The sequence below is a fragment of the Talpa europaea genome, assembly GCF_964194135.1.
Source record: "Talpa europaea genome assembly, chromosome: 1".
Taxonomy (NCBI): Eukaryota; Metazoa; Chordata; class Mammalia; order Eulipotyphla; family Talpidae; genus Talpa; species Talpa europaea.
The window spans coordinates 158375257-158506648 of NC_140073.1; the positions used below are offsets into that span (position 1 = coordinate 158375257).

At 72.8% G+C, this 131392-nt stretch overlaps 7 protein-coding genes across 7 annotated transcripts; 4 read left to right on the plus strand and 3 right to left on the minus strand.

Moving 5' to 3' along the window:
• Positions 1-16646: 16646 nt before the first annotated feature.
• AGXT (alanine--glyoxylate aminotransferase) lies at positions 16647-22121 on the plus strand. Its single transcript, XM_084255713.1, has 11 exons — positions 16647-16847; positions 16918-17110; positions 17263-17327; positions 17735-17835; positions 18326-18396; positions 18685-18769; positions 19611-19706; positions 20095-20164; positions 21013-21108; positions 21310-21438; positions 21836-22121. Exons 1-11 carry the CDS (start codon positions 16683-16685, stop codon positions 21941-21943), a joined length of 1179 nt encoding a protein of 392 aa, XP_084111839.1. The 5' UTR covers positions 16647-16682; the 3' UTR covers positions 21944-22121.
• Positions 22122-25025: 2904 nt separating this feature from the next.
• MAB21L4 (mab-21 like 4) lies at positions 25026-30528 on the minus strand (the record flags this gene model as incomplete). The annotated part of the gene is made up of 5 exons (XM_084246951.1): positions 30042-30528; positions 27699-27924; positions 26642-26795; positions 25696-26052; positions 25026-25118 (listed from the first exon to the last, which is right to left on the minus strand). The coding sequence occupies exons 1-5, from the start codon at positions 30517-30519 to the stop codon at positions 25026-25028; spliced, it is 1308 nt and encodes a 435-aa protein (XP_084103077.1). The 5' UTR covers positions 30520-30528.
• A 3612-nt stretch (positions 30529-34140) lies between these two features.
• CROCC2 (ciliary rootlet coiled-coil, rootletin family member 2) lies at positions 34141-60769 on the plus strand (the record flags this gene model as incomplete). The annotated part of the gene is made up of 29 exons (XM_084228335.1): positions 34141-34218; positions 38345-38495; positions 38766-38917; positions 39552-39658; positions 40438-40588; positions 41825-41934; positions 42197-42325; positions 42705-42801; positions 43124-43303; positions 43522-43721; positions 44422-44604; positions 44840-44984; positions 45221-45367; positions 45619-45849; positions 47215-47408; positions 49233-49360; positions 49633-49802; positions 49930-50073; positions 50930-51073; positions 53492-53709; positions 53926-54085; positions 54839-54934; positions 55350-55695; positions 55844-56025; positions 56202-56322; positions 56502-56635; positions 59540-59604; positions 59712-60352; positions 60474-60769. The coding sequence occupies 29 exons, from the start codon at positions 34141-34143 to the stop codon at positions 60767-60769; spliced, it is 5100 nt and encodes a 1699-aa protein (XP_084084461.1).
• A 3920-nt stretch (positions 60770-64689) lies between these two features.
• SNED1 (sushi, nidogen and EGF like domains 1) lies at positions 64690-90040 on the plus strand (the record flags this gene model as incomplete). Its single annotated transcript, XM_084228343.1, has 25 exons — positions 64690-64902; positions 70641-70928; positions 72220-72360; positions 72684-72846; positions 73779-73904; positions 74045-74158; positions 74852-74977; positions 75123-75227; positions 75395-75508; positions 76066-76182; positions 77083-77199; positions 77284-77555; positions 80848-81063; positions 82224-82335; positions 82582-82698; positions 83288-83401; positions 83564-83857; positions 84597-84780; positions 84965-85077; positions 86133-86414; positions 87947-88079; positions 88163-88245; positions 88870-88986; positions 89341-89576; positions 89879-90040. The coding sequence occupies 25 exons, from the start codon at positions 64690-64692 to the stop codon at positions 90038-90040; spliced, it is 4059 nt and encodes a 1352-aa protein (XP_084084469.1).
• A 5463-nt stretch (positions 90041-95503) lies between these two features.
• On the minus strand, positions 95504-97421 carry MTERF4 (mitochondrial transcription termination factor 4). Its single transcript, XM_084254761.1, has 3 exons — positions 97376-97421; positions 96768-96952; positions 95504-95990 (listed from the first exon to the last, which is right to left on the minus strand). Exons 2-3 carry the CDS (start codon positions 96906-96908, stop codon positions 95649-95651), a joined length of 483 nt encoding a protein of 160 aa, XP_084110887.1. The 5' UTR covers positions 96909-96952; positions 97376-97421; the 3' UTR covers positions 95504-95648.
• A 2368-nt stretch (positions 97422-99789) lies between these two features.
• PASK (PAS domain containing serine/threonine kinase) lies at positions 99790-113336 on the minus strand (the record flags this gene model as incomplete). Its single annotated transcript, XM_084228356.1, has 19 exons — positions 99790-99852; positions 100063-100209; positions 101053-101186; positions 101550-101749; positions 102906-103040; positions 103119-103244; positions 104795-104965; positions 105148-105308; positions 105763-106604; positions 107787-107912; positions 108061-108157; positions 108251-108419; positions 109185-109442; positions 109682-109816; positions 109928-110068; positions 110206-110376; positions 111023-111255; positions 112224-112433; positions 113315-113336. The coding sequence occupies 19 exons, from the start codon at positions 113334-113336 to the stop codon at positions 99821-99823; spliced, it is 3510 nt and encodes a 1169-aa protein (XP_084084482.1). The 3' UTR covers positions 99790-99820.
• A 1608-nt stretch (positions 113337-114944) lies between these two features.
• PPP1R7 (protein phosphatase 1 regulatory subunit 7) lies at positions 114945-122674 on the plus strand. Its single transcript, XM_084254697.1, has 10 exons — positions 114945-115027; positions 116203-116337; positions 117534-117589; positions 117956-118021; positions 118243-118373; positions 118493-118655; positions 119104-119220; positions 119334-119438; positions 121281-121367; positions 122323-122674. Exons 1-10 carry the CDS (start codon positions 114976-114978, stop codon positions 122497-122499), a joined length of 1089 nt encoding a protein of 362 aa, XP_084110823.1. The 5' UTR covers positions 114945-114975; the 3' UTR covers positions 122500-122674.
• Positions 122675-131392: the final 8718 nt, after the last annotated feature.

The window sequence follows — 131392 nt, forward strand, 5'->3', positions numbered from 1 at the left end:
ACTCGCCTCTGGAGTCAGGCTTCCCGGCCGCGCTGGCCAAGCGGCGCACGGGGCCCCCAGGACCGGAGGGCTGGCCGTGGCCGAGGGGTCAGCGGGTCAAGTCAGGCAGCCGCTAGGCCTAGGCAGAGCGGGGGCCGAGGGGACAGGGGGAGCGTCTGCCTCTGGGCCCGCCCACTGCTTTGCTCCTCCGCCCGCCGCCGCTGCCTGCTGGGGCAGGAGAAATGCAGGTCTCTGACTCCGAGAGCCTGACCCCGGCTGCCCCAGACGCCCATGGCCTCCCCCCCTCAGGTGACTGGTCAGCAGAGACGGCCGTCACTGGCCACACGGGCAGCTAGAAGACTCTGAGGGGCTGGGACACGGCGCGAAACCGCTGGTTTTCCACATATGTTCTCTAGATTTGAGTCTCCTCACTGCTCGCGTTCACCCTAAAGCAGCTTCTGCAGTGATCACAGAAGGCTCTGGGAAGGCAGACCAGACCTCTTGGGGCTGGCGGCCACCAGTACGGGTGACCCCCCGGGTGGCCGTTCCCTGGGACTATGCCCGGCAGGCCGGCCCGGGGAAGCACAGCAGGCCTGGACACCCTCGGCCTGGACATCCTCCGGCTGGAAACCGCCTGGGATCTGAATGAATCCAAACGGCCACCAGCTCAGGAGCTGAGGCCCTTCTGGCCCCCGAAATGCGGAGAACTGGGGTTCTGCTGAGTCAACAGTAGAAGGCATGGCCTCAGTTGCATAAATCGGGGGGACAGCATGACCATGCCCTTGGGTCTCCCAAAGCTCTGCCCGTGAAATGGGCCTGAAGTGCTGCACGGGAGGGGCTAGGCCATATGGGCGCAGTCCTCGGAGCCGCCTGCGGACCTGGGCTGATTTGCAGGACCCGCTCGGCCAGGCCGGCACGGCGCAAGCTGGTTCTCCGGCAAACACAGCCCCCTTGGAGCCAACGCTCCCGCCAGGCCGGACTCCCAGAGGGACCAGCCCAGGAAGTGACGCGACGGCGCCAGGAGGCAGCGAGGGGCAGTGAGGGGCCGGAGGGCTCTGGGAGGGACACGGGCGGCGCGGTGGGCTGCACCACGGCTGGGAGTGCACAGACGGGCGGTCACGGGCGCGGTGACCACGTCCAGAGCGGTTTGGCTCTCAGAGCTTGGAAGGCGCGCTGGCAGCAGACTGAGGGGACTGAGCCCAGAATCCACGGCCTGCAGACCACGTCCGGCGATGCCCCGGACCCTGGACACAGGCGAGGGGCAGCCGGGCAAGCGGCCGGGGACCTCCGGGCATGCCTGGGCCTCGCGGACCACGCAGGAGGGCCCGGGGTCCCCACGGGGGAGGGGGGTGGGGGATGCAGACAGGCCGGGGTGTGGGGGGCCCAGATGGGGGCAGGGGTGCAGACGGAGCTCTCCACACATGGGGACACCCACGGCCACTGCCCATATGTGCAGGGTGGCCGCTGCTGGATTTCAAAGCCGCTGTGTCCAGGGCCCCGTGCTGGGCAGTCTATGAGATCCAAGTATGAGAAAGAGCTTCAACACCGTGCTCAAAATAACCCCAAATAGGGCCTCCCCGGTGGCGCAGCGGGTGCGAAGCTGCCCGCAGCCTCTGCAGCGCCGGTTCAATCCCCGGCCGCCGGCGGGGGTCCCACTTGGCGCGCAGACCTCTCCTGCCGCCCGCTGCTCCCCTCAGCAGTGTCCTTCGGTCCTTCTGCCTGCTCTGCTCCCCGCTCTGGCTCTGGTGGATCCTCTCACCCTCCCGCGCTTCTGACTGTGCCCAGTGCTTGTATAAATAAATAAATAAATCTTTTTACAAAAAAGAAAATAACCCCAAATAACCACAACGGAGACACCCACACTCTCACGAATGGAGGAGCTGCCACGGCACACGCCCCTCGCAGGACACGCCAACTCCGCGGGAGGGGCCTCGGGCCTACTGGTGGACTGGGGTGGGCGCTGGCCCCCTGCAGAGTGGCCACGGCCCTGGGCAGGCAGGATCAGGCCCAGCGGGGAGCCTGCGCCCCACGAGGCACCTGCAGGTCTTGGGCTGGGTCAGAGTCTGGGGGTTGAGGGGTCGAGGGTCAGAATCAGGAAGGAGCCAGCCGCACGGTAAGCAGAGCCCCCAAAACAGGCCTAGGCACAGGGGGTGGAGCCCTGCCCACCCCGAAATGAGGCCCCCAGAGCACAGGGCCTGCAGCTGGCCAGGCCACTCAGGGGAGACCCCAAGGGCCGAAGGTCAGCGGCGGCTGGTCGCCCCAGGTGGCCAGACAACCACAGGAAACTCAGCGTCAGATCCCGCAGGGTCAGCTTGCCCTCCTGGGCCCTAGCTGCCCTCCAGACACAGCACAGCTGAGCAGGAGGCGCCCGGGAGGCAGGAGGAGAAACCCCAGTCCCAGGGGAGAAGTGCAGAAAGCGTCAGAACCTGGGCCCACAGCCTGCGCAGCCTGGACCCCGCCTGCCGGGACAGCAGTCGCCAGGCCACTGGCAGGGCCCAACCACTCCACCACAGCCGAGGACGGCGAAGGCCCTGCACCCACTGAGGCTAATTCAAGTCCGGTCTCAGACCCCACGAGGGGCGTCTGAGAAACAGAGTCACCAGCATCCCTGGCCCACAAGGAACTGGCCATGGGGGATACCCCATCACCAAGGTGTGGCACTGGGACAGGTGTGGTGCCCAGGTTAGGGACCGCTCTGACGGAGGGGACCGGGCAGCCCTGGCCCCTTCCGCCGGCACCCACGGGGCGGCTTTAGCAGCCACTGAGGGGACCGCGGCTAGCGAGGCCGGGCAAACCCGTGGACATGGGTCCCAGCCCACGGGAGCAGACGGTGTCGGCTCAGAGGCCCTGCTGGTGGGAGTGGGAAGAACGTGGCCACGGGCGGGGGCGGTGGGGGGGCCTGGAGCTGGAGGGATGCAACCACAGCGGGCGGGAGCGGGTGCTGGAGTGGGAGGGTGCAGTCCAGTGGCCTCCCCAGAGTGGCCCTGGCATTGTCACCGGCCAGAAGTGGCGGCTTCTACTCACCTGGGCAAAGTGTTTGTGGGAAATCAAAACAGAATTTTCTTGGCATGAGCGTGAGTGTGGGCGCCAAGACCTCCTTGGCACCCAGAGGATGAGGGGCCCCTCGGGAGGACGAGGGCCATAGTGACCGCTCTCGAGACTGCGTGAGATCAGACCGCGTGAAGCCACCCACAAGCTCAGGCCTCCAGCGAGCCTCAGGGCCCCGGGCAAGCACAGCAGCAACAGCCCCGGGGCCTCTGTGCACCCAGGGGGACAGGAGCGGTGAGCCGGGCTGGAGATGGAGGCTAGGGTGCAGCTCCGGCTGTGGAACCCCCATGAGCAGGCGCCCCAAGTGGAGCACATAGCTAGGGCTTGCTCCCCTGAGACGGAAGAAAGCATCCAGTGGGAGCAAGTCTTCAGGGTGGGTGCCAGTGCCCCCCATTCTGGTGTTGGGGGCATCTTGGCTACCAGCTCACACCCTTCCCTAAAGCTGGTCGCCTGATGGACACCCCAGTGGAATCCCACTTGCGGGCGATTCAGCAGTCGAAAGCTCTGCTACCCGATGGGCCTCCCTGGCTGTGAGGGCTGGAGAGGTTGTCCGGTCACGGCATGGGGGGCCAACAGAGCAGAAGCTACACAGGCAAACCAATAAACAGCCCCCCAGTGACTCAGCATCTCTGGGAGAGGGTGCGTCCCAGGCTAGAGCAGGATGGTCTGCAGTGGGCGATGGGCGGGGCAGGTGGGCCGGGCAGGTGGGGCCGGGGCAGGTGGGTTGGGCAGGTGGGCCGGGCAGGTGGGCCGGGCAGGTGGGTTGGGCAGGTGGGCCGGGCAGGTGGGCCGGGCAGGTGGGCCGGGCAGGTGGGTTGGGCAGGTGGGTTGGGCAGGTGGGCCGGGCAGGTGGGGCCGGGCAGGTGGGCCGGGCAGGTGGGCCGGGCAGGTGGGCTGGGCAGGTGGGCTGGGCAGGTGGGCCGGGCAGGTGGGTTGGGCAGGTGGGCCGGGCAGGTGGGCCGGGCAGGTGGGCCGGGCAGGTGGGTTGGGCAGGTGGGTTGGGCAGGTGGGCCGGGCAGGTGGGTTGGGCAGGTGGGCCGGGCAGGTGGGCCGGGCAGGTGGGGCCGGGCAGGTGGGTTGGGCAAGTGGGGCCAGGGAAGCTGGGGACAGGGCAGGTGGGTTGGGCAGGTGAGGCCGGGGCAGGTGGGGCCAGGAAGGTGGGCCGGGCAGGTGGGCTAGGCAGGTGGGCTGGGCAGGTGGGCCGGGCAGGTGGGCCAGGCAGGTGGGCCGGGCAGGTGGGTTGGGCAGGTGGGCTGGGCAGGTGGGCCGGGCAGGTGGGCCGGGCAGGTGGGTTGGGCAGGTGGGCCGGGCAGGTGGGCCGGGCAGGTGGGGCCGGGCAGGTGGGGCCGGGCAGGTGGGTTGGGCAAGTGGGGCCAGGGAAGCTGGGGACAGGGCAGGTGGGTTGGGCAGGTGAGGCCGGGGCAGGTGGGGCCAGGAAGGTGGGCCGGGCAGGTGGGCTAGGCAGGTGGGCTGGGCAGGTGGGCCGGGCAGGTGGGCCGGGCAGGTGGGCCGGGGCAGGAGGGGCGTGGGACCGAGAATGCAGGTGCTGAGAGCTCACACCCAAGAAAGGACTGGAATGAGGCCACACACGGTCCAGAAACCAGAACACAAACAAGGAGCCGCTCACAGGAGAAGAGAGGAGAGCACAGACGCCCCGGATGGGGGCAGAGCGCGGGGTGGCGGGGGCCGAGCCCCACCGAGCCCACCAGGCCCAGCCGCGGGAAGGCGAGGGCCGGGAGAAAGGGCCGGCCCTCCAGGGAGGAGGCCACCGGGGACCGCCCGGAGCACCCGCATCCCGGACAGGGGCCGACGGGAGTCACCCCAGGATGGAGACCGGAAACATGGAGGATGCGAGGCCAGGCCGGCAGGGGCGGGGCCCGGGGAGGGGGGCGGCGCGGGCTGGAAGAGTGAGACCAAGAACGGCGTCCAGGAGCCGCACTGGACCCGGAAGGAGGGACAGACAAAGGATCGAGGGAAAATCAAATACCCTTAAGGTGCCCTGGAGGATGGGAGGGTGCTGTGCTCCACCCGGCCCCCGCCTGCCCCACCTCCCCCACCACTCCTCGCCCCGCCTCTCCCCTGTCCTCCTCACCCCACCACCCCGTCTGCCCTCTCCACCTCCCCCTCCCTGGCGCTCCCCACCCGCCTCTGGCCCACCATTCACGTCACCACCTTTCCCGCAGCTGCAGCCCCGTGGCCGTGCCCGGCCCGGAGACAAGGGCAGAGCAAGGACCACATGACACTGAGCAGTGACAACACCCGCCCGGCCGTGCCCTCCCCACAGACGCAGGCCCAGGACCAGGGGCCTGGGGTGTGACCCTGCCCACTCCCGCCTGCCGAGGCCCTGGCTAAGGGCAGGTGGGAGGAGCCTGAGGCCAGCGCGGCTGGCGGGGGCCGTCTGGGCGCAAGGTGCGGGGTGGGACTCGACACCCTCTGCTCTGCGGTGGCTTGGGCCTCCCCAGAGGCAGCCAGGGCGGGGCTCGGGAAGGAGTCAGCAGCGGGGGCCGCCTCCAACCGGAGCTGCGTGTCACGGGCAGGACTGGGGCCAGGGCCCAGGCCTGGATGGGCGGCGGGGGACAGACAACCCATTGAGGGGTAGCTCCGGCGGGGGGGGGGCGGGGGCGGGCGGGCAGGGTGGCAGGCGGAGGCTGGACAGAGGTGCCCAGGGCGTCTGCAGAGATGCAGGAGGCTGGACGCTGGGACAAGACCCCAGGACCTAGAGTCCATCTGCAGCCAGGGAGCCCCCCCACCAGGGAGGGGTGGATGTGATGGGTACAAACGTCCCCTGTCTCCCCAGCCCGACTGCAGTGGGGGTGACACCCAGGAGCTGACACCGGCCTGGAGGTGGCTCAGGCATGTGAGGGGCTGGGAGCCTCCAGGAGGCTGGGCAGGGAGGCTGCAGGGGAGCAGCGTGAGGGGCAGAGCCAGCGAGGGCGCGAGTGCTGGTGAGCGTGAGGGTGCGTGCACCCCGAGCATGCACTGTGCAAGGGGGAGCTGTGCGTGTGGCAGGGAGGCTGCTGGGCTGGGCCAGGGAATCCCAGCAGGGAGGACGGGTCAGGGGGCGACGGCCCCACTCAGAGGCAGGGTCAGTCACAACGGGGGCGGCCAGGGGCAGGGGCTCTGGCGCCCCAGAGCAGACGGGACCAGAGCCGGGCGAGGGGCACATCCTCCGCTGACTGCGGCCCTGACGCCCGCCCCCTCCAGGGCTCCAGGACCCCTTGAGCGCTCCAGGCCCGAGCTCGGGCGCAGGGCGCAGGGCCAGCCTGCGCCTTGGGCTGCAGCCAAGACGGGGGCTGGGGGTCAGAGCACCCCACCGCCCCTCTCTGCAAACCAGACACAGAACAGAGGCAGGTGGCCCCGGCCTGGCCCTGGGGTCCAACCCCGCAGGGTTCTCAGAGGCGCCCCTGACATGGCAGCTGGGGAGGGCCCCAGGTGGCCCCAGATGAGGTCGCAGGCCTGTCCCTGCTCTGAAGCACCTAAGGGTGCTGTGCCCTGGGAGCTGGTGGGGTCAGGTGGGAGATGGCAGCTCATCCAGTCACTGGCTGCTCCGCGGGCCTGGCCAGCACTGCCCCGGGCTCTGAGGCCCCTGCCCAGGCTGAAGGGCACCAGCCCAGCCACGTGCCCAGTCAGAACACCCAGAGGGCTGGCCCCGCCACAGGCCCGTGAGCAGGGGTCCACCCCCCACGACCAGCCGCCCCCCCCCTCCCATCTGTCCGCCTCCACCAGCTGCACGGCCCAGGGCAGGAGGGCAGCCCTGCTGGGCTCCCAGAGGGCAGGGCCGCCTGCTCAGTTGTGCTGGCAGCAGGGACATCGCTGGACATGGCTAGCAGCCGCCCCCTGCCCCCACCCCCGGCTTCGGCTCCCCACTGTGGCGCTGCCCCTCAGGTGGGGGCCGTGACACCCACCAGAGGGCTCTTCCCTGGCACGCCAGGCCCTCCCCTGGGCCTGTCTGCACACCGGGTCCAGCCTCTCCAGCCCTGCAGACCACACCCCACAGGGCCCGACCTTGTGCATCTGACCGCCCCCCTGCACCCAGCAACCTGCCAGACTCAGGTCCACCAGACTGAGCATCCCCCACCCTGCGCGTCCCAGGGGCTCCGGGAACTTGACCCCGACCGCGTAGACCTGGCCCCGCCCCACCGCACCTGCAGCCCACTGCAGCCCGGCTCCCGCAGGCCCCACCTGCTCCCCACCTGCCTGCAGCACCCCTCAGCCCTGGCCGGGGCCTGGGGTAACCACACCTGCAAAATGGCCGCCACAGGTGCAGCCCCAACCCCCACCCGGACCCCGCAGCTGCCCATCAGACCGCGATGGGGGCGCCCGGAAGGCGGCAGGGGGTGGGGGGGCAGGGAGGCGCCGCGGTGGGAGGGGCCGACCCTGCGCGGGTCCCGGCCGCAGGCCCCTTCGCTGCCCCCGGGCACGTGGGCACCCGCCTCGCGAGGGGTCCCAGGATTCCGGGGACCGCGGGCGCGCCCCGGGTCCGCGCGGGGCGGCGTCGTGCCCGCGCCCGCAGGCCCATGACTTGGCATTCCCGCCCCTCCCCCGCCCCGGCGCCGGCCCCCGGCCCCCCCCGGCCCCCCCGGCCCCCCCCCGGACCCCCGGGCCCCAGCCCCAGGCCCACGGCCCATCCGGCCCCCCCACCCCGGCCCCCGGCCCCCCCGCCGCGCGCCGGCGCCCGGCCCCGGGCAGGGGGAGGGGCTGGGCAGGGTCTCGGGAGCGCCCCGCGCGCCCCCCCCCCCCCCCGCGCCGCCGGCCGCACCTGTTCCCGCGCGGCGCCCCCGCCGGCCGGGCCGCGGGGCCGGGGGCGCGCCGGGGAGGGCGCGGGGCCGGAGGGCGCGACGCGGGCCGCCAGCCCCGCGCAGCCCCGCCCGCCCGTCCGCGCCCCGCGCCCGCACCCGCCCCTCCCGGGCGCCCCCGGCCCGCGCCCTCCCGCCCCCGGCCCGCGCCCTCCCTCCCGGGCGCGGCGGCGGGGTCGGGGCGCGGGCGCCCGAGATGCCGGGGCCGCCGCGGGGCGCGGGGAGGCGCCTCCCGAGGGGGCCCCGCGCGGCGGGCGGGGGGGGGGCGGGCGCCCTGAATCTGCCCATTGTTCTCGGCGGGGCGGGAGGCGCGGGGAGGAGGGGCCGCGGCGCCCCGGCCGCGACAAGGACACGGGCGCCCGCGGGTGCTGGGCGCCCCGGGGGGCGGGGGGCGCGGGCGGCGGGGGGCGCGGGGCGGGGGGCGCGGGCGCGGGCGCGGGGCGCAGGCGGGGGCGCGGGCGCGGCGGCCTCACCTCTCGCGTCCCGGGCTGGGCCGGCGGCACCGGCGTGGGCGCGTCCCGGCCGCGGCGCGGGCTGCGGGGCAGTGACTGCGCCCCGCGTGACGGCTGCGCCCCCGGCCGGCGCCCCGCCCCGCCCCCGGCCCGCTGGTTGGCTGCGCGCGGCGCCCGAGCCCCAGCCGCCAGCTGGTTCGTCGCGGGCAGAGGCGTCGGGCCGCCGGGGCGGGGGGGGGGCTGTGACGTCACCCGGCGCCCCACCTCGAGCCCCTCGCCCGCGCCCGCCGCGCTCCCCCGCCCGCCCTGGCCGGGCAGAGGCCGCCGAGCGCGCCCCGGAGGCCCCCCCGCCCGAGCGGGCGGCGCGGACGGCCGCGGACCCCTGGAGCGCAGCCCTGAGACCCCCGCCGCCGCCCGGCGGGGGGGGGGGCCCGGGGACGGCCCCCGCACCCCCCGCGGTCTGCCGCGCGCGGACCCCGCTGTAGCAGGTGCCCGGCCGGTGCCGCCCGCGCCCGCCTCCCCGGGAGGATGCAGCCGCCCCCCCGCCCCCCCCGCCGCCCCCGCGCCCCGGGGCCGCACCGCGCCCCTCCCTCGGCCACCGCCCCTGCCTGCTTTCGGGGCTCCGGGGGCGCGCGCGGCCACCAGCCGCGTGTCCCTCCCCCAACCCCCACAAAGCCCCGGGCCGGCTCCCCGCGAGCCGCAGTGCGGTGGGTGCGGTGACGTCAGCGCAGCCGGGACACCCCGGTCCGTCCTGCCCGCCGGCCGCCCGCACCCCGCGCCCCCCCCCCCCCCCCCGCAGGGCCGGGGCTCCGAGGAGGTGTCGCCGCCGCCCCCCGGGGCCGGTGCTTTTCGGGCGGGTGGGGAGGGGCCGGCCGGGCCGCCTCGCCCTTCCAGGCTCCGTCTGCAGCAGCAACGGGAGGGGTGGGGGGACACATGGGGGTGCACGGGCGTCAGGGGCGCGTCGGGGGCGCGCCGGGGCTGGGGTGCGTGGGGGTCTCTGTCATGTCCCCCGCCGTGTTTGTGGATCCGGCCAGTTCTCTCTCTCCTGAGCCCAATTGAGCATTTTCTGTTTTCAGGACCGAGCCCCGGGCTGAGGTGTCTGCTACTAAACTGTTGGCTCTGATCTCGGCTCCTTTCTCCTTTCTGTTTCCTATTTTGGTGGAGGTTTTGCCATTTTCTCTTTTAATATGTGCAGATATTTCCAAGGACGGACCCTTCTCTCCTGCCCTTCCCTCCCGTCCTTCGGGCCGGCGGCTCCGTCCTGCTCTCACCGCCTGGCCGTCGCTCTGCTGTCTGCCTTCCGGGGGTCCCCCGATAGCCACAGTCTCCTTCTGCAGCCCCAGCGGGCTCTCGCAAAACTGGCCATCCCAAGTCTCACTGTCGTTCAGACCAAGGTGTTTCTTCCCGTCCCTGGGATTCTTTCAAACCCGAGGGTCAGAGCCTGCGGGTCACTCAATCCACGCCATCCACTTGGGGAGCGTGGCCCCCGCAGCCAGCTTTGTGACCGGTTTCTCATCGAATTGCCTCATCATCTGCCAGCAGCCTACCCAGCAGGGCGCCGCCCCAGGCGGGAGGCACCAGGGGCATCAGGGAGGGTATGATGAGGGGTTATTTACAGAGGTGACGGGGTGGGGGACTTGGGGCCGAGGGGCAGCGCGGCCCCGGGGTGGGGTGAGGAGCAGGACTTCGGCGCCCACCCATGACCTCCGCCCTCCCCCCCCACCTCCCCAGACCTGGTGGTGCTTTCATCACCTCAGCTGAGGGACCGCTGGGGTGGGGCACCCATGGCCACCTGGGGCTGACCCTGTTATCGGACAGGGAGAGGGTCAGCCCAAACCCCGCAAACCTGCCTATTCTAAATGGGTTCTGCCATCCGCCGCATCAACACAAAACACATGAGACTTTAATGAAAAGGAACTTTAATAAAACTAGGAAACAATACAGGTAAGGCGAAGAATCTAGTTTCTAAATGAAGCACCCAAAGTGACCCATCCCCTCGTGGGCAAAAGTCCATCCATATGGGATCGGCCCAGAGCAAGGCCCCAAGGCCTGCCCCAAGTCTAAAGCATCTTCCAGTGGGACCCACAGAAAAGGGTCAGAAACAACCAGACAAGCCCGGAAGGAAAAGAGCAAAATCAACATCAAGATAAAAGCCGCCATGGTCACCTCCCCACGGGTCTCACCCACATCTGTGTCACCCCGTCCACGACCACAAGACAAGCGCAGTTTCTTCACGTGTCTCTAGGCTCCGTGCGCCTCCTCCAGGTCTCCTGGCTCCATCCTGCCTCCTTCCTCAGTCTCTTCTGCAGCTTCTCCTCTTCCTGCTCAGCTCCACCCTCCCTTGGGAGGGGCAGGGAACCTCCCCCTTTCCTGGGGACCACCCTGTTGCAACCCCAGGGCGGGGATCCCCGGAGCTGAGCCTCGGGGCAGACTCTGGGTCGGGCTTTCGTCCCACGCATGCTAGTGGTGTGGGCTGCCCACCGCGTGGTGGGGAGTTGAGGGAACCCAAGTGAGTTTGCCTGGACCGTTAAATCATTGGCTCTCGGTCAGGACCCCGAGCACTGGTCAGAGCTTGCGGAGCGTGGCCTGCGGAGCTTGGTGGACAGTGGCCGCAGAAGCTCGGGTCCTGCCCGCGGGTGCCCTGGCCCGGCCTGCCCGCCAATTGACGTCACGCAGGAGGAGGCTGCGGGCGTGGCTGGCGCTCATCTGTGTGGGCGCCGCGCAGCTTTTTAGTTCTTATTCTCCAGCCCTTTCCCAAAGGCGCCTCGCTGGGCCAGCCCTGCGGGTTTCTCAGCCCGCTCTCCTGGACGCCCGCCGCCCGCCCTGCCCTCCCCTCGCGCTGACAGGGCCACGTTCCCAGCGAGTCCCGCGAACACGCCTCTGTTTTCAGTTCTCACTCTCATGTTCGGAATCAACCCAGCTCCGGGGACACGTTTCCCGCATTTGTCCCGCGCAGACGCCTGGCGCCCCGTGGAGGCCGGAGCGGCGCCTGCAGGGCCTGCTGGGCAGCGGCTGGTGGGAGAGGCCGGTGGGAGAAGCTGCGGCGTTCAGGCCCTTCCGGGCGGGGCTTCCAGCCCTGTGAGCTCCCCGGCCTCCATGTCCACTGGCTTCTTGTTCCGTGTGCCTCCCGGCAGGTGCAGCCCGGCCCTGTCCTCCTGCCTGAGCCCCTCCCTGAGGCTTCCTGGGTGCTGACCGCTCGTGGGCCTCCCCTCTGAGCCCAAACACCACAGACCTTCTGCCCCCGCCCTGGCAGCATATAGGTCCCGCCAGAACCACGGCTCTAGCTCCTGCACCCCCAGACATGGGGCCGGACCTTCCTGCAGCTGGGCGGGGGGAGAAGCCGGGGGAGGGGGCCTGTGGGGGTGGGGGTGTGGCGAGGCGCCCACCCGCGGGCTACCTGGAATTCCCCAAAGTGCAGGAGGACCAGACCCGAACCAGTATTGGAAGAATACTGGGGCGCCCCTGCACCCCACCCCACCGGGACCTGCCGGCCCAGGCCCAGGACCTGCCCACGCTGACCCCAGGGACCAGTCCTGTGGGCTGAGGCAGGACGGACCACGGGCCGATGCGCGGCCCCACCCCTAAGACCCCGCCCCTGCGAGGAAGCCCCGCCCCTGCGAGGAAGCCCCGCCCCTGCGAGGAAGCCCCGCCCCGAGGGGGCCGTCCCCAGGCCCCAGCCCGGGTGCTGCTGCCGCGTTGCCTCGGCAACCATCGGGGGGGGGGGGGGGGGGGCCGGCCGTGGGTGCGGGGCGCTGCCGGGCAACGCCGCTGCCATGGCAATGGCGGGGCGTGTCCACCCAGCTCCGGCGGGCGGGCAGCGCATCCCAGCCGCCCTGGGGGCAGGTCCCCCCGGAGGGGAGCGCGGCCCGCGGGTCAGCGCCGAGTCCAGGGCCCGGGAGCGGGGCCGGCCCCGGCGGGGGCTCTCTGGGCTCCAGCTGCGCGGCCATGCGGTGCCGGACCCAGGCCTGGGCGGCCCGCGCTGTGTCCCGGCGGCGAGGACCTGAGGCAGGGCGGGAAGACAAAGGGCCGGCCCCGCTGGGCGGCCCTCACCGCCCCTCCCGTCCCTGCCCCGCCGCCCCGGCGGGGCCCAGCCCGGCACCTGTGGCGGCGTCCCCTGGCCTGAGCCTGGCCCCTGTCCACGGACCTCCCCAGGCTGGCGGAGGGCCCAGGCCCACCTGCCCCTGCAGCCCCTGCCCAGCTCACCAGGCGCGAATGCCCGGTTCCCAAAGCCGGTGGGGAGCCTCTCCCGCCACGCAGCTCCCGCGGCCACCACTGGATGGAGCACCTGCCCGGGACACCCAGCCTGCGGTATTCACAGCGGCCCGGGAGAGGCCCTGCGCCCAGGGGTGCTGCAGGGCCGTGCGGGAGCCAGGCCCCCGCAGATGCCCCCCCCAGCTTCTCCCCAGGCCGAGCTGCAGGGCGCAGCCTCAGGAGAGGGGGAAGCCGGTGGCCGGTGAGCTGTCCGCAGGCCCCCTGCCCCCGAAGACAGGCGAGGCAGCTGGGGAGGCCGGTGCCTGCAACCTGCGGGACAGCTCTCCCAGCTGCCCGCTCACCGCAGCACCGTGTGCACCGTCGCCTGACCGCATGGCCTGTGTGCAGCCTGCAGGAGAGGGGGCCAGAGCGAGCCAGAACCCCCCCAGCTGAGGGGCCCTGGGCGCCCCACCCCCACCCTGGCTGGCCTCGCAGGCTGGGCCTGGGACCTGCTGGGAGGCTGGCAGTGCTGACTCGGTGTTTGATCAAGCCAAAGCGGGCAGCGGGTGGCGGCTGATGTGGGGCGCATTGCTCGGCAGCCGTGGGTGGCATGTCCTCCGTGGGCCTCCCTGGCCCAGCTACCGCCGTATCTCTTGCCAGGGGAGAGCATGGAAGCTGCCCTCGGGGGGCAGAGAGCGTGAGGCACCCCATGGCCCTGGTGTGCCGGGCCCCTCTGGGCACTCCCCGGAGGGACTCCCACCGCAGCCCACTGTCAGGGGTCCCCACCGTCAAAGCTCCCCACCATCAGGGGCCACTGCCCCTGCACTCTTAGGGGCGCAGAGCAGGGGGCACAGCTGGCTGCGGGCGCGGATGAAACAATTCAGACATGGGACTGCCACGTGACCCACCAGCCCCACGCTGGGCGAACACCCCAAAGAAGTGGACGCCACACCCCTGTCCACCCCCTCCATCCACAGCAGCCCAAAGAGGGGAGCACCCCCCGCAGGCAGGCGGGCAGAGCCCGAGCACCCAGGAGCGCCCGGCCGGGCTCAGAGCCACCCTTTGCTTCATGGACACTCGTGCTGGTCGCGACCAATCAGCACGCGGCAGGGGTGCCAGGTGGACAGGCCCTGAGTGGGGAGGTGGCGCTGGCCAGCTGGGCCTCCCTCGGACTCTCCCAGGTCCTGCTCGGTGTCCCTGCGGCGGGACTGCAGCATGCAGGAGCCCTAAGCCCAGAGCCCGCGTGTGAACAGGGGGTCTCGGCAGCCTCTCACCCTGGGGCTCCCGAGCCCTGCTTCAGCCCCAGCGTGGCGCGCGGGCCCCCCAGGAGACCCCAGCCGGGAGGCCGGTGAGCAGGCTTGTCGCAGACCTGCCGCAGCCCCAGCGTGTCCGCACCGGCCCGGAGACTGCACAGAAGAGGCGGAGAAGCCCTGGGGCGGCCCCGGGCTGTGGGGCAGGGCAGGCGGCCTGGGCCTGGCCAGTCCCCAGCAAACTGGGTGGCAGAGGCCACCTGGGAGGACTGGACCCAGAGGGCCCCGTCCACTCTGTCTCTGCTGCAGCAAAGTGTCAAAAAGCTTGTGGTGTGAAAATGGAAATAAGGAGCGTTGAGAGACACTGCAGCAGCCCAGGGTGCCAGCCTCATGCCGGCTGGCCGTCCCCAGGGCCGCTGGCTGCATCCCAGGTGGGCAGCGCAGGGGCCAGTGTGGGGAGAGTGGGGGAGGGGAGGACAGGGCAGGGGCTGGGTCGGGAGGGGAGGGCGGGGCTGGGCGCCTCACGGGGCTCTGAGGTCGTCCCCACCGGGTGCCTGGCCGCTGCAGGGGGGCCCGGCCCTCCCGCCAGTCTCACCCCGGGGCTGCACCTGGACAGCAGGACGCTCATGGCCCCGCGGCCCCACCCCACTCTCTGTCCCACCTTCATCCCGCCCCCTGCAGCTGCTCCTCAGACCCGCAAGTGGGGGTGCCCCACCCCATCGGTGTCCGAGGCACCCCAGGGCGCTGGCAGCACCGCCTCACCGCTAAGTGAGCACCTGGTGCCCGCTCAGGGGACACTGGGCGCCCCAGCAGGGCGTGGCCCGGGATGGTGACCTGCGCAGCTGAGCTGGGCGGTGCCTGTCCTGCCCGGAGGAGGCCAGGCTTGCCTGGCGGCCCGCTGGCCCCTGCTCTGGCGCTGGGCAAGGGACTACCCCCCCATCCTCCGCGCGCTGATTGGAGCCGGGTGGGTACAGGAGGGGACGGCACGGTCCTCGGAGGCTCCCCTGGAGTACCACACCCGCCGTGGGTGCCAGGGCGGGGGTGAGGGGCGTGGCCAGCAGAGGGTCTCATCCAGGTCCTGCCACCTGTAGGGTCCCTGCCCTGCAGAGGGGCTGGCAGGGGCGGGGCTGCTCGGGGGCTGGGCAGGCACGGCCACTGGCTGGGCACTGAGGCCCCACTTCTGGTCCAGCTGGCCAGGTGGCCCTTATCTGCGGGGCTCCTGGGGGAACAAAGGTCACTTAGTTGCCCTGCTGTTCGCCCACGCCCGGCCCCAGCTCCCAATGGTGGCCGAGCCTGGGGAGCCGCCCCCCAGATTGCAACAGCGCCTCCCGCTGCGCTCACACCCCTGCTGGAGCAAGCAGGCTGCCCGCTGCGGGCGGTGGGTCCACCCGGCCTCAGCCCTGCACGTGAGGCACCTGCACGTGGCTCCAAGGAAGCAAGGCCGTCGCCCTGCGGCCCACGCATGACAGAGGGCATCCCAGGTGGCCGCCAGTGGAGGGCAGCGCTGGACACAGCCTGAGGGCCAAGCAGAGTGGACACGCGCAGGCTGGCAGAGGCCGTCAGCTCCCTGGGCGACCCTCACCTGGCGCAGGCAGCGCTGAGCTGGGCCTGCTCCCTGGGGGTTGCACGGTGGGCCTGGCCAGCCCTGGAAGACCCACAGACCGCCCACCCCTCCCAGGGGCCCCTGCCAGGCTCCAGGCTCAGCTCTGACACCCCACTCCGCCTCAGCCTTTTCCTGGAGCCTCCGGGCCACCCGGCTCCCTCTTGGCCCCCAGGAGGCAGGGGAGGGGGTGCCAGGCTTTGTGGGGGGCTTTGGGAAGGATGGAGCGAAGGGCCACATCCCGACCCATCCGCTCACTCATGGGCTCCCTGATGTCCCGGCCCGCTGCCCCACATGCCCTTGACCCCGACAGGAAGGAGGCCCCCGGTCCATGAGGTGGACTAGGCTCCTAGTGGGCCCAGCCTGGCCGGACCCTCCTGGAGGAGTCCAAGCCCAAGGGGAGGCTTTTGGGGACAGTAGAAAGACATGTCCCCCGGCACATGTGCAGGGAGGAGGGTGGGGGTCTCCCGCTGGCTCCCGGCCTGGAGGCGCAGAGGGTGAGGGCGCAGGCCTGGGCCCGCAGGGATGCACCTGCCCCTGCTAGGCGCCCTGGTCCAGCCCACGAGGCTGGTTCCTCCTGCCCCAGGTGACGGACAGGGGCCCTGCCCTCAGGCCTGCGAGGGTGTCCGGGCGCACAGGCTGAAACGCCTGCTTAGCTAAGGGCCCTGGGCCCGCGGCGAGTGCCAAGGGGCGTGGGGTCAGGGGCAGGTGCTGAGGGCGGGACGGGGTCCCCTCGCCACAGGACCCATCGGGCCTGGGAGAAGTGTGGGAGCAGCCTGCGTGATTCCCCCTCCCCTCCGGCGGGCTGGGGCGAGGAGGCTCCTGCACGGCCCGCAAGGGGACAGCGGGCTGCGACCCCGGGCCCTGGGGGGAGGCAGAGGAGCAGCTCCTTCCAGAAGGATGGGGACGGGGCGCGGCCTGGGGGTGTTGGCACACTTGGCATAGACACACACACGTGTGACTCACGACCCCCGCAGAGCGGCACACGTGCAGACACAGGCGCACGTGGACACACGCAGGGCACGGGTCAGCTACCCGGGTCTGGGCCGCCTGCCCGCCAGCAAGGGCCCTCTGGGCCGTGCCGCCCCATCACGCGGCGGCCCCCGGGCCTGGACACCGCCCTGGCCGCGGGGGGCAGGCACGGGCAGTGGGCTGTTGGCCGTGTCTGCGGCTCCCGGGCTCCTCCCCCGCCCGGCCCCGACACACGGGTGAGTGTGCGGAGGGTCAGGTCGCAGCACAAACAAGGAGGAGCCCGAGCCATCGACCGCCATCGACCGGCGCTCCCCGCGGCCGCAGGGCGATGCTGTGCGTGCTGCGTGTGGCCGGCGCGGCCCTGGGGCCCCAGGCGGCGGCCCGGGCGCGGACCATGGCCACCCACCAGCTGCGGGTGCCCCCGCCCCCGGCGCTGCTCCGGCCCCTGACCCTCCCCAGCCGGCTGCTGCTGGGGCCCGGCCCCGCCAACCTGGCGCCCCGTGTGCTGGCGGCCGGCGGCCAGCAGATGATCGGCCACGTGCACAAGGAGATGTTCCAGGTGGGTGTGGGCCGCCCGGCCGCCCCTCGCTCAGCACAAGGACGAGGGCCTGACCCGCGTGTCCCCCCAGATAATGGACGAGATCAAGCAAGGCGTCCAGTACGTGTTCCAGACGCAGAACCGCCTGACGCTGGCCTTGAGCGGCTCCGGCCACTGCGCCCTCGAGGCTGCCCTGGTCAACATCCTGGAGCCGGGGGACTCCTTCCTGGTCGGGGTCAACGGCATGTGGGGGCAGCGGGCCGTGGACATCGCCGAGCGCATCAGTGAGCTGGACACCCTCGCCCGTGCCCCCCTCCCCGGGGCCCCTCCCGGGCGTCCCCCCACCCCCAGTCACTGCCCCTCCAGGCCCTCTGCTCCCCAACACCAGGGCCTGCGGTGTGCACACGGGGTCACACCCTCTCTGCCCTGCCCCCAGAAGCCCGTGTGCACCCGATGGTCAAGGGCCCTGGAAGCTACTTCACGCTGCAAGATGTGGAAAAGGTACCGGGGGCCGGGGGCAGCGGCAGGTTCCAGGGCCGGCTCAGGGCGGGGGTGGGGCCCTGGGGGCCTCGGCTCTCCCAGCTGAGGTACATGCCTGGGGGGCCGGCGGGTGGGAATCCTGTCAGGGGTCTGCAGAGCCAAAAGCCCTGACCCCTGGAGGCCAGAGGAGGGCCCCGGGGTCAGTCCCAACCAGCCAGACCCGGGGACGCGGCTGGCCTCTCGCTGGCGGCAGGCGCCACAGGGGGTCTGGGTCGCGCCTGTCTCCGGGCCAAGCCCTCCTCTGGGAGCCGCCCCAGTGCCAGCAGAGGGGTGGCAGGCGCCGCCCACCAGGTCACTCTCCCGGGGGCCCCTGCCCAGGAGCAGACCTTGGGGCCCCGCTGGGCCTCAGCCGGCTCCTCTGTCCCCAGGGCCTGGCCCAGCACAAGCCGGTGCTGCTCTTCCTGACCCACGGGGAGTCCTCGAGCGGCATCCTGCAGCCCCTGGACGGCTACGGGGAGCTCTGCCACAGGTGGGCCCCCCGCCTGCCCCCCGGCCACCCGGCCTGCCTGCAGTGTGGCCGGGGCCCCCCCGGGTCCTCAGAGGGGCGGGCTCCGAGCTGACCCTGCCCCGGGTCCAGGCCTAGGGGCCAACCTCCCCAGAGCCCTCCCCACCCCCGCCCCCACACATGGGGCACAGGGCCGAGGCTGGATGGGCCCCCCACCTCAGGCCTGCTCTGGTCTGGTGGGGGCTTGAGCCCGCCGTGGCCACCCGGCACCCGGCAGGGGCCGGAGACGGGCGTGGCTGCTGGGCGACGCGAGGCTGTCGTCACCGCTGCTCCAGGATGGGGCGCGGCCCCAAGCTGACCAGGCTGTGCTGGCCGAGCGCGGCAGCAGCCCCCTGGGCTCGACCCCCGAGGCCCACTCTGCCTGTCCAGGGATCCAGGCGGAAGCCTGGAGGTGCGGGGGGCCGCCTGGACCCGGGCGGAGCATGAGCCCTCCCTGCTCTCTGCGCCCACCCAGGTACGGGTGTCTGCTCCTGGTGGACTCGGTGGCATCTCTGGGCGGGGCCCCCATCTACATGGACCAGCAAGGTGGGGCGCGCAGCACCGCGGGCCGGGCGGGCGGGAGCCAGAGCCTCTGGGTGGGCAGAGCCGCCGCAGCTGTCGGGGCCGCCTCCTCCTCCAGGCCAGCCCATCCCCGGGGGGGCACTTCTGCAGACCCCTGCTTGCCCCTGCGGGGGCTCGACCACCAGGGGCCTGGCTGTCCCCCACCCCAGGGAGCAGCCCCCCCACCCGTTCGGAGCCTTGGTGGGTGTGTCCTGGGCAGCAGGGCCCCCCCCCCGGAGGGGCCCGACCTCAAGTGTGGCTCTCACCCCACAGGCATCGATATCCTGTATTCGGGGTCCCAGAAGGCCCTGAATGCCCCCCCAGGCACCTCGATTATCTCCTTCAGTGAGAAGGCCAAGTGAGTGTGGGTGCTGGGCCCCCAGGGCTGGGGGGAGAAGGGGCACGCTCAGAGGGCCTCCAGCCCTGCCCTGGCAGGTGTCCCCGTAAGGTTCCCCCTGCAGATACCCCCGGCAGGTGCCCCCCCCGCAGGTACCCCCAGCAGAAACCCCCAGAGGTGCCCCCCGACAGGTACCCTCGGCAGGAACTCCTCTGTAGGTGCCCCCAGCAAGCACCCCTGGGCAGGTGCCCCAGACAGGTGCCCCCAGCAGGCGCCCGAGCTCGGGCCGGGGAGCGGTGGCCGAGGCCGAGGCGGTGAGGGCCTGGGCACAGGTGGCCACGCTGGCTGCAGGGAGATGCTCTTCACAGGGGCTTGGGCTTGTGTGGGACGCGGCCTGGCCCTGGCGTCGGGACGAGGCGAGCCGGCCTCCCTCCGCCCCCCGCCAGGTGCCGGGAGCTGAGCCGGAGGACATGGACGCCTGGGCCCACTGCAGCCCCAGCGGGAGTCCCCACATCCCGGGGTCCAGACCCGCGCCAGGCTGGGTGGGGGCGGGAGGAGACGGGTCAGGCCCAGAAGGCTCCTGCCGCGGCCGCACCCAGGACCTCACAGACACCCCCGGTGGGACCGGGGCTTGTGTGCTGGTGAGGTGGGGGGCCGGGCCTGAGGTCGGGCCGGCCTTGCCGCCTGGAGCTGTGCGAGCAGGTGCGTTTCGGGCTTGGAGAGGGGGTCACCAGACTTGGGGAAGGGGCTGGACACCGGGGGTGCCGTGCTGGCCCCTGGGCGCAAACACGCCTGCAGCACCAGGTGCCGGCTGGGCCTCGGACTCTGCAGCCGCCAGGCGCTCAGGCCACTTCTCCCCCAGGAGCAAGATCGACGCCCGCAAGACGAAGCCTTTCTCCTTCTACCTGGACATCAAGCTGCTGGGCAACTTCTGGGGCTGCGACGACCAGCCGCGGACGTGAGGGCGGCGGGCAGGGCTCTATCCACCCCCCTCGCCTGCTTACGGGGCTCCAGTCCCTGTCAGGCCCTCACCCCGGCCGAGGCAGGGCCCCGCCAGGCCCCACCGCCCTCCCATGGCCGCCCCTTCCCACGGTCTTGCAAGCACCTGGGCCCAGCCTGCCCCCGCTCCCCTGCCCTGTGACTCAGTTAACCCACCTGGGGGCAGGAGCGCGGGAGCCAGGGCTCTGTGAGGCAGCTTGGCCACGTCGCCCACAGCAGGGGCCGAGATCCGGGGCGTGGGCAGTATGGGAGGGAGCCCTGCCCATGGGCCTGGTGGGACCCGTGGGAGCCTCCCCGACCCCGCCAGGCTGCCAGGCCCCAGCCCTGACAAGCAGCCGCCCCCGCAGGTACCACCACACCACCCCCGTGGTCAGCCTGTACAGCCTGCGCGAGAGCCTGGCCCTCCTGGCCGAGCAGGTGCGCTTCCGGGGCTGCTCCGGGCAGCCGGCCAGGGACGCCACGGGGCGGCGACGGGCCTGCTGGCCGAGGGGCGGGAGGGACAAGGCCGTGCAGTGAGCCCAGGTTGCTTCAGGAGGCAGAGTGGGCCCCGCCGAGGGGGACAGCCAAGGTGCATGGGCGGTATCAAGAGTGGACAGTCCTGCAGCAGCGTCCGTCCTGGGGCAGGCACGGCAGCGTGACAAGGGCCTGGCTCTGCTGGGGGCAGTGTCCACACTCTGTGGCCCAGGCTGCAGGAGATAGGACCCAGTACCCTGCTGCCCACGCTGGCCGCCTCAGCCGCTGTCCACCCCAACAGGGGACGGAGGGGTCTGGGGCGCCAGGGTCACAAGGAGGACAGAGAGCCGGGTCTGGGCGTCAGCGTGGAGGGGAGGCCGGGCCCCGTGGAGCACAGTGGGGGCTTGGGGCAGCAGGGCCGCGAGGGGGCAGGTGGGCCGGGGCCCGGGTGTGGGGACGACCCTCTTTCCCCCCTTCCCCTGCCCCTCCCCAAGGGCGTGCCCCCCGAGGGAGGAGGGTGCCCGAGCCCTAGTTCTGGTCGCTCTTGCCTGCGTGTCCCCTCCCCTGGGCAGCTCCCTGCTCCAGCCAGGTGCCCTCGCCTCCCCCAGGGCCTCAATAACTGGCTGGCCAGTGTCCTCCGGCTGGCCCGGTGTCCTCCGCCCACGCCCACCTACCTCCACGGGCGCCCAGGGACAGGACAGGCCTCCCCTCCCCCCAGGACAGGCCCCACACCACAGCCGGCGTTGCGGGAGGAGGGCGGCACGGGCAGGAGGGCCCCGCTCCGGCCGCCCACACCGCCCGCCTGCCCGCAGGGCCTGGAGAACAGCTGGCGGAAGCACCGGGAGGCCACCGAGTACCTGTACGGGCGTCTGCAGGGGCTGGGCCTGAAGCTCTTCGTGAAGGACCCTGTAAGGGGCCCGGGGCGGTGGGCGGGGGCTCCGGCCAGGGCCCTCTCGGTGGCTGGGGGGGCCTCTGAGCGGGAGCCTCTCAGCTCCCCAGCCCGGGGTGGTGTCTGGACACCCCGTGGGGGCAGGGGTGGTTAGAGGTGGGGCACCCTACTCCTCCCCACCCCCACCTGACCCCCGCTGGGCTGACCGGGCATCCCACAGGCCCTGCGGCTGCCCACCGTGACCACCGTGGCCGTGCCCGCCGGCTACCAGTGGAAGGACATCCTGCAATACCTCATGGACCACTTCGGCATCGAGATCATGGGTGGCCTGGGGCCCTCGGTGGGCATGGTGAGTGCCCGGCCCCGGCCGCAGGGGAGGCTTCCCACACCGGCGCAGCTGGCCACAGGGGCCAGGGGGTGGGGCCTGGGGGTCAGCAGCTGCCTGGGAATTGGGGGAAGGGCAGCCGCCTCCTCCCCAGTCCTGTGAGGTGGGGGAGCGGCTTCTCCGCTTCTCCCCAATGCCCTTCCTCAGCCCCTGCCCCCTGGTTCCTGCCCCCTGGTCCCTGCCCCCCGCACTGCCCCCCGCTGGCTCCGCTGTGCCCGCTGAGCGGGTGGTTCTGAATGACCCATATGGATGCCCCGAGGCAGAGGGAGGACAGCTCTGCAGGGCGGGCCCTCCGGGGGACCAGGGCAGCACCCATGGGCTCCCCGTGCCCAGCTCGGGGCTGAGCCTGCGCCCGCGCCAGGTGCTGCGCATCGGCCTGCTGGGCTACAACGCCACGCGCGAGAACGTGGACCGGCTGACGGAGGCGCTGCAGGAGGCGCTGCAGAACTGTCCCCGGAACAAGCTGTGACCCGGGGCGGCCCGCAGAACCGCCGCCAGGCGCCAGGCGTGGGCTCCGGCCTCCCAGGAGTCAATAAAGAGTGTCCGCCCACCCCGCCGGCCTCCGCTCCCTCGCCTGCCCTGGCGGCTGCGCCTCTGCTCCAGCCCTGCCCTGCCCCGCCCCGCGGCCCTGCCTGGGGGACCGCACGGCCTCAGGCTGATCTCGGGGCCTAGGGCGCAGGCCCGTGTCCAGGCCAGCGAGCAAGGACGTGGCGGGGGTGGGTGGCCAGCCCCCGCCCAGCGCCCTCCTCCTCTGCCCGGCTCCCCTGACCTCTGCCCCTTGCCCTCACCGACCCCCTCTGCCCTCCCCGGAAGCTGCAGACCCAGCCAGGTCCACGCCCGCAGCCCCCGGCGTCCCTGACGGACGCCCCAATACTGCCGGTCCATGTGGGCAGCAGCGCCTGAGCCACGGGCGGTGCTGGTGGCCCCCAGGAGAGGCGGGGCTGCCCAGAGCCCACGCTGCCCCCTCAGTGCTGCGGTCAGAGCAGGCAGGACCCTTGGGGCAGAACGTGGAATCCGGCGGCCCCCGGGGGCTCCCGCCTCTGTTCTGCCAGCCGCCCTGCCTGGTCGGTTTCCCCAGAGTCAGCCGCGGTGGACGGACTGCAGGCCTGTGGGGGGGCCGGGCTGTGCGCGGGGGGAGGGGGCTGGGGGGGCCGGGCTGTGCGCGGGCCTGGGCCGCCCTGCTTGGGGCTAGAGTAAGGTGCGCGAGGAGGCTGGGTGTGCCCCGTCTTCTGCTCTCGCGGGGAGTCACGGGAGGGCTGGGGCGAGCGGGCGCGCAGGGGAGCTCCGGCCGCCGGGGCCTCGCTGGCCAGGGGTCTCCGTCCTGCCCCTCCTGGGCTTGAGCCTCCCGCCCCAGCCCCCGTGAGTCCGGATGTGGGGGGCGGCTCCGGGGCCTCCGCTCCCGTGAGGCGGCTCTCCTGCTCCCCCTTCTCCCCGCCCCCTCTGCCCCTCCCCTGCGGAGTGGCGCCTGGTGGCCGTGGCCATCTGTCCCAGGGGCCCCAGAGTCGCCGCGAGCGCCTGCCCGGTTGTCGACTCCTCACCCTAGTCCTGTCTTTCAAACGAGGCGGTGTCCCCAGGAGGCCCCGGGTGTGGGTGCCGCAGCTGCCGGGGCCGGGCTTACAGCTGAGGCGGGACACGCCAGCGGGGGACACCGCGGGCCGGGCTCGGACTGACCCGCCCACGCCAGAGCCAGCCCCACCCACCCCGCCCGGCAGCTGCGCGCCCCTGCTCGGTGTCCGCCTGCAACGGGCGCCTGCCCGCACCCACGGGGAGGCCGGAACGCCTGTGTGACCCCAGTCCCGCACCCCCAGCCTTTGGGGCCCCGTAGCCTTCAGAGCTGTGTCGTCGGCGCTGCCTGGGGCTCTGGTGGGGGTGCTAGAGCCGTTAAGGGCAGCAAAACCCTCAGAATCGCGTGCGCGCCGGCTGTGCCCGGCAATGTAGGTCTTTTAAGACCACACTGGGCACTGCAGTCCCGGGAGGCCTCGCACCCGCGCCTCACACCCTGCCGGCCCCGCATGCTGCCCTGGCGACCCTGCGCCCCTCCGCTCCTCGCGCCCCCTTCGCGCCCTCCACAGTCGCCAAGTCCGGCTGTTTCTTCATGGCTTTGCTTGGGTTTTCTTTGCAGATAATGAATAATGCGGTTCTGCTGCCCGTGTTCAGCGCCTGCGTCTCAGTCCTGCCCAGGCCCAGCGCCCGCCAGCTGCTCGGGCCCGCCTCCTGGGGTCTCCAGGCTCCCACAAGGGTGCTCCCCAGCCTCGGCTCCCATGTAGGGGGTTCCCAGAGGTGCCACGTGGGGCCCACATGACAGGGCTGGAAGGTCTCCTGGCCGCGAGTGCCCACTTGCGCCGCCTGACCACAGCCGCGCGAGGCCCGGGCCACTGCGCCCCGCAGCCCTGGCGCCGCCCTCCCTCCTGTGTGCGGCGAGCCCCGCTGCTCCCCTGCCGCCGTGCCCCGGCCCGGACCTGAGCCTTGTGTCTCCACCGTGGGGCGCGGCGCCCCCGAGGCCACCGCCATCTCACACGCGGCCAAAGCCCAGGCCGTGGGTGCCCCGGGTCTCAGCTGCGGATGTCGCCCCACGAAGCCTCCACTGCGGCCAACACGCAGGCCGCGCGGGTTTGGGGGTCAGGACAGGGCGTGCAGTGGTGTCAGGCCGGGGTGGGGCCGAGCTGGCGGGTGGCGGTCTGGGGAGTGCGGCGCCGCGGCCCTGGGAGGCTGGACCATGCCGGGGGCCGTGCGGGGTGGTGGCCTTGGCCGAGCGCTGCCACACAGCACATGAACATGGGAGTGACCCCGGTGGACTGGACACTCGTGCCATCGCGGTCAGCGTGGTTCGTGAGCCTCTTTTGCAGGCCCCCTCGAGCCAGGAGGGCGGTGGCCTCCCTGTCCTCGCAGCAGCGTGGACACAGACCCCTGGCCCCACAGCGTCCGGCCCTGGGAGTCCCCGCTGGCAGGTTCCCCAGCCTGGCTGGCTGCGGCCCACAGAAAGGCTCACAGGAGCCGCACCATGTCCGCGCTGAGAGCCTTCGGGCCCCCCCTGCCGGGGGACCCGGCAAGCGGCCGGGGCTCAGGAGCCGAGTGGGTGGCACTGGAGGCCAAAGGGGGTGGAGAGAAAAGTGGAGCTGGAGACGGGGCCCCAGCCCCGGGGCTGCCTGCAGGCGAGGGCTGGGTGGAGGGGGCCGCCGGGGGGGCGTCGGGCCGGCAGACAGCGAGAGGGGTCTTGGGAGCATGGAGGGGTTGAGATTGCTGTCTGTGCTCGGGGCCCCCCGGACCCCCACTTCCGGGAACAGTCCACCGAGACACAGGAGAAGGCCGGGGCCGCCCCGCCGGGGCGCGGGTTTATTAGGTGCTCCCGCAGGGGACATGGGCAGGGACGCGGCGCCAGGTGGTCCTGGGGCCGCCCCGGGTCCGGCTGCCAGCACCCGGAGCTCCAGGGCCCGGGGCAGTTCGGGGTGCTGGCTTCCACGCCCCTCCCCCAGCGCCCGCGGAGGGAGGCCCGTCCCCCCGAGCCGCGGAGCCAGGGCCTCGCCGACAGGCAGCCGGCACGGCCGGGCGGCTCAGCTCTCCCCGCCGCCGAGTGCCCTGGTCTTGCGGAAGATGTTCTGCATGGCCGAGACCCGGTCCTTGTCCTGGATGTGGAAGACCTGGAACTGCGGGCGTGGCCAGAGGGCCAGAGGGCCAGGGGCCGGTCACAGCCGGGTCACCTCGCCCCGACCCGCAGCCCCCTGCCTCCGGGCCTCTGCCCGCGCTGTCCCCCTGCAGCTGGACCTGCCTGGGTGCCCCCTCCTGCAGCGCGGGAGGCTTGACACCCGCCCCCCACGCACCCCACCAGGGCCGTGCCTGCTCTTGGGGAGGGGTGGGCGCTGCGGGGTGGGGAGGAGAGCTGAGCAGAGCTGGCCACTTTGTGGAACTCCTAGAGGGGCGGCTGGTGAGCAGCCCGGCACCGCCTGGTCACCGGGCGGAGGGACAGAGGGGGCACAGCCATGGGTCTTGAGTCCAGGGAGGCAGCAGGGAGCGGACCCTTCATGAGGAAGGCACCCCAGAAGGCAGATGGGGCTCTGGGTGCCCCCCACCCCACGCGGCTTGGGGTGGTCCTGCTGGGGACGGGCGTGGGCCTGCCACCTGCCTCTAGGCCCCTGGCCGTCGCCCCCTGGCATGCGCCCCCACAATCCGCGGGTCCAGAGGCCAGGGGTCCCCGCCCTCCCCGGGGCTGGGCCTGGAGCCCACCTTGTCCAGCAGCACGTCGAAGTAGGCGGTGGCCCAGTAGGCGGGGTCGCTGGCGGGCAGCTGCAGCAGCGCCTTGGCCCCGCTGTCGACGCGCGGCGGCGGGCTGCGGCCCAGGTGGGTGGCGTGCAGGCGCAGGGCCGCCTCGGGCTGGCTGGCGAACAGCTCCACGCGCCGGTACAGGGCGTGCAGGTCCAGGCCAGCGCCCCGCAGCAGGTTGTGCTCGGGCCGCAGGAAGTGCGGCAGGTTCCGCGTGGCCAGGCAGCACAGCAGCACCACCAGCAGCCGGTACACCGCGCCCTGCAGCTCCACCCAGTCCTCGGGCGCCGGGAACAGCGCCGCGGCCCACAGCAGCACCGTCTGCGGCAGGCAGGTCGGCCTCACTGCCCGCCCGCCTCGGCCCTGCACCTCCGCCCCACTGGGCCGTCCTCAGCCCTGGCCCCGCACCCAGGACAGAACTCAGGCCCCTCGGGGATTTGGACCTTTCCCATCCTCGCCCGCCCACCATGGCCCCATGCCCGGCTGAGTGCCCAGGGGTGCCTCACACCTCCCTGCGTCCCCTCCCCCTCCCCCAGCCCCCACCTGCGCCCCTCTCGTCCCCCCAAGCCAGAAGCTGCTGTGCGGAGCACACTGCCCTCTCTGCAGCCCCCACCTCGCTCCCTGCTGGCTTGGGCGTCCGAGCCCCTCCCCCACTCTCCCCAGCACCCTGGGGCCAGGGAGCAGCAAAGAGCGACACCCAAACTGGCCGGTGCCATTGGGGGTCCCCAGTGTCCTTTCCGACCCCAGGCTGGGGAGGCGCCTCCAGGCTGACTCCGGTGGGCTCCATGTGGGCCCTGGGGCCTCGCTCCTGGGAGCCGGACACCCCATCAGACCTCACCCAGGCCGCCAGCACCCAGGGCCAGCGGCACCCAGCCCGGGCCTGCCCACGGCCGCAGTGCCCTGCACGCACCTGCAGGTGGCTGGAGGTCAGGCCAGGGTCCTGGCCGCCACGGCGCCAGCTCTCGTGGTTGACTCGGTCCAGAATGGCCAGCCCGTCCAGGCGGTGGCCGGGGAGGGAGCCCAGTGCGCCCATGAGCCTGGTGAGCAAGGCGTCCGTGGAGAGCCTGAGAGACACACACCGCTCTGCCCAGGAAGCAGCGCCCAGGCCCGTCTCAGGGGGCCAGCCTGGCCAGCCACAGCCACTGTGGGCCCTGAGAGGCCCAGGTCCAGGACCCGTGGGGTCCCCGGGCTGGACAGTCACTGCCAGTGCCCCAGCCTGCGGGGGCCGCATAGGAGAGGTCAGTTCCCAAGTCCAGGCCCAACCAGACCACCCTTCCATTGCCACAGGAGTGGCCACCCCATGGTCTGGATGAAGCACCTGCTCTGCACAAAGATGGCCCAAGGAGGGCCCTCAGGAACTCACGGCCCCCTGCTGACCCCAGGGACGCTCACGGCCACCTCTGCCTTTCCCACCGCAGAGACCACAGACGGGCTCTTCCCCTCCAAGCAGGAAGTCTCCACCAGTGACTCCTGCCCGCCCCACAGCGGCCCAGGCACGGGCAGGCCCAGCCAGAGCACCTCTGGCAGCTGGTCCAGCAGAGCCAGCCAGGAGGGCTGTCCCCACCCGAGGTGCGGTCCCAGGGCTCAGCTTGCCCAAGTGCGTGCGGGCCCCGCTGGGCCTCCCCATCCCCGCAGGCCGCTCCCAGACTCCGGGGCAGAGGCCCCGACAGGCCCGGGGCCGGGGCAGCCGTGGGGGCCGTGTCAGCCCTGCTCTGGGACTCGGCCACACAGACACGTGCCCAGGCTGCCGTCCACGGTCTTTGCCACGTTCCCTCCAAGCGAGGCGCTGAGCTGGACAGGGCAGGGGCCCGGCTGGTGGCCTCACTCATGGGGTCTCTCCCATCCCTCCTCCCTGCCCGAGCCACCCACTGGCAGCACAGGGGCACAGCTCCCCATCCCTGCAGCACCAAGGGGTGAAGCTGGCCCCGTCCAGGCCCAGCCACCCCAGGTGCGAGCCGGCAGCCTACCTCCAGTGCTGGGCGCTGGCCGGCACCAGGGCCACCTCCTGCTGGGCCGCCCTGCGCAGGCTGCCCTCGGGGAATCCGCGTGCCCGCTGGGCCTCCTCCAGCGCGGGCACCCTGCGCCTCACCCGCACCACGGGCACCACGCCGAAGCGGAGCGTCCTCCAGCCGCCGCACACCAGCAGGGTCAGGCGCAGCGCATCCTCTGGCAGACTGGCCACGCTCAGGGAGCCTGCAATGACCGCCGGGGCTACCTGGGCCTCCCGCCGGCCCCGCCCCTCACCCCGCACCACCCCTGCCCACCTGCCCTCTCATCCCCCCCCCCCCGCCTCCGCCACAGGCCCCCTCATGCCCACGCCAGGACACTGCCCCCAGCCCCTCCACCACTCCCCCCCCCCGCCCCAGCCGCCCTCCAGCATCGATGGCTGAACTGTGCCCCCAATCCCTGTGTGGCCCTGGAGGGGGGCCTTGTGGGGCTACAGTGAAGGGGTCCTGGGGGCCGGCCTAGGACCTCATCATAGGGGCGGGTCAGGCACTCGGGGCAAGGCCACGTGGGGCCCGCGGGCCTCGGCTGCCCCTGCTGCCTGAGCGGCTCTGGGCTGCTGGACGCCTGGGTGGACAGGGCCCACTGCTCTCCGTGTGCGGCCAGCTCTGCCCCATGGTCGGGGCACGGGGGCCCTCTGCGACCGCCCTCCCCCACCTCCCCCAGGGCGGCGGCCGGGTCTCCTGCAGCTGCCCCAGGGGCCCCAACCCCTCTGCGAGTGGCCTCCGTGCGCCGTCCCTGGGTGTGGGCCCAGGTGCTGCCCCCAGGGCTCCAGGGTCCCCGACACTGGGGTGTCAGCTGCTGCTGGGGACGGGGGCCTGAGCCTGGCAATCTTGCCAAGGCCTGCAGCAGGGCCTCCGTTTCTAAGTGGCTTGTTTTCAAGGCCACACCCCAATCCCAGGCCTCCTCACTCTTCCAGGAGTCTTGGGGGAGGGCTCCAGGGCTCCCAGCACCCAGGGGCTCCCCCCATGGTGCTGGGGGGTGGGGCCATGCGCCAGGCCTGAGCCATGGGGACACCGGTGGCAGTGCCAGCCCCCGGGAGTGGCTGAGACCAGAGCTGGCAGGTCCCGCCTGCGCCCACACCTGTCGTGTCCCTGGGCCCCGACCCCTCCCTGACAGGTGCCTCCACTGTCTCAGGGGCTGGGGGTGCGGGGAGACCTCGCCCCCTCCCTGACATGTGCAGCTGCCGCTGGGTCTGCGCGGCACAGGAGGATGATGGGGCAGAGCCGGGGCCGAGCCCCACGGACACCGGGGTCCTCAGGCGTCCACAGGCAGAGGTGGGGGCTCTGGTGACAGGCCCCAACCTGCCGCCTCCTGTCTTCAGCAGAGAGGAAGCGCGAGGGGCGAGCCGTGCCGGGCACCCAGGTCAGCGCTGTCAACAGGGCAGGCGGGGTCCCTACCCAGCTGGGCCGCGGTCAGGGCTCAGGGCCAGCGGACGGGGCCTGCCTGGGAGAAGAGGCGGCAGCCAGCGAGGTGGGGCTGCCCTGCTGGTCACCCCAGCCCGGGCTCCGCGGGGCCGCCCCCGCTGCCCAGGCCCCCAGCCCGGCTTCTGCTGGGTCCCTCGCCCTGGGCCTGTCTCCCCAGCCTGGTGGGGGCCATGCCACCCCCACGGCCCTCTGGGCCTCCCGCAGCTGCACAGCCGTGGTGGGGGGCTCCCTTCTGTCAGCAGCGTTGTGTCCGTGACCCGCGGTCAGGCGGGAGACCGGCCACTCCCCGCCCATCCCTGTCCCTCCTGCCTGGGCCCCCACCTGCCTCACCGGTTCCCAGGCGGCTGCACTTCCGCCCAGGTGAGTGCCGGAGCGGCCCTGGAATTCCCCGCGCCTCCCTGGTGGGTGCGGTCAGCGCCTGCTCCCCTCGAGGGCGGTGGGAGACGCAGAGGCAGAAGTGACCCTGCCGGCTGCCCACAGTGGCTGCAGAGGAGCTGCCCGGCCCCGGCCGCGGGGATGCCAAGTGACAGGACACTGCAGACGGCCCCCCCGCCCCAGGAGGGGGGCTGGACCCCACGCCACCAGGTGGCCCTGTCGGCTGGACGGCGGTGCTGAGCCTACATGTTGGACAGCACCCCACTCCCGTCCTCTCCCACTCTGGCCTCGGGGCCAGAGTCCAGCCAGCCCACGCGCCTGCCCGGCGGTCCCCATGGGGACCAGGACCCAGGGCCCTGCCAGGACAGCCTGCCCCATGGCCGCCGCGCCCAGGCCCCGCAGCGTGCACACGCCACCCCCCACGCACAGCTGCTCCCCATGCTCGCGCCCCCCGTCGCCCCTCCCCCATGCACGCCCCCCCCCCACACCCCGCGGTGGCGCTACCTGGCGGGATGAGGCCGTGGTGCCTGCAGTGCACGAGCGCAGCCACCACCAGGGCCCTGAGGGTGTGCAGGACCTTGCCAGGCACGATGCGGCTGCAGTCCCCGGTGCCGCCCTCCGGGGCGCTGGCTACGTCCTCCGAGGTCCACGGCTCCAGGCCCGGCGCGTCCCGGGGCACGGCCAGGCGGCAGCGCTCCGGGCCACCCCCCGCCTCGGCCCCCAGCTCCTCGACCCGCAGCGCTGCGGCGTCCACCCGCAGGGGCACCTCCACCTCCAGAGGGTCCTCCGAGGAGCGCAGGGCGAACTGGAAGGCCCGCAGGCCGCAGCCGTAGTCCACCAGGAAGCGGGGGTCGCGCGCCTGCACCTGCTCCAGCACGGTCAGCAGCGTGTTCTCTGCGCGCTGGCAGTCCTGCGCCCGGGCCGCCTCCCGCGAGCGGATGGCGCGCAGGTAGTGGTGCCACGGGGACACCTGCGTGGCCATGGCGGGCAGGCGGGCGGCGTGTCCCGGTGGGCCCGGCTCGGCTCAGCAGAGCAGGACTCGGCGGCAGGGGCCCGGCCCCGCGGCTTAAATAGCTGAGCCGCCGCCTTTGAAGAGAAGTGAGTCAGCGCCCGCGATTAAGAATGTCGCCGGGGCAGGAGGCGGCTCCTCGGGCCACGCCCGCCCCCCACCGCTGCAGTCCCCCCACCCCCGTATCCCCACTCCAGGCATTGGGGGGGCAGCCATGGTTCTGAAAAGAGGAACCGACCCCTCCAGACGGGGAGGGGCCTGCGCTGGGGGCGCCTTTGCCCGCCCCTGGGCGGGGCTGGGTGTCCCCTGCCCCCCACCCGGCCCAGCCTGCCTGGGACCAGCCCCTGCACCTGGGCCTGGAGCTGCCTGGGGGCCTGGTCCCGGAGGCCCCGCCATCCACACCCTGGCCCAGAGCCGCCTCCCACCTGGCCGCAGGACCTGGGGGGTGCCGGGGGTGGGGGGGGCGTGCAGGGGTGCTTGGCCGGGAAGTCAGCTCCCAGCAGCCCAAGTGCAGCCCCGGGCACCCCAACGCAGGGGCCCCAACATGCGGGAGCTGCCCCACCCCAGGCGGCAGGCAGCACTCAGGGCTCAAGCCAGGAGCTTGGCAGCAGGCAGGGGCAGCTCTCCAAGCCCCCTTGGGCTCACTGCCTCAAGGCCTCATTTTCCGCTCTCAGACCCGGCCTGGGCTGCCTGAGCTGGCCCCGCCCCCGCCCCCACTGTCTCTCTGAGGCCCTGGCCTCCAGGGCACACTACCTGGGGGCATTGCCTGGGCCAGAGCCCTGCAGCCCTGCCGCTGGGCCCCAGGGGCCTCTGGACTGGGACTTGCAGGAACCCTGCACTGCCCGAGTCCACAGGAGGCCGGGCCACCTGGCCACCCCGGGGCCCATCCAAGATCTGTCCTCCCACCCCAACCCTGAGTAACGTCCTCTGCCCAGGGCGCCTCTGCTGTTGCCACACGTCTCCTCCCTCCCCTGGACTGTCCAGGGGGAAGCCTAAAGTGCGCGCCACAGCCTCCTCACCCGCCAGTGCTGCCTGCTGGGACAGGAGCTTCCCGCGCCCCAGAGGCCCAGCCCACGTGGGCGCTCGGGCCCTCTCCATCCCCGAGAGCTCTGCGCTGGCACGGTGGCCTCCTCAGTGTGTCCCACGGCGGGTAAGGGCCGCCCTATGCTAACTGGGCCAGGAAGCTGGGCAGGAGCTGCCTGGACCTGGAGTCAGCCAGAGCCAGGGCAGCACGTGCCTGAGGGGGCTACAGTGCCCGGGACTAGCACCCCACAGACCCCCAGCGGACCCCAGAGACCGGGACTGGCACCCCACAGACACTGGGGGACCTCAGCACCCTGGACCAGCACCCCGTGGACCCCTGGGGGGCCCTAGTCCCCCCCCCGAGGACCCTGAGGGGCCCCAGCACCCGGGACCAGCAACCTGGGCGGCGCCACAGGTCCCTGGGGCAGTGCAGAGAGCAGGATGGGGGCCAAGAGGGGTGGGCGCGGACAGCCTGGTCTTGTCAGCTGGCCCCACTGGTTGCCTGCCCAGCGGTCAGTACCTATGCGCTGTGCTGGGCGAGCTGGCCTCATGCAGGAAGTGTGAGGGCACCCTGGTCTGTGCGTGCGCCTGGCTGCTCCGTGACCCGTCCCACGCCCGCCCGGCCACTCCCTGACCTGTCCTCACACCCACCCGGCAGCTCCGTGGCCATCCCCACACACCAGGGGCTTAAAACAGCACAGGTTCCTCCTGTGGGGCCAGAGCATGAGGCCAAGGAGGGGCAGGCCGCTCCCCAGGGCTCTAGTGTCCACCTTCTGGCCTGGCCCGTCTGTTCACGGTGTCCTCACGCCCCGCTCCCGGCGACTGTGTCATGGCCCTCTGCCTCCTCAGCAGGAAGGAGGCGGCATCTGGGGCCACCAGACCTCTCGACTCTCAGCTCCATCTCCCTCCTCCACCCCGCAGGGCGGCCCCGGCCCACAGGCCCAACTCCGGACACGTGGGCCTTGCTGGTCCCTGCCCGCCGGGCTCACCAGGCCCTCCCAGAGTGCAAGGCCTCCAGCTCCTCGCCAGTGCTCAGACCCCACTGCCTCCGGGGAGCCGGCGGAGGCCGGCCTGGACCCGTGGGTCCCCAAAGGACAGGCCCCTTCGTCCACACTGTGGCAGCCTCCCTCTCCAGGACGCTGTGCCGGCCACACCGGCTGCCCCAGCTCCCGCGGCCTTTATACTCTACGGCGGACATGGCAGTTCAGGCCGGTGGAGGGGCCGCCCCAGCAGGGTCCCCTCTGCAGGCCGCTGTCCTGGGCAGCAGAGCCGAAGGCCCATGGCCCCGGTGGGTCTCAGGTGAAGCGGCAATGTCCATGGGCTGTACAAGCCTGGGGCCCGGGCCCCCATGGGCAGCTGGCCACAGCCTGATGCTGCTGCGGCCGAGGCAGGACACCTGGAAGGGTCAGCCTAGCCTGACCTCACAGCCAGGGCCAGAGGGGCTGGGCCTGTAGGAGCCCGTGCTTGTTTGCTCAGACTCACACCCACAAGGGCCAGAGGGCAACGGCCTCTGAGGTGGCTTCAGCCCTGGAGGCCTGCGGGGGCCAGGCTGGGGGTCGCTGCGGGGCCGGGCAGTCACCTCCCTTCCTCTCCTGCCCCTCACCTGCTGGGAACCCAGGGCCCTCGCCTGTCCATGTAGGGTTGGGCAGGTGCACAGTCCTGAAGACTCCCCGGGCGGCCATGAGTCACCCCGCCGCCTCCCCGACCCCTGGGGCAGCCCCTGCACAGAGGAGCACAAGGTGGGGCCCACCCAGGAGACCCCAGGACGAGCCCAGCCCCAGCCCCTCCCAGGCCGGCGGGTATCAGGCCTCTGGGCGGTCGTCCAGGAGCCGGGTGGACTGGCTGGCCTTGTTGCCCCACGTGCGCCCCAGGCCGCTCCCGACACAGGCTGTGCTGTGTCCCGGGAGCCGTCGCAGCCGCAGCCCACGCGGGCGCCGACACCCCCAGCAGAGCCCGTCCTGCGCTGGCCTGGGCACCGCCGCAGCTCCGGCAGTGTCTGGCCAGGCGCTCTCGTCCAGACGAGACGGCCTCCGGCCCCGGGGGTGGCCCAGACCAGACGAGGAGCCGTCAGATCCCGGAGCCGGCTGGGCGGCCACCGCCTCCGCAGGCCCCACCCTCCCCCATCGGGCTGAGCCACAGCCCCCGGGGCAAGATCCGGACACCTGAGTCCAGAAGGCTCTTCCAGTGCGCACCAGCCAGGGGCCTTCCGGGCCTCAGTTTACCCATCTGCCTCACGGGGGCAGCGGCACCGGCCCTGGGGGACGCTGCAGGGGCCAGCGCAGGTGGGCCAGGCCAGGTCGGGGTGTGGCTGCTCCCTCCTGGCGGCTCCAGGACTCCGGGAAACAGCCTTGGGCAACAGCCGTCCTTGTCTCCATGGCAACAGCGTTCCTCAGTCCCCGCGGCAACATGCCCGCACTCCCTTTTCCAGGGAAACCAGCCCTCAGCGTCCCGGTTACCACAGCAACTCTTGGGTTCTGTTTGCTCCGAGGTCCTCACCCCAAGGGGCAGCTGGGTGCCGCTGGCCAGAGCAGGTGTGTGCAGCCGGCCGGCTCTCCCAGGGCCCCGGTGGCCATGAGTTCCGCCCCCAGCGAGCCTGGTGATGGGCACCCGGCTGAGAGGCCCCAGCTGGGGCTGGACACCGTGATCCAGGTCAGTGCCCCCCGCACCCCCCCCCCCCCCCGCGCCGAGAGTACCCGAGCACCTGGGAGGGAAGGGACCTGCAGAGGCCACACCTGCGCCAAGGGCTGTCCCGGCGCCCAAGTGGTCAGCCCCGCGCACACAGTTGGCGCCCGCACCTCGGTGGCCAGGGTGGAAGCCCTGTCCAGCGCCCGCTCCCCTGGGCACGGGTGCGAGGTGGCCACCGCCTCTGCGGCCACTGTGGGTCCTGCCTCCGCTCAGTCTGGCTTCCAGACTGGCTTCCAGCCCTAGCTGTTCCTCTGCCCCCTCTCCCCAAGCAGGGGACTGTCCCCAAACCCCCTCCCCTCCACCCCTACTTCCCAGAGCCAGCCCTGCGTCCACCCCGGCCCACCCCACTGACCCCGGGATGCCCGGGAACCTAGCGCTGCCGACTCGGCTGTTCATCAGCTCGGCCATCACACTCGGCCTGCTGCCAGGCAGCCTGGCCCACAGCAGGTCACCGCGAGGAGCCTGTCAGCCTGGCCCTCGGGCCGGGCGCTGGACACCACGGCGGAGCCACATGCGGCACCTCATTGTGTGCAGGCTGCAGGGTGGGGGGCTGTGAGCCCCAAGGCTGGCTGAATCCCACCACTCACCTCCCGCCCGCCCCAGCCAGGGGTCATCAGCCCCTCTGGATGCGGGAAAACCAGGTTCCAGGGCGGAAGCCTGTGGCTATGGTTACGGGGTGGCTTGGGGGAGAAACTGGCCTGATGCTGAGGCTCAGTGCTGGGCAACAGTCTGCCCCCAAATGGCCGCTGCTGTGGGACACCAGCACGGGGAGGTCATGGGCGGCGCCCTCCGCCAGGGCCTGGGGCTGCGGCTGTGACTCGCCCTCTGTCTCCCCACACCTGTCATTCCCACCCCGCGATGCCAGCGGCCAGTCGGCGCCACCAGACGCCCAGGCTGGCCCAGATGGGGCGGGGCGCCCTCCGGCTGCACAGTGAGACGGGGGGGCCCATCCCCCCACCCAGAGCAGGCTGCAGCTAGTGCTCCCTGCACCCCTCCACCTCCCAGGCCCGCCCAGGGCTGCTGCTGAAGGAGCAGGGGCTGGGGGAGGCCCAGGGGCCCCTATAAAGCTGCGGGATGGAGCCCCCACCTTCCTGAGGGCCTCAGGGGTGGTTGAGGGACTCTTTCTAGAAAAATACGGTCGTCAGCTTTCGACGGTTGTCTGTCGGTTGTCAACTTTCAACGTTATTGGCAAAAGTTGCTCTGACACCTCCCGTCTTTGACATGGGGGTGCTGGAGCCGGGGTGCCCACCCCGCCTGGGTTGGGGTTCGGGGGCTTGAGGTGTAGAGGGGGGGCGAGACTGGGGGCAGGGGCGGGCGGGCCATGGCGGGTGGAGGGGGCTGGCCCGAGCTGGGGGGCTCCCGCTCAGAGCGCCTGGCCTGCCCCGGCCCTCCCGCTGCCCGCCCCCGGCACCTCGGGCAGCCGCCCCGCAGCCCGGCCTTGCAGATCCCTGGTGTCCACAGCCCGCTGTCCCCGTCAGGCCGTGTCGCGTGCCCACGGGGGCCGGGCCGTCACCCATGCCCTCCTCTGGGAAGGGCCTCCGGAGACTGGCCCCTGCTCTGCTGGGCTCATCTCTGCCGCTGACTTGACTTTCAGCATCGGCCGAGTCGCCCCCTCCCCCCGGCAGTGTCCAGCTGCGTCGACGGCCGCCTCTCCCCCCTCAGGGGCGTCTTGGCCGTGTGTCCATCCCTGCTTGCGGTGCCTCCGGCACAGGGCGCGCCCTGTTTCTCTGAAAGACGCGGCCAGTTCACGCTCAGGGCCGCACGCTCCTGGAGAGGCCTCCTGAGTGGTGGGGGCCCCGGCGCCGCCCCGCCCCGCCCCCTGCCCGGGTCACTGGCACAGGGGCCACCTTCCCCTGCCGCCGTCACTGCTGACCCCCAGCATGTGCGCACGCGCGTGTGCCTGAGGCAGTGCAAGCCTGCGCCCTCGTGCGCGCACAGAGGACCAAGCGCGCACGCCTTGCGGGCGTTGCCCGTGTGTGTGGCGTGTGCGCGCTGGAGGGGGGGTGTTGCACACGTGGGGGGTACACGTGGAGGCTGCGGCTGTGGGCGTGTGTGCATGTGTGGGTGCCTGGGTATGCGCACGTGGAGGTGTGCCTGTCGGGGTGCAGGGGGTGCATGGGGGGGTGCCCACGTGTGTGCCGCCCTCTCCCCGCACCACCTCAAGGAGGGCCCTGCGCCCGGCCCACTGGCCCTGGGGGAGGGGGGGACACGGTCCCTCTGGGCCCTCAGAGCCCCGTGGGGGGGGGGGGCTGTCTGCGCAGCGAGGGTGCAGTGACCGCCCCCAGGAGAGGCCGGCCTGCCCGCGCCGGCCACCGCCCTCAAGGCCTCCCCAGGACAGGTCGGGTCTCCCCCAGCCCCACCCCGAGGCGCCCGGGGCTCCACGGCCGGGCCCTGCCTCTCGCGTCCTCCCTCTGCCCCCCACGGCCCCCCAGACCCCTGCGCCCTCCCCTCCCGCCTCCCCGTGCCTGCAGCGCCCCCCGCGGCCACGGGCACGGGGCGTCGAGGGGGCGCGGCCTCTGGGTCCCGGGGCGCCCCCCTGCCGCGCCCCAGGCCCTCCCGCCTGCGCTTGGGGGGCGCGGGTCCGAGCGGGGGCGGGGCGGGGCGGGGCGCAGGGCGGGCGGGACGACGCGGGGGTCTTTGGGGAAACTGAGGCCCGCCTCAGGGGCCGCGGGGGGGGGCCGCGGGGAGGGGCTGGCGGCGCTGGGGCCGGGGCTGCGGGGCGGCTCTGGCCCGGAGGGGCCCCTCGGAGCGCGAGGGGTCGGGCCGCCCTCCGCTCCCGCCCGGGGCGTCCTGGAGCCCGGTGGTTCCCGCGCCTCCCCCCAGGGGCGCGGCTCGGTGGGTCCCCGCGGGGCTCTGCCCGGGAGACGGGCGGGGCCCTGGGCGGCGGGGGAAGCCCCGCCCGCGGTCCTGGGGGCAGAGCCCGGCCCGGGGTGCCGGGGTGACGCTGTCGGGTGGGCGCGGCGGGCCTGTCCTCTCCGAGGCCGGCTGGGAGGCGGGCCTGGGGCGTCGGGGCGTCGGGGCCGCGGGGAGGGGCGGGCCCCAGGGGGGCGAGCAGCGTCCAGCACGTGGTTCCGGTTTCAGTCCCAGCCCGGGAGGCGGGCGGGACCCTGGCTGGTCCCTGGAGAGGCGCTGGGAATGGACATCACCACCAGGACCCCAGGAAGCCCCCGGCTCCCTTGAACGCTTTGTTCTTTCCGTGGGGGGCACCTGTGAACTGCCCCCCGGGCCCCCAGCGCCAAGGCCTCCGCGGCTTGGAGTGGCCCTCGGCTGCGGTTCAGACTGAGGCCCCGCGTCCTCCCCACCATGGGCACCGCAGTCCAGCCTGTGCCCCCGGGGCACCCCCAGGCCACCCCCAGTCACCCCCCTGCTATGGGGCCAAGGCTCCCAGGGCCACAGCACAGCGCTAGGGTGACCCCCGGAGACCCCAAGACCTGCATCTGGGCCCCAAGACTTCCACGCCCACACTCCTCCCCGGCAGGACAGAGTCTCCACCCTCCCCTGCCCTTCAGCCTCCCAGGGGAGCCGGCCCCGGCCAGAGACAGCCCCAACCTGCCGCCTGCCTGGAGCCCCGGGTCCTGCGGGGCCAGCTGGCCTGCTGCAAAGGGAGATGCTGCTGACCCCGACCCAGTGCTGGGCTCTGAGCCGGCCCCGCCCGCCCCGCCAACCTCCGGAGCCTGCTGCCTGTCAGGGGGGCCCAGAGGGGGCCCCAAGAGCCAGAGGCGGGGCACTGCCTGTAGCACCCCTGGGGGCCGACCTGACATGGCCCCCAGCCTCTGCAGGGTCCAGGCGGCACAGCCCCCCACTCTCCGCCAGCATCCACAGGGTCCAGGCGGCACAGCCCCCCAGGCCGGCATCCAGGGGTCCAGGCGGCACAGCCCCCCGCCCCAGCTGTCCTCCCGACGGGCCTGCTCTCATGTCTGCTCATGGTGCAGAGGCGCCAGGGGCAGAAATCGTCGAGGTGGGGAGACTGAGGGAGGGGCCTGGCGACCTGGCCTCATGAGTCCTCTCCAGCCGCCTTGCATGCAGCCCCCCCACCCTGGGGCCAGTCACTGGGTGCCCAGCAGCTCCAGGCGTCTCGGGTGTTTTCCAGAGGCTGGAGGACACAGTGCTGGGCCCCTCGGCCAGCAGAGAGGACCGGGCACTGACCGTGCGAGGGGCGGGGTGGCAGGCCTCACCCACTCCTGTGCCCGCCCGCATCCGCGAGATCGTGGCCAGCAGCCTGCAGGAAGAGCCCCCCCGAGGTGAGCGAGGGGCCGAGCCTCACACCCTGACTGCCGGCCCCAGCCTGGCCCCAGCGTGACGGGCACAGCCCCCTCCCTCGTGGCAGCCCCACAGGTCTCAGGTTGTGGCCTCGGGGTGCACCGGCCACAGGCCCCTGCGTGTCTGCCACCTCCCAGCCCTGCCTTCACCCCTGCTGCTTACTCCTTGGGTGGCGTCTCAGGGGCACAGATGCTGGGGCCCCTGCACCCCCTCACCCGGCCCCGCAGCCCCCGCTACTCCGTGCCCCACAGGGAAGCAGGAGCCAGCAGCCACCTTGGCCAGCGCGGCCCGGGAGGAGAACGAGCTGCTGCAGGCGGCGCTGGCCCGCCTGGAGGACCTGTTGGCCCAGGCGGGCACCGAGCGGGATGAGCTGACCAGCAGGTACCACGCAACCAGCGATCGGGTGAGTGGCCGTGTGCAGCGGCAGCCTGGCTTGGGTGGGTGGTGCCTGGTGGGACGTGAGGTGACAGCGGCCAGGGACAGTCACAGCCCCCACCGGCAGCCAGGGGAAACTGAGGCAGGGGGGCGCAGGCCGGAGCCCCTTCCTGTGGGCAGCACGGCTGGCCCCACTTCCCACGAGGAGACCGAGGCACAGCGGGTCCAGAGAGCCCGGCCTCGTCTCCCCTCGGCCCTCTGACACGGCAGCCGTGCCCAGCGCTGAGCACCCCTCAGCAGAGGGGCCAGGGCGACCTCCTGAACGTCCCAGCCCTGCCTGGCCTCCTCTCGCGCTGGCCCCACTGACCTCCCCCATCCCAGTGCCCCGGCCACCGCCCAGCCTGTGCCCTGTGCGGGCCCCCGGAGCTGGTGCTTTGGTCAGCACATTCGAGTGGTCCCGGCACCTCCTTCCCACAAGCCCCGGCCCTACCAGGCCCCAGCAGAGCAGGGAGGGGACGTGGCCACTGGGCAGGCAGGGCGCAGCCCACCTGAGGGTGTGCACTGGCACTGGGGGGCGGCAGAGTGGTGTCCAGGGCGGCTGGGTGGGGGTGGCTCTGGGCCGGCCGGCGGTGGGGGGCAGTCATGCGGGCCTGCTCCCCCAGCTGCAGGCCCAGCTGCAGACGGCCGAGGCGCGGCTGCGGCGGTCGGAGCTGGAGCACAGCATGGACCTGGAGGAGGTGCTGGGCCGGCTGGAGGCCGCCGAGCAGAGGTGAGGCCGGCAGGCGTGGTCAGCGCCTCAGAGGCGTGCCGGGAACCCCTGTGCCGGGGACCAGCCCCTCCCCAAAGCAGCCGGAGTGTAGCGGGCGTCCATGAGGGCTCTGGGGCCCTCTGGGGCCTGCAGACCCGGGAGCCCCACCCTCCCTCTGACCTGCTGCGGGCCCAGGTCCCCACTTCTCGGGCCGAGGGGGACACGCCGGGCTGGCCCTGCAAGCCCCCGTCCTTGGGTACAGGTGCCCGCAGGGTGGGGGCTCCCTGGCCCTGCTCTCCAGAGTGCCGCCCCCAGGCCCCCAGCCTCTCGGCCGGTGCCCCGGGCGCTGCTGCGGCCTCCCAGGCTGGCGTGGCCTCAGCGAGCCCAGATGCCCCCATCACACCCACCGGCCCCAGCCCCCCGCCTGTCGGCTTCCAGCCGCCGCGACGCCCTGCATGGGCCATTGCATTCACCCCAGCCCCGGACACGGGCCCCGAGGGTGAAGGCCCCCGGCCTGCGCCATCACAGGCCAAGGGGCTTGGGCCTTTTCTGGAAGCTTCCCGAGTTCGTCCTCAGGACTCTGGGCACTGGGGGTCTAGGCCTACGCCGGGTGGAGAAACGCGCCCCTCACAGCAGGGCCTCGCAGTCCCTCACAGCCCCCGCCCCTCCCGCTCTCTCAGGGCTCACCTCTGCACCCCGGCTGGCGGCGGGGCCGGCGGTGTCTCAGGAAGGGGGGGTGGGCCCGGGTGGGCCCGGGGCGGCCAGGGGACCGCGGGGGTGACCACTGCCCACGCCCCCAGGAGCGCCGGGCTCTCCCAGGTGAACACGCTGCTGCGGGAGCAGCTGGAGCACATGAGGACGGCCAACGACGCGCTGGCCCGGGAGCTGGGCGCCACCACGGCCAGCGTGCTGCAGCTGCGGGCCGTGCTGGGTGGCCGGGCGGAGCGAGAGGTGCCCACCCAGCGTCTGTGTCCGGGGGGTGTCCACTCCGCTTCCTCCTGGGGGCAAGGCTGCCGGCCGCCAGCCCCTCCACGCCCGCTCGGCTTGGCCCAGGCGGTCTGTGGAGCAGGGGACCCACTCGCAGGACAAGACCCTGAGGCCAGCGCGGGGAGCAGAGCGAGGGCAAAGAGCCCAGTCCTGGGGCTGGCCGCCCCCTCGTGGCCAGGGGAGGGTCTGGGGCTGGAGTCTGGGCAGACCAGAGGGCGGGGACCCCTGGCAAGCAGGTCCCCGGCTGTTTCCCTCGGCCCGCCCCCTCGAGGCTCAGCGCTCCTGCAGTGGCCTCGGCTGGAGGGAGATGCACCTCCGGGCCCGGGTCCCTGGGGGCGGCCCCCCGGGCTCGGGGCCGGGTCTGGCGGCTGGAGGGGCCCGAGAGACGTGCGGTCCCCCCCACACCCTCGGACACCCGTCAGGGCAGCGCCCCACCCACCTGGGCAGGGCTCCTGGCCAGAGCACCCCACACCTTGTCCTCGGTCAGCACCTGCCCCTGCCCCCGCCAGACACCTGGGGTGCCTTGCCGACCCCCAAAAAGGAGCTGGGGCTCTCCAGCTCATGGGGTCAGGCCCCAGAGGGGCGGGGAGCCCTTTCAGGCCCCACTTCTGCCTGCAGACCCTGCCCTGCGGACATGTGATGTATGTAGTGTGTAGCATGTGATGTGCGGGTAGCGAGTGGCATGTGACACGTGGGGCATGCGTAGTGTATGTCGTGTGATGTGTGTGGCGTGTGAAGCGTGTGGCATGTGTGGCTGCTGTGGGGCATCGGGGGCAGGTGCTTGGGCAAAGACTGGGAAGGATGCATGGACACACGATCCTGTGGGCTCCGGCTCGGAACCGCCCCCCCCGCCCCCCCCAGCTCCAGGCACCCCCAGCCCCGCCCCGTCCACCCCGCCAGCGATGCCCATGGTGGCTCCTGCTGTGTCCAATAGAGTGGCAGGCTGGCCCTGTGGCCTGGCGGGCACCTCAGGGCTTGCCCAGCACTGGCCTGGCCAGAGATCCAGCTTCCAGGCAGCCCTGAAGGGGGGAGCGGCAGGGGAGTTGATGCCGGGTCGTGGCCCTGACCCCCGGCAGCGGGCGTCCTCGGGCAGGGCCCCCATGCTGTCCGCAGGCGCGGGATGGCATGTTCAGCAGACGGGCAAGGCCGGGACGGGCGGGCACAGGGCGGCATGGGGCGGCCTTGCGCGCGTGGACATAGCCCGGCTTCCAGGCGCAGCGCGTGGCCCGGCCCCAGGACGTGCCCCTCCTCTGGAGGCAGGTGGCCGCACTCCGTGCACACCTGGCTGAGCTGCGAGCGGCCACTGACAGGTGAGAGCCAGCGCCCGGACCCCCAGCCCTCCCGGCCCCGAGACGCGGCCCCAGGGCCCTGAGTTGCGCAGCAGCAGCAGCAGCAGCAGCAGCAGCAGCCGCCGCCGCCATTTGGGGGGGGGGGGGGCGGCTCAGAGGGCGAGGACAGCCGAAGGCCCAGCCCCCCCCCCCGCCCGGCCCTGCCCTGTCCACCCTGCCCCCCGCCCGCCCGCCTCCTGGCCCCGGGCGGCTGGTCCTGAGGCCCAGGGGCGCCTGTCTCCAGGGGCCTCGCGGACATGCGGGCGGACGCGGCCCGCACGGCCCGGCGCCTGCGCTCGGCCTGCCTGCGCCTGGACCGGAACCTGCGGCGGACCGCCGGCCGGGACGCCGAGAGGGCGGCGCTGCAGGCCAGGTGGGTGCGGGGCCCGCCCGGCGGGCTGGGGTGCGCCCCCGAGCGCTCCGGGCGGGAAGCACGAGGCGCGGGGCGGGGCGGGGCCCAGCGGCGGCCTCGCGGGCAGGCGAAGGCCGGAGGGGCGCCCGGAACCGGCGGGCCGGCATCGCGGGCCGCCCCAGAGGAGGCCCGGGCCGGCGGGGCGGGCGGGTCTCCCGGGCAGCCGGGCCTCGCTGGGGCGCAGGGGCCCCGGAGAACGAGCGGCGCAGGCCTGGGGGGCGGTCAGCGCCCCACCCCGTCGCGGCCCGGGCCCTGCGCAGCGGGAGGGGCGCTGGCCGGGGCTGCCCGGCGGGGCCGCGCTCAGCCCCCCGCCGCCCGCCGGCGCCCCCGCGCCCCCCAGGCTGTCGGAGCAGACGCTGCGGGGGGCGGCGCTCGCGGCCGAGGCCAAGGAGAAGGCGCGCGCCGTGGCCTCCCTCCGGACCGGGCTGCAGCGGCTGGTGAGCGGGCGGGGCCCGTGGACGGGCGCAGGGTCGGGCAGGACGCGGACAATCGCCGCAGCGACCCCCGAGCGAGCGCTGGCCTGGGGGCGGGCTGGTGGGCGGGGCCTGGTGGGCGGGGCCTGGTGGGCGGGGCCTGGTGGGGCGGGGGCGGGGCTGGTGGGGCGGGGGCTGGTGGGCGGGGCCTGGTGGGCGGGGCCTGGTGGGCGGGGCGGGGCTGGTGGGGCGGGGCCTGGGGCGGGGCCTGGTGGGCGGGCCCAGCGGGTAGGGGCCGAGCCCCCTGTGCTCTGACCGCAGCCCCCCACCCTCTCTGCACCTTAAGGTGGCCTGGGCAGACGCTGGGTGCCTGGAGCCGGTGTGGGGCGGCAGCGCTGAGGGCCAGGAGGCGCAGGGCCCCGCCTCCCAGGGCGAGATCTGGCCGCAGCCCTGCTGCCTGGACACCCCGGACCCTGCGCTGAGAGCCGTGCAGGCCGCCCTGGCACGGCGGCGTCGAAGGGAGCAGGTTGGTGGCCACAGCCATGGGAACTGAGGCAAAGCCGTGGATGTAGGGGCCTTTGGGGTCCCCAGGGGCTGGCCACTGGGTTTCCACAGACCTGTCCCCGCACCCCGAGCCCGGGGAGGCTCCCGCTTAGATGCACCCTCTCTGGGGGCAGCCAGAGCCCTGGCTGGCCTTTGTGGTCAGACCTGCCAGGCTGAGGGCCTCGCCGGCTCCCACCCCAGGAGCTGGGCCTGCAGCTGGAGGCCTCCCAGGCGGAGGTGGCTGGGCTCCGGGAACAGCTGGCCCAGAGCCAGCAGGAGCTGCAGGCTGCGCAGCGGCGCCTGCAAGAGGGAGCACAGGAGCAGGAGGACCTGCTGGACCAGCTGGAGGCTCAAGGCCAGGAGGCCCAGCGATGCAGGGCGGCCAGCGAGCTTTCGGGAAGGTGAGCCTGACGTCCAGCCTGGCCGCTGTAGGCCGGGTGGGGGGGAGGACGAGGCTGCCTCCCCTGGCCCCCACATGCACACACGCAGAGCCATCCACCTAGGCCTGTGGGCTGCGCTTCCTGGGTCACCTCCCAGAGCCAGGCTGAGGGCGCCGGGCCGCAGGCATCCCCTCCCTTCACATGGAGCTGTGAGCCCGAGCCCCCACCGTCCACCAGGGCCGGTCCCCAGCGCAGGCTGAGCTGCTGTGCAGGACTTGGCCGGTGCTGGAGAGTGTGGGGGACAGGCTGGGGCACTCAGGGAGGCTGGAGCCTCTGTCAGGCTGATGGCTGTGGAGGGGCTCTTGGGCCGGGCAGGTAGCACAGGCAGGTGCAGAGCTGGGCCATGGGGTCCTCCCTCCCTGCCTTCTAGCCGAGGACTGGCTGAGCATGGCCCCTGGCACGGAGGGCCAGACTTGGCTCACCAGGAGGCAGACAGGGTTTCAGGGGTTCCCATGGGGCTGTGGGGCAGGCAAAGAGAACCCAGTCACCCCCACAGCAGCAGCGGGCCTGGGTCCCAGGAGCAGATGCTCTGTCCCTCTGCCTGCCTGAGCAGCCCCCCAGCCTGGCCTTTCCCCCCCACCAAGGCTCTGCTGCCCCTGGGGGGTCGCTGGCCACCCTGCCCCACCCCACCTGGCCCTGCCAACAAACCTCGGGCTCCCAGGGAGCGGTGGGCCCTGGAGCTGGCACTGGGGGAGCTGCGGGGGAAGGCGGAGGCCGCAGACGCAGAGACCCGGCGGCTGGAGGCCGAGAAGGCAGCGCTGGAGGGGAGCCTGAGCCGGGCGGCCACCCAGAGGCAGGAGCTGGAGCAGCGGGGTGCGCAGGGCCGCCGGGAGCTGAAGGCTAGGTGAGCAGGTGGGACATGGCGGGTGTGACCGAGGACAGCGCCCCTGCACTGCTCCTCAGCGTGCAGCCGCGCGGGGCGCTGGGTGAGGGCTCCCCAGACTGGGCCGGCGCCCGCAGCGGCCCACCTGACACCTGGCCTGCACGGCCCACCCCTGGCCGGGCTGCAGACATGGGAACAGGGGTGGTTGTGTAGGGCCCCGCCCAAGGCGGCCTCACCCCGCTCCCTCGGGCCCCAGCCAGGGGCGCCTGGTGCAGCTGGAGGAGAAGGTGTCGGGGCTCAAGGAGGAGCTGGTGGCCGCCCGGGAGGCACTGAGTGCTGCGCGGCTGCAGGGGGACGTGCTGGAGAGCGAGAGGGCCAGTCTTCAGAGCGCCCTGGCCCGGGTACACCCCCCGCCCCTCACCCCCGGGGTCTCGGGCCAGCCCAGAACCCCCACCCGGCTAGCCCATCCTCAGCGACCCTTCCACCCACCCCCTCGCCGCCCATGGTGCCAGGGACACTGTCCACCCTGGGCCTGTCCCCCACAGGGGCACGGCCCTCACCCGGGCACCCCGGCCACCCATCCAGAGGCCCTCCCTGGTGTGCCCACCGGGGTGACCACTGCACCCCTGCGCCCCAGGCTGAGTCCAGCAAGGCTGACCTGGAGCTGCTGGTGACCAGGCTGAAGGCGGAGGGGGCGGGGCAGCGGGACTCCCTGGCCAAGATGGCGGCGCTGATGGAGGGACTGGCGCAGGACAAGGGCGCCCTGGACCAACTGGTCCTGGAGGTGAGGCCAGGCCCCCACCCCGCCCCTCGCCCTCCCTTCCCCAGCCCCGCTGGGGCGGGGCCATGCCCTGGGCAGGGGGCCTAGGGGGCGGGCGGGGGCGGGGCCTGCGGGTGGGGCGGGGCCTGCGGGTGGGGCGGGCCTGGAGCGGGCCCTGGGTGGGGCGGGGGCGGGGCCCTGGGTGGGCGGGGGCGGGGCCCGGGGCTGGGGGCGGGGCCCGGGGCGGGGCCTGGCGCGGGGTCAGCTCTGTGCAGCTGGAGCAGGAGCGGGCCGAGCTGCAGGAGCAGCGGAAGGTGCTGGAGCAGGAGCGGGCGGGCGCCCGGGAGCGGCTGGCCCTGGCGGAGCAGCGGCTGGAGCTGGCGCAGGAGGAGCGCGCCGGCCTGCAGCGGGCCTGCGGGCGCCTGGAAGAGCAGCTGGAGCGGCTGGAGGGGCAGGCGGCCCGGCTGCGAGGGGACAGGACGCAGCTGCAGGAGCAGGTGCACCAGGTGAGGGGCGGCTCCCGAGGCCCTTGGAGCTGGGAGCTCATGGGCGGCCTGGCCTGGCCACTGCGGTGCTGGTGGCCCCCCCCACTGCCAGGGCGCAGAGGTGCAGGAGGGGTTGAGGGCATGAGGCTGCAGGACAAGAGTTCAGGGTGCAGGGGTGCTGGGGCCACCCTGGACTGGCTTGTCTGCATGAGAACTGGAGTGTGGAGCTGCAGGCCGGAGGCCTCTTTCCTGCCATGAGCCACGGGCCCTGGGCTCTGGTGCTGGGGTGGGCGCTGGGAAAGGGAAAACCCACGGGCCACCTCTCACGGCTCTGGCTCTTCCGTGTTCATTACGTTCTTTTTATCTCATGTCGGTTCTGAGGTGGAGCCGCGAGCTGCCTCCACCTCCTGGGCAGACCGACCCGGTCCCCTAAAGTGCATCCGTAGCCCCAGGGTCCGGGGTTTGGGGGTCTTCTGACCTGGGCTCCGTGTGGATATTCTGTCTGATGCTCTCTCTGACACGCTTGGAAATGCTGACCCCATGGAAGTGTCAGGGTCAGTGCACGCAGGTGACTGTGAGGCTCTCATGGCCTTGCAGAAGGGTCTGCTCAGGTGCTGGCGGTGCAGGTAGGTGGTCCTCAAGGCTGCGGCAAGTGGCCCACAGCTGGGCCTTGGTTTCTTTGGGGAGCTTTCACGCTGCAGCTGCCGCAGAGCCCGTGAGAGGTGGCCCGTGGCGGATGAGAGAAAGTGGACGCCCGCGGCGGACAGACACACAGGGGAACGTGCTGACCCATGAGAGGTCGGCGAGGCGTGGGCACGTGGCAGGCGCGTCAGGGCCGGTGGCCAGCACACGCAGCCGGAGCCGGGGAGGTGGCGAGCAGGGGTCTGGGCTCCGGGTGACAATGTGTGTGGTCAGGCTTCCCCAGGCAGAGGTGCCCAGAGGACATGGGCAGGCGTCACGTTGCATCTCAGCAAGGTGCTGGGGTCATCAGCCTCCGCCCTGGGGGCCCAGCTTCTGTGCCAAGGCTGCAAGGCAGCGAGTGCTCTGAGCAAGGAGTCACGACGCCTCTCTCTCTCCTCCACACGACCTCCCTCCCTGGCAGCCTGGGGAGCGCGCTCGGGTGGACGGGCCTGGGTTTCTGGACACCCTGTGCGAGCGTCAGCACCAGCCGCCCCCGCCACTCTGGGGCTGCCTCGGCCGCACTTCCTGCCCCCGCGGCCCACCCACGGCTCCTGCTGAGAAGGGCCGCTGGCTGCTTCGCTGGCATGCTGCGTGGGTGACCTTCCCCGGGGGCCGGAGTGGACCTGTGTCTTACAGTCTCCCCCGTGCCCCCGGCCACTCCCCAGAGTCGCCCTTCTCCCCTCACCCCGCCTCTCCCCTCCCCAGGTCACCTGCAAGAACCAGGCGCTGGAGGAGCAGCTGGCACAGAGCCTGCGTGACCAGGAGGCCCAGGGGGCTGCCCTGCACAGCGCCCTGCAGGAGAGGGAGGCCTGGTCGGAGGAGCGGGCACAGCTGCTGGCCTGGCAGGAGACCCTGGAGCAGCAGGGCCAGCTCTCAGCCCAAGAGGCGGTGGAGCTCAGGTGCGCACCCCCCACCCCCCAGCATGGCCGGGAGCCCCCAGGTGAAGGGTGGAGCAGGCGAGTGTGAGGCCCAGGGGGCTGTGAGCAGCGAGCAGCAGCACCGTGCTGGGGCCTGGGTTGCAGCGGCCCTGGGTCGGCTCCGGAGAGAGGTGGCAGGTGCCGGTGGGGGCCCAGACCAGCAGGAGGGTGCCGCTGTCTGCTCGTGCATCTGAGTAGTTCGGGGTGTCATGGCTTCAGGCAAGGCTGGATGAGGCCCTCCCACTGTGCCCACAGACCTGCCTCTCCCTTCTCAGCGCCCAGCCCTATGTGCTTCCCCCAGCGCAGAGCAAGGCTGGCGGAGGCCACACACCCAGAGCTGTGGCTGCTGGCCTCTTGCGTCCCTGCCGTCCTGGGCCCGTCCTGGGGAGGCCGGGGCCCCACAGCAGGCCAGGGAGCAGGCTGGGGCTGGGCCCTGGGTGGGGGCAGGGACTGGGTGCCCTGTGGCCCCGGGGGACACCCAGACGCCGCTGGTTCCTGCCCTGGCCCTGGTGTCCTTTTCAGGGACTTGGGAGTATGTTTGTAGGAAGATTTTTCTCCTGAAATTACAGAATCTGAGGGCTGTGAGGAAAGCAAGGCTCCAGGGTCCTAGGACTTCTTCACACATGTTGCCTCTGTCAGGAGAGTTGCAGAGAACCTGCCCTAGCTGCTCTGGGGGCCCTGCCCACTGTCCCCTCCCAGGCCGGTACTCAGGCGCCAGGGGTGGGGCTGGGTCCCCTCCAGGTTTTGCTGCTGTGTCTCAGAGGCCGCGGCCTGGTGGCCTGGGGGCGCTGGTGGCCTGGGGCTGTTGGTAGCCTGAGGCTGTTGGTGGCCTGGGGGTGCTGGTGGCCAGTCCGTGCATGTGGATGGGCCAGGAATGTTCTCTCGGCGTGTCCCCAGCTGGGACAGAGCGCGGAGGTTGGAAATGACCTGGGCTGCTGGGCAGTGCTGGCCGGGCTGGACGAGACCGGCCTTCTGCGGCTGTGTGGGTAGCCGGGCTAGGGGGCGGGACTGTGTGCAAGCCGAGCAGCCCGCATAGAAGGTGTCGGGGCCCCCCACGACAAAGGATACAGCGAGTGTCGCCCCCAGAAAAAGGTGGCGCCTTCTCTGAAGCCTTCTGCCTTGGGGCTGGGGCCAGCTCAGCTGCGCCCCTCAGGGCCCCGCGTCCTTTCTCCTGTGCGTCCCAGACCCCACCCTGGCCTGGAACTGCTGCTGCAGACCTCCACACTGCACCCTGAGACCTGGCCCCCCCCCGTCGCGCCCACCTGCCCCACAACCCCTCTGCCCCACTGTCCCCTGCTGCAGGACCTGCCCGCTCCAGGTCCCGCCAAGCGGCCACAGCCACACGGAGCGAGGCCGCCAGTGCCCCGGCCTCCCGTTTTCTCTGCTAGTGGCGGTGGCATTGCTTGCCCGGCCCAGGCGCCGACTGGCGGGGGGTGGCGGGAGGGGTCTCTGCACTCACTGGCAGCCCCCATGGTGCAGCTCTCGCGTTGCGCGGCTCGTGGTCTTGCCAGCTGGTGGGGTCCTCCCGCGTGAGCCCCCAGGCGCCCCCATCGCGCCCACCCTGCCTGCCGGCCTTGGTGGCCTACTGGGCTCCTAACCCCCACTGCGGCGTGTCCGCTGTTTGCATAGCTCTGAGCCGGTCAGTTGTTTGCTTCCACTTCGCCTGTCAGTCGGTGACCGCCTGCGCCTCTCCCCGGGGGTCAAGACCCAGTAGTGAGACGCCTCTCAGCCTCTGGCCGGCCAGCTGGGCCTGCAGGGCTATGCCCATCCCCTGGTGGCTCATGGCTGCTGGACGACTCTCCGCAGGGCCGAGAGGGAGTCTCTGGAAAGCAGCCTCTTTGAGGCCCAGCAGCTGGTCACACAGCTGCAGGCGCAGCAGGAGCAGCTGGCAGGGGAGGCCGAGAGCGCCCAGCTTGCCCGGCAGGCCCTGCAAGGTGACCGGGGACCCCGCACCGCTGGAGGGCCCAAGAGAGCTCTGTCCCCACCCCGGGGTCCTCTCCCAGCTCTAGGGTCCCAGCCCTGCCTAGCGCTCACGTGGCTGAATGAATGACATCCACCCTCGTCGCGGGGGGTGCCCCGGTGCGCCCTGGCCTGGGGGAGGGGCTCAAGACATGCCCGCTGGTGAGGCCAGGGGCCGCCTCCCCAGGGGCCTGCCGGCCTTGGTGCACGTGACCGGCCAGCCCCTCACGCACCTGCCCCGGCACAGCGGAGCTGGCCCAGCTGAGGAGCACCTGGGAGGCCCAGGAGCCGGCGCTGCGGCGGGACGTGAGGCGGCTGCAGCGGCAGGTGACACAGCTGGAGCGGGACCGGCAGCTGGCCCTGGATAGCCAGGCGCTGGCCCACCACGAGGCCCTGGCCCACCTGCAGAGCGAGAAGGTCTGCACCTGGCCCAACCCCTGCGTCCCAGGCCTCACGGCACAGAGGGGGCATGGAGGGGGCATGGAGGGGCACAGGGCCACCAGAGAACTGGGGACACTGCAGCCAACGCCCCCACCCCGCCCAGGATGCCCTGAGCCTGTCCCTGGCAGAAGAGAAGGAAGCGGCGGCACGCCGGCTGGCGCGGGACAAAGAGCTGGTGGCGGAGAGCGCGGCCGTGAGTGGGGCCCTGCGGGAGGAGATCTGGGGCCTGAGGCAGGAGCGGGACCAGGTGATGGCCGGACCCCGAGGCTCAGGCCCCCCCGGGGGACATGGGGAGGGCAGGGCGGGCAGCCTGGGAGGAAAGAGCCAAAGCGAAGCCGAGTCAAGGTAAAGGCCACGGCCGCCTCTGCGGGTCTCGCAGCGGCTGCTCTCCCATGGCCCTCCGCGTCCCCCGCACGCCCCAGGCCGGAAGCCAGCGCGGCCTCTTCGCACGTCCCTGCTCCCGCGCCCCCGTAGGCCGCCTCCCCGACCCCGACCCCTCCCCAGGTCCCCCATCGCGGTGGTTCCCCGTCACAATGGGGCCGGAGCCTGGGCTGTTCCCTGCCCTGGGGCCCACCCCGTCACATGCTCAGCATCTAGAACCCCGGAGCCTGCTCCACGGGCCCGGTGTCGGTGTGGCCGAGGGAGCACGGCCCGCTCCCCCAGCCCATGAGTGCAGCGGTGCCCTCCCGCGGGCTGCAGTGTCCCCAGGGCCCAGGACAAAGGCCAGACCAACCCTCGGCCCCCACGGCCCCGGAGGACGCTGTCACCACCTGTAGCCGCGGAAGCTGCGGTCATGGGCACACTCTGGCCTGCTGTCCCGCCGGCCCGGCCATGCCAGGGCGTCCCCTGGGGGCCCTCGCCTCGGCGCCGCAGCTATGTCCAGGGCGGGATGGGGCGGGGCTGGACCTGGAGCCTGCTCTGGGCTGGGGCTGGGGGTACCGCTGCTAGGCCGGCCCTCCCAGGACGGACCCACCCAGGGCGCGGGCGTGGGGTCCTGCCTGAGCGCGGCCGTGCCGCAGCCGCAGGAGCCGAGTGGACAGGGGCTGCCCACAACCGGCCACCATGCCCCTGAAGCCGCCCCTGACAGCGGTGACCACCCCCAGGCTGCTGTCAGTGCCCTGAGCGCAGAGCTGAGGGCCCTGCAGGCCCAGTTTGAGGACGCCATCGCGGCCCACGAGAGAGAGACCGCGGCCCTGCGGGGAGAGCTCCAGGCCGCAGGCGCTGAGCGGAGCACCCTGGGGAGAGAGGTGAGGGGCAGGGCAGGCCGCGGGGCGGGCACTGGGGCAGGTGAGGCCACGGGCTGCCCCTCGGAGGCCGAGGGGAAGAAGGTCAGCCGGTGGAGGGGCTGGCCGAGGCCCGGGGCAGACACAGGCCCAGGAGCCACGTGACGGTCCCGGGGGACAGGCTGGGCAGGGGAGGGGAGGCCGGGCAGGCCGCGCCAGGGAGGTGTTTGGGAGGTGGAGCTGACAGGATGGGGCCTGGGGAGGGGAGGGCGCGGGCAGGGCCGGGGGAGCGGGAGGCCGGCTGGGCGGGGGGCCAAGGCTGGCAGGGCGGCCGCCGGGCGCCGGGGTGGCCGCGGGGAGAGGGAGGAGCGTGATTTAACGTGACAGGCTGTTTACTTTGGCCCCGAGAGAAAGGGCTCCTTTCAGCACGCTCGAGGCCGGCGGTGAGGGTGGGGCGGGGGGCTGGCTCGGGGGGCGCAGGGTGGGGGGCACTCAGCCCCAGAGCAGCCGGGTTCTTGCAGAGATGGTTCCCAGAAAGCAGAGGCGCCCCCAGGTCAAGGGACCCTAGGAAGGAGAGGTCCCCAGAGTGGAGAGGGGGCCCAGAAAGAAGGGTCCCCCAAAGAGAGGTTCCCCAGAAAGGAGAGGGGGGAGGCTTCGGGCTGAGGCGTGAGGGGAGCAGCTGGCCCTTCCCCGCCCAGGCCGGCCGGGTCGCCATGGACACCGAACGTGCTCACCTCCATGGGTCCAGCCTGGCCTGAGGCAAACACCCAGCACACGCCCCTGCACACAGAGCCCCCCCGCACACACACATGTGCACACCCTCACCTGTGCACACCCATGAGCACACACCAAAGTGCACATGTGAGCAGCACGTGCACGCCACGCCACACCACCCTGCACACGTGTGAGCAGCCGTGGGCACGTGACAGACACGCAAGCAGAGCACGTGTGACATGGGCCACACGGCAGGCTGAGCACACGTGTGCACCGACCACATGTGCTGGACACACGTGTGCACAGACCGTGCACTGGGCATGTGTGTGCACTGACCACACTGGGCACACGTGCACACACCACACACACACTGGGCACGCGTGTGCACACACCACATGCACTGGGCGCACACATGGCATGCACAGAGGCCCCAACCAGCACCCTGGCCCGGCCATGCCCAGCCCAGAGGGCGGTTCACACGCCTCCTGCAGAGAAAGCGCCGGCACACGTCGCGCTCTGGCCAGAGGCCCTGAAAGGCCGGTTGTTCTCACGGCCGGGGGCCCTTCCTGGGGTGTTTGCTTGTTTTCATCTTCTCTGCCTGGAAATGAAAACAGCCTCCTGGTGACGGATCGGCCCTCGCTGGTCCCTGACCCCGGCGCGTTTCTGCTGAGCTCGGTGGAAAGTGCTCCCATGTGTTGGGGTGGGGGTGGGGCTGGGCGGCGGGCGGACCCCGGGGCCAGCAGGCCCAGGCCTGGACAGCATCCCGGGCAATCGCCAGCCAAGAGAGCTGGGCCCCCCTCCCGCCCCTGCCTGCGCCCTGCCCGAGCCCCACGGGCTGAGTCCCACCTGGGAGTGCCACGGGGGCTGGGAGGCCTCGCCCCGCCCAGCAGCCCCACTGGTGGACTGGGCGCCTTGCGGTGGCTGCCCCCCATTTCCTCAGGCCCCCCAGGGCTGAGCCCGGCCTGAAGGTGCCTCATGTCCCAGGGCAGGGACGCTGGCTCAGCTGCTGGGCCCCCCATGCTCCACAGCCCACCCACGGGACCCCTGGTGCAGGGCCGTGCTCCGGGGTGCCCTGCATGGTAGGGCCCTGAGTCCCCACGCCAGCCCAGAGGCCCAGGACGCGGCCCTGCACCCTGCCGTGTGGCCAACTCCCGGAGCGGGTGGGCGGACGCGCAGCGTCACCCAGCGGCTCTAGAGTGCCCCGAGCAGCCTCCAGGGGCAGCTGCTCTGTCCCAGCCGCCGGGAGCCGGCGCAGAGTAGCCGGCAGCCTGGCCCGAGCGCCCTGGTGCTGCTGGGAGACCGAGGACGCTGGCGACAAGACACCCCCACCTCAGAGGGACATGGGCCTGGGAGGGACATGGGCCGGGAGAGGGCACCAAGAGCCCGGCTGCTGCCCACAGCAGGGGTCCCGTCCAGGTGCCACATGCTGGGAGGCGGGGCACTGGGGCAGCAGCTGGGGCATCGGGCAGGGCACACTTGGGGGGAGCCCCTGCGCAACAGCGGCCAGATGCCCGGAACCAGGCCAGGCCCATGTGTCACCTGCCAGGGCCCTGGGACCAGCCTCCTGGGCAGCCCAGCAGCCTTGGTGGCAGCAGGACAGTGACCCCAGCTGGCTGGGCCGGACAAGTGCTGCTCCAAGCACTGGGACCCGGGGCTGGGCCTTGTCTGCCGGGGGGGCCATGGGCCCCGGTGCTGTCCCTGGCTAGACAAGCCTCTGCCCCCACCCAGGCCACGACGCTGCGGGCCCAGCTGGACGAGGCCCAGGAGGGTCTGGCCACGCTGCGCCAGGAGCTCCAGGGCCGCACGGAGAGCTGTGAGGGGCTGCGCAGGGAGGCCCTGGAGGCCCGCCGAGCGCTGGCCGACGAGGCCCGGGAGAAGGGCGTGCTGCAGAGGTCGAACACGGAGCTGCGGGCTGCCCTGCGCAGGGCCGAGCAGGACAAGGCCAGGTGCGCCCCGCCACAGGCCAGCGGGGAATGGGAGTGGCCCTGTCTGTCCCTGCCCTCGGGGAGCGCCCACCCCAGGCACACGGCCCCAAGGGGCCAGCAGGAGATGGCCAAGGGGCCTACCGGGGGAGCAGGGAGGGCTGGCCGGCTGCAGTGGGGCCACGTGGGTGCTGGACACCGGCATCGGGAGAGGGCCCTATCCCAGCCACCACCGCCCAGTTTCAGGCGCTCCAAGGAGGAGAAGGCACAGAAGGCCCTGGTGCTGGAGGAGGCCTTTGCCATGGCCCAGACGGAGGCCAGCGAGCTGCGGGCCGGCCTGCAGGAGGCAGAGCAGGCCCGGGGGGCCGCCCACCGCGAGCTGCAGGAGCTGCAGAGGCAGGTGAGGCACCCGCCCGTGCCAGGCTCCCAGATCCTCCAACCCCGCTCATGCCCGGCACCCATGGAGTCCCGTGTCCGCAGGCCTGGCCCCACCACGCCCCCACCCTGGGACAGGCCTGGCAGACCACAGCTGACCCTGTGGCCACCAAGGCTGGGCGCCGGTGGCTGGACAGTGGTGGGGCCTGTTGGAGAGGGCCCTGGGGTGCCTTCTGTGCCACTGCTGGCCACCAGTTGGGGCGCCCGCGTGCCAGACCCTGGGCTCCCCCCGCATGGCCACTGGGCACCAGCTCCTCCGTCACATCCTAGAGCTCCCCACGTCACTCAGGGCTGGCGCCCCATGGAGGATGCCGCTGCCAACAGCTGTGGGGGCTGTGCTGCCCTTTGTCAAGCTCCCAGGTCTGAGGGCTGGCCAGCCGCCCCCAGGGGACAGGCCTGTGCAGTCTTGCGGGGTGTCTGGCATCACCCCCAGCCCCCCAGCAAAGCGGCAGGGAAGGTCCTAGTACCTTCCTTTTCAGATGCGCCCTAAGGCACATCTGGAAGGTCCCAGGGCATCTCCAGCATGCCACGCCGGACCGGCCCCGGGAGAGGCAGGTGTGTCCCCCGGCCGCCGGTGTCAGCCTGACTGTACGGGTCTGGGGTGCCACATGTTCCCCAAAATGGCTTGGCCTGCACAGCCTGCACGGGAGGCCACCTCCGGGACCGTGTGCAGAAGCAGGGCCGAGGCTGCACGAGCCTGACCCTGCCCGCCCGCCAGGTGCAGGCCCAGGAGGCCGAGAACCAGAGGGTGCGCCGAGAGATGCTGCGGGAGGCGGCCGAGGCAGGGGTGGCCCACGAGGCCGCCCAGAAGGAGGTAGGAGCCGGATGCATGGCCAGGAGGCCGGGCCAGGTCTGGGTGCCCCAGGGGGCTGGGCACTGGGCCTGTCTGTCCGCCCACCCCCTGGGGTGGCCACACCCAGGCTCCCAGCCATGAGCAAATTCAGCTGTGCACCCCCCCACCCCATCTCCGGCCCAGTCTGGTTGAGGGAGGGTCTGCGCACGCCCCCACGCCCCGCCCATCTGCACTCAGGGCACACTCGTCCGGCCTGCGCCTCGGACCAGCCTGGCAGCACCTGGGTCTGGGGGCAGGCCGCATGTGGGGAGGGGGCAGCGGGAGGGGCGGCCTGTCTGGCTGGGGGCCGGGGTCCTTCCCCGCCTGCCCCCGGAGGCCAGGCCTGTGCTGCGGGCTTTGCGTGAGAAGGTGGGGCCTGTCCCTGGGCGCTCCCCAGGTGCTGAGGCTGCAGCAGGAACTGGCTGAGGCTGCGGCTCGAGAGCAGCAGCTGGAGGAGCGTGTCCGCGAGAGCCAGGGCGCCGAGGGCAGCCTGCGGGCCGAGCTGCACGGCGTCACTGGGCGGCTGCAGCAGGCCAGCGATGCGGCTGCCCGCCTGCAGGCCCGCCTGGATGGGGCCGGCCTCCGGGCGCGCGGCCTGGAGCAAGAACTGGCCCAGGCCCAGGGTGCCCGGCGCCATGCGGAGACCCAGCTGGGCCGGCTGTGGTCCACGCTGCGCTGCGGCCTGGGGCTGAGGGGACAGAGCCCCTCGGCATCCCCAGAGCGGCCCGGCTCCCCTACCCAAGGTCAGTGTGCTCAGGCCCCCGCCACCTCCCCACCCTGGCCCCCCAGACCAGCCGGGCTGTGCTGGGAGCCTGCGCTCCCCCAGCCTCCCCGTGGGATCTGCACAGGGGAGGGGGCGGCCCGTGGCCCCTCAGCCATCACCATCCGCAGGCCTGGAGGGCTCCCCCGGTCACGCCATGCAGCGGAGCGCCAGCCCCCACAAACGGTCCCGCTCGCCGCCCCGAGGACGTGTGCTGGCCGCTGCAGACCTGGGCCCCGAGGTGGACGTGGCCGCAGTGCAGGACGCCCTGAGGGATGTGGTGCAGGAGCTGCGGGACGCCCGGCAGGAGCGGGTAAGGGGCCAGGTCCCAGCCGCCCACACCACTGCCCACTGTCTGCCGCTGGCCCCGCTGCAGACCGGACCCCACCGCCCTCTGGAGAGCCCGGCCCCCAGCGCCTGACCCTGCCCCGCCCCTGCCTGGCCCGTCCTCCCCTGGGGCTGCCCACTGACCCCAGTCCTTCTGCCCAGGATGACAGGCGTGTCCAGGAGGCCGCCCTGCGCAGCCGGCTGAGCCTGGCAGAGAGCGAGCGTGCGCGTGCCCAGAGCCGCCAGGCGCAGCTGGAGCGGGCGCTGGAGGCGGCCCAGGAAGGTGACTGCCACATCCCGGCCTGCCCCCTGCGCTCTGGGCTCCCCCTCCACTGCCCGCTGGCCAGGCCTCGGGAACCTGACTTCCAGAGCGAGGGGCAGGAGAAGCAGGGGTGGGGGACAAGAGAGCCCAGCGCCCCTCCGCCGGGCGAGGGCCCAGATATACCACCCCCTCGCCCGCAGCGCGGCGCCAGGCGGAGGATGGGACGCGCCGCGCTGAGGCCGCCCAGGCCCTGCGGGAGGAGGCACTGCGGAGGCTGGACCGGGAGCGCCTGGCCAGCGCGCGGGCGGCCGCCCAGGACAAGAGGAAGCTCCAGGTGGGGCTGAGCCCCGGGCCGTCTTGGAGGCAGAGGCTGGAGTGGCCGGGGAGGGGGGCGGCGGGGTCTCCCAGGAGCCTGCGCCCGCGGGTGCCAGTGACTCCGGGCACTCTGGGGTCCCTGGGCCAGCAGCTCCGGGAGGCCCCTGGTCCCGGCGCGGACACTCCCCAGAGGCGGTCAGTGGCGCCACTGCCTGTCGCCCAGGGCCCGTGAGGGCTGCCCCGGCTCCGGCCCCACCACGCGGCGACCGCGGTCTGGGCCTGGGCCTCGGTGTTTCTTCCCGCCGGACACTTCACCCCTCTGGGCGGCCTCCCTGCCCCCCATTCCCCTCTCCTGCCCCTCCGGGAATCTCCCCCTCGTGACCCATTTCTCCTCGTGGGCGAGGAGGGCGCGAGAGCATGAGGCCCGCGGCCCGTCTCCCGCCCTGGGTCGGCGCCCCCGTTCCTCGCGCCCCTGCGCTGTGAGCCCCGCGCGCTGGCTCTGACGGCAGGTGACAGTGTCCCCCGGCACCCAGCCTGGAGCCCCGTCCCGGGCCTCGCGCGCCTGCCCACAGCCCCGGCGCCCCCGCGGCCCCCCGCTCGGCTCTGGCCGCAGCAGCCTGTTCCCGCGCATGCGCCCACAGCTGGTCTCCCCTTCCCGGGGGACGCGGTGGGGTCCCCAGAGGGGCTGGTCTCAGGAGTGGAGAGGGGCCCGGGGCAGGGCCGGGCCCAGGGGGAGCAGGAGCCGCGGGGCTCAAGGAGTGGGATGGGGTGCGGGCCTCAGCCCTCCGCTGCCTGCACCTCCACGCACGCGGCCGGAGCCACCCCGGGGCCCGGGCCTTCCAGGGTGCCCGGGGGGCCGTGCCCGCTCCCGCCCTTTGCCTGCCTGGGGGGGGGGGCAGCCTGGAGCCAGGGGCGTGTGGCTGTGGGGTCATTACCCCGCTCTGGGCCAGCAGCCCCAGCGCCCTCGGCCTCCGGCTTGGAGGGGCTTCCCGGTCCCTGAGACCCGCGGTCACTGCGGGGGGCTTGTGGGCAGGGGCTCGGGCCAGGCCTTCTGCCGGGCAGCGCGTGTCCAGGGCGGGGCCTGCGGCCACCACGCACCCCCTCGCTCCCCCCGCGGCCCTCCCCCGCACGGTCACAGACGCCAAAGTGTTTGTCAAGAGCGAGTTAATTAAAAACATATTTTTCTAATTAACTGGTGGGCCGGGCTGTGCAAACAACACGATTCTTGTTTGAGGACAGCCCCTCCCCGTTTCCAGGGTGATCTGGGGCTGCAGCGGTCCCCAAGGCCGGGCGCCCCCAGCCCCCGCCTAGGTCACCCCACCGGCCCGTGCCCGGGCACAGCCTCGTGGCCAGGGGTCTCTGAGACCCCCGCTCTGGCCAGGCCCCCGACGCCTCAGGCCCCGGCCACATGCACGCTCGCGACCGTGCAGAGGCCTCAGTTTCAAAAGGCGGGAGCCCCCGCCCTCCCCACAGCAGCCCCCCAACCCAGGGAATGGCGGGCGAGCCCTGGGGTGGAGGCTCCTGCTCTGGGTGGGCCCCGACTGTCTCACGTCCCCAAGGCCCACGCCTGGCCCTGCACCCCGCTCCGTTCTGGGGGGCTCTGCTGGCCGGTCTGTGGGCCCCGGGCCTCGCCAGGGGCTGCGTGTGGCTGCGCGGGCCTCGTCTGTCTGTCTGCTCCAGGGAGACAGGCTGATGGCGCCTTTAAGGGCCTGGGATTGCCAAGGACATTTGAAAGAACTGGGACTCAATGACGCGGCCGGCGGCCGGAGCCGTCAGGTGGGCACCAGGTGGACAGAGGCTGCAGGGCAGGCAGGGGCCAGGGCCCGGTGCCACGTGAGGCCTTGCAGCGACCTGTCCGGTGACCGGCGGGCCCTGGCCTCAATGGCGCCGAGGGTGCGTGGGCAGCAGGGTCCAGGCCTCCTGGGAGCAGAGGGCGCGCCTCGCACGAGGGGCCGGCTCGGGCCCCGCTCCCGGGAGTCACCTCCTGGCTGGCTGTCAGCCCCCCATGTCCCAGGCAGGCCCAGGCCCCCAGACGCCCCGTTCAGCTGAGGAGGACGTGGGCCTGGAGAGGGAGTGACCGGATAGTGGGGGCCAGCGAAGGGCAGTGTCACGGGACAGCCCGGGGTCAGGATGGGGCCACAGGCCCCAGCAGCTCAGACAGTCACGTAGCCGCTGGCTGGCGTGTCCGCACAGGGCCACCTGCCCCCACCTGGGAGGACCAGCCAACGGGCACGGTCAGCAGGGTCCTGCTGCTGCTCCAGGGGCCGAGGCTGTGCTGGGGCGGCCCTCATGATGCTGGGGGAGGGGCGCTAATGAGTTCCAGGAGGTCAGCAGCAGGCCGCAGCCCACAGCCCTTTATTGCCGTCCCAGGAGGGGAAACCCGGATGTGGCCGCTTGTTTGCTTTGGATCTCGCCTTTCTCGGCTTGAACGCACTTCTAGGGTCCAGCTGGGTTTTTTAAAGAAACAGGCTCCCTCCTCTCGGTCCCGGGAAGAGCAGGCCTGGTTGTCGTCCAGCGGGCGGCCAACACCGTGGTGGGGACCAAGGCGCCACCCCTCTGGCCCCCAGGGAAGGGGGAGGCGGGCAAGGCAGACTGGACTCTGAGCCCCGCCCCGCTCCTGCTGCTGCCCACCAGGTCTGGGGAGGGGACCGGCCACAGCAAGGGGCCCCCACCCTGGCGTCCAGCTGCTTATCCTCGGGGCCCTGTTGTTCACCTGGCCCTTGAGCCCAGCTCGCTGGCCCTGCCCGTGCAGGCCTGTGGGGCGGGGTCCCGGCTCCGGGATTGGGGACGGCACTGCCACAGGCCCTGCTGGTGCCCAGCCGGCGGTGGGTGAGGCCAGCGGGCACCCCAGGCCCTGCACCCCCACCCGTGGCTCCTGCCTGCACACATCCCACGGGACACCCTGTGGCTCCTGCCACCTCAGCCCCGCGACCTGCTGGGCCCCCCGCGAGGGTGGGGACAGGCACTGCCGGGCCGGGAGAGCCGCAGGTAGAGCAGCCCTGCGGGGCGGCCAGACGCCAGTTCTGGGCCCCCAGCCCAGGTGGGGCGGCGGGTAGCCGAGTCCCGAGGGCAGCCTGTGCCTCTGTCTCGCGCAGGCGGGAGGGACGGGGCACTCCCCGCACCGTGGCGGCCAGCACCAGGTTCCTGTCCCGGAGAGGGCCCGGGTGCGGGCGCCTGGCCGCCGCCTGTCCAACGGAGCGCGACACAGGGCAGAGTTGGCCGGTGCAGCGGCGGGAGGGGCCGAGGGGGGCTCGGGGCTGGGAGAGGCGGTCCCCGAGCGGCCAGCAGCGTGGCATCGTCTCCCCCCAGGCCCAGATGGCCGAGCTGGTGCAGGCCCACACCCAGCAGCTCCGAGAGCTGGCCGCCCAGCACCAGCAGGACCTGGCCGCGGAGGCAGAGAGGCTGCGGGAGCCCCGAGAGCAGGCCCACAGCAGGCGGGTGGACGCACCTGAGGAGCAGGTGGGGCGGGGCCCGTGGGGGGCGGGCGGGGCTGGGGCTGCCCAGCAGGACTCGTGTTGTGCCGGGACCTGGGCCCTCACGTCCCCCTCCGGGTGCGGCCTCGTGCTGTGGGGGCAGGGCCCGGACCCTCTCCACAAGGAGGCCCTGGGGTTGTGCAGGCAGCGTCACCGGGTGGTGGCCCCCACTGTCCTTCCACGGAGGGGCCAGGACGCAGCGAAGTGTGGCACCCTGGGCTTCACCTGTGTCGCACACGTGTGCACTGCTCACACAGACAAGGGTGAGTGCTGCTGCATACATGCCACCCCCGTGTGCACGCGCCCACTCGCGTGCAGACAGCCCGAGCCCACCCACACATGTGCAGACAGCCTGAAACCGCGCACACGCCCACACTCACGCAGACGGCCCTGAGGCATGGAGCCTGCTTGGCCAGCCCCCTACACAAGGTCTCCCCCGCGGCCCGAGGCTGAGTGTGCTGCTGGTCAGGGCCCGCGGCAGGGTAGGGCCCCCTCTGCTGCCCGAGCCTGGCCGCCTGGGGCCGTCCGAGCCACCCGCACGCTCCTGGGGCCTGCGTGTGCCCGGAGACCCACCCACACCACCCTGTCCCCAGGTGGCCAGGCCGGAGGAGCAGAAGGACCCAGGAGCGCCGCGGCGGCAGCGAGCCCCCCGGGGCCGGGCCTTCCGGGCCCAGCCATGAGCCCACTGCAGCAGCAACAACCAGGACAGCCGGTGCTGGAGGGCGGGGCCGGAGGGCAGGCGCGGGCACCCCGGCCCGGGGCACTGCTCCCCTCGGGATTGGCCTGTGAGGCTGCAGCAGGGTGTCACCTCCCCTGCTGACCAGAGTTCCTCAGGACCTCAGCCACTCAAGGTCACCCCTCCCAACTCCCAGCCCCAGGGAGCGGGGCTCTGCCCTCCCCCGCTGCCTGGCCTGGGCCTCGGCATCTGCTTTGGACGCGGCAAGCTGGCCAGACCCCAGTGGCCAGGCTGCACCTTGCGTCCTCTGCCCTGTGAGCTCAGGGGATCACTTGGGGACATTGCTGGCCAACAGGAATCAGAAACGTACCCCATACGCCCAGTGCCACCCCACACCCGAGAAGGCCTCTGTGTCCAGGAGCGACAGGCCTATGGGGGCAGGTGGTGGACAAGACTCAGCAGCAGTCCCCAGACCTTGCTGGCCCTGGGGGTCAGAGCCCCTGGTCACAGCCGAGCCCTGGCCTGGGCACCCGTGGGGCTGGCCCTCGGTGGCCGGCGGGTGCCCCGGTGGCTCGTCTCCTGCCACTTCAACAGCTGCTTCCCGGTCGTGGCTTTAGGGTATCAGGGCTCCCACACAGCCCCTGGGCCCCATCCCACACTCCAGGACCCCAGCTGGGGGCAGGCGGCCATGCTGATGAGCCACCGCGTCGCGGCCATTGCAGCTGCGCCCAGGACAGGCCGGCGTCGGTGGCAAGACCTGGACTGGGCTGACCAGGAGGGGTCGGGGTGGGGAGCGGCCAGAGCCCCAGGGGAGAGAGCCGTGAGGGCCGCAGGGGGCAGCGGCGGGACCCCGCCGGAGGGGCTCTGCGGAGCGGGGGCCGCTGAGAGGGCAGGATGGCCCCGGACCACCCCCCGGCCCCCTCCGGGGGCTCCCACACCCCATCCGGCAAGGACCTGCAGGCGGAGGGGGTCCCCACGGCCCTGTCCTCCGCAGCCCGAAGGCCAGGGCTCTGGGGTCACCCTGGGAGCTGCGCCCCCCGCTCGCATGGGGAGGCTGGGGAGCCGCCAGGCACGGGGGCCCTTTGCTCCTTCAACACGAGGCTGACACTGAGGAAAAGCAGGCGTTTCTCATGGAAGTGGGGGCTGGGCCAGGCCAGGTGGGGGGGGCAGGCAGAGGGGGGACAGGGCAGGGTGGGGGAGGGGGAAGGGAGCAGGGGTGTGGGGGGGCCAGGCCAGAGGGCTGGGCCGGGGCGGGGGGGGGGGGCCTGGCCCGACAGTGGGGGGGGCTGGGGGGCCGGGCGCGGCTGGGCTGACCTGCGGGCCCTGCCCCTTGCCCAGAAGCCAGCGGAGCCCCGGGGTGTTTCTGAAACACTAATATTTTCCCAATAATTGCAAAGAAAATTTTCAACGATGAAACTAGTAACAAAAGCCCCGAGGAGGCCCCGCCCCCGTGCCTGTGGGCCTGCTGGGCGCTCCGAGCTCCCCCTGCCCACGGGGCTGTTCCAGAATGTTCTCTCGCTTGGCGTGGGGGCACCCTGGAGGCTCAGCCCAGCGCAGGGCAGGGGCGTCCATGCCGCCCCCCAGGGCCACGCTGTCCCTGTCAGTGAAGCGGGTGGGGGGGTGTCCTGGGGCGCTGGGCCCCCGTCACTCTGAGAGCGGGTGCCCATGGAGGGCCAGGAGCTGCCCCCTTGCTGCCCCAGGGAGGGCCCGGAGGCCCAGGAGACGGGGACTGCGGTGGACCTGGAGCCGGAGCCCCGCCCCGCCCCAGCAGCCCCGCCTGCTCCTGACCTCTGACCCCACTGGAGGTGGAGGGTGTGCCTGGGCCTGGCTTCTGGTCGTGCCCACACAGGGGGACTCCAGTTCTTGGGGTCCGTGATCCCTGGCCGACAGGGACAGCATCTGAGCCAGGCGCAGCCCCCGGACGCAGCGAGCCTCGCCCCCGCCCCTCAGGGCACCCAGGCCGGGCGTCCAGGCGCAGGCCCTGTGGCCAGGTCCAGGCGGGCGGGCAGCGCCCTGCGGAGCGCGAGGGGCGGGGTGCTCAGGAGGGCTCTGCGGCAGGAGACAGCGCCGGCCCCGGGAGCATTTCCTGAGAATATTTTAGCACCTCAAAAAAATAAACATCTTTGCTCCTCCTCGCCCCGCAGTGGTGTGGGGAGGTGGGGGGCATTGCGAGGCCTGGTTGGCCTGGCTCCCAGGCGGCGCACCAGCCCTGGACGGGCCCCAGCGCTCACTGGGGGGGGGCAGGGGGCGCCCCCCACGCAGGGGACCCTGGTCTGGGCTAACAGCTCCCAGTTGGGGGACCAGCAGCCCTTCCCAGTGCACCTGCGAGCACCTGGGCGCTGGACGCTGGATCCCGCCCCCCCAGGTCCCCAACTTCACTGAAATGCCTTCACTAGGGGCCCCCGACCAAGGCTCAGGGGCTGGTGCGTGTCCAGCAGGGCCCAGTTCAGCGTCCTGCTGGGCGGGCAGGCAGTGGGGCGGGGTTGGAGGGGCCGCCCCACCCGGGCGGCTTGCGCAGGGGCTCGGCGTGAGTCTCCCAGGGGCTCCCTGGAGCTGGCTGAGCGTGCAAGTGTCTGCGTGTGAGCGGGTGTGACATGCGGCGGGGTGTGAGTGGCGCGGTGTCTCCGCAGGCAAGCACACGTGTGCGGGGTGCGGGTGGGTGTGCCTGGCCTCTGCCACCTGCAGCCCGCCCGCCCGCCCGCCCGCCCGCTGCCTTCCCTGTCCCCGCGCCCTGCTCTGGGGCCTTCGCGGCCGCCTCAGGGCACTCCGCAACCAGCGCCGCTCTGAGGGGCGCCCTCTGGAGCCAGGCAGGGTGGCCCCGCCAGCCCTGCGCCCCAGCCAGCTCCCCAGCACACACATGCCCCCCCCCCCCCGCACACGCCCACCCCCCAACAGCCAGGGCCCCCCAGGGCTCCTGGAGTACTGGGCCCCGCTGCCACCCCTTGCAGGCAGCCCCTGGCCTGGGCAAGCGCGGGCCGGCCAGGGGGGCAGGCCGGGGGGTGGGGCAGGCCAGGGGTGTCAGGCCGGGGCGCAGGCGGGGGACAGGCCGGCGGGGTGGGGGGGGGCGGGGGGGGCAGGCTGGGGGGGGCAGGCCGGCGGGGGGGGCAGGCCGGGCGCAGGCGGGGGGGGGGGGGCAGGCCGGGGGGTGGGGCAGGCGGGGGGCAGGCGGGGGGGGGGGGTTCAGGCCGGGGCGCAGGCGGGGGTCAGGCCGGCAGGGGGGGGGGAGGAGGCGGGGGGGGGGCAGGCTGTGGGGGGCAGGCCGGGGGCAGGCGGGGGGCAGGCGGGGGGGGGCAGGCTGGGGGGGGGCAGGCCGGGGGCAGGCGGGGGGGGGGTTCAGGCCGGGGCGCAGGCGGGGGTCAGGCGGGGGCAGGCCCTGTCCAGGCGGCGGGCGGGCGAGCCCGGGAGGCGGGGTGCGCGGGGTGCGGCGCTCCCGCCCGCGGGGGAGGCTCGGATCCGGGCTTCGGGCCCTCTGGGCGCGGGCCGGGCCTCCCTGGCCAGCGGGTTCCCCGAGCCCGGCGGGGACCTGGGGGAGCCCCCGCCCGGCGTCCTGGGCGCGCACGGGCCGGCGGGAAGCGCCCCCCGCCCCCGCCAGGAGCCGGCTCGGCCACCGCGGAGGGGCCGGGCGGGCCGCGGGGCGGGCGGGGCGGGGGCGGGGGGTGCGGGGGGCGCGGCCTCCCCCCCGCCCGGCCTGGCGCTTTAAGAGCCCGCCCCGCCCGAGCGGCCGCCGCGGTACTTAAGCCGCGGCCCGGGGGCGGCGCCGGCCCTTCGCGGTCCCGCGCGCGCCTCCTCGAGCCCCGAGCGCGGCCCCAGCGCTGCCGGCGCGGCCCCGACGGCGCCCCCCGCCCGCCGGCCCGGCCCGGCCCGGCCCGGCCCGGTCCGACGCGGCCCGGCCCGACGCGGCCCCGCCCGCCCCGCCGCCCCGCGATGCCGCGCCGCGCGGCCGGGGCGCTGCTGCTGGCGGCGATCCTGGGGTGCGGGGCGCGCGGGGCGCGGGGCGCGGTGGCGCTCGCCGACTTCTACCCGTTCGGCGCGGAGCGCGGGGACGCGGCCACCCCGCGGCAGGACGACGGCGGCTCCGGGCTGCGCGCGCTCGCCGCGCCCTTCCCCTTCTTCGGCGCCGCGCACTCGGGGCTCTACGTGAGTGGCCGGCGGGGCGCGGGGGCGCGCGGGGCGGGGGCGGCCTCGGCGCGGGGGGCGCGCGGGGGGCGCGCGGGGGGCGCGCGCAGACCCGGCCGGGGGCGCCCGCCCCGCCCCGCCGGCCCGGACCTCGGCGGGCCGCGCCCCGCTCGCCCCGGCCCGCCGGCCCCTCCGCCGCCCCGCGGCCCGCCCTGGGGCACCTGGCGGGGGGCTGCTCCCGAGGGGACCGGCCGGCCCCGCCGACACCTGGGGCGGCCGGGGCGGCGCCCGCAGCCCAGGTGCGAGGGGCGACCTCTGACCTCTCCCCCTCCCTCCCCTTGGGCCCGGCCCCCAAACTACCAAGCCGGCCCCCAGGGGCGCCCCGGGGCTCCCGAGTGGGGGCGCCTCGCCGAGGGCCCGCCCCGCAGCCCGTCTCTGCAGCTCCGTCCCGCCAGCTGCTCGTGGACCCAAGGGGGTGGCCCCGGCCGGGTCTGCGCCCCGCGCTCACCTCACCGCGGTGGGCCGTGCCCGGGCACCGCCCGCGCATCTCCACGGGCACCGCCTGCTGTGCCCTCGCGCCCCGTCAGCCCCCACCCCAGCGCCAGCCCCTCCGCACAGCAGCCCCGCCCACCGCGGCTCCCACTGCCGCTCCCCCTCGGTGCGTGTCGGTGACGGTGACCGGTGACCACTGCTCGGGTGGACGCCCCAGCCGGGAGCCCCAGGGGGCGCGTGGGCAGGGCAGAGCGGTCAGGCCTGTGGCGCAGCTCGGAGCCCGGCTGAGGAGCAGGGACCCTCGCTGGCGCCGCTGTCGGGGACGCTGTCCAAACGTCCCCGGGCGCCTGGGCCAGGCCCACCCTCCCGCTCAGCGTCACAGGCGACATCACCGAGATGGCAACGCGCGTAACAGTGTCCCGGAAGCCCTCCCGGCACGCGACCGGGTGGGTCGGCCCCCACGGGGAGAGCCGCTGGCACACCAGCGGGGGCATCTGGCCACTGGCCGGCGGCGGGCCTCCCTGGGCCGCGGCGCCGACAAAGCGCATGCAGCGTGGGCGCACGCAGCCCCACGGCCTCTCCCTGCTGTGCAGAACCACGGGGGCTCGCAAAACCCCGGCTGAGCAGCCCCCGCGCGCGGTGGCCAGGACGGGGAACAGGGCAGGGCGTGGGGGGACACTGGCGGTCAGCCAGGCGAGAGACTGGAAGGTTCCCATCCCAGAGCAGGTGGACCTGACCGGGCACCCGGGAGGAGGCTACTGCCCTGTGAGCACCGGCTCTGACCCTCACCCAACAGGGGGACAGACATCAGCCGGCCCCCAACCCGGCACTGCCTGGCGTCCAGGGAGGAAGCTCCATGGGCTGGGCCCGTCACACTGGCTTCTGCCCCATGTGGGCCCCGGCCCACTGCCTGGCAAAGAGCAGACTCGCTGAGTGGATGGGTGGAGGACGGATGGAGGGTGGTGGGGGGTGGGTGGAGGGTGGTAGAGGGAGGTGGAGGCTGCAGGGGAGAGGCTCAGGGGAGGGGCTCAGGGGAGGGGCTCAGGGGAGGGGCTCAGGGGGGAGGCCGCAGGGCACCAGGCCACTCCCTGGAGAGCAGTGACTCCACCGTGGCCTCTTCCCTGCTGCCCCCGGGTGTCCAGTGGCTGAATGTCCTGCTGGGCCGCGCAGGCCCCCAGTGGGGCCAGCAGGCAGGGCTCCAGGCCATGGTCCAGGCCCAGCTCGCCCCCCCCAGGGCCCACCAGCACAGTGGGCGGGGCCGGCTGCTGGCCTGCCTGGGGTGGGGCCCGTCCTGCTCATTTTCGGGGCACTGCAGGGAGGAGAAACAGCAAGGTGGCCACTGGCGGAAACAGCATCTCCCTCCCCAAGGGAACAGAGGCCCCCGAGAAGGCCCGGATGTGCCCCCATTCCCACCTTGGTCCCTGCGGGGCCCAGCTCCTGTCCCCACCTTGCCCACGGGGTGCTCAGGTGTTCCCTGGGGCAAGCACAGGATTGCGGGGTCCCCCTGTCCTGGTGGGGGGGGCAGGGCGGAGGCAGCGGCCGTGGGGCTGAGCTCCCACCCCAGGCGGGGGGGCGGCTGAGGAGCGGCCAGTGGCCGGCCTGGGGGTGACAGGGCCCACCCGCACGTGGCTGCCCCTGCAGCCCAGACCCCCACCCCACCTGCAGCCGCCTCCCCCAGAGGCCTCCCCAGGCCCAGCATCCTGCCCGCAACCCCTTCCCCAAACACAGGCGGGAGGGGCCGGCGCGTGGGCCCCACAGCTGGGACACCACCCGGAGGGACCCCAGCGCCGACAGCCTGGCCTGCCCGCCTGAGCCCCGCGGCCTCTCCCTGCCGCACCCCTGCACCTCGTGGGCGAGCACCCGCGCCCGGGCACCCCGCGTCCCTGGACGCCCTCGGCTGTTCCTGCTCCCATTCTCGGCTCTCGCGGGCTGCGGCCGGGCCAGCGCAGTCCTTGGCGGGGACACGCAGCCCCGCACCGGGAGGCGCAGTCCACAGCCTCCCGCCGGGCTCCCCCCCACCCCCGCCTGCTGGGGCCGCCCTCGAGCACTCGCATCCGCCTGGCGCCCAGCCCGCGGCCCTCCCGCCGTCCGGGGTGTCCGCTCGGGCCGGCACAGGCTGCCTTGTTTGGGCCCCGGTTTCGAGGAGCGCGTGTCCACGTGGCCCCCCGGGCACGGCGCTGCTGCTTCAAAAATGCCCTTGATCGGAGCCCGGGGCCCCAGCGTGGTCAGCGCAGCGCCCCGAGCGGCGCGGGCGGCCGTGAGGTTTCCTGCCTTCGTCTGCGGGCCTGGCCGGCCGGCCGGCCCCACACACCCGCCTCGGGGCGGGCCTGGCCGGCGGGAGGCCCGAGGTCCCCGGGGCCCCGGCTCTGGCGGGCGCGGCCCCCACACGTCTGGGCGAGGTGCGTTTCCTTCTGGCTCCACTCGGAGCAGTTCTTCACTGCTCAGAACCGCAGCCTCGCGGGGCCGTGCGCAGCCCCCGCCCTGGTGCCGGCTTCCCCGCGAGGGGGCCGAGGGTCCCCCAAGTCTCCAGCCTGCGGGAAAGCCAGGGCTTGACCCGCCCCTGAGCGTGGCCTCCCTGACGAGCCTGTTCTGTGACTCCCGAGCGTCCTCCTGCTCCTCAGATCTTTCTAGGCGTCTTTCTGCAGCATCTGCGGCTTTTGGGGCGCAGAGCCGAGTGGCCCCCAGGCCGGGTAGGGGAAGCCAGGCAGGGGCCTGGGCCGGAGGACCTCACCGGCCTTTCACGCCGACCAGGGAAGGGGCCTGCGGGGAGGCGGCCGCCGCCCAGCCCCGCCAAGGCCCCGCGCGCCACCGCACGTGCGCAGCCGAGGTCCCGGGGCCCCGGGGAGGCGGCCGGCGGCTGCCGGGGCCAGTGGCAGGGGCGGGATGCCCGCTCGACCCGGGCTCCTGGGCTGGAGCCCCCACGAGAATGTGGGTGCATGGGCCTCTGCCGGCGCGATGGGCACCCCTGGACCATCCAGCACCACCGCCCGAGGGCCCGGGCCCCGCGCCGCCCGCGCTCTGGGGCCACAGCCCGCGGCCACGGCCCTGCCCGCGACCTCCCGGCGGCCCCCGGGCCTGCTCTGCACAGGCCTGAGCCTGCCGCGCCCGCCGCCCCGGTAGATGCCCGCCGGCCGCTGGGCCTGGACCCGCCGCCGCCGCCCGACGCTTCCGAAGGCCGCTGGGGCGGGGGCCGCAGAGGCAGCGGGAGGCCCTTGGCCCCGGGAGACGCTTGGAGTCTGGGCTTCGGCGGCTCCTCACCGGCGTTTCGGGGCCGGTTCGCAAGTGTCTGCTTCTCTCCCCTTACCTGGGCGCCGAGTGTGGGTGGCGCGGGGCAGCCCGCGGGGGTGCGACGCTGTGCTCCCGCCTCGTGCCCCCGGCGCCGTGCTCCCCACACTGTGCTCCCACCGCTGTGCTCCCAGTGCTGTGTCTGCAGCCGATTCTGGGGTGTGCGGAGCCGCCCCCACAGGGGCTCTGCGCTGGGGATTCTGATTCCTGCCACCACTGCCAGATGGCACTGGCTGTGGCGATCACCGGAAACCCACTGACGCTCGCTTTGTGGGGAGACCGCGGCAAAGACGGGCGCCGCTGCACCGCTGGGCCCGCGCCCCGCCCTCCCCACCCCCGTCCCCCGTCTGTCGCGGCCAGGCCCCGCTCAGGCCCGCACGCCCCCTCGGCCGGCTGCACCTAGACAGGGGAGCCTGGCCGCCGGGCCCTGCACACAGGCCACCCTCCCGGGGGCCTCGCGCCTGTGGCCTGTCCCCGCCGGGTCCGGCACGGGTCTCGCTGGTTCCCCCGCGTCAGGGCCCCTCGTGTCAGCCGAGACGTCACCACGAGACTCTCGGCGTCACGGAATTTTCAGGTTTTCCTCTGAGTTTTGTGTCTGCAACGCCCCGTCTGGCTCCTTGACCCCTGAGGTAGCTCTGCCCTGGGCTCTGGGGGTGGTGGGCTCCGCAGCGGGGCCGGTGCACGAGCCCCCCAAGCTGCCTGCCCAACCTGTCCACGCTGCCCCTGCCCTGGCTGCTGCCACCTGGGGCTGAGTCTTGAAATCGGGGAGATGGAGCCGTCCAGCCTGGCTCCTCACCAAGGTCGCCTGCCCTGCTCGCCCGACGGAATTTTAAAGTCTGCGTGTCACCTCTGGGGGCATGGCCTGCGCGGCCCCGGGTCAGTGCCGGAACCCCGGGTCAGTGCCGGAACCCCGGGTCAGTGCCGGAACCCCGGGTCTGCGCCCATAACCCCCGGTCTGTCCCCGCAACCCCCAGTCTGTGCCGGAACCCCCGTCTGTGCTGTAACCCCCAGTCTGTGCCGGAACCCCAGAACCGCGCTCTCCTGCCCTGCCCGCTCCTCAGTGGACCCTCTGCCGCGTCCTGGGTTGCGCATCTGAACGCTCACTTAGAGGGGGACTCATGCCTCTGCCTGGGGGCTCTCCTCTGCCTCGGCGCACGGGAGGCCCCAGGAACCGCCTCGCCCGTGTCAGGCGTGGAGCACCAGCCTTGCTGGGGTGAAGGGCGGGGGCGCAGCCTGGGCAGGGTGGCTCACCTGCGCTTCCCCCAACTGTCAGGGGCCCCCAGGGACCCTGCGTCACGGGGGCTGACCAGCCGCGACTGTGAGCCAGTGCTGAGCTCTGTCCCTCCTGAGGCTGCCGAGGTTGGGGCCGGGGCTGGGGCCGGCCCCCGTGCGGGATGGGTGGCTGTCAGGGGCCCCGGAGAGCGGGGGGGGGATGGTTGCCCGTTTCGGTGGCCGGGGACAAGGCCTGCCCTTGCCAAGGGTCCCCAGGGCCCTCCACACCCCAGTCAGAGTCCCACAGCACCGTGTCCCGTGCAGGCCCGGGGCACGGACGCCTCTGGCCAGGGAGGACGCTCCACTGCCCTGCCAGGGGCCTCCAGGCCTTCCACAGCCTGGTGTCCAGAGCACAGCGTCCCTCCCGCCCCCGCCGTGGCCTTTCCAGCCCCATCCATGCCGGCCCCTGCCGTTGCAGCTCAAGCACTGACTCCCCGCCCGGCCCCCAAGCTTCACCCCCAGCCCTGGCTGTGAGGCTGGGCATGTCCTGCGCCCGGGAGGCCCCGGGAGCCAGCACCACCAGGCAGCCCACCTGGGGCCAGAGCACACAGGGCGCCCAGACCCCCCGTCTGGAGGGCAGGCAGCCTCCCGCCCTGGACACCGGGGCCGCCTGGGGCCGGCTCGTCCTGGGAGGGCATCTGGGGGGGGCGGCCGCTGGCCACCCGCCCGCCTGCAGCCCCCCATGACCCCTCTGGATTTCTGCCCAACAGGTGAACAATAACGGGGTCATCTCCTTCCTGAAGGAGGTGTCCCAGTTCACCCCGGCGGCCTTCCCCATTGCCAATGACCGCTGCGTGGTGGCAGCCTTCTGGGCGGACGTGGACAACCGGCGAGCCGGTGACGTGCACTACCGGGAGGCCACGGACCCGGCCACGCTGCGGCGCGCCTCGGCCGACGTCCGGCGCTACTTCCCGGAGCTGCCCCGCTTCTCCGCCAGCTGGGTCTTCGTGGCCACCTGGCTCCGCGTGACTTTCTTCGGAGGCAGCGCCTCTTCCCCTGTGAGTCGGGGCCTCAGGATGCGCTGCCGCCAGGGCGCGGCCGGGGCTCTTGGGCCAACCTGGGGCATGTGGGGATTGTCCTTCCTCGGGGGTGGAGCACGCAGCAGAGCACACGGCCTTCTCCGGAGGGGCTGGCTGCCCGGAGTGACCCTGCCCGCCTGGCCGAGGTCACCATGGGGCAGGGGATCCCGGGAGCCAGCTCATTCCCAGTGTCTGCTGAAGGCCACGGCCTGCGGTGGCTCTCTAGTGGCCGGCCCCCACCCTCCCTGTGGGCCCCACACCCCCACCTGGCCCACCTGCCCAGGCGCTCCCAGCTCTGCCCTGTGGCTGCCCCTTCCTCTGGGTCTGGGGCGCTAGCGCTGAGTCGCCTTCCAGAAGAGCCCAGCTCCCTGCTGTGACCCAGCAGAGGCTGCAAGCAGCTGGCCCCGCCTGGACGCAGCCCCTCGCGGGTGCCCAGTGGATGTGAGAGGCCCACCCAGCCTGTGCAGAGCAGGCCAGGGCCAGGACACCCCGCGCCCGCCCGGGTCCTCGTGCACAGCGCCGCCCCCCCCCTCCCCCCAGCCCCCCCCTCCCCCCCCCCCCCCCCCCCCCGCAGGCGAGGACGGCCTTACCGCGCCCTGGGCCTCCCCTGGCCGGCGCCTCCGCAGGGTCCTCCCGCCCTTCGCCAACGCCCCTGCCCTCGCTCTGGGCTTTCCTGCTGTGTCGTGGGCCCTGCTGAGTTGAGGGGGCCGCGGTTTCAACATCTGTTATGGACGCCCCACTCCGCCCTCTCTCCCACCCCCGCCCTCCAGGGCCTCGGCCACAAGCAGCCCGTGTCCTCCAGGACTTTCACGATTCTGCCTACACCCTCTCTCCACTCGGTCCCCCGCGGGGCGCCCAGAACTAGCTCGCTGCTTTTCAGGGGGTCCCACCACCAGCCCGGCCCCGTCCCTGGGGCGCCCCGTTCCTGGCACGAGGGTCGCCGAGCATGCAGCCGCCTGTGCCGGTGCGCAGTCGGCCCGGTGGGCACGTGCAGCCGTGGGCACGGGGGGCGGGGGACAGTCCGCCAAGCCCACAGAGTCCGGTCGCTGCCGCCGTGCCCCCTTGGCTCCTTCCCTTCCACACGGCCGCTCCCGCCCCTCGAGGCAACCCGGTAGTTCGCCCCGGGCGTCCCGCCCGTGCCAGCCGATGGGGATCACCCCTGGGCGATGGGGATCACCACTGGGCGGCGGCCCAGCCCTGCCGGCGCGGCCTGCTCAGCGGGGCTGGGGGCTGGCCACAGGGCTGGCCGGCTCACCGCCTCTCCCCGCAGGTCAACACGTTCCAGACGGTGCTCATCACCGACGGCAAGTTCTCCTTCACCATCTTCAACTACGAGTCCATCACGTGGACCACGGGCACGCACGCCAGCAGCGGGGGCAACGCCAGCGGCCTGGGGGGCATCGCAGCGCAGGTAAGGCCCGGCCCGCGGCGGGGCGGGGCGGGACGGACTGTGCAGAGGCCGGAGGCCGGCGGGGCCGACGCAGGCCAGCGGCCGGGCGGGGTGGGCGCGGCCCGGGGTGGCCCCGGGCCCCAGGTGTGCGGGGCGGCGGCGCCAGCCCCACCTCGCGCCTGCTCGGTCCTGCGGCCGCCGGCCCCGCGGAGGCCAGGAGGGGCTCGGTAGCCCTGGAGGTGGGCCGCCCCGACACCCCGCCGACCCCGGCCACCGCGGGGGGCTCGGGAGGCTTAGGGAGCCCCGCGGAGGCCCGTACCTGCCCCCACTGTCCGCACCCCAAGGCCGGCTTCAACGCGGGCGACGGGCTGCGCTACTTCAGCATCCCCGGCTCGCGCACGGCGGACATGGCCGAGGTGGAGACCACGACCAACGTGGGCGAGCCCGGGCGCTGGGCGTTCAGAATCGATGATGCCCAGGTGCGCGTGGGGGGCTGCGGCCATACAAGTAAGCGGACCCGCGGCTCGGGGGCGGGCGGGGCGGGGCCGCGGCGAGGGGCGGGGCCTCAGCGAGGGGCGGGGCGGGGCCACGGCGAGGGGTGGGGCGGGGCCACGGCGAGGGGCGGGGCGGGGCCTCAGCGAGGGGCGGGTGGGGCCACGGCGAGGGGCGGGGCCTCAGCGAGGGGCGGGGCGGGGCCACGGCGAGGGGTGGGGCGGGGCCTCAGCGAGGGGCGGGTGGGGCCACGGCGAGGGGCGGGCGGGGCCACGGCGAGGGGCGGGGCCTCAGCGAGGGGCGGGCGGGGCCACGGCGAGGGGCGGGGCCACGGCGAGGGGCGGGCGGGGCCTCAGCGAGGGGCGGGCGGGGCCACGGCGAGGGGCGGGGCCTCAGCGAGGGGCGGGGCGGGGCCCCTCCTGTCCCTTCTCCAGGCCCTGCTCCTGGACAAGCCCCAGTGGCCGCGGGGCCGGTCTCCTGCGGGGGGCGGGAGGTGCTGTCACTTCTCGCCTCCGGTCATGGGGGCCACTTGCCGGGAATGACCGTGTCCCTGGGCTGAGAGTGGCGCCAGGAGCCGGAGCCCCGGGCCTCTGTCCTTGCGGGCCGCCCCGGAGCTGAGCGGGCCAGGAGCGGCGGCGGTCCTCAGGGACCTTGGGCGGCCGGCTCTGCCCAGGCCTGCTTGGGGAAGCACTGGCTTCCCTGCCCGGGGCTCACCCAAGGGCGCACCAGCCGCTGTAGCCCCAGGGCCATGAGCTCCTGTCCTGCTCTGGCTGTCCTGCCCAGGAGGCCTTGGCCCCCCGCCGGGCCTGGCCCCTGTGTCCTCCTGGCCCGGGCAGGTTCGGTGGGTGGAGAAGGCGGCGGTGGTGCAGCGTGGGGCGCCGCCCGGTCACAGGAGGAAGGCAAGGCCGCAGCGGGGCAGGGGGGTGACCGTGTCCCTCTGCCCGCAGCCTCCGTGTGCCTAGCCCTGCGCCCCTGCCTTAACGGCGCCAAGTGCATCGATGACTGCGTCACGGGCAACCCTTCCTACAGCTGCTCCTGCCTCTCGGGCTTCACCGGGCGGCAGTGCCAGCTGGGTGCGTTCTGGGTGCGTTCCCTGGGCGGCCACCGGGTCTGAGAGCCGCAGGCCATGTGCGGGCAGGAGCGCTCGGGGCCGCAGTGCTGTGCCCCCGCCCGCCCCGGCTGGGCCCTGCGCTGAGTCCGCACCTGCCCCCAGATGTGGACGCGTGCGCCTCCCAGCCCTGCCGGAACGGAGGGACGTGCGCGCCTGGTGCCCACGGCTTCAGCTGCCAGTGCCCGGCTGGCTTCCGAGGACCCATCTGCGAGGCAGGTAGGAGGCGGCCAGGCCCAGCAGTGCTGGGTGGGGGGCACAGAGCCCGCCTGGCTGGGGCAGGTGGCGCCCGCAGGGACAGTTGTGGGGCTGCGTGTGCTAGAGGGCTTGGCTCGCGCTGTGGGCGTGGGCAGGTCAGCAGCCCGGGGTCCAGAGGAGGGGCCTAGCTCCCCAGATTGGCTAGAGCCCTGACCACACCCGAGCTCCGCTTGGGGCGGAGACCCTGCGGAGGTGGTGGGAGCCGGACACCCTCCCCCAGGCAGGCTGATGGGCACCGGGGGCTTCTGGGGTCCACCAGCTGGGGGGTCGGCACAAAGTCCCCTTGCCGTCTGTGCCCTTGAACCCCAAAGCCCCGCTGCTGCTGGCAGGAGTGCGGGCTGTTCCCTCTAGCCCCGGGGGGCTCACAGCCTGGACATGGGGGGACCCTTCTCGAGACCCCGCTGCTCCCCACCTGGCCACGTTGCCCTTCCGCGCTTCTGAGCAACCATATCAGATCCGGCCCCCACTGTGAAGGAGGGGGACCCCACTTCCACGGCCTCACTGCCCCAGGCTCTGTGGGGGCCACAGAGGCCCCTTCATATCCAGGCGCATGCCCCCCACCCCTGCACCCTGTTCATTGCTGTCCGGGTGGCGGGGCAGGGCTGGGCACGGGCAGGTCTCCTGCTGACCGCGGGCTCCACCACCTTTCTGCAGGAGGCACCCCGGAGCCGGACGCCTGCCTCTCAGCCCCTTGCCAGAATGGGGGCGCCTGTGTGGGCACAGAGCAGGGCTACGTGTGCGAGTGCCCCGGAGGCTTCGCGGGGCCCCACTGCAGGGAGCGTGCGTGGGCGGGGCGGGTGTGGGTGGCGGGCGCGGGGTGGCGGGCGTGGGGTGGGGGGGGTGTGGGGTGGCGGGCGGGGGACACAGGGTGGGGGGTGCGGGGTGGCACCGCACCCGCACTGGAGCACCCCTCTGGCTGCCGCAGGAACCCCCGCAGGCTGTGAGTGCCAGAACGGCGGCAGATGCTTAGAGGCCAACGCCACTGTCTGCCAGTGTCCCCCCGGGTTCTTCGGGCTCCTCTGTGAGTTCGGTAGGTGCCCAGGGCCCCGAGACACCCCAGTGGTGCCTGGCTTGGGCCCACGTGGGCACAGGTCTAGATCCTGCCCCTGTGCCCTGTGCTCGCCCAGGAGGGGTGGCCTGGCAGCCAGCAGGGGGCCAAGGCTGGGGTGCGGAAGGGAGCTGGGCCTTCTCCCGCAGAGGTCACGGCCACGCCCTGCACCGTGAACACACAGTGCCCGGACGGGGGCTACTGCATGGAGCACGCGGGCAGCTACCTGTGCGTCTGCCACACGCCGCGCAACGTCAGCCACTGTGAGAGGCGCTGCAGGCGGGGGGTGGGGGGTGGAGAGGGGTGAATGGGGATGCGTGGGGGCGCGCAGCGGGGGCACGTGCAGGGGGCACACGCGGGGTCCTCCTAGCCCAGGCAGGAGGGTGGGAGGGGAAGGAGGCGCCTCTCCTGTGCTGGCGGCTGCTCCGGAGCCGAAACCCCGCCAGGCGCCCGTGGGAAACCACCTCTGGACGCTGCAGGCGGCCGCCCCGACGCCCCCGAGGCTGCAGTCACTGGGCAGGGCTGAGCACTCGGGGCTAAACAGGGTTGTCACTGGCCAAGTATGGGGGTTCCGCGCTCTGCCACCCAGGGGGTGGGGTGCGGAGGCGGGGGTCACTGCACTCTGACCTCGCCGCCTGCCGGTGGCCTGACCCGGTCCTGCCGGCGTGGACAGGACGGGGCGTGCGCGGGCCGATGCGCGTCTGTGCCCAGCTCAGCCCCAGCTCCGGAGGGCAGGGGAGGGCACGGCCCGGCCGGGCCGGGGACACCTGGTCTCTTGGGGGTGAGCGTGGCGCCCGCCCGGGACCCTCTCTGTCCCCAGCGCTGCCGTCGCCCTGTGACTCGGACCCCTGCGTCAACGGAGGCTCCTGCGAGGCCCGGGACGACGCCTACGCGTGTGTGTGCCCGCGCGGCTTCCACGGCCAGCGCTGCGAGCAAGGTGGGCGGCCGCCCTCGGGCACTGCCTGCACTGGGGCCGGCCCCTGCCCAGCGCGGCCGAGTAGCTGCCAGTCCCATGGGCCCGGGGCACCCCGCGGTCAGAAGCAGAGGAGGCTGCTCGAGCCCCCTGTGGGCACCGGCCACAGATGTCCCTACCTGGGGCTCTTCCCGGGAGCGGGGGCTGGGGCTGGGCGGGGAGCCCCACCCAGGCCTCGCCCCCCCGCGGGAAGGAGAGGCTCTCCCAGGAGAAGCCCTCGGCCCCCTCCACCGTGCACTCCCAGGACCCCTGCTGGGGATCACTGTGTGGGAGCCGCCTGCCCCAGCCCCAGGGCCGGGGCCAAGCCCCAGGGCCCAGCCCAGGCCCAGGCCCAGCCCCAGGCCCAACACTGACATCTCTGGGCCCAAGTCCAGACCCCAGGGACATGGGTGGCTGCTTTCAGGGGTGCAGGGACCAGAACTTGGGCATGGCGCCGGTGAGACCCCACAGGGCTTGGGAGGAAGAGGTGGAAGTGGGGTGCACACTTCCACCAAAACTGGAGGCAGCAGGGGCCTGAAGAGCAGCCCCCGTGGGTGTCCCGCTTCCCCACCCGCGGGCGCACACATCAGGTCGGGGTGGGGGCACAGGCGTGAGAACAGAGCCCGGGGCTCCAGGTCCTGGGCCTAGGGCTGCGCAGGGACGGGTGCCAGGCCGCCACCTGAGGCCCCGGGCCCCCGTGAGGGGGTGCAGTGTCTGCTGCACCGGGCCAACCCCACCAGCAGGTACGAGAGCGCCCGTGGCGGGGGCGCTGAGGCTGCGGGGGGTCTCGGGCGCCCCACGCGCCGGGTTGGCTGGCTGCGCTGCCCCCGCCTGGCCCGAGCGCAGGGCTGAGCCGGGCGCTGCTCACACGGGCCCCACCCGCAGCCCGGCCGCGCCTGTGCAGCTCCGGGCCCTGCAGGAACGGGGGCACGTGCAGGGAGGCGGCGGGCGAGTACCGCTGCAGCTGCCCCTACCGCTTCACCGGCCGGCACTGCGAGATCGGTGAGCCCGCGCGGCCCCGGCGGGGGCGGGGGGCAGGGCGCCCCTGAGCCTGACCGGCCCTGACCGGCCCTCTCCTGCCTCCAGGGAGGCCGGACCCCTGCGCCTCGGGCCCCTGCCGCAACGGCGGCACCTGCTTCCACTACGTGGGGAAGTTCAAGTGCGACTGCCCCCGCGGCTTCTCCGGGCGGCGCTGCGAGGCGGGTGAGCGGCAGCGGCGGGGCCCGGCCGGGCTGTCCCGCGCGGGCCTGTGGGCGGGAGGCGGGCGGGGTCCCGGCCATGTCACCCCTGTGCCTGAGGCCCCCAGGGAGGACGCGCGCCCCCGGCCGCCCCAGAGCCACGTGTGGTGGGCGCCCACGGTCTCATTCTGGGGGCGCCCGCACCGCCTCCCTCTGCGATCACGGCCCAGGCCAGGCTGGGAGGGGTGGCGAGGCGGGCAGGGCGGCGGGGAGCGAGGCGAGGAGGCCCGGGCAGCCCAGACGTCAAGGCACCTTCCTGCAGGACGGCCGGGCTGGGAGGGGGTGGGGCCAGGGGCCTTGTGCCTGAGGGGCAGCAGGCAGGGTGGGGGGCAGGGGTGGGCTGCAGCCCCCCGAGCACCCCGCCACGTCCGGGCCTGCCGGCCGCTGGGCATCCGGGCCACCCAGTGCCGGTGACCTGCCGGCCCCTCCCTGGCCTCTGTGGTGTGAGCACTGCCCGCCCTGCCATGGCCCACGGGCCTCCCCGCCCCACCGCGGCCCCACGGTCAGGCACCCCCTCCCCACTGCTGCCCACCCAGAGCTGGAGTCAGGCCCCACGGGGAATGCCGGTCAGGACCTTGAACCCGGGGAGGACCGGCCTCTGTGGGGGGCCCGGAGGGGGTGTCCCCAGCCAGAACGTGCACATCTCAGGGAACCAGAAATTTTAAACATGTTCATTCAGAGGTGGGGAGCACACCCAGATGCCCCCAGAGCCCGCCTGCGGGGCCTGCTCAGGCCCAGCTCTGAGGCCTGGGAGGGGCGCCTGGCAGCGCGCCGGCCTGTCCTCGCATCCCCGGGCTGGTGGTCACTCCAGGAGGCCACACTCACCCGCCTCGGCCCACACCGTGCGGGGTGCTCAGGGCAGGGTGGGACAGCCACCCGCAGGTGCCAGCGCTAGGTGGTGGGGGCCAGGGGGCACCCATGAGCAAGAAGCTGCCGCCACGGGAAGGAACCATGGCCACAAAGCAGAACCACGAGACACTGAAGGAAGACGTGGGAATCCGGGTGGCAAACGCAGGAATTGGGGTGCACACATGGCACGTGGGGTGCAGACACAAGAATCGGGGTGCAGATGTGGGAATCGGTGCACACATGGCATATGGGGTGCAGACGCAGGAATCAGGGTGCAGACATGGCACATGGGGCACAGATACGGGAATCGGGGTGCAGAAGCGGTACGCGGGGTTCAGGCGGCACTGAGCCCTGAGCTGGAGACCAGCCAGGGCTTCCCGAGAAGGGGTGGACGTAAACCAGGAGGGGGCAGCGGGGAGCGACAGGGCGGGGTCAGACAAGGGTCACGGCCACGTGCACTGAGGCCCCGGGGTCACCGGCACTGGACACCGCCCAGGGCCGAGGACGGGGTGGGGCCTGGAGCGCCCTGGGAGAAGGGCCAGCCCGGCCAGGCGGGGGGCAGCGTGAGGAGGTCCTGAGGTAACAACCGCGCCCACAAAGGCCGCCCAAGCCTCAGGAGGCGCCCGAGCACTGGGGGCGGGGCGGGAGGGGGCCGGCCGGCCCGTCTCCAGCCCAGTGGACGCGGGGCCCCAGCGAGGGTGACGCGCGGCGGGGGTGGGTCTGCTGCGGGCCCAGCGGGGCCGGGGGTCGGCGGAGCGAGTCACTCTCTCCCTGGGCCCGGGGGGGCGGCCGTCTGGAGGGCTGGGCGCTGGAGGGGAGGCTGACTGGGCACCAAGGCCCGCCAAGAACTGCCGCTGCCCAGCACCCTGCCAGCCCCTTCCCGAGACACTCCAGCCCCCTCCCGAGGCGCCCCAGCCCAGCCCCCAGCCCCCTCCTGAGGTGCCCCAGAGCCCCGCCCAGTCCCCTCCCAAGGCACCCCAGCCCAGCCCCCAGCCCCGTCCCGAGGCTCCCCAGCCCCCAGCCCAGGCCCGGCCCCTTCCCAAGGCACCCCAGTACCCAGCGTAGCCTTCAGCCCCTTCCTGAGGTGCCCCAGACCCCAGCCCAGCCTCCTTCCAAGGCTCCCCAGTCCCCTGGCAGGGCAGCCACTGAGGGCCCAGGTGCTCCCTGGGGGTCCCCATGCCCTGCAGATGTTGGGGTTCACCGCGCCAAGTGAAAACACTACTTTGAGGACAAGAGGCAAAACGGAGGAGACCAGGGAAGCGTGAGGGCAGGGACATCTCGAGGGTGAGGCCACGAGGACAGGCCGTCCAGGGGGAGGCCAGCGGCGCAGCGCCCCGGCGAGGGCTGAGAGTCCGGGCGCAGGCAGGGAGCCCGGCCCCTCCGCAGGGGCGAACCTGCCCACCCAGAGCTGCAGAGCCCAGCACAGGTGGACACCGACGGGCACCCAGGGTGTGTCCAGCGGCCTGCCGGACATGCCGGCGCGACGGAGGGGCCCCCGCAGACAGCTCCGAGGCCCCGAGAAGGGGGGCCTCAAAGCCCCATGGGTTAGCCCGGAATACCCTGGCAGACGGGGCGCTGCCCAAGCCGCGCCGGCCGGACCAGCCCCCGCCCGGGACACCGCGCGCCCGCCCCCGCGTGCAGGCAGGGCAGATTCCCCACCGGCGGGGGGACGGGAAAGCCTCTCGGCTGAGTCAGGGCGAAGAGCCGAACCACCCAGCAAGCCCGAAGACGAGGAGCAGTCTCGGTGCTGAGGACGGGAGCCGAGTTCTTAAATGTCGGGGTGTTCTGAAGTGCTCGACGACAGCCCAGGACGGGAGGAGCCGGTGGCGCAGGCGGGTGACAGTGGACCCTGCTGTGAGCAGCGTGTCCGGCAAGGGGGCAGCCTGGAGGGGGCCAAGGCAGCCCAGCGTCCGGCTTCAGAGCCTGGGAGGAGACCGAGCGCCAGAGGCAGCCGGCGAGGAGCGCCCGTGGGCGCCGGGTCAGCCGCTCTGCAGGGCTACGTGGTGTCTGGACAGGACGGCGGAGCGGCTGGCTGGTCAGGAAAACCCCGCACGTCCAGCAGTCCGCGGGACACAGCCCGCGCGTGAGGACACCACGCCGCCCTACAGAGCGGCTGACCCGGCGCCCACGGGCGCTCCCTGCCCGCTGCCACTGGCACTCAGAGACGGGCAGCCGTGGGACAGGCCAGGGTCAGCCGCTCTGGAGCAGGGGGCCGAGACCTTGGGGGCGGACGTGACGGCCACAGAACAGCTCGGGAGACTCGCGGGGAGGCAGAGCAGCCGTGCGGTGCGCAGCGAGTCAGCTGAGAGCAGCAGGGGCTCGGCTGGGGGTCGCGCAGCCGTCTCCGGGGCGGGGCCCTGCGGGGCTGCGGGGCTCTGGTGTCGGCCTCACCAAGGCCGCCAGGAACGCTGGCGCCTCTGGGCAGCCCCAAGGCGCGCATCCGGCCCACGCTGGTCAGGGCGTCAGGGCCAGCCGCCCGGGCTGCAGGGCAGGAGCGAGTCACAGAGGCCCCTCGACCGACCGCGTCCCGGCTCCCCGGCTGCCAGAACCCCCCCCCGTGAAGGAGGGCATCGCCCACCCGACGCCAGGCGGCACCCGCGTCCCGAGGGCGGCGGCGTGCAGGAGCAGACGAGAAGCTGCCAGCAGGGAGGACGCCGGCTCCGGGCCGCCTGTGGCCCCCGAGGCCGCGTGGTCGGCGGCAGCCGGAGAGCGGGACCGGACGCTCCCCTCTGACCCTCCTGTGGAGGGCGCGGCCGCGGGGCTCCATGCAGAGAGCCGGGTGTGGCGGCTGACACGGCCGAGCTGCCCATGCCGGGGCGCGCGGGACGGGCCCTGAGGGGTCGCAGAAGGAATGGACGGAAGGAAAGGCCGAGTCCCTGGAAGGCGCGGAGGGGATGGCGGGAGGCGCCGGACCCAGAGACCGCGAAGCCCCAAAACCAAAAGTGCCCCCGGAACAGACAGAAACGGGACCCGCCAGGCTGCCGGGCAAACGCTAAGCCCTTCGGTGAGGAAAGGGGGGCGGACAGGCGCTCGGAGGGCACCCCATGGGGGCCGCAGCCCCTCGTCCCCCGCGTGGCCAGACGGGGCCATCCCCGCGACAGGCGTGCGAGGACCCCGGCCGAGTGGCCGGAGCGATGGGCGCGGGGACGCGGGCGCGCCGAGCTGCAGGCGGGCAGCACCCGGGGGAGGGAGGAGCCCCCGCCGGGGCTGGCAGGACTCCCCGCACCTGAGAGCCGCCGGAGGGGCCGCTCGCCCGCTGCGCACGTCGGCCAGGGGCCCGGCGGGAAGCGCGTCCGTGGGGAGGAGGAGGCAGCCGGGAGCTGATGCGTGAGCGTCTCCACAGCCGAGGAGGCCACGGGCCGGGGGTGGGGGGCCGTGTCCCCGCCGGCCGCCCCCAAGCCCGGCAGCGCCTCCAGCCCACGTGCGGGGGAGCGGCGGCTTCTGGGCGGGGTGGCGTGAGCCCCACACCTGGGAGAGGATCTGGTGGCCGGCGGCCAGCCGCGCCCCTGGGTCTGGAACCAGGCACGGGCGGGAACGGCTGCTGCGGGGCGCGGGCGCCTGGAGTATTGCGCGGCCGTGAAAAGCGGCGGCCCGCGGCCCGAGACCGTGCTCAAGTCATGAACAGCAAAGCCCGCCTGCTGCTGACGGCCTGTGAGGGTCCCCGAGGGGGGTGAGCACCCGCAGGTCGCCACCTCCGGCGCGGACGGCCCCCGCTGCCCCGCGTCCCCAGCGGGCGGCTGGTGGCACGCGGGCCTCTCCGGGTGGGCGAGGGGTTCTGGGGTGGCTGAGCACAGACCTCACCCTGGGAGGTTCACAGAGGCCCCTGGGGCAGGGGCGTGGGCTTGGCCAGGCTCTGCGGAGGGGCCGCCTCAGAGCACAGGGTCTCTGGGCTCGTGTAGAAGCCCCCGCAGGCCCCAGCCTCATCTCCCGTCCGCAGAGGCGGGCGAGTGCCAGGCACAGCTCTGCAGAAACGGAGGCTCCTGCAGGGGCCTCCCCGGGGCCTTCGTCTGCCAGTGCCCGGAAGGCTTCTCCGGGCCCCACTGCGAGACAGGTAGGCTGAGGCCAGGGGCCCCCACCCGCACTCAGGGTGCCCGCCAAGCCGCAGGGCGGTGGGGGTGGGTGCCGGGCCCCTGCCAGGCGGGGCTGGGGGCGCCAGCTCTGGGCTGAGGGTCCCCCCGCCAGCTGCCCGCGGGCCTGCTGCCCCTGCCGCCCTCCCCTTCCTCCCTTCCCTTCTGCCCGCTCTCCTCTCCCTCCCCCAGACCCCTTGCGGCTCGGTCCGACTCTGGGTGTTCTCCAGAGCTGGACGCCTGCGACCCCAGCCCCTGCAGGCACGGAGGCCGGTGCGAGGGCGGCAGCGGCGGGGCCTACCTGTGTGTGTGCCCCGAGGGCGTCTTCGGCCCCCACTGTGAGACAGGTAAGGCCCTCCTCCCCCGGGAGACCCTGCCCAGGCCCGCCGGCCGGCCAGCCACCATGCCCCGCCATGCCCCCCTGCGGCATGGCACTGCCCTGCTGGTGCGCCCCAACTGGAAACACATGCAGGGTGCAGGGCCTCCTGGGTCCAGCGTCCCCGCCCTCAGCTGGGTCTGGCTGGCCTGGCCGCTGGGCAGTGAAGGCCCAGTGCTGAGGACAGGCCTCAGTCCGGGGCAGCAAGGCGTGGTCTGAACGGGGGGCTGCACTGTGGCAGAGACGAGGGGCCTGCCGGGGGCCCTCAGGTCGCCTGCAGATGCTCCCCGCAGCTAAGGAGCATGGCAAGATGGTGGCATCCACACCAGCCCCCCGTAGAGGGAGGTCAGGGGGCGGCCATCTCAGCCACCAGGCTACCAGCGGGCGCCCGAAGGGGCCAGCCTTCTGCTCACCCCCGGCCCCTGGCAAGATGGGTCACCCACGTCAGAAAGCCACCCCTGCTGGACCCTCAGTGGGCCCTCGGGCCAGCCCAGCCCCTGCCTGGACAGTCCCCGGGGGCGGGCAGGGCGGCCCAGGGCTCAGGGCTGCCCTCCCCCCAGTGGCAGACCCCTGTTTCTCCAGCCCCTGCGGGGGCCGCGGCTACTGCCAGGCCAGCAACGGGTCCCACAGCTGCACCTGCAAAGTGGGGTACACTGGCCAGGACTGCGCCAGAGGTGAGGCGGCACCCCAGGCCTGGGGGGAGGGGGTCCTCAGCCCCGTGCATGAATGCAGCCAGACGGGCACTGAGACCCCGGCGCGGCCAAAGGCCCAGGGCAGACGTCCGTGGGCGGGGGGCAGGGGCGGCCCACACGGACGCCCGCCGCTCCACACCGCAGAGCTCTCTCCGCCGACGGCCCTGAGGGTGGAGCGGGTGGAGGAGAGCGGGGTGTCCATCTCCTGGCGCCCGCCCGAGGGCCCGGCGGCCAGGCAGCTGCTGGACGGCTACGCGGTCACCTACGCCGCCGCGGACGGCGCGCCCCGCCGCACAGACTTCGTGGACCGCAGCCGCTCCTCGCACCAGCTGCGCGCGCTGGCGGCCGGCCGCGCCTACAACATCTCGGTCTTCTCGGTCAAGCGCCGCGCCCACAAGAACGACATCAGCCGGCCGGCCGTGCTGCTGGCCCGCACGCGTGAGTCCCGCCGCCGCCGAGGCCGGGGAGCAGCCGCGCGGCCCTGGGGGGCGGGGGGCGGGGGGCGGGGGGCAGAGCCGCGCTGGGTGCTGCGTGGCGGGGAGGGCCGAGGGCACCCGCAGGGCCGTCCAGGGGCTCCGGACCTTGCCCTCTGCTCCTGGGACTGATGGGGACATCTCGGAGCGCCCCCTGGGACGTCGAGGGGGCTCCTTCTGGCCTTGGAGCAGCTGGTGGTGGGCACAGGGCCAGGGGCTGTCACCGCCGCTCACTGGCACCAGGGAGGACAGTGAGGCGAGGGAGGGGGCCGTGAGGGCGCAGCGGGGTCCCTCTGGGTGAGCACAGGTGCAGACTGGACCTGAGCCCACCTGGAGCGCCGTCTGGACGCAAGATGGAGGCCCCGCCCTCCCCCGTCAGAGCCCAGAGCCAGCACCCAGTGGACCAGGCCTGTGCCCAGGGCAGCTGAGGGCTCCCCTCCTGGTTTCCCAGGGTGCAGCCCCTGTATCCCTTCTCTGCCGAGCGAGGACCCCCCCATGCTTCTGCCCCCAGGCCCACGCGCCCCCGCCAGCCACCTGGGGTCAGCAGGAAAGCAAGCCCCGTGCCTGTGGCACAGCCGGCTGGCCTCGCTGCGCTGCGGGGCCCTGCCCAAGGCCGCCTCCTCCCGCTGCGGCTCAGGGCTCTGCCGGCCACCCCCACCGCTGTCCGCCCGTCCTGTCCCCCGCTGAGGGCCTGTTGTCCCCAGGACCCCGCCCCGTGGAGGGCCTCCAGGTCACCAACGTGACGGCCAGCGCCATCTCGGTGCGGTGGGCTCTGCACAGGATCCGCCACGCCACCGTCAGCGGTGTGCGGGCGTCCATCCGCCACCCCGAGGCCCCAGAGGACCAGTCCACCGAGCTGGACAGGAGTGTGGGCGAGTTCACGTTCGGGTAGGTGAGGGTGGGGGCCGCCCTCCCCTGTGCCCCCGGAAGAGCCGGGACTCGCAGAAGCAGGCGCGGGGAGAGGCCAGGCGGGCCTGCCCGGAGCCCTGTCCACACCAGGCCCCTTTCTCTGGACACTGGCCTCCACCGCTCCTGCCCGAGACCTGGCCCTCGCCCCTGCGCCTCCCCGCAGGTCCCTGCTGCCGGGACACAGGTACAGCATCCGGGTGACGGCGCTCAGCGGGCCGGGGGCGCAGGCGCACCCCACCGAGAGCCTGGCCACAGCGCCACTGCACGTGTGGACACGTAAGCACCCCGCGTCCCCAGAGGGGGCACCTCCCCAGGGCCTGCGCCGGCGGGTCCCCAGAGGCCCCTGCCTGAGGCCCCCGGAGGGGAGGCAGCAGCCGGCGGGGGGGCGCCCTGCCGAGCACCAGCGAGGGGCGCCTGGGAAAGGGGTGCGAGGCATCAGGAGGGGGGTGACTAGTGGGAGCTCGCCGAGGGGTCCGCTCCGCCGCAGCCCCGCTCCAGGACCCACAGAGCAGCTGGGGCCGCCCCCCTGGGCAGGCGGGACAGTCGCGGGGGCCAGGGGCGCTGCCAGGGCCCCCCCCCCGCCGCTCCTGGGGGAGCCGCGGGTGACCCCCCTGCAGAGGTCCTGGGCTGGGCGCGGACCCGGGGGACGCCCCTCATGGCGCCGCCTGGCTCCGCCCACACCCTCCCGCCCCGCCTCTGCGCCCCCCCCCGCGCCCCCGCCCCTGCGCCCCCGCCCCCTCCCGAGGCCCCGCCCCCGCCCCTGCGCCCCCGCCCCCTCCCGAGGCCCCGCCCCCGCCCCTGCGCCCCCGCCCCCTCCCGAGGCCCCGCCCCCGCCCCTGCGCCCCCGCCCCCTCCCGAGGGCCCCGCCCCCGCGCCCCCGCCCCCGCCCCCTCCCGAGGGCCCCGCCCCCGCGCCCCCGCCCCCTCCCGAGGGCCGCGCCCCCGCCCCCTCCCGAGGCCCCGCCCCCGCCCCTGCGCCCCCGCCCCCTCCTGAGGGCCCCGCCCCCGCGCCCCCGCCCCCTCCCGAGGGCCCCGCCCCTGCGCCTGCGCCCCCCGCCCCCGCCCGAGGGCCCCGCCCCCCGACCCCTCCCGAGGGCCCCGCCCCCGCCCCTGCACCCCCCGCCCCCTCCCGAGGGCCCCGCCCCCGCCCCTGCGCCCCTGCCCCCTCCCGAGGGCCCCGCCCCCGCCCCTGCGCCCCCCGCCCCCTCCCGAAGGCCCCGCCCCCGCGCCCTCCCGAGGGCCCCGCCCCTGCGCCCCCCGCCCCCTCCCGAGGGCCCCGCCCCCGCGCCCCCAGGGCCCCGCCCCTCACCGCGCCCGCCGCGCCGCCCGCAGGGCCCCTGCCCCCCGCCAACCTGACGGCCGCGCGCGTCACGGCCACCTCCGCGCACGTGGTGTGGGACGCCCCCGCGGCCGGCGCGCCCCTCGAGGCCTACGTCATCAACGTGACCGGCGGCGCGAGCTCGCGGAGCCGCTACGTGCCGCGCGGGACGCTGGCGTCATACACCGTGCGCGACCTGCTGCCCGGCCGGCGCTACCGGCTCTCGGTGACCGCCGTGCAGGCCGCGCCCGCCGGCCCGCTGCTCAGCGAGCCCGCGCACCTGCACATCATCACCTGTGAGCCCCGCGCCCCCGAACCCCGCGCACCCCGACCCCCCCGCGCGCACCCCGACCCCTCAGCGAGCCCGCGCACCTGCACATCATCACCTGTGAGCCCCGCGCCCGCGAACCCCCCGACCCCCGCGCCCCCCCCCGCACCCCGACCCCTCAGCGAGCCCGCGCACCTGCACATCACCTGTGAGCCCCGCGCCCCCGAACCCCGCGCACCCCGACCCCCCCCGCGCCCCCGACCCCCCCGCGCGCACCCGGCGCACCCCGACCCCTCAGCGAGCCCGCGCACCTGCACGTCATCACCTGTGAGCCCCGCGCCCCCGCGCCCCCGACCCCCCGCGCGCACCCGGGCGCCCGGCGCACCCCGAACCCCCCCCCACCCCTCAGCGAGCCCGCGCACCTGCACGTCATCACCTGTGAGCCCCGCGCCCCCGAACCCCCGCCCCCCCCGCACCCCCCGACCCCTCAGCGAGCCCGCGCACCTGCACATCATCACCTGTGAGCCCCGCGCCCCCGAACCCCCCGACCCCCCGCGCACCCCGACCCCCCCCGCGTCCCCGACCCCCCGCGCACCCCGACCCCCCCCGCGTCCCCGACCCCCCGCGCACCCCGACCCCCCCCCGCGTCCCCGACCCCCCGCGCGCACCCGGGCGCCCGGCGCACCCCGACCCCTCAGCGAGCCTGTGCACCTGCACATCATCACCTGTGAGCCCCGCGCCCCCGAACCCCCCGACCCCCGCGCGCCCCCCCCCCGCACCCCGACCCCTCAGCGAGCCCGCGCACCTGCACATCATCACCTGTGAGCCCCGCGCCCGCGAACCCCGCGCACCCCGACCCCCCCCCCCCCGCGTCCCCGACCGCCCCCGCGCGCGCCCGGCGCACCCCGACCCCTCAGCGAGCCCGCGCACCTGCACGTCATCACCTGTGAGCCCCGCGCCCCCGACCCGCCCCCGCGCCCCCCACCCCCGCGCGCACCCGGGCGCCCGGCGCACCCCGACCCCCCCCACCCCTCAGCGAGCCCGCGCACCTGCACGTCATCACCTGTGAGCCCCGCGCCCCCGAACCCCCGCGCCCCCCCCCCGCACCCCCGACCCCTCAGCGAGCCCGCGCACCTGCACATCATCACCTGTGAGCCCCGCGCCCGCGAACCCCCCCCCCCCGCACCCAACCCCCCCCCCGCGCCCGGCGCACCCCGACCCCCTGTGCACCCTGACACCCCGCACACCCTGACCCCCCCAACACCCACCACCCCCGCGCCTGGGGGGTGGGGAGGCCCCCAGGGCCCGGGAGCGGCACAGCCCTGCAGGAGGACGAGCGTCTGGGGGCTGCGGGGCAGGCACAGGCGAGGGGGCCAGCAGGCCGGAGGCGCTGGCGCGGGGACGGAGGCCCCAGGGCGGACACTGAGCGCTGGCGGCAGGCGCGGGTCCCCACTGCCAGCCCGCGGGGCCGGACAGGGCAGAATGGGCCGGGGCGGGCCAGAGTGGTGGTGGGCGCGGGCAGCAGCCTCCCGTGACCTCTTTCCTGCGCCACTGCCCCAGCCCCGAGGGACGGTGCCGACCGGCCCTGGCACCGAGACGGCCTCCCCCCACGGGCGCCCAGGAACAGGGCCCTGCCAGAGCCGCGTCTGCTCGGCGACCGGGGTGCCCCCGCAACACCCAACCCGGCCCCCAGGTAGGCAGCCCCCGCACAGGCGCCCGCGGCCAAGGCAGAGGGCGGGCGGCCCATGGGGCTGACCGCGGGGCTGCTCTCGCCAGGGCCTCGGAGCCGGTGGATGGCAGAGGACACGTGGGCGCCAGGTTCAGCCACCCACCCCGCAGGCCACTGACCGTGAGAGCCCGTAAGTGCCCCGCCTGCCCCGTGAGGATGGGATCAGGCGCCTGTCCCCACCGCACCCCCAGCCAGCGGCCCAGACGGCCCAGGACGGTGGGCGCCCAGCGCCCAGCTGCAGGGGCCGCGCGTGGCTAGAAGCCCAGAATAGCGGCCGCTGGGTGCCAGCCAGCGGGAGGAGGTCACACCCCACGCTGAGGGCAGAGCCGCCTCTCCCCTGCCCCGTGCCCAGGGCGGCCGACCCACGCCTGCCAACACACGCCTGCCCCGCCTGGGGGGCTCCCGGCCTCCCCGCTGCGAGCGGGTCTGGCAAGAGCCGTTTCCACAAGCACCGTCACCAGGTGCCCACAGGCCGCGGGCCCAGCTCTGGGGGCCTGCATGCTGGGGGGCCAGGCGGCTGCCACCCCAACCATTCTAAAGCAGAGGGACAGAGGCAGCTCCCAGGCCCCCAGGGGCAGGGGTGGAGGGAGAGGCCGCGGAGGAACCGGCAGGGTGACCCTGGGCCTGCGGGAGGGACTGAGCTCCGGGAGAGAGGCTGGTCCCACCCAGGGGCGCCGGGCCCACGGGCCCAGGGGGGTGCAGGGGAAGGGCAGCGGGCTGCACCGCAGCAGCCTCGACACCCTGATTCTCCTAGAGCCCACAGCTCTGGTGCAGCTCGGGGGCCCAGAGGAGGCGCCCCGGCAGGTCAGCCTGGCTCTCCAGCTCCCAGAAAATGGACATGGCGGTGGGGGCAGCGACCAGGAGATGGGAAGTAAGTGGGCAGGGGCCCCCGCGGCCTGGAGATGGGGGAGCAGCCGGTGGAAATGCCCCACCCTTCACAGACAGGGCGCGGCGAGGCAGCACCCCCAGCAGGTGGGCAGCGAGGGCACCTGCCTCACACCACCTGCGCCGAGGCCTGGGCTGCTGGCCTCAGTGGGCAGGGAGGGCTGGGCCGACACCGACGCTGGCAAACAGCCCCCCAGTCCCTCTGTCCCGGCCCCGTCCCCACCATTCCCTCCGCCCTGGCCCTGCCCCTCAGTTCCTCTGCCCCGGCCCTGCCCCCCACCCCCCCAATAACCCCCGAGGCAGCTCAGTCAGTTGGTGCTTGAAAAATAGTGGCCTCGAGGTGGGGAGCTGACCGTGCGCAGTGGTGGCACCTCGCGGCTGGCGGGCACGGCCGCCCTGCGTGTGGCTCGTGGGGCTGACAGTGGGCCAGTGCTCTCGGCGCGCGCCACCCGGGCCATGTCCGCCGAGCACCGGGCGACGCTGCCGGGCCGCTGCCGGGCCGCGGCGGACTCGGGGGCTGGGTGTGCGTTGGGGGGCGGGCCCAGCGGGATGTCGGCTTACCCCCCAGGGCTGGAGGCGCGGCCACTCTGTCCCCCAGAAAGCAGGGCCACAGGCGTCAGGACCGGCCAGGGAGGGTCTGCCCTGCCGCTCCTCACTGCTGTCCCAGCGCCGCGTCTTGGCCCGCGGGCGGGTCTTGCCCGACCTTCAGGCCCCACCCTGGGTCGCGGCCTGCCTGGGAAGGGCTCGGTTGGCCGGCGGCCTCCCCCTCCCCGCCCCGTCCCTTGGGGCGTCAAGGGGCAGAGCTCCGAGGCCCGGAGCCAGCGTGCGCCTGCGTGCCCGTCTGGCCGGCACCTGGTCCCCCCGGGTTCTCCCCGCAGGCGTCCAGCGCCGGCCTCAATCTGCCCCCACGGGCAGCCCCGCTCTGGCAGCAGCCCCTCGGGAGAGGAGGGCCCAGGGACCCCAGCACGGCCCCTCCCGACTGGTTCCCGCCCCTGCCGCACCCAGGGCCGCCCCTGCCGGCTCCCAGGACACGCGCGTGAGGAGGGTCCCGACGGCCGCCGCCCAGGGCTTGGCATGGACGCCACCTCCTTCCTGCCTCCCTCCCCTCCTGCCGCAGGCCTCTCCGCCGCCCTGGCTCCTTCCTGGACGGCGGCGCCCGCCCCGCCAGGGGGACTTGGCCCGCGCGTCTCGGCGCGGACACTGGCGAGCGGCAGGGGCCGCGCCTCGGGGACAGCCTCGCGGCTGCAGCCTTCCAGGCTCAGGACCCCTGCAGTGGCGTCCAGGCTTTACCTGGAACCAGCAGGAACCCGATGGGCAAAAATTGTCCCGCCCGAGGGGGGCCCCGCCTGCCTCAGGACTCAGGCCAGGGATGGACGAGGGGTGCCGGCGGGAGGGACACCTGGACACCCGCCGGCATGCGAAGGGGCTCCATCCCAGTTACTTCAAAACAGACCAAAGGCCTGAGGGCCGCTGGACTCCGACCCCGCGCCTGGAGACCCCAGACTCGGCAAAGGGCTGAGCCACCCCGACGCTGTCAGTGCGAGGAAACGCACCGATGGCAACTCGTCAGACTTGGGGCTTCCGCTATTCCGGGGGCGTTGGGGAGCTGGCAGGCGCGGAAGGACGCCCCGACACGGCTGTCTGAGGCCGGCTGAACGGGGGCCAGCAGCCCCAGTGGCGACGGAGCGGGTCCACGGCTTCCCGGGGAGCAGGGGGGTGAACGCACTTGGGCCACCAACAGGCGGGCATAACCTCCGTGGGGTGGGGTGCAAGCCACGGCCCTAGGTCGGGCCCTGAAACCTGAGCAGGACCCCAGGGAGCCCTCCCAGGACTGGGGTCCACACGAGCCCAACATGGGGGTCCCCAAGTGGCGACACCAATAACGGGACTGCGAGCGCCCACAGCGAGGGCCGGACACGCTGCTCCGGAGCAGGTCCCGGGCCGAGGGCGCCCTGCCTTGGCAGGGACGGGGGGCTCTTTGGGGGCGCCCAAGGCCCGCTGCCTGGGGCAGCAGTTGGGAGGGGGTGGGGCGGGGCCTGCTCCCCACGGGGTGCGGGCGCGAGGACGGGGCAGGGTGGCGGCCGGGGCGGAGTGGACGCCAGGCCCGGTGGGCCTTTATGTGTAGCTGTGCTTTGGAGCCAAAAAACGTCTGTAAATGACCACCCCCCAAAAGCAACGCCTATGAGTTGAGCATAAACGGAAATACCGACCCACCGTGTTGCTGGCCTGAGGCGTCTCACTGCGAGCACGTCTCCCCCCCCAAGTGGGGCGTGCGCTGGGGCCGGAGCTGCCAGAAGGACGGGCCGGGCCAGGGGCTGGGCCGTGGCCATCAGACTAGCGGCGGTGCCACCCGCGAGCCGTATTCCTGCCTGACGGGTCTGGGCTCTGGCCCTGGCACCCCAGTTGCTGGGCAGAGGCCGGCCCAGGCGGAAGGGGGATTTCTCCCCCGAGGCGGGATGAAGTGGGGGCCGGGACACAGAACTCCAAGCACTCATGTTCCCTGAAGCCGAGGAGACGCACCACCCTCACTGCAGCTCAACCCGGCGTCCCCCAAACTCCTGCAGCCCGAGCCCCCCAGGACCCCCCCCACACCAGCCCTGCCAGTGGTTTGGAAGATGGACCAAGCCCCACCCTGGCTCCAGGCCTCCGTGCCGCAGCCAGGGCTCCTGCGGGGAGCAGAGCAGCGCCCCGGGACAGGGTGGGCGCCAGCTGGGATCAGCAAGGGTCCCCAGAGACGGGCAGGGGGCTGGGCCACTCGGGATGCCCCCCGACCTGGACACCCGCCCCAATCCACCACTGGGTCAGACCCCACATGGCCACTTTCTCTTGTCCTGAGACTTGACTCCACGTTCTCTTGTCCTGAGTCGCCCGAGGGATCGCGGATTCTCTGGAGCCACTCGTGGGAGCCCGGCTTCCCGGCAGGGCAGGGCTGGTGGCTGTGCTCTTCTTGGGACCAGCAAGCGGGCGGCAACGCCCAGGGTGAGGTGAGGGCTGCGCGGCAGCGCCCAGGAGGGGTTAGGTGCTGCGCTTGCCACCTGCAGAGGGAGTAGCCCCTGCCCCAGGCAGCCAGAGCCTGAGTGTGGGCAATGGCCAGGCCCCACCCACCTTCCATACCCTCCTGCCCACCCTGCTGGCCGCTGCCGCAGGGGGAAACCAGGCCTTGAACAGGGTTGGAACGGAGCCCCAGGGTCAGCTCCCAGCTGGAGGCATCCCCCTGCGGCTTCACTCCCTTGGCCTGCAGGCGGCAACCACCCGAGCCCACTCGTGCTGCCCGCCTCCAAGCGTCAGGGACTGGGTCTTCTGCGGAGCCTGCCCACCAGGGTGGGCCCCGGGGAACAAGGCTGGCGGGCAGTGATGCTTCTGCCACGTGCGGAATCCGGGCCTCAGCGTCAGGCCAGGGAGCCTGCCCCCCAGGCCCCCCCGGGAGCTGCAGGCTGCAGCCAAGGCTCCCTTTGGGCTTTGGCACCACATGGTCCTGGTGCAACTCTCAGCTGTCCTGCTGCAGGAGCACCTGACCAGGTGCCGAGAGAGCCCTGACCAGTGGAGGCGCCAGTCTCATGGCCCTGCCTGGCTAAGCCCCGGGCTCCGCAGCGGCAGGTTCAAGCCCACCAGAGAAGGCCAGCCTGGGCCACAAGGCACGCCCACCCCTGAGGCCTGGAGGCCGAGGCAGGGCCGCCGCCGTTTCTGCCGTCCTGATGCAAATGCAGCCAAGGTGGACAGCGTGGGCGGAGCGGCCCAGGCCCCAGTCCTGGACTCTGGAGGGCAGCTGCGGCTGCCAGGCCAGCTTGCTCCCCAGCACAATCCGGCTCAGCCAGGCCCACCTCCCAGTGCAAGGGGCCCAGGACCCCCGGGGCCCACCACCACGCACAGAACCTGCCCTTCCCCGGCACCCGCCAAAGCAAGTCGGGGACATTTGGCCCTTCGTGTTTACTGCAGTGTCTCCTGCAGTCCCTTGGAGGGGTCATTCCGGCCCCTGGGAGGAGGTGATCTCCACGGGATACCCCCACAGGGGCGCCCCCCTTAGTCCACGTGGGACTGCCGGCTTTCTCCAGAGCCCACGGGGCTGCAAGCCCACCAGAAGCGCCCGGGGCGCTGGGCTGGCTGCCCCCACCCCCTTTCCTCGTGGCTCCTCCATCAAGCTCTGGTGTCCTCCTCAAGAACTTGTTGCGACAAAATAGCGTGACTGAGTGGGGATGGCCTGCCCGAGACAGCCGCCAAGGCCCCAAGGGCAGAAGGCCCGCACCGAGGCCAGGGCCACAGCAGGACAACAGCCGCACGACAGGGCCTCTCGGCTGTGGCCCGTCAAAGGACAGGGCCTGCCCGGGGCCTCCCCCGCACACCTGCAGGAGGCCTCGGGTCCAGGAAGCACCGGGATTTACCTTAGGAACAGGGAGACAGAGCTCACCCAGGCCACAGGTGGGGGCTGCAAGCACAAGCAGTGCCGGTCACCGGTCGGCAGAGCTGGGCAGCACTGGCCAGTGGGGATGGGCACTGCTGGTCCCCCAGAGGCCGTGTCAGAGCCCCCCAGTGTTGACAGCTGTGTAGTTGTTGGGCAATGCCAGCAAAAGCAGCTCTTTGAGGCACCTGGGGCAGGGGGTGCTCTGGGCTCCTCTCAGGAGATGAGGCCCCATCTCTGCACAGGTTTGCAGCTTCTTGCTCCCTCTGGGGCCGGTTGCTGGGTGCTGCTGCTTTCTTTTCAGGCCGGCCACTGGTGCTTCTTCGCAGGCTGGAACTGCCCCTCAGCTCTCCAGACCCTGCCTCATACCCTCTTTCAGCCCCCCAAGTCTGACTGGACCATTTTTTAATACTATGGCTGAATCACCCTTTTAGCACCTATCAGCTCGTAGCTTGTACCCGACTGGTCCAGTCCACGATCCCAGCGCCAGGTACAAAAGGGAGGCTGCTAGGCTCCGAGGAGCCACAGCCAGAGCAGGCCTGTGGGCAGCAGTTGAGAGCCCCCTCCCGCCGCTGAGGGGCTCCAGTATCATGCTCACGTGGCCACACGCTGGCTGCATGGGCCTGAGTGTGGGCTCAGGGTGCAACTTGGCCCCAGGTGGGTACGAAAACACGCTCAGCTGCACAGTGGCCTCCTGTGGGGAGAGACCTTAACCAGTGAGCAGCGAGCAGAAGGGCCTTAACCTGAGTCTCAAAGGCACGTGAAAATACATGCGTCTTGGAGGAAAACCTCTGAGCGACCGGACCTGGTGCTGAGGGCCCGGAATGTGACCTGCGTGGAGCCAGGCCTCCACGTCTCTGCGGTCTTAGAACAAGAAATAATGAGCCAAACTCCCATGCTCTAGCTAGGGGGCGATGAGAGTATGTGCATGAGACCTAACCACCTGGCACCCTACTGGCTGACATGGATAGTAGTAAGAAAGCAGAATAATCAGTCACATGTGCTGTCAGCAGATGGCACGCTTTGACGTTACACCTGCTGCACTTGAAGTAGTGTGTAAGAGAGCACTAAGAAAATAAAGATTCACTGCATGTTGGACAGGACAGTCCCCCAAGTCTGATTTCCTTCACCGTCACGTCCAAGGTCCAGGACTCACTAGAAGTCCATAGCCCCCGACATGGTCGCAGGCCAGGGAGCCGTCTTCATGCTCAGATGCCTTTGCCTGTGGCCAAGCAGCAGCTGCAGGGCCTCCCTGGGGGGGCACAGGGGTTACAGACGGCCATGAAGCTGTCGGCAGCCACTGTGCCCTGCGTTCCATCCCCAGCCGGGGAGCTACCCACATGGCGCAGCAGACCTCTCCAGTCTCCCGCTGCTCCCTCAGCAGTGTCTCAGTGGACCCGCCTGTTCTGCTCCCTGCTCTGTCTCTGGTGGGTCCTTACACCCCTGCACCTCTGGTCTGTACCCAGTTCTTGTAGCATAAATAAATCTTTAAAAAAAAAGCAGCAGCTGCAGACAGTTGCCTTCCCCGTGGCAGCCAGACCATTGGAGGCTCAGGCACCTGAGCCTTAGGCCTTGGTCAAGGCACCGCAGGAATTTCCCGCATCGGCCCCATGCCAGGTGCTGGGGAAGGGAGGAGTGCGCCCGGCCGCGCGCCCTGCTGCCTTCCCCCCGCTGGGAAGTCCCCTGGGCAGAGGGTGGGGAAACGGCCTGCACCGCCCCGGCCCTCCTGTCCAGCACACACCGCTGAGCACTCAATGTGCCAGAGGCCTCAGGCCTGGAGGCAGCCATGTGACCTACCCATGATGCTGGGAAAAAGTGCCAGGCGCCCCCGGACACCCATGCGGGCCCAGCCTCACAGCAAGTCGTGCCCTGCTGTGCCTCGGAGGCAACCACGGAACAGGAAGTGACCTCCCGACTGCCAGCACAGTCGCCCCGGGACAACGCCGTCTGCACAGGCAGGCACTGCGGCGCGCTGGGGCCTCTCCGCCGCAGTCCGTCTCGCAGAGGGATGTGGACCCATCTGGAACAAGAGGGGCTCTCTCCACAGCCCGGTATGCTCACAACATGCAGGACAGAGACCGCGTCTTGATGTTTCAAGCCCAACTTTAATGCTCAAGAAGGCCTCACTGGACGCCACGTCTGGCTGCCGTGGCGCGCCGCCCACTTCTCAGACGAGACCTCACCAAAACGCTAGCTTTAGGATGAAAGCAACCTACGGAAGTCCAGACACGCCCCCAAAACTCTGAGATGACCTAGACCCTTGAGCCCTGGGCTCCCTCCCCGTCCTCATCCCCATCCCCCAGCAGGTGGTTCTCAGACGCTTCGGCCTCCTCCCGAGCCAAGAGCTTCTTAAAGACCTCAAACTCCTCGGCGGGCGCGTGGGCCGTCCTGGCCAGAAACTCGGCCTCGGACACCCTGAGAATGTCCTTGAGCAGGGGATTGGGGATCCGCGTCTGCCCCTTCTTATCTGGGGTCTGGTACCGCCCCAGGCGCTCCAGGAACACGTGCCTCTGCCGGACCTTGGCCATGGAGTACTGCAGGACGTCGGTCTTCACCACGTCCGCGTGCTTCAGCCCCAGCCGGAAATGGGCATACTGTGGGCACAGCGGCAGCTGCTGTCAGACCCCTGTCAGACCCCGCGGAGATGAACACAGCAGGACCAGGGGGAGGAGGCAGGGCTCAGCCCCACCCTCCCCCACACAGAATTGTAAGTGTCGCCCAGAGACTCGGGCAAAGGAACCTGCAGCGGTTTGTAAGGCTGCGCCACAGCCGCCAGCCAGTCTCTGGGCCGGCTCACTGCTCACTGACAGCAAAAAGCCGTAGAAGTGAAGGCGAGAAGTGACCTGCTGCAGGCAGCGTGGGGGCTACCGGGAACCCCAAACCTGCCTGTCCCCAGCACGTCAGCCCTTCAGTGGAAAGGCCCTTCACCGCGGCTGCCGTGGGGAGGAGCGAGAGGAGGGACGGAGCTGAGAGGCCAAGCATGGCCCAGAGCAAGCCCCAGGCGGGACCCCGCGGCTCAGGCCCTCTAGTGGGGACATGGGGAAGGCAGGGCAGCCTGGGAGGAAAGAGCCACAGCGAAGCCCAAGTCAAGGTAAAGTCCGCAGCCGCCTCTGCAGGCCCCTCCACGTCCCGGCCAGTAACCACGCGGCCTCTTCAAATGCCCCACGCCCCTGCAGGCCGCCTCCCTGGCCCCCTCCCCGGCTTCCCCTTTCTCCGTGGGGCAGGGAGCCTGGACCACCCCCTTCTGTGGATATCACACCGGGCAGCCGCCGCATGACCGGGGGCGCCCCAGGCTTCTCGCCCACTTGCTGACCCTCACGCCTCTGACACCCCTGCTGCCCTGCCCTGGCAGCTGCACCCAACAGCCTCACCTGGAACTTGTACTCCAGCTCCGTGGGGTCCGCTCGGAGAACGTGCGGGCACCTGTGCAGCAGCTCCGTGACCTGCTGTGCGCTGAAGAGGCACTTGTCCCTCAGAACAGCCAGGACCGCGTCCAGGTCCCGCTGAGGCATGGAGAGGACCTCCGGACAACAGGAGAGCACCCTCTTCAGCTTCCCTGCGCGACACAGCCAAGGTCCAGCAGTGACCCGGGGCTTCCACAGCCCAAGCACCAGCCTCTGGCTGCCCCAAGACAGGCGCCCTCGCCCTGGCACTGCTGCCTCCCTCCTGCGCTCCGTCGCCGTCGCCCCCCCGCGCCCCACAGCAACTGGGGCCGCCGGGGGCTCCACCCGAGACAGCAGCCTCTGCGCCTCCCACTTCCCCGCAGACCCGGAGTACTCAGCCCGCAGCCTCGGCGCAGGCCTGCCCCCGTCCCGCAGCGCCCCCCACGCTCAGCCCCAGCGGCCGGCACCCGCCCCCTCCGGGCTGCCAAGCCCCGCCGGGTCCCTCCCAAGCCGACCAGCCCGGCCCAGCTCGCGCCAGAGCCCTCCAGGGCTCCCCGCCCCCGCGCCAGGGCCCTCCCGCGCCGCCCTCCCCGCACCTTCTCCCAGGCCGAGCTTCCGCAGGTGGCCGGAGCGCCTCCTCAGCTGCGGGAGGGGCAGCCCCAGCAAAGCGGGGCTCCTGGTCAGGGCCCCGCAGGCCGGCTCGGGGTGCAGGCCCAGCAGCAGCAGCTCCGACACGACGCCCAGCAGCTGCTGCGGGCGGGTCCCGGGCCGCGCGGCCAGCAGGGCGCCCACGTGCGCGTCGCGGAAGCCCCAGTCCCGGAGGCGGCTGGCCACGCCGTCCGGCCCCGCGCACGCCGCGCGGCGCTCTCGGGGGCCCGCTCCGCCGGGGGCCGTGGCCAGCGGGCGCGGCGGCGCGGCTTCGGCCCTGCGCTGTCCTCGGGGCGGGGGCGGCGTCCGGGCCGCGCGGGCCCAGGCCGGGGCGCCCAGGCGGGAAACCTGCGACACGGAGCGGAGGCTCGTCGGGCGCCGCCGCGCGGGCCACGGGGCGGGCGGCGTCGGGGGCGCCCCGAGGCCGAGTCCCCGCGCGGGGCGCCGCGCGGCTGCGCCAGGGCCCGGGGCCCCGCGCCTGGGGGGACGAGGAGGACGCGGGGGCGGGGCGCGGGGGTCCCGGGGGGGAGCAACGGGGGAGGGGCGGGCGGGACGGCGCCGGGGCTCCCGAGGGGCTCCCCGGGGCGCCGCTTCTCTGCGGGCGGCGAGGGAAGCCCGAGGAGCCCCCCCCGGCGCCGCCGAGGCGCTCCGGCCCCGTGGAGCAGCCTCCGCCCGAGGGGCCGCCGCCCCCGCGCCCTCACCTGCCGGCCGGGCGCCGCCATGACGCGCCGCGGGGCGCCCGCGCGCACTTCCGGCCTCGCGGTGACGTCTTTCCGGCGCGCCAGGCGCGCGGCGCGTGCGGTCGCCTCGGAGGGGCGCGCCCCGGGGCCGGCCGGGCAGGGGCGCGTCGTGCTGTAACCGGGGGTCCCAGGAAAGGGGGAGGTTCCCTGCCCCACCCAAGGGGGGTGGAGCTGAGCAGGGAGAGGAGAAGCGGCGGAAGGGACGAGGAAGGAAGCGGGATGGAGCCCGGAGACCCGCGAAGAAGCCGCGCCTGCCTTCTGGGCGTGGACGGGGGCACAGACGCGGGCGAGACCCGTGGGGAGGGGCCGCGGCGGCTTTTGTCTGGATGTTGATGTTGCTCTTTTCCTTCCGGGCTGGTCCGGTTGTTTGCGACCCTTTTCTGTGGGTCCCACTGGAAGGTGCCTTAGACTGTGGCAGCCTTGGGGCCCTGCTCTGGGCCGATCCCATTTGGATGGACTTTGACCCACGAGGGGACGGGTCACTTTGGGTGCTTCAGTTAGAAACTGGGCTCTTGGCCTTTCCCGTCTTGTTTCCTAGTTGTATTAAAGTTCCTTCCCATTAAAGTCTCCTATGTCTTGTGTGGATGCGGCGGATGGCAGAACCCTACATAGAATAGGCAGGTGTGCGGGGTTTGGGCTGCCCCCTCTCTCTGTCCTATAACAGTGCGGCCCCGCTCTCTCCTCGCCGTGCCGGCTGCGCAGGGCTCGGGGCGCGGAGGGGTCTCTCCCTGCCCCCCCGGGCTCGGCCCAGGCCGTTGGTAGTGCCACACCCCGCTCGGTGCCCGTGGGGTCCGCGTGCCGTGGGGCTGACGAGGGCACGTGCCCGATCAGGGCGGGGCAGGGACCTGGGACGTCCCGGAGGGGAGAGGGCCCCCCCTGGTAAAAGGGGGTGCTCTGTGCCTTGCCATCCAAGTAGGCTTCTGGTAAAAACCCTGATTCTGCACAAAACCGCCAATACCTTGTTAAGGGGGCGCGTCCCTGCCCTCCCCACGAAGTGACCCACGTCACATAACCAGCCTCAGCCGATCCCCTAGTGAGCAGGCAGCCTCCCCACGGCCGGCCGGGGTTCTGACGCACCTGCCGCCAGTGGGGAGGGGGCTGCCGCCTGTGTGCCCCAACGGGCTGTAGAAGGGCCAAGCCCCTGCTCAGGGCGATGGCCTTGCCACGCAGCCACCAGCTCAGCAGGGGGGATGGTAGGGGTGCTTCGGGGTGCCCTATCCCACTACAAGAGCCCGCTGCACAAAGGGGAGCCCCAGAACCCCTCCTGCCAGCTGACCTGCTTCGGAGACTGGGGGGGACCCCTGCCTGACTGAAACTGACCCTCTTTGGCTGTGGCAAGTGGGGGTGCAGAGATGGAAGAGGGGGCGCCAGTGCCCCCCCATGAGGAAGACTCAGTGGCCACTCGCTTACAGGAGCTTTAATCTGGAAAACCTGCAGCTCCACCGCAAGGCGGGGGCCTGGGCTGACCCCACCCAGCAGGGCCCAGGCAGCCCATGGTAGCCCCTCACAGGGCAGCGCTGCTTGCTGCTGGCGATGTGGGGGCCTCACGGGGCTGTTGGGGCCAGGGCACTGCCCCTGCAGGGGTTCTGGGGCGCCATCCCATGTAAGCTAGGCTGGTGCTGGGCAGCTGGCAGGCGGCTCCCGTGTCAGAGCTCATGGGCTCGCAGGGGACAGGACTCCACTTCCTGGGAAGACAACCACTGGGGTAGTGCATGCTGCGGGGCTCGGTCCCCTGCCCCCAGCCCCACTCCAGGCCTTCTGCAGTGCCTCCTGGTCCCCGGTGCCCGTGGCGCCCGCCCCCATCAGCCCCAGCCCCAGCAGGAGTGCCCGCCCAGACTCTGGACTGAGGATAGCCGGAGGCGGAAGCCCAAAGCCGGGGCGGCGAGGCGGCCCACCTGGCCTGTGGAGGCGGCACACCTCGTCCCAGGTGTAGCGGGTGAGGTCCACAGGCTGCGTCACCCAGGGGTCCACGGCCAGCTTGTCCAGCGTGGTGCGTCGCTCAGGGGCAGGCTGCAGCAGCCCCGACACCAGGCTCATGAGCGCTGGACAGAAAGGCCGCTGGCTGGGTAGGCCGCAGGGGGGATGCGCCCGCCCTGTGAGCTCAGCCCACCCAGGGGAGGGCCTGTCTGAGTTCAACCGTTTCCTCTATTGTGGGCATCAACCACTGGGCTAGCACTGAGCCCCGTCAGAGGAGCCCAACAAGCAGGGGACAGCCTTGGGGGACAGGGGACAGCCAGGGGGGAGCGGGGGATGGCGGGGGAGGGGCAGAGGATGGTGGGGTGGGTGCAGGGAACAGCCAAGGGGAAGACAATGCGAGCCCTGGAGGGGGAAGCCAAGGCTCCAGCACAGCCCTGACACCCTCCTTAAAGGCTACCGGCTGAAGCGTGCCCTGAGTCCTGGGAGGAGAGACCCCACCACTACCCCGGGTGGGGACGCGGCGAGAAGGTGGCTGGCCAGGGAGCGAGGGCCAGGGGCCAGCACCGTGGCCCCGCAGGGGAGCCTCAGACAGAGGAGCCCACACTGCCACCCCGCCCTGGGTTGCCCTGGCCACCAGGCAGCCCGAGCCTGGCCTGAGGGCAGTGTCACTCCCACCTGGGCCAACCCCTCAGTCCCGGCAGTCCTGGGCAACCCCTGCCCCCGCCCATCCTTATGGCCTGTCTGCCCACGCGCATGCACGGATGGGGGGATCGCGCCCCCCCATCACCCGAGGACGAGTCTCTCCAGGGCCTGGCCCACAGGTGGTCGCGGCCACTTCCAGACGCTCTCCCCGCAGAGTGCCCACGGGGGAGGGGAGGGTAGCCTAAAGGGTCATCGTGTGGCTTGAAGGCACGTTTGTGGCGCCTGGTGTTGAGACCAGGGCAGAGGAGGCCACTCCAGCTGCTCACCTTCCGACACCAGGTATGGGGGGCTAATGGCCGCCTCTATGGTCTCCTCCAACTCACAGAAGGGGTTCTCCTCAAAGACCAGTGTGTACAGCGTGACGCCCAACGACCACATCTCCAGCTCCGGCCCCTGGTAACTGTAGGGACGGTCGGTCACACGCTCAGCAGGCAGCTGCTGCCCGGCCCTGGGGCAGCCCCCAATGAGGGGCACAGCATCCAATGCCACTGCCCCCCACTGGGCGCCAGACTGCAGGGGCAAGTGCGTGGGAAGCAAAGTTGTGATAAGCCAGCAGACAGGGAGGGCCGGGAGCACCCCACATGGGGGAGCACTTGACAGAGAGCACATTGCAGGGGGCACTCGGCATGGGGAGCACACTGCGCGGGGGAGTACTGTCCCCTCTCTGCGCCCCTGCCCTGCCCACCACCTGGCCCCCACCAGGCCCTGCCCCACCAGGCCCCGCCCCCAGTGCCCCCCCCACCCCACGGCCTGCTGCACGTACGGGTGTCCCAGAAGGACCTCAGGCGCGCAGTACTCGATGGTGCCGCAGAAGGTGTAGAAGAGCCTGCCCCGCTCCAGGTAGGCGGCCGAGCCAAAGTCGATGAGCTTAATGGAGAAGTCCTCGGCGATTACGACGTTCTCGTCCTTGATGTCGCGGTGCAGCACGCCTCGGCCGCGCAGGTAGCCCACGGCCGCCACCAGCTGCGAGCACAGCGTCAGGGCCTCCAGCCGCCGGCCCACCCGCTTGGGGCAGGCCCACGCCAGTGCCCTCGAGCTCCCAGGGAGGGCGATGGCTGCCCAGGTGCGCCCAGGTGTGAGCCCAGGTGCTCCCCACAGTGCACGCAGCTGTCAGGGCAGTGCTGAGCTGCAGCACTCAGCACCCCATGGTACTGCGGGCTCTTGGCTCAGTGGCCGTCCAGCCGACTGAGGACAGACACGTCAGCTGCGCTCACATGTGCACATGTGCGGCGAGGACACCGCAGGGTTGCGCGGGCACTGAACGCACAGTGTGGCCGCAAAGCCTCCCTCCAGGCACGCGCACCGGGCACACACATGCACAGCGCGGCGTTCACCTGGGGCGGGACGGGTAGCTCCGGGGCCAGCCAAGCACCGAGGAGAGGAGCTGGCCCTGGGGCGGCACCGGCGGCATCTGCGGTGTAACAGGCAGAGGCTGACAGCGGTTCTGGGTGGACACACCGGAGTGGGAGGGCGGAGCTGCCCAAGCCCACAGAGCCGCCCCCTGACATGCAGCCATGTCCAGAGACCAAGGCCAGAGTGGACAGGCGTGGGCAGCAGCGCCTGTCACCGACCCCGGGCCTTCCCGAGAGTCAGAGTGGACAGGCCCATGACCTCCCAGCAGGGGAGGGGGTCCATTGCCTGAGACCAGCAATGGCTGAGGGCCTCAGCGTGGAAGGACCATCCATCCATGGGAGCTGCCACTGGACACCGTGGTGTCTCCAGGGAGACAGGTCTGGGGGCCGCCCGCTCTCCCGGCCCGCGCCCAAGCTCCCCAGAGCCCGGAGGTCTGACCGGAGCCACCGCCTTTCCTGTGAACCTGGCGTGGGAGGCGCTGCCCGCCGAACCCTCCACGCCCCACGTCGGCACCAACTCCGACCAGAGTGAGACAAACAGCGGCCTGAGGCGAACTCAGCTACCCCTCGGGCCGCCCAGAGGCGTGTGTGGGCGGCAGCGGCCGAGCCCCAGCACGGGGCAAGGGCGCCACATCCCGGCCATGGGTCGGCGCCGGGCCAGGCCCAGGCGGCCCCCACCTCCGGCTGTGTCCCCCCGCCCGACCTCACTTCCCGCGTCAGCCACGAGCTCTGCTCCCACGAGCCCGCCCCGCCCGTCCGGCGCCCACCTGCCGGAAGATGTGGCTCGCCAGGGGCTCGTCCAGCTGGGGGTGGCGCTCGATGAAGGCGAAGAGGTCCAGGCCGGAGCCGTGCTTCTCCATCACCAGCTGGAAGAAGCTCTGGTTTTCGAACACGTCCAGCAGCTGCAAAGGGACAGAGTGGGTCCGGCCCGCTGGGGCACACACGTCCCGGCCGCCCGGGCACCGCCGAGGCCCGCCCACCTTGATGATGTTGGCGTGCTCCACCCGGGACAGGATGGCGATCTCCAGCGTCACGCGCCCCAGCTCGGGGTCCTCCACCCAGCAGTCCTCCAGGACCTTCTCCTTCCTGATGAACTTCACCACCACCTGCGGGAGGCCGAGGGGCAGCGCCGGCCCCGCTGCCCGCCGGCCCGCCCACCGCCCCCCGCAGGCCCTGCGGCCGAGGACACAGGGCATGGTGCCCACCAGCCCGGCCTGCCCAGCGCAGCACGGAGGCTCCGGAGAGGGTCCAGGACCCTGCCCGCCGGGGAAGGATGGCCTGAGGCCAACGGGACTGGACAGCCACGGGCGAAGGAAGGGCCCCCAGGCCACCTCAGGATGCATCAGACACCCGGAGCTGTGATGCTTCTAAGGGCCCATCCCTGTGGCCTCGGGCACGGGCTTCTCAGATACGACCGTGAGGGTGCAGCGACGAGGGCAGCCTCTGGCCCATCAGCCCCGAGACGCCGAGTCTCCAGGGGTGTCGCGAGGAAGCAAAGCTGACCCCAGGACGCGGCTGGGCTGCCAGCAGGACCGTGGAGCAGCGCCGGCCCCAGGGAGGGCATGAGAGGGCCTGCGACGCCCTCGTCCTGCCCCGAAGCACCAGGGGACGCGCACCAGGAGACTGTGCTCCGGCCAGCCCTGGGGGGTCCGGAGCGGGAAGGACCAAGCGGAGGGTCGGGTCAGAACAGAAACCGGGACACCTGGGCAAGCCCCACGCCCGGAGAGCAGGCGGCACGCAGCGACGCAGGGACACACGGGAGGCGGTGGGGCGGGCGGGCTCGTCAGAGAGAAATCCCGAACGTCAAATCCATACGTTAGGAAAGCGACGTTTAAGAGGGAAGGCTAAGAAACGGCCCAATTCCACCTTAACGGATAGAAAAAGGAAAGCAAATTGGATCCCGAACAACGGAGGACGGACAACAGAGAAACGTGTGAACGGAAACCACGAGACGAGGGCAGCTAGCGACGCGGGCGTCACCGAGCAAAGGCCGTTCTCTGAAAACAGAGATGGGTGACTCCTGCCAGCCTGGCCAGATGACCCCATGCGGGGCGCCGGCCGGAGCACCCCGGGAATGGCCAGCACGGGCCCACACTGGGGCGCCTGGGGCGCGGCCAAATCTGAGTCTGGGCCAGGCAGAGGGGCTGCAGCGGCCACGGAGGAGGAGAGGTCCTCGCCAAAGCACCCTTCAGAGGCAGCCAGCGAGCTGGAGGGAGTGCCCTTAGCCCAAAGGCTCTGCCCGGGAGGAGGCGGAGGGGCTGTGGCCAGGGGGGCCAGGCGGGTGCGGGAGGAGGGCAGAGGCAGGACATGCAGGGACGGGGCGGGGAGACAAGGGCGCACTGCGTCCCCGCAGCCAGCGCTCTCAGGGCCGCTGCCTGGGACGGGCGGCATCGCCACGGGCCAGTCCCAGTGGGCCTGGCGGGAGGTGTGAGGCCCGGGCTGCCGGGCACGGAGGCAAGAGTGGCTGGGCTGCCGGCCCCGGGTATGGCCGACATCAGAGCGGGGCTGGGTGGGCCGGCGCCACCCGCACGCGCTGCCTGGAGCCCTGGCCCTGGGCCTAAGCCCAGTCCCAAGCCCCCCCATGACGCTGACGCCCCCAGCCCGCCCTGACCGCACCACTGAGGGCTGGCCGCTGCGCGGTGGTGGGGTCAAGTACCTCCCTGTTCGCCTCCTTGTCCACCGCCGTCCACACGAAGCCAAAGGCTCCGCTGCCCAACGGGCTCTGCGTGCTGTACTTGAGGGAGTAGGCGCCCTCCCAGGCCGCCAGCCCTTCCAGCCCCGCAGCCGCCGCGGGCACCTCCTCAAACCAGGGCCTGGCCCGGAGCACCTGCGGAGGCAGCAGCGTCTGAGGGCCCAGGCAGAGCGCAGCCATCACCCAACGCTGTGTCCTCGCCCTGCACTGGGCGCCTGGCGGACGCATCCCCCCACCGGCATGCAGGGCTCACCCACCAAACCCACACACGGCCATGGGGACCCGGCGGATAGGCCCCCTATTGTGCTAGCACCGACCTCGCCCGGGCTGGACATGGGCGGCTCCCATGTGGACAGGGAGGAGCCGGGCAGGCTGGCCAGCAGCAGGCGGGTGCGGGCAGCCGAGTCCTTCACCAGCCAGCAGCAGAAGAGGGTGGTGGCGCCCTGCAGCTCCACGCGCCTCACTTCGAACTGCACACCTGGGGGGGCTGGTGTCAGCGCCTGCCCTGCATCGCGGGGGCGGGCCCAGGGCCAGCAGAGGGAAGCCCGTGGGAGGCCCCCAACTGCCCATGAGAACCAGAAACCCCCTGCAGGGGGCGCCTGCCTCCCCCACCCCTCACCCCCCCACCCCGGCAGCCGAGCTCCTGGTGCTGACACCAGCGGTGGCCGCCTCTGGGATGGGCTCTCAGAGACCCTACCGGCCCTTCCCGCCTGTGTCCTAGCCCTGGGGAGGCCCCGGCCATGAGCATGATGGACACCCAGCCAGACCCCACGCAGCCAGAAGGACACAGAGCAAGGCCCAGCCCAAGGGCGAAGGGCCCAGCACCAGGCGCCCTCAGCCACACTGCCCAGGCCCTTGCGAGGCGTGGCCCGGCTAGGGGGGCCGCCCACCGCCCATGGAGTGTCCGCCCGCCGGCGGGGCACCCGGCGTACTCAGCTGTGAGCCGTCCCGGTGGAAACAGCACCCGGTGAAGGTGCCCTCCTGGATCTCCCGCGAGGGGTTGGTGGCCCCGGGGGGCGGCGGGCTGGCTGCCCGCACCGGCGTGGAGGTGGCCTGCACGTCCATCCTCGGCCCCTCCCTGCTGCCGCTGGCCTGGCCGGCCTCGGGAGAGGGGGCCCGCTCGAGCCCCCGCGGGACCCCGGGCAGCTGGAAGTAGGTGCTCAGCAGGAGGCGCTCCCTGTCCCGAGGGGCATCCGGCTCGCCCACGTCCACGTCGGGGCCAGCCTGCGGAGGCGAGGGCGCCCGGGGCAGCTTGGCCGGCCCGCTGGAGTACAGCTCCCTCAGGTGCCAGGAGAGGGAGAGCAGGCCAGCGTCCTGGACCGGCGCAGGGTCGGGCGCCCCGGGAAGGTCCATGGCCCTGGCGTAGCAGGCCGAGGAGCTGCCCGCGCGGCTGCTCTGCAGTTCCCTGCTGCCCGGGCCACAGGGCGACAGCGGGGCGGAGGCCCCGGGGAGCTCCCCAGAGGCCAGGTTTGGGCCTCCCTGACGCGTGTCCCCCTGGACCTTGGGTCCCGTCAGCTGACCAGCGGTGTGGGGCCCGGGCTCGGGGCTGTCGGCCCTGCTGAGGCCTGTCCGGGCCCTGGGCGTGTGTACGTGCCAGCTGCCGGCTGCGGTGAGGGCTAGGCTTTCAGAACCAGCCGGAGAGCCGGTGGGGCCAGGCCCGCCTCGTCCCAGCGCTGGGGGCTCAACGTCACCCCGGGCTGTGCGCTGCTGCTGGTTCTCCACTGCCGTCCACCCGCCCCAGGCCGGGGGGCTCCCTCCAGGCAGGCCGTCCACCCTGGGGTGGTAATGGGTGCTGTAGGAGTCGAGGGGGTGCGGGGCCTCCCACACGCAGACAAGCACAGGCCAGAGGCTCGAGCGCAGTCTCCACCCCCACTCTCCAAGCCACGTCCTGCAGCGTGTGCTGCCCGCCCGCCCGCCCGCCTGCCGCCCCGGCACCTCGCCCACGAGCCTGGGGTCTTACAGACTCACAGCACTTGCTGGCCCCAGCCCAGGCCGCAGCCACGGGAGACGGCCGGGAACGGGTCCAGCCCTAGCGCATGGGGCGGCTCCTCCCAGGCGTGACCCAGGCAAGCGCAGGGCGCAGGCATCGTGCGTCCCTCACCGCACAGCCAAGGCTCAGGGAGCCCCTCTGAGCCAGTGCTCTGGACAGGCACGGCGGGCAGACCAGTCCCGCCGCCCACCGGCCCCAGAGGCAGCCAGTGGTCAGCCTGGAAAGGCCCTGCAGGAGCCGCCCACAGGGAACACGCGGGAGCCACAGCGCTGGCACGAGCGTGGCAGAGGCCACGGAGCAGACGGGCCTCGAGAAGCGCGTGCGCAGGCACTCACGCAGCCCGCGCGCAGGAGGCACCCCTGGGGCGCTCAGGGTGGGTCCTGGCTCCAGAGGGACAGCGAAGGGGGGGGTGCCGCGGCGCCTGGGCCGGCCGTGACAAGCAGCACCAGTGGTTTCAGGTGACGGGAAACACCGTCGGATGGGAGGGCCAGCCAGGGGCTGACCCCGGGAGGCCGGGGCAAGGCAGAGCTGCCCTGCGGGGTCTGCCCGGCCTCAGGTGAAGCACCAGAGACGGCTTTGAAAAAGAGAAAACTCCTCGAAAACACACAGAGGCAGCCGAGCGCGGCAGTATGGCCAAGCTGGGGGCCCGGGCCCCACCCCGCACCCCTCCTCCCACCCCCATCAATGGTGTCTCCAAAGGGCAGGCGGCGCCGCTGAAAACCCAGAGAACATTCAAATGACTCATGAGAAAAGTGCGCTGGCGTCCACTCTCTGCGGTCCAGCTGAGTCTCCAGACCTGGGAGCCAGGACGTCCGGGAGGCGCTGAGAGGTTGGGCAGGGGCGGGGCAGGCCAGGGGCGAGCCCTTGCTGGCAGGCAGGCCTCTACACCCACCTTCTGCCTGTGCTGCTGCTGCCCCCACCCAGAAGGACGTCTCTGCTGCCCAACCCCCTCCCACGAACACTTACCCCGGGGCGGGTGCAAACAGGGGGGCGTCAGGGTGGCCCCCGTGGTCCGTGTGGGCCTGGGTCCCGGTCAAGGCTCCCTGGCTTCCCACAGGCTGCAGGGTCTCGGCTGGAGGCCGATCTGGGTCACTGGCAAGCACGAGGCGGGCAGGAGGACCTGGTGGCGATGTCACACTCAGTCCTCTTGTCTCAGTGACCACCACCAGGCCTGTCCTGAATCCAGCTCCTCTTGGCCACCGTGGACCTCTGTTCTCGCTCTGGGGGTCTGGGGCTGCACCTGACCACCAGAACCCAGTGGCTCGAGCAGAGCGTGACCCTCAGCTGCCCAGTCTCCAGCTGCAGGACAGCGGCCCCAGCCTGACCCCCGTGGCCCTCTGGGAAGCACAGGGAATCGCGGGGGTCGTGAGGGGCCGGCTTGGGGCCAGGAGAGGGGGGTCATGCTGGGGCGGGGTGCGGGAGGGCCTCACCCTGGGCTGCCTCGGCAAGGCACCAGCCTGGCAGGGGGTGGGCGGCTCTCTCCTCTGGCACACCCTGATCCTCAGTGTCCAGGCTGTTGGTCAGGTCCGGCAGGGCCAGGGAGCCATCATAGCTGAAGTCCATGCAGCCATAGAAGCCGGGAATCAGGAAGGTGATGTTCTGGGAAACAATCGCGCGTCAGCCCCTGCCACGCCCCTCCGAGCCCTGTCCACACCCCATCCAAGCTTCGCCCTGGCCGGGCCCCTGCCTGCCAGGCCCAAGCCCCATTGGCACCTCCCACGCGCCCAGTCTGCAGCCCCACTCCGCAGCAGGCTGGGCAACCCCGGCAGGGGCACGGAGGTCGCAGAAGCCTCCATGGGAGGGCCCCAGTCCCTGCGAGTGTCCACGGACCCTGTCCTATCACCCAGGCCAGCCCCACCTGCCCCCAGAGCATGTCCACCGCACCCCTGAACGCCCTCCGCTCGGTCTGCTCCTCGCCCTCCAGCCTGCAGCCTCTGGGGCTTCTGTGGAGAACCCGGGGCCCATTCCAGGGCCCCCCAAGGCCACAGCCCCAGCAGGCTGTCGGCCCAGGCGGGGAGCACCCACATCAGCCCCTCGCGCCCTGGGAGCCACGGAACCACCACAGAGGGGAACCCAGGCATGCGGAGACCCCGGTGTGGAGTGAGTGACCCCCCCCCACTCTGCTTGGCCCAAGGGCCCATCTGGGGCCCAACACCTGGGTGTGGCATGGGAAGCCTGCGCCTGTGGTGACCCCTTTGCGGGGCAGCCGGGCAGACTGGTCAGCCGGTACCTGGGTTGGGCATATGGGGACGCACCCCCCTCTGCATCAAAGGAGTCAGGAGAAAACTGGGACCAGGGCAGGAGGCCGGCGAACACCTGGCCCTGGGGTCCTGAGCCCTCCCGTGGCACCGCCCACCGGCCCACCTTGCCCAGGAGCTCAGCCTTCCCGTAGCCGAACAGCATCAGCGCGAAGCTGTGGTTGATGCCATAGATGGTGCCGTCGGGGAGGAGGGTGATGAGACCGCTGATGGTGGAAAACACCCAGACGGAGGCCGAGTAGCCGCCCGGGGGGGCCCCGCCGCCCGCCGCCCCCTCGCCGCTGGGCGCAGGCTTCAGCTTCAGGCTCAGGGGGAAGGTGGTGCCGTCTGTGGCTCTCCCGACAGACCTCTGGATCCTGAGACTCTGGGGGGAAGGCGGGGCTGCTCGTGGGGCCATTGCAGGGGACTTGTGGCCGTTGCGGGGAGCCCCGGGCTCTGGCCCCAGGGGTAAGTCTCCACCCCAGAGTCAGGCCTCCGGCATGACAGCCACTTGCCGCTGGGAGACGGGTACCTGCGCTGGGGGGCTGTAGGGGACCCGAGGGCCGCCCCAAGCCCCACATCCTCCAGCCCAGCAGCCGGAGCGTGGAGCTGGGGCCGCCCTACCTGTGGGACGAGTCCCCCGGGCCTGGGGAGCTGCAGCGAAGGGATCAGCTCCGTGATGCGCTGTCCGGCCGTGTCCTCCGCGCACGCGAAGCCGAGCAGGCGGGCGAAGAGGCCGTCACACGCTGTGATGGTTCCCTGCGGCGAGCGGGCGTGAGGTGGGGGTGTCCAGCCGGGCTCCCCGCCAGGGCAGAGCCGCACCCCGCCCGGCCGCCAGGCAGCCCAGGGCACGGCGCGGCCGGCACTCACGTCGCCGTGGAAGGCCACCCAGGCCGACAGCCGCTCCACCGGCTCCAGCACCACCACGCAGCACGGGCGCTGCTCCCGCCGCACCCTCTTCATCCACACGGACACCGGCACCCGCTCCCCGCCGCGGCTCACGACATCCACCTGCGGCACAGCGGGCTGACTGGGGCCGACGCCGGGGCCCGGGGCCCTGCTCGCTCCACAAGGGCCGCCGGAGCCCGCAGCCCACAGCCCGGCCTCGGCGAGGACGGCCCCGCCGCGCCGGCCCCAGGGGCGCTCACCACGCTGCCGAACACCACCGCGGCGTGGCCGTCCGCCTCCACGTGCTCCTCGCTCAGGGCCTGCACCACCTCGGGGTCCGGCTTCAGGAAGAACCGCGTGAGCCTCTGGCCGATCAGGTCGTGGCTGCTGTAGCCCAGGAGCCGGCAAGCTTTGTCGTTGGCCACGAGGATCTGGGGGGATGGCACAGAGGGCTGCGCTGGCCCCCAGAGCGGCGGCGGCCCAGATGCCCTCCCAAGCTCTGCGGCGGCGGGCTCAGCACGCCTGGGACAGAGCCCATGACCCCGTGAGCTCGCCCACCGCCTGCGAGCAGGCAGCCCCACCCTCAGACAGAGACGCGCAGGACGCCTCCGCCCACGTCGGAAGATGCAGCCGCAGCAAGGGACGGCTGGGCCCTGCTCCACCCAGGACCCCTGCCCCGCCCCAGCGCCCAGGTCCTGCCGCCACACCAGGAGGTCCCGGCCGGCCCAGCAACCCAGCAGCAGGGCCACTGACCTTTCTTACTCCCCTTACCCCCCACACTTCAAATGCTCGCTCATGTGTTTGAAATTCGGGGTGAGTATGTGAAACCCAAGACACGGGCCTCAGGCACTGAAGAGGCCGCACCAGCTTCCCCTCCTCGGGCCTGCCCCCTGGAGAACCCAGCCTGACGGCCGTCGACACCCCCACCCACCACAAGCGCCTGCCCTGAACCCCTGTCTGGCCGTCTGCTTCGATGGGCTCCGTCCAGGTCCCCAAAACCCAAGCAGCTGCTGGAGGACACCGGATGCGTCTCTGAGCCCAAGCCCCCTGCACGCCTGGCCTGCCCGGGGTGGGCACCTCCGTGGTCTTGGCGTGCACGGTGAACACGGCCTTGTTGGGGTTGCACGCCGGGGTGGGCAGCAGGGGCGCCGGCCAGCCCAAGGACAGGCCCCGCAGCAGCGAGCAGCAGGACGCGCTGGCCAGCGAGCCCCCCTGGTCAGCCTGCTCAGGCGTGGGGGGGCCCAGCGGCCTGCAGGCACAGATGTTCTGGGCCGCCAGCGAGGACAGGCAGTAGGAGCTCCAGCGGTCTTCTAGAAAGAAAGGGAGGCTGGGGCCACCAGGGCACACTTGGGCGCCCCCCACTGCTGAGCCCACCCACCCTGGGGAGCCCCTCGTTCAGAAGCCCTTGCGAGGTCCACTCCCCTCCCCCGAACCCCTTCTCACCACCCCCAGGTTCGCCCCCACTGCTCCCAGAAACCAGCTTTCCCATCCTGTCCACTGACTCCATGCTCCTCGCCCCGGCCTCTGCCAGGATGCCCCAAGACCAATGCTCCGCCCCCACCCTTCTGTGGTGGCAAGAACCCCCCCACCCTGCCTAACCCAGCGCACACACTGGCCCCCTGGCCCCTCCCGCACCCAGCCAGCCCCAGCCCAGCCCAGCCCAGCCCAGCCCCCACCAGCCCCGCCTCAGCAGCTCAAAACAGCAAACCTGCCCCCACTCCCATGTCCACCTGAGAGTTCCCCAATTTTCTCAATTTGTGGCCTCCCCGGCCCCTCCTCGGAGGCTGGACGCCGCTCGGCCAGCTAGCTGCTGCCCCGGCCCCCCTCCTCCCAGCCGGCTCAGCTGGGCCCCCCACGAGCTTGGGCCGGGCTCAGGCTCGCAGCAGCCTCCAGTCACCGCTCACCTCCGGTACTGCCCATGTGCCCCAGCCATCCCGTCCACACTGGCCGGCCCAGCCGCCGCCTCCGGGGACCCTCTGAACGCACCCGGCCCTTCAGCTCCCCATGCCGTGAGCTCCAACCCCCACCGTGGCCCCAGCCATCTCCCCTGTGTCCAACAGGCATCTGGTGTTCAGACCCCCCAACTTCAGGCATGCCCCTGCAGTCAAGCCCCCACAGGCAGAGCGGTCCTTTCTCCCTCACTGTGGCCAGGCTCCAGGCGCGCCCACTGCTCAGAAACAAAAAGTGGGGCTACCCACCCCTGCCGTCCAGCCCAACCCTGGGGGCACAGCCGGCGGGGCCTGCCCTGTGGGGGCTCCGCGAGGGGGCGGGCGCTTGCCTGAGAGTGTCATCCTGCTCTGGCACAGCTTGGTGAGCCCGTGCCTCCTGCTCAGGGGCCTGTGGGCCAGCGGCAAGGACCTGCTAGGCGCAGCAGGGCGCTCGGTGGGCACCGGCGACAGCAGGCTCTGGCCCAGCTCCCCCTGCTCCCCGCCCGCGGCCGGCAGGCCGCTGTCCTCCATGGGGAAGGGCGGCACGGGGCCCGCGTCACCTGGAAGAGAGCGAGTGGGTGGCGTCCCGATTCGGGCGTGCTGCAGCCATCAGCCCCGCCCAGAGGCTGAGCCCAGCGGCTCCCGGCGGACCCGGCTGCTCTGGGTCAGCCTCTCCGGTAGACGCCAGGGAGGCCTGGGGAGGGGAAAGCCGAAAGGGCAGGCCCAGCTGAAAGCAGGCGGGGGGGAGCCGTGGGAGAGGGCCCTCCCAACTCTGGGGACCAGACGCCCCAGAACCGCCGCTGTAGCTGCCAGCGGAGCAGCCGCGCGTGGCCACGGGATCTGACCCAGGGGTCGAGAGGACGCCTGGCGCGGCGGGTTTCCCTTGTTCTCAGCGTTGGACTTTCAGATGCCGGCACGTCTGTACACGCAGAGGAGGAAAAGCAGCGAACCCTGTTCCCTCCACCAAGCACCCTCCTGGGGGCCGCCTGCAGGACAGCAGTCCAGCACCGTCTGGGGGGCCCACACCCCTCTGCTGGTGGGGGCCAGTGTGGAGCCCGGGCCGGGCCTCCTGCTCCCGCCTCCAGCGCCTCTTCCCCAATGGGCCTCACGAGACAGAGGCCGAGCAGCAGGGCCTGGCCAGGCTAAGGGTCGGGGGTGGCCGTGGGCTCTGGGTGGAGCTCCAAAGTGCCCATCTCCCAGGGTGAGGGAAGCCCTCGGCCAGACAGTAGCAGAGGTTCGCAGGCAGCTTCTGAGCCCGTGGGTGCCACACGGGGAGTCCCCCAGAGCACCCTCCTCCTCCAGCCAGAGCACAGAGCAGGGGACAGCCGGGAGTGGCCAGCCCTCAGGAGGGGCCAGGCCGGGCAGCAGCACAGCGCATGGCTGTGCGGGATCCCTGGCCGAGGCTGTAAGCCTGCCTTCCTCTGGACCTCGGCAACACGACCTTCCTCGGAGACAGTGGACATGAGGCGGCTGCAGGAACGCTGGCCAGGATGCGAGAAGGGCGCCCTCAGGGCGCGGGCCAGCCCAGGCTCTTGGGAAGAGGCACCAGTGCAACTGAGCCCCCCAAGCAAAGCGGAGACCCTTGCAGGTGAATCCCCACACGCCCCGGGGCAGCTGGGCCCACAGGGCAGGGCAGGAGCTGGACAGGGAAGGCCAGCACCTCGGGGCCTCCTCAGCCCTGACCAACTCCACCCCAAGACGGACTCGCAGACGCCGTGCGCCTACAGAACCTTCTCCAAGACCCTTCCAGAGTGACTGGGGGGATGCCAACCCCAGCAGATCTTAGCGCCAAGCAGTGCCGGGAAAGTCGGGATGGGGCACAGGAGCCTTTGAGAAACCCCAGGTGGAGCTACACCTGTTCACTGAGCGATGCAGGGAGAAAGGCAAATATCCAGGTCAGCCAGTGCCCAGCCTGGCGCAGACAGGCAGGCAGAGGGCAGGCCGCTGGCCCCCAGGAGGGAGGGGCAGGGCCGCTGGCCCAGGAGGGAGGGGCAGGGCCGCTGGCCCCCAGGAGGGAGGGGCAGGGCCGCTGGCCCAGGAGGGAGGGACAGGGCCGCGGGCCCCAGGAGGGAGGGGCAGGGCCGCGGGCCCCCAGGAGGGAGGGGACAGGGCCGCTGGCCCCAGGAGGGAGGGGCAGGGCCGCGGGCCGCCGGCGGGGGCGAGGGGTCAGGGCCGCGGGCTGCCCTGCTGCGGTGCGGGCGGGCCGGCCTCGCGCGCGCCCGGCTCACCTTCCGGCAGGGGCTGCCCCGGTGATGAGCGGCCCCAAGGGCCGTCGGTGCGGGCGAGAGGACGGCGCGCTGGGCCAACGGCCGCGCGGGGTCGCGACCGGCCGGGCTGCCCGCCCGAGCGCCGGCCTCCCCCGGGCGCGCAGGTCCCCGGCTCAGCTCTTTCCCGCCGCGGGAAGGAGAACGGCGCTTCTAACGCCGGCCAACCGCAGAGCAGCTCTCGCCGATTGGCAGGAGAGTGGGCCAACCACCGGCAGCGGTGGGCGGGACTCAAGAGCTCTGGCTGAGAGGCCCGCGCTGACCGTTGCTAGGGACGCACCGGACTCCGCCTACGGCGCCTCGGAGGGGCCAAAAGAGACCGGCGGGCTGCCCCTCACGGCCGGCGGCCGCCGTTTCCGCGGTCGGGACCGGAAGGCTGAGCAGCGCGGAGCTCGCCGCTCGGCGGCCTCACCCTGACGGCGGGGGCCGCGGGGCCGAGGCGCTCCCCGGGAGCTGGGTGGGACGCGGCCTCGCTGGCCCTGAGCCCGGGCGCGCCTGCCCGCCCAGGGCCGGGGAACAGCCCTCCGCAGCCCCGCGCAGAGCCTAGCCCGGCCGCGCCCGCCTCTGGCCTCCCCTGGCCCCGCTGCCCGCCCGCCGCCGCCTCCGGACGCCCGGGGCCGCGCTGTCACTGTACCCGCCGGGGAGCCGCGGCGGGCGGCAGCGGTCCCGGGCGGCGGGCCTCGCGGGCGGACTACAACTCCCATGAGGCGCTGGGGCCGCGCAGGCGCGTAGGGCGCCCGGGGCCTGCGCTGGAGCTCCATTGGCAGGACGGGCTGGGGCGCGGAGCCCGATTGGCTGAGGGCTGGGGCGACAGATCCGGAAGGGAAGAGCAGCCAACATGGCGGCGGAGCACGGCGCGGGCCAGCAACAGTCGCAGGAGATGATGGAGGGTGAGGCCGGGGGCGGCGGCCGGGGCGGGGCGCCCGCTGACAGCTGCGGCCGGGAGGTGCGCCGGGCCGGGCCGGGCCGGGCCTCGCCGGCGCGCGGAGCCTGACCCGGGGGGGCGGGCGGCCGGCGGGCCCGGGGCGGCGGCGCCGGTGCTCGCAGCTGTCGCGCCGCCGCCGGCGTCCGCTCGCCCGACCCGGCCCCCAGGCCCCGCCCGGCCCCCGGCCTGGGCCCGGCCGCGCGTTGGGCGGCGGGGGTGGCGCCTGCGGGCCCCGGCCCTGCGGGAGTGCGGCCTCTGGGGTGGGGGGAGCCGGGGGAGCCCCAGGGGTCCGGGGGGCAGGGGCGGCGGCGCGGGGACGGGGCCGGCCCCCCCGCCCCCGCGCCCGCTCGCCCTCCAGCCCGCGCCGGCAGCCTCCCGCGCCCCCCAGCGAGCCCTGCGCCTCCGCCCCCCGCGCCTGACCCGCCTCCCTCCCGGGTGCTCCCTGCCCCAGCGCCGGTCACCCTACCTGCTGCCCCTGCCCGGACCCTCCGCGGCCCTCAGAAGTCTCCCCGTTTCCTCGGCCTTGATGCGACGTCCTGGCGCCCCCAGTGCCCTGTGCCGGTGGCTGCTGTGCCCCCCCAGAGCGCACCCCTGCAGGCGTGGGCCTCGTGAGCCCAAGTGCTCTGTCCTTCCTTGGGTCTCGCACTTTTCCCCAAAAATGCAGAAGGCGGGAATTATTGACAGTCTGGCCCAAGGCTTGAGTTGGCCTCGGTGCCCTGCGCTCCGGCCGTGCTTTCCCAGGCCTGGCGGCCCCCACGGAGCTCCCGCAGCCTGATCTGAGCGGCTTCTGATCCATCTCAGGACCGGGCTGTGGCACACGGGCTTTCGCAGCCAGGGGGCTGGGGGAGCCAGGACGAAGGGGTGCGGCGATGGCCGCAGCGTCCCTCTGCGAGAGTCACGGGCGGTGGGGCGACCAGGGCTCCCAGGATCCCGCCGGCTGGTTCTTGAGGGCAGGACCCACGTCTCGCCGCTGCACCGGTGTCTGCCGCCGCCCCAAGCCCCCGCCACTGTCCACCCCTGGTGGTGCGGGCGCGTCAGCCCGGGTGTCCTGAGCGGGCCCGCACCGGGTGTGCCAACGGAGGTCTCACGTCATGCCGGGGTCGCCCCAGAGCGGGTACGAGCTCTCACTGCCGCCTTCAGTTGACAGGCGGGTGGAGTCCGAGGAGTCTGGAGACGAAGGGGGGACGCAGCCGAACCGCGGGATCGTGTCTGAGCTCAGCCAGCAGAGCCTGCACGACAGGGAGGAGCAGGAGCAGAGGGAGGAGGACCCAGAAGGTACCGTCTGAGGGCAGGGGCCTCTGTGGGTTCAGGCAGGCCGCCCCCACTGACCCTGAGCGCCTGTGGGTGCCGTGGCTCCGCGGGCCCGGCCTGAGCCCAGCTCCGAATCCCTTAGAGGCTGGGAAAGCCGCTTCATTCCAGCAGGGCGCGGCCTCGCCCACCGCAGCCCGGGCCTTTTGGGGTTTTTGCCTAGAAAACCAGTTTATGTTGAAAAGAAACAGTCCGTGGACGGGCTGAAGAATTGACTAGAAGGCGTGTGTCACCTGCCGAGACAGGACGCGTGGGGGCGGGCGGCTGAGACCGTCCTGGTCAGGAGGCGCGTGTGGCAGGTGTGCCCAGGTGTGGGCAGAGGGGGCGCAGCACGAAGCGGCTGAGGGGCTTTGGGCTGCGAGTTTCCGGGCTTGTGTGGAACGTTTGGTTTTTGAGGCAACGATAATTGTGTCTGGTTTTAATGATACTGAGCGAGTTTGTCAAAAAGCTCATTTCCAAAATAGCACCGTGCTCCTTGTGCCGTGGTAACCACGGCAACCTAGTCTGAGGCGCAGAGAACGCCCCGAAGCGCCAGTCGGGTGTGCTATAGAGCCGCAGAGTTGGGGCGCCTGGGGGCCCCCTGGTCCAGGCGGCCTGCCATGCCCCGGCCTGGATTGACAAGTTTGTCTCAAGTCAGAGCGCCTCACGCTTTGTTCCCCGGGCCTGGACTGTCGCAAGGACGTTCAGGCCGCTGCTCACGGCCCGCGCGTGAGCTTGTTTTGCCAGACGTGCGAGCGCCCACCCACACGGCCCGAGAAGCTGGCAGACCCCCCCCACCTGCCCACCCGCCTGCTGCCCGGTGCAGAATGACTGGCGCGGGCCTGGGCGTGTCCTTGCCTGATCTGGGGCGGGACTGCTGTGCCGGAGGGCTCGCCGGCTCGACCTGAATTCACACGGCCTGATTTATCGCCACAGCCGGGGCATGAGGGCCTGCTCGGCCGCCCGCTCCCTCCGTCTGCAGCTTCCCCGCCAGTTCTGGGGTTTGGGGTGCAGCAGAAGCCTGCAGACTGTGGCTGGTAGCTGGACACAGGAAGCTGGGAGCCTGAGTTGGAGGGGCGCTCTGTGCGCCCCGGCCCGTGCATGCTCGGCCCCATCAGGCAGGCTGGGGCTCTGCCCAGGATGGGGGGGGGGCGCTGAGTGGGCTTTTCTTCTTGTTCTGCCAGAAGGACAGGCGCTGCCTGTGGACATGGAAACCATTAGCCTGGACAAAGACGCTGAGGTAAGGGCACACTCAGGACCCGGCCCCGGGGTGAGCTGGGCTGGACCGGCCACCAGAGCCCAGGTCAGCTGTGAAAGTGCCGGGTCAGTGGGCGAGTTCCCGCGAGACGTGGGCCTGGCCCCGGGCTTCCCTGCTCCGATTAACACAAGCGATGACACCCTCTCTGTGTGACCGCCGGGGCGCCTGGCGAGTGAACTGCCACCCGCTTGTGTGTCACGTGGGTGCTTGGGGCGGAACCCCCTCAGCGTGCGTATGCGGAGGACACCAGAGGGCGTGCGGGGCTGTTCTGGGGCCAGCGTAGTGTGAAGCCACCAGGAGTCAGAGGACACTAAAGGCCCTCGCGGTCGCCGTCCCGCTCTGTTCCAGGATGTGGATCTCAATCACTACCGCATCGGGAGGATCGAGGGGTTCGAGGTGCTGAAGAAGGTGAAGGTGAGCAGCTGCACTGTCCTGGGCAGCCCCCGTGCCGTGCTCCTGGCCGAGCCCCAGCCCTGCTCCTCCAGCCCGCAGGCTCCTCAGCCACCCACCCTGCCCGGCAGGAGGTGGCAGCCCTGCCTGGGCCCCGCAGTGTCCTCAGTGGGGCCCCAGTGCTCTGTCCACAGACACGCCCCCCCCCCCCCCCCCCGCCGACTCGACGACCCCTTCTCCCGCAGACGCTTTGCCTTCGTCAAAACCTGATCAAGTGCATCGAGAACCTGGAGGGGCTGCGCAGCCTGCGGGAGCTGGACCTGTATGACAACCAGATCAAGAAGATCGAGAACTTGGAGGCGCTGACGGAGCTGGAGTGAGTCCCGGCCTGCCCCAGCCCTGCAAGCCCCCCCCCCCACGCCGCTGCGGGCAGCCCTAGCCCGTGCCCTCCACCTGCCCTGCGGACACCGCCTGAGCGCCGCGCCCTCGCCCCAGGGTCCTGGACGTGTCCTTCAACCTGCTGCGGAGCATCGAGGGGGTCGAGCAGCTGACGCAGCTGAAGAAGCTCTTCCTGGTCAACAACAAGATCAGCAAGATTGAGAACCTGAGCAGCCTGCGGCAGCTGCAAATGCTGGAGCTGGGCTCCAACCGCATCCGGGTGGGTCCCCTGCCCGTGACTGCGGCCGCCCCCGAGCGGGCCCCGCGGGGAGAGGCGAGCGGTCCGAGTCCTGACCCAGGAGGCCGAGGCCGGGGAGGAGGGCTGCTGTCCGCGGAGGCTACCCGGGCCCGGTGCTGCAGCATCAGCGGAGGCCCTGGCAGGGCAGGGGCGGCGTGGCGGGCGGGTCACAGGCAGGGCAGGTGGCAGCGCAGAGGGTGGGCCCAGTCCCACCCTCCCGGACCCGCCCCGCGGCCATTGGGGTCCACTAGGGAGACCTTGTCCAGCGGGGCCCACGCCCGGCAGCCTGCGTCGCCCTCCCGCGGAGTCAAGGCACCTGGGGGTCGGCCACTGAGCCCTGCCCTGCGGCATCGGCTGGGGCTGGGCCTGCGGTCCCCGGATCCCCCGGGAGAGGCCACGGCCCGCCTCACCCACGCCTCGTCCGCCCCAGGCCATCGAGAACATCGACGCGCTCACTGGCCTGGAGAGCCTGTTCCTGGGGAAGAACAAGATCACCAAGCTGCAGAACCTGGACGCGCTGTCCTGCCTGACCGTGCTCAGCGTGCAGGTGGGCTGCGGGGCCCGGCCCCCTCCCGCCCGCGGGCCCGCATGGTGGATAGGGGGAGGGGCTGGAGCCTCCTGCGGCCCCGCGCCTCACGGGGCCTGGCCGCCATCTTGCAGAGCAACCGGCTGACCAAGATCGAGGGGCTGCAGGGTCTGGTGAACCTGCGGGAGCTCTACCTCAGCCACAACGGCATCGAGGTCATCGAGGGCCTGGACAGCAACGTAAGCACCGGTGGGCGGGACGCAGGGCCCCCAGAGGGCTCTCCCCCGGGGGCGCCGCTCTTCACCTCCCCGGAGCGCGTGCCGGGCCGGCACCCGGCCGTGGACCCCACCTGCCCCAGGGCCTGGGGTCTGGCTCCTCCTGGGCACCTCCCCCGCCATGCAGGCCAGGCCAGGCCTGTCCGTGCGCCCCCACCCCCGAGGCCCTGTCCAGCCAGCTCCGCCTCCGCGCAGCGTTCGCGACAAATAAAAGACTGATCCTCATTCCACTTTCCTGGGCTTCCTGTTTGTTCTGTTGAGCTGCCCCCGGCATCCCCGCGGGCCGCTGTGGGGCTGTCTGCTTCAGGTCGAGCTTCCTCAGTTCCCACGCAGACGCCTGGAAAAGCAGAGCTGCCCGGCACGTCGCCCGCCCGCCTGCCCCTGCGGTCATACCAGGTTTACAAAACTGACGTGAAGCTGGGCACTTGCCGGGCAGTTCCGAGAGGCAGGACGCGGCCACTGCCGGAGCAGCCGGGCAGGTGCTGACGGCAGCAGGTGGGGTAGGCCCAGCGGCCAAGCTAATGTGCAGGCTGGGCCCGGGCCCTCCCCAGACGCCTGGACTGGGCGCCGAGTCCTGCCTGTGGCCCGAGTGTCCAGTCGCCGGTGTCGTTGCAAAGGAGGGGCTGGCCCTTTAGATGCCCTTCTCGGGACCTTCACGCCAGGGTCAGACCCTGCGAGGGCCTCAGCCCTGGCCATGCCATCTTCTGGGCTGGCACACCCATGACCGCGGCACCCCTGGACAGGGGCAGAGGGCCCGCCCCGCCGCCTGCAGGCCACAAGCCCCTCTCTGCAGAGACCCCGAGTCCCCATTCTTGCCAAGCCCCTGCCCACGGGAGCCCCAGCAACCTGAGCCGCCCTACAAGCCCGACTGGAGCGGCTGCAGAGCCCGTGCCCGCACACCCTTGGCCGCCAGCGTGCGGGACTCGGCACCGGCTTAGCTGCAGGCTGGGCGGGCCAGGGGTCGGGCCCCCCGCTTGCCCACCAGCCCGGTGCTTACAGTCGGCGGCGCAGGCTGGTGCTGGGGGAGGGTGTTGCTGAGATAGCTTTGGGCTTCCTCTTAGAGCTTGGAAAGATTCCGAGTCAGGCCCAGGGGCCCAGGGGATGGAGGAGCCGACGGGGGCAGGGAGGGTGCCCGCGCTGTTGTCTCCCCTTTGGTCTTTTTTTCCCAAGGATTTTATTTTTGCATAGAAGAGCTGAGGCGCAGGCCAGAGGTGCAGGGGTGAGGACTCCCCAGAATGGGGAGCAGTACCGGCGGGTCCCCTGAGATCCACGGCTGAGGGGGGCCCGGAGACAGGGTCTGCTGCTCGTGTGGGCCAGCCCCTGCCGGGATCGCACGCAGGCCCCTGCAGTGACAGCCTGAGACTGACCCCCACCCACCAGGGAGGCCCCCCGGGTCCTAACAGCTGCTGGGCCTGAGGGACCTGCAGCAGGCAGTGGGTGTGGCCTGCCGCGCCCCCGAGTCTGTACCCGCTGCCACGGGGCCAGGGCCTGGTGTCCAGGGCACAGCCGCCCCCAGGGTGGGCACCTCTGTCCTACTCGAGACCCAGGCTCCTCCCTAAGTGGAGGGGGGCGTTCACTTGTTAAAGGCAAGCTCGGCTATGCCCCCACCTTCCGCGCCACCTCTTCCCGAGGCCCAGCTTGCTCACCGGTCCCTCTGGTTGGGGTCCCAGGACCCCAGGCACCGCGGGACGAGCTGTGAGGACTACAGGGAGCCCAGTGGGGGCCCCACGCACACCCGATGCTGGGGGTGAGATGGTGCTTTTACTGATAAGGTCATGAAGAAAACGGTTTTTTCCCTCTTTTTAGAACAAACTCACGATGCTGGACATCGCGTCCAACAGGATCAAAAAGATTGAAAACGTCAGCCACCTGACGGAGCTGCAGGAGTTCTGGGTACGCGCCCACAGGTGCCACATGCTGCGGGCAGGCCAGGGGACCTGGGGAGGGGGTTTGGGGTAGAGGCCTGGGGGGGCCTGGGAGCTGGTTCTGGGGCCCAGGGGGAGGGGACCTGGGGGAACAGGGCAGAGGGCCCTGGGGAGGGGACCTGGGGGGCACCTCCTGGGGCCGGGGGCCGGGGGCACCCTGGGGTAGAGGGCCTGGGGTTTCTAGGGAGTCGTGGGGGGGTGGCCCAGGGGCGGCCCACACCTCCCAGCAGCCCCCCCAGTGGGTAAGAACAGGCTGCACCTCACACTCCAGACACAGGCTGGGCCAAAGTTGCATCTGAGCCGGGTTCTGGCGAGACACGGCCTGTGGGCTGGGGGCCTCTGGGTCACCCATCTGGGAGTGGCCCTGGACTCGTCCAAGGGGACAGGCGCATGTGTGGGTCCCTGCGGCCGGAAGAGAGAGGCCGGGCCAGCGGGCCAGCCAAGGCCTTGGGCTGGGTTCCTGGAGTCACCTGAAGTGGCCCTCGGGGTCCGGGTCTTGTGAACGGCAGCACAGGTGTCCTGTGACTTGGTGGCGTGGGTGTCGCCCTCCCTGCTTCCCGCTGAGCCTGGGCTCCACGCCCTGCGTCCTCCCTGCCCACATCGCAGCAGCGGGTGGACGGCCTCGCCAATCTCCGCCAGGGCATCCCTCAGCGTGGGCCAGAGCTGGTCTGGGGAACCCAGAACCCGAGTCTGAAGTGATGAAGGCGCCCCGACGGGTGATGTGCACCCGGATGGGGCCGGGCACTCCTGTGGGTCAACACCCCGCCTGGGGGCAGGGCCTGTGGCAGCAGCTGGGTGGAGTGTGTGCCCAGCGTACCCGGGAGTGTGTGTGCGCGTCTGCGTATCCAGTGCAGGCGCGGGAGGGAGAGGGGGCGTGTCGGGGGGTACTCACCCCCCTGCGTGCATGTGCCTTGTGCCCCCAGATGAATGACAACCTCCTGGACAGCTGGAGCGACCTGGACGAGCTGAAGGGTGCCAAGGGCCTAGAGACCGTCTACCTGGAGCGCAACCCGCTGCAGCGCGACCCCCAGTACCGGCGCAAGGTCATGCTGGCACTGCCCTCCGTGCGGCAGATCGACGCCACCTTCGTCCGGTTCTGAGCCTGGCCAGGCTCCCGCTCGCCAGAGCTTCGCTGCCTGCTCCCGAAATTGTCTCTGGCGGCAGCCGCACCCAATGCAATAAAGGCTCGCGGCCTGGGGCTCGCCCCTGGGGACCGCCTGTTCCGTCCAGGCCCCGCCCCCGGGCTGGGGTCCCGCGGACCGGCCTCCCTGCAGGCCTCCAGCCCATGGCCGCAGGACATCGCCCCCAGCCCAGCGCAGGAGCCCAGGGCGGCGCCTGCTCTTACAAACATTTGAGAAATTGTCTAAGACGGCGCAGGCAGGGGGCGCGCCGGTCAGCACAGCCCGCCGAGCCCCTGCCTGGCTTTTTGAGATGCTCATTAAAGTCTAAGATTTACGTGGACGGAGAGACCCGCATCGGCTTCGAGGGACACGGGGCACGGCCGGGCGGGCTCGGCGGGCAGGGGCTGCCTGGACACGGCCGGGTGTGCGCCTGCGGGGCGGAGCCTGGCCTCAGCACAAGGGAAGGCTCCGCGGCTCCGGGACAGGCGGCCGCGCCCGAGGCCCATCCTTGCCAGGCGCGAGGCTGGACCTCCCCGAGCAGCCCTGCGTGGGGTCTGCGCAGAGGGGCCCCCGGGCGCAGCTGATCCTCGTGGACGCCCCCCAGTGCTGCGGGGTGGGGCCCACTGCAGAGGGAGGGGTCGAGTCCACACAAGGCCGAGGGCCGAATCCCTGACCAAGCACCCACCCGAGCGGGGCCCCCGTGAGCGGCCTCCATGTGGGGGGGTGGGGGAGGGACCTCTTGAAGGTCCTCGTTGTGGGGGCGCGAGCCTTTGAAGAGGCTTGTGGGAAGGTCAGGCTGGTGGGGGTCGCCTGGGGGAGGGGGCGCCTGGACCGGGCACCGGCTCTGAGACAGGAGCATTTTCTAGAAGTTCTGGGCAGGGCGAGGCCGCCGGCATCCCTGACTGCCCTGGCACCCCGAAGAAATTACCGAAAGCCGAAGAGGAGGAAGACGCGAGGACGCGCCACCAAGCCGTGCACGAGGACGCGCCAGCACGCAGAGGGGCCCGCGGGGACTGCGCAGGGCGCGGTGGCCCCTGGCCCGGGGGGCGTCTAGCGCTGCGGCATGTCCGCGCCTGAGAAGAGCGTCTCCGGCGGGTCAGTTCCGAGCAGGCCCGAGCCGGGGGCGGGGGGGCCGGGGAGGGCGCCCAGTAGCCCCTGGAAGGCACAGCCCCGCGGGCTTGGGGGACGTCCCGGCCTGCCCTGAGCACGGGAGGGCAGCGCCGTCACCCAGGGCCACCAGCCGGAGCCCTTGCGGCGGCCAGGGCCGTCCCCCAGCCGCCGCGGGAGGGGGCGGCCCCCATCTCAGGCGGGGGTGGCCAAGCCCCGCGCCTCTGGGCTGTGGCCTCGGTGGCAACCCGGCTCCGCATCCACAGCGCCCGGGAGGGGCGGAGGGCGCCGGCGCCCGCGGGGCAGGGCTGGAGTCCTGGAGTCCTCGGCCAGGCCGCGGCGTCCTGCAAGCAGATGAAGGGGGGGGCCGGCGGCGGGGGTGCTGCCCTGGGTCCACCGCTGACCCCTGGGCCAAAACAGCTCCAAGGCTCCCGCCGCTGCCACGCGGTCACACCGGGTGCGACGAAGGCCTGTCGCCCCGGGCTGCCCGCCGAGGTGGACGCGGTCTGTATCCAGCCCGAGCGGCCGGGCCTGTCCCCGGCCTATGGAGCCGCGCGGTGGCCCTGGGGCCGGTCCCGTGAGGGCAGAGGTCGCACTCGCACACTGCCCCCCGTTTCTGGCCAGCGCCGGCCTGAGCAGCTGCCCAGAGAGGGCCCTCAGGTAGGGCAGGGCCGCTGGGGAGCCCCCGGAGCCGGCGGGCAGCCATGCCGCACCCCTCAGGCCCAGGGGAGCTCGGTGTCTCCAGAGGAGGGACGTGGCCGGACCCCGCTGCTGCTTCAGCCAGCAGAGGCGCTGCTGGGCAGCAGGAGGGACGGCCAGGCCGGCTGCCCACAGGGTGCTCTGGGGGTGCGGGAGCAGCTGCGACTGGGGGTCCCACCCAGCTCCCAGTCACGGGGCCGAGGCAGCCCTCCGGGCACACAACTGCAGCACCACGCGGGGTCGGAAGCCCCTCCCCAGCGAGGGCCCGGGCGCCCTGCACAGGGGGATCCCCTCACCTTCCCGCCGGTCTGTAGGGGCGGCCACGCGACCCTTGTGGAAAAGAGGGGCAGGACTGCGGAGACCCTGGGGTCGCGGCGGGAAGTCTCGGGGGCGGAGCTGGGGCACCCTGCTCCCCGCTGCTGGGCTGAAGGGGGCTCCACCCCGGGTCCGGGGGCACCGGGGCTTCTGGGGGCCAGCACAACCGAGTCTGCGCCTGGGGCTGCTGTGGTCCCCAGAGGGAGGGGCCGGGCAGGGTGGGGCTGAGGTGAGGCCCCTGGTGCCACAAGGACCCTCCTGATGGGGGCACGGGGAGGAGATGGGGCCCGAGGGACCCTGGAGGCATCGAGTCTGACCAGACTGTGGGGGGCGGCCGGGGAAGGGGGCGGGCGTGGGGTGACTGCTCTCCTCAGGCCCGGGAGGCCAGGAAAGCCCAGCCGTGCCCGGGGCTGTGCCCAGACCGGGGTGCCCCCTCAGGTCCCGCCCGGGCCCAGGGACGAGGCCCCTCGTCTGACCTGTCCCAGCCAGGGGTGGCCCGAGACTCGCCGCCTCCCCCCCGAAAGGGCAGGCGGAGCGCGGGCACCAGAGGTGGCCGTGACGCTGGCCCGGAGCGGGAGGCGGCCGTGCGGGGACCCAGCTTTCACTTCCGCTGTCAGGCAGGGCTGGGGCTGCGCCAGGCAGGGCGGGCGCAGAGTCCTAGGCGGCTCGTCTATCCGCTACCCCGAGGCGTGGGCCTGGGCCTGGGCCTGAGGGTCTCGGGGAACCGGCATCATCCCCCTGAGGAACGCAGACCTCTGAGATTTAGGGACCCCTCCCCAAATACCCCATCTTGAAGGCGCCTGTTTCCAGGCAGACTTGGGGCAGGTTTTGTCTTGGGGAGCCCCCCCCCCCAGCTGGGTCTGGGCCATCCCCAAGCAGCCTCATGCTCTGGGGGGTCCCGGCCCCCGATCTGTTCCGCTGCCAACCTGCATGGCCGGCTGAGCCCCGGGGCCTCTCCCCGCAGGTCCTGGGCGTGGCTGGCCAAGGCAACAGTGGCCTCCTGGTCAGGCTGAGCCCCTGGGGTACCCCCCTCCCTGCCCCGACATGGGTCGGCGCCCTCTGCAGCCCAGTCCTGCACCGGAGACCACCCGGGGGCCCCTGCAGGGAGAGTTCAGCCCAGACAGGCGGCGGGCACCCGCAGACTCCTGGGCAGGACCGGGGTGTTGACGGGTGAGGGCTGGGCATGGCTCCCGGGAGACCAGCCCAGGCGGGGGAGGAGACCTGGACCCTCCCTGCAGCCAGCAGAACTGTGGCCCTGGCCAGGCCTGGCCATGCGACAGGGAGCCGCGGCCCCGCCGCCCGCAGGCAGCCCCGCCCCGCGCGGCCGAGCCCCAGGCAAACAAGGGGAGGCGGCCGGTGCCCTCTGCGGAGGCCAGCACCCCGTTTGCACGTGGGGTGTGGAGGTGCTCGGAGACGAGGCCTCTGTTTGCAGAGCCCCAACCCCCTTCCCAAACACAGGCAGGTCCGGCTCCCGGCACAGGGCCTCGCCCGCGTCCTGCCTGAGCAGCCGCCTCGCACGGACTCGGCGCCGCGCGGGTGCTGGAGGCCAAGGAGACCCCTGCCGCCTCCGCGACGCTGCCTGCCAGGTGGGGCCCCTCCCTCCTGGGCTCAGAGGGTGGGGCCGGGGAGGCTGAGCAGGCTGCCCCCCAGCAGAGCTGCCTGCGCCCCAGCAGCAAGTAGAAGTTCCGGGGTTCTCCCCGGCACCCCAGAAACCAAGGGCTGAGGAGGGCCGGTGCCCCCAGAGCCAGGCTGGGCCGCGCATCCTGCTTGCTGGGCGTCTGGACTAGGGGTGCTCTGGGCCCCCCGAGGCTAGGGCCCAGTGGCAGGCCGGGGGCCATGTGGGCGCCCACGTGTGCCCGTGTCATGCCGCCCTGGCTCTGCTCGGAGCAGGCCGGGGTTGGGGCCTGAGGTGAGTGGAAGGAGGAGGCCGGGCGGGGTCTGGGCCCACAGCCAGCGGAGGCTCGAGGGGGGCCTGCTCCGGCCATGCAGGCCAGAGGCGGAGGCGGGCCCTGGCCGGACGGCCAGACAGATGGATGCGGCGCGAGCTGCCAAGCCAGGCCTCCCAGCTGCCCCTCTAGGGGAGTGGGGTCCCCTGCTGGCCACAGCACTGCAGCCTCCCCACCCAGGGCGGGGGCCGGCTGGGGTCACGGCCCCTCCCCACCAAGGGCCGCGCTCCCACCTGTTCACTCTGCGCCGGCTCCAGGTCAGAAGTTCTGCAAACACACCTTCCCGGGCGACCCCTGCCCCCTGCCCCCTGCCCTCTGACGACGCGCTGGCTGGTCGCCTGGCCCCGCCGGGCAGAGGACTTGCTCCGGCGGTAACTGGCTCTTCGGCGTCAGCGTCAACAAGCCGCGCGCCGCTTTCTCGTCCCTCTGGGCCCGTCTTCAAGACGAGCGCGGCCGCCGGGCTGGCACGTCCCCGGCCGTCCTGTCCGCGCCGCCCCACCAGCTGGTCCTGCGGGCAGGGGCCGCGCAGAGGCCGCCCCGGAGGAGGAGAGCGCCATCCTGGCGGGCCCCGCCTCCAGCCAGGGGAGCGCCCAGATGGACGGGGCATGGCCGCCTCCCTGGAGGTGAGCAGCACCACCCCGCGGCCCCTCCTCCCACCTGCCGGCCTCTGCCATGGGCCCCCCCGGCGGCCCCCTCCCTGCTGGCCCTTCCCCACCGCCCCCCCACGCCGTCCCCTGCTGGCCCTGCCCCCGCTGGCCAGCCCTTCCGTGGCCCCGCCTCCCGGGGGGGCTGCGGGGGCGACACTCTCCCTCCCCAGCCGCCTGCTGAGGGCTCCGGTCACCACGGCCTCGGGAGGTGCCAGGGCTGCGGCAGGCAGGGCCAGCCCCGCCACATGGGGCAGAGGTGGGGGCCGGGCTGAACGCACCTGGGTGGTCCCAGCCGAGACCCTCGCTCACCTTGGGGCGGGCTCTGCACGGCTTCCCCTGGGCCATCGGCCAGGACCCGCACGCTGGGCAGAGCCACAGCCCGCAGTGAGGCCAGCCACCTGGCAGGGCTCACCTTCAGAGAAGGGCTACGGTGCAGGTCAGGCTGCTGACCGGGGCTGCTGGCCTGGGGCCGGCCAGTCCAAGGCCTTTAAAAAGCGCCTGGCCCATCTGGCGCCAGCTCCCCCCAGGCCCCTGGCCCTGGGGCCTCCTGCATTCGGACGGGGCCTCCTGGGGTGGTCCGGCTCCCCTTTAGCCTGAGGCTGGACGCCTGGTCCTGGCCACGCTGCCCACACGGGCCTGCCGAGCAGCGCCAGGCAGAGGCCAGGGCCGGGGCTGGCCTCCAGGGGATGCCCTGGCGTGCGGCTGGGGCACAGCCTGGCACTGCTTCCTCCCTCCTCCCCCAGCTGAGCGGACTCGGCGCGGCCGTCTCTGGGGTGAGGAGCCCCGCCAAGCCCCGGACAGGTGAGCCCCTCCCCGCCAGCACCTGCCAGCTGTGCCGGGTGGGCCCTGGGGTGGGGCCCCGGGCGGCGCCGGGGGGGGGCGGCAGGACGAAGCCACGCTCTGGCTCCCGGTCCGGCACAGGGCCCTGCTGGGGGCCGCCAAGGCTCTGAGGTCGCGGCCTCCCCCGACCCAGGTCTCAGGACGGGCTCCCACGTGTCTCGAACCCCAAACCTTTTCTGCCTTCAAAGGGTCTCCTCTCCCTGCCCACCGCTCCTGCCCAGCACAGCCTCTGCCCATGGCCTCCCGCCCCGCCAAGGTGCCCGTCAGCCTCGCCCCAGCAGTCACCATCCCGCCGGCGGCAGACCGGGAGAGCCGTGGGCGCGGGCAGGGCGGGCGGAGTGTGGGGTCCTGGGAGGCCCCAGCCCCGCAGCCGGGGACACGGTGCACGGCTCCCCTGGGGCAGCCAGAGGCGGGCTCAACCTCGAGCTGTGCCCTGGGGCGCCACCTCCGACCCCCAGAGGGCCCTGCCCGCCAGGCCCATGCGTGGGTCCGTCCTCTCCGAGCTGGCCCCCGCTGGCCAGGCCGGGCGTCCTCCAGGCCCTGATCCCCAACCCCGGCCCGGGGCTGCCCGCCCAGGGTCTGTCCTGGCCCCTCGATGGCCCTGCGCTGTTGGGTCGCACCGAGAGTCCTTGCCGAGTCAGGTCGTGACCCCTGGGCCTGCGCCCCGGTGATGAGCACCTCAGGGTGCTCCGTGGAGGCCCTTGGGGCACCCCGCCCAGCCCCCACCCGTGTCTGGGCCCCGCAGGCTTCGTCTTGGTCCGGGAGGAAGAGCAGAGGCAGCAGGACCCCAGCCTGCGGGACCAGCGGGAGGAGCGCAGCGCCCGGCGGGGGGCCTTCCTGCAGAGCCTGCGGGCTGCCGGCTGCCGGGCTGCGTGTGGACCGGGGGGGCGGCCAGCCGGGCCTGAGGTGGCTCGGGCCTGTGTCAGGGAGCAGCCACCTGCGTGGACGACGAGGGCCCCCAGGGAGCTGCAGGCAGGGCTGCTGGGGCCGGTGGCACCGCCCCGTGCCCCCTGCGGCGGCCAGGCCAAGGCCGTCCTGACTGCCCGGCCAACCCCCCAGCCGATTTAGAGGGTGGACGAGCCCGCGGCGGGCAGGCTGCTGGCGGAGCTCGGGGCCCAGGTGCCCTGGCAGCCCTTCCTCTGCGGGTGGCCCTGGTGCTGGCGGAGGCGCTTCCCTGGCACCCGTCTGCCCCGCCGTGGACACGGGCCCCGTGGACACACAGGCGGACACAGGCCCTCACCAGCCCTCTGCCCGCAGCGGGATGCCCAGGCCAGGGGTGGCACCGAGCACTACGCCCTCCTCAGCGCCCCCTGGGCCGTGCTCTGCTGCAGCTGAAGCTGCCCCTGCAGGTAGGGGAGCGGGGCGCCCCACGCGCTGGCCCTGGGGCTTGCCAGGCTCCAGGGGCCTCCTAAGGCCGACGGGGCCCGGGGCCCCAGGGTGAGCGAGGGGAGCTGCTGAGGGTGCGGCCAAGACCCTCAACAGGTCCCAGGCTGCCCCCGGCAGGGCAGACACTGCCGCTACCTCGTCCCTTGGGCCTCCAGCGGGCCAGCCGGCAGCCCTGGGCCCTGAGGCCCAGAGGATAGGCAGGGGGGCGGGGGGCGGGGGGCGCCCACCTCACCCCCTCCCTGCAGGAGTTACCCAACTCGGACTCCAACTGGTCGGCTGGGCTGCAGGCCTGGCTGGGCATCCCCAACACCCTGCTGCAGCCGCTGCCCGACGCGCCACCCCCGCACTACTCCTGCCCCTTCAGAGCCAGCAAGCTGTCCAGGTAGGCCGGCCCCGCGGCCAGAGGACAGCCGAGCGGCAGGACACACGGCCCCAGTCTGGGCGCCCTGCCCGGCTCCAGGCCAGGGAGCGCCTTTGTGCCGCCCACCCCTGGGGCCCTCGGCCCTGGCTCACCCCTGACCACTGCCCGCCCACGAGTGCTGCCCCCAGGTTCCTCGGGAGCGACAAGCAGGTGACCCTCTTCTCCAGCACCCAGAGGCACCAGACCGTGAGTGGGCTGCGGGCCGAGCCCGGGGCGCGGCGGGGGCCCCCCCCATGACACCCCCCCCCCGTCTGAGATCCTGGCCAAGACGCCCTGTGGTCACGAGAAGGGTCTGCGCGGGGTCGACCAGCTGCTGGCCGAGGGGACCCTCAGCGCAGCCTTCCCGCTCCCCGAGGGCCCGGTCGGCGGGGGCCGGGGCTTGGCTGGGTGGGGCCAGGGCTGCTCTGTGCCGAGTGGGGGTCACGGCGCCAGGCCCGCGGCCAGGCCAGCTGCCCCGTGGAGGGGACAACCAGGCCCCCGTGGGTCCCCAAACCCAGGGGCTCAGGCAGGGCCAGCCTTGCCGTGGGCCCCGGCCCTGGCCCACAGCACACCCTCCAGGCCTCGGAGCCCCGGGGAGAGCAGACGGCGGGCACATCCGGGCAGCCCCGGGGCTGGGGCCACTCTGTCCGCCCTGGGTGCCCAGGCCACAGAGCCTGGCCTGCAGGCGGGACTCCCGGCGGCCACCGGGGACGGCACAGCCCCCGGTGCCCAGAGACCGCTCGGCCGGCCACCCCCACCCTCCCCTGCCCGAGGACCCCGAGGGGCCAAGCTCAGGCGCCCCCTTCCCAGGGAGGCCTTCCTGGACGCCTGCAGTGTGTCCGCCCCACCCCGCGCCGGGCAGGGGTCCCCGGGGAGAGCGGCCAGGGCCGCCCCCAGCACGCTCTGTTCCCAGGGCCCCTTCACGCCGGCCCCGAGGCCCGGGCCCCAGCGCAGGGCGGACGCTGTTCCGGCCCTGGGCCCGCGGGGCTCCGGCACGAGCTCCAGCCACGGGGCCCCGAAAGCCCGGCGCGGGCCCAGCGCTCTCCCCGCGGGTCGGCCGCGCCGCCTCCTTCAGCTACTCGGACGACGAGGCCCCTGAGGTGGGCGCGGGCGGCCCTGGGCAGCGCCGCCCCCCCCCCCCCCCCCCCCCGCCACCCGCGTGGTCCCGCTGAGCCCCCCGCGCCCCTCCAGGAGAGGCCCCGGCCTCAGGGTGCAGCCTCGGCCCCGCCGCTGCCCCGAACCCCATCACGGGCGAGGACGAGCCCCGCTTCCCGCCCGAGCCGCCAGCGCCGCGCTGGCCGGTGCCTCTGCCGGCCGCCCACCGGGCCGCGGGGTCCCACGGCGTGAGGCCGGGCCGGGCGGGGTCCGCACGCGCGGGCGGGTGTGGCCGGGAGCCCCGGCCGGGCGGGCAGTGCCCAGCGAGCCCGGAGGGCAGGGCCGGGCGGAGGGCGCCGGCAGAGCCCGCAGGGCGCGTGCCCGGGGGCCTGGTGCCCATCGTCCCGCGCCGCCGGCGGACACCGCGCTCCTGGGCC

What these genes read in the sequence shown, in the direction of transcription:
- MTERF4 (XM_084254761.1), bottom strand. Translation starts at nt 96,908, where the DNA reads ATGCCTCAGCGGGACCTGGACGCGGTCCTGGCTGTTCTGAGGGACAAG. An exon ending in AGCTGGAGTACAAGTTCCAG is followed by an intron (nt 95,991 to 96,767) that starts GTGAGGCTGTTG and finishes CTGTGCCCACAG; the next exon opens with TATGCCCATTTCCGGCTGGG.
- AGXT (XM_084255713.1), top strand. Translation starts at nt 16,683, where the DNA reads ATGGCCACCCACCAGCTGCGGGTGCCCCCGCCCCCGGCGCTGCTCCGG. An exon ending in TCCTTCAGTGAGAAGGCCAA is followed by an intron (nt 18,770 to 19,610) that starts GTGAGTGTGGGT and finishes CTTCTCCCCCAG; the next exon opens with GAGCAAGATCGACGCCCGCA. An exon ending in AGCTCTTCGTGAAGGACCCT is followed by an intron (nt 21,109 to 21,309) that starts GTAAGGGGCCCG and finishes GGCATCCCACAG; the next exon opens with GCCCTGCGGCTGCCCACCGT.
- PPP1R7 (XM_084254697.1), top strand. Translation starts at nt 114,976, where the DNA reads ATGGCGGCGGAGCACGGCGCGGGCCAGCAACAGTCGCAGGAGATGATG. An exon ending in TGGGCTCCAACCGCATCCGG is followed by an intron (nt 118,656 to 119,103) that starts GTGGGTCCCCTG and finishes CGTCCGCCCCAG; the next exon opens with GCCATCGAGAACATCGACGC. An exon ending in TGACCGTGCTCAGCGTGCAG is followed by an intron (nt 119,221 to 119,333) that starts GTGGGCTGCGGG and finishes GCCATCTTGCAG; the next exon opens with AGCAACCGGCTGACCAAGAT.